The following is a 144,179-nucleotide window of genomic DNA, read 5'->3' on the forward strand; positions in this document are numbered from 1 at the left end:
AATGTTTTCGATATTTAGTCCTCGTTGAAAGACTGCTGATGTTGATGAGTGTCTCGTACTATTTGATTTTAAAATAGATGCTATGCAAAGACATGGGTTTTCTCTAAAATATGGGAGTACAATTTTTGGTTAACATTTCCTCGTACAGACGGTTTTATAATATCTGTTAAATTTTTCTCTAGTCTGTCCTCAAACTGTTTTATATTACTACTAACTGTTTTATATTGTTACATAATTTTCGTGTTTGTATTCTCTGACTTGTTTTAAAAGCTAGTAAAACTATAAATTTGTAGGTTAGTTTTTGAAAGGCAAGCGAATCTTAAGGTTCTAATGTTTCTAAATAAGAAAAGGATTTTCGTTCCATGTCTCATTGTACCAAAGGGAAAATAAGTCTTTGTCTGAAAACCTCCTTCATAAATCTAGTTACTGATGCCTTAATATGAGGAATCAGACTTGAGATTACCATTAAGAAAATATGACAATTTCTTTAGCTTTTCCAGCTATTAGCTTCTTTAAAGCCTCTTTAGTAAGAAGGGAAAACGGTTTAAACGCATAAAAATATGTTTTAAAAATTTTATTGTTGATTCACAAATTTCTTTGGTTACTGTATTTAATTCTGGAAATTTTATTCCTCCCATTCGATTTACATAACAGATTGTAGCGGTATTATCCATTCTCAGTAATATAAATATATGGCATTCTCTGTGCATTTTTGAAAAGGTTTTTAACCCGTTAAAAGCCTTATTGGTTCTAAATGGTTTATATGAGAGGTGCGTTCCACATTATTCCAAAACTCTCTTGCTAGGTTACCCTCACACGTAGCCCAATTCAGAAATACTAGCGTCCGTGGTTAGCGAATATACTCGTATTTCCTTTCTGAAGCTCGTTTTGCAATCAGATATTTGCTAACCACCAAGCGAAAACTTGCTGTAACTTTTTGGTATTTCTATTGTTTCGTCGTCCGTAAAATTTATTTAAAGCTTTATACTTTTTTTTTTCAAAACATATTATATGAGCCCAATCATACTGAATAGCTGGGCAAACGGAGACGAGGACGCCCCCTATTTTTGCAAATTCCCTAATTTGGGTATTTGTTTTTGCTTAAGATTTTTTTTAAGTGAAATTCAGTTTTCGACCTTTTCTTTGGGTAATGACATTATCAAATTATTGCTGCTGTTAAACTAAAGGGCAGACATGTGCACTCCTAAAGTTGATCGTTATTATTAAACTTTAAATATTTCCTTTTTTTTAATAATAGGAATAAGAAAATATGCATGTTTTAAATCTATGGTTGTCATTTTCCTGCATAATTTGCGTAACGGTTCTGAAATCCAATTTAGAGTGGGGACTCTCAATGTTTATTCATTTTACAATGTTTCGTTTTTGAATAACACCTATTTTAAGCAAGTTATTTATGTTCTCCAGTATTTCTGTTAATTACTTTTAAATATATATACTTAATAAATTACTTTTAAGTATATTTAAAAAAAATTATTCCTCTGGACTGGTCGCTTTATGAAAGGAGTTTTATATCCTTTCACTCAGCTTAAAATTACTTTATTTTTGCTGATTTTTTCTCAAATGTGAAAAAAAAACTAATTTTGCCTACATAGCATTATAATTAATAATTAATTTTATCTCCAGTGTCGTCGGTTTCTGTTGATAGCGGTCCCCTCCCCTCTTTCATTTTGGTTTGAGCCTTCTCTTGAAGTTGGAGCGCTGATAATTTAAATTGTGACTTGTTCTGATCGATTAAGTTATCGAAGATTAAACTCTTCTAATCAAATCAAATCTCTTTTTATTTGCATGAAACCTAGAAACAGATATTTCTCTGTCTAGGTTATTACCCTTACAAACTGGTGAAAACCTCTAATTGTTATTGATATTAATCAATGAATTATTTTTTTTTTAAATCAATGAATTATCTTTTAAATCAGCTTTACTTAGTTTATCTAGGAACGGATATTTGTCTGTCCAAATAACTTTATCATGTATGTTACCAGAGTAGCAATTGCTCTTAGTAGTTATTGCCTTTCATAATTATTTAAATATTATCATTTTTTTTATATGTATATTAGAGGCAGATATTACTCTGTCAAATTAACTAATATTTTTGAGTAAGATTTTACATATATTGCAAATTTAGAGACAGATATTACTCTGCCAAATTAACTAATATTTTTGTGTAAGGTTTTACATATATTAACTTTTTTAAATAAGTTATAAATAATGTATAAGAAATAATAAGAAAATATTCTTACTTATCAATTTTAAACTGATTTTATGTCAAACTCTTTGATATAGTTTTACTTATTTATTAAAAAAAATATATTAGGTATATAAGGTTAAACTCTTCTAATCAAATTTCCTTTTATTTGTATGAAATCTAGAAACACATATTACTCTGTATACAATCATGCGTTAAAATATAATACGTGTATTATTTCCTTAAAAACTATAAAATTTCCTTTTATTTGCATGAAATCTAGAAACAGATATAATTCTGTTAAATAATTATAGTCATGCGTTAAAATATTGGAAGTTTTAACTGGAAGTTTTTATTGGAAACTATCAAATCTTCCTTTATTTGCATGAAATCTTGAAACAGATATTACTCTGTATATAATCATGCGTTATAATAAAAGAAGTTATTATACTTCCAAACTATCAAATCTCCCTTTTTTTGCATGAAATCTAGAAACAGATATTACTCTGTATATAATCATACGTTATAATAAAACAAGTTATTACACTTCCAAACTATCAAATCTCCCTTTATTTGCATGAAATCTAGAAACAGATATTACTCTGTATATAATCATGCGTTATAATATAACAAGTTATTATTACAGTTGAGGGTTGGAACCTTTGGTGTTACACAGCAAAATAAAAACACTAAATCACCACAATACACCAAAACACTTTTACTTTTACACTGGACGCGCGTTTCGCTAACCATGTTAGCATCATCAGCAGATGATTATAAACTGACTTTATTTACTATACTTTTTAATTATAAACTATTATTAATTATAGCATACATTAATTTATAACATACTATTAGTTAAAAAAATAATGGTATTTAAGATAATTACAAAAAACCTAATTTTAAAAAGTTTTAACATCCTGTAACTCTAAAACAATGCATTTCCATACCCATGTCTATAGGAACTTTTTTTATATTTTTTGATAAGGGATCGATGAGTACTTGTTTAAAACTTCCGCAAGTTAATGATATTAGATTTTTTAAAGGTTGCAATTAGACTTGGATCAAGGCAAATTAATAAAATTCCGTTTATCTCATCAAGGAGGCCGAAATCGAGAAAATATCAAGATACAACTTTTAATCGGCATTAAATTATTTAAACTGTTTCGCTGACAAGAGAAAAAAAAAGTCAGTGGCGTACATGCCCCTTTTAGAAAAATATTCCAGTGATAACCCATATGCACGACCCCGGTGAATATGTCGACATTTTTTTAGCTTTAAAATATGTAGCATTTATAGTAACTTTTACCCTCAAAATTTCATTCGAAACGCTAAATTTTCTTGGAAGAAACATAATAAACCGAAAAATGATTAAGACTTTAACACCCTGTAGCTACGAAAGAAAGCAGAATCGGGCCCATGTTGATATGAAAAATAAATCTTAATTTTACAATCTTAATCTCCATGTTTTTTGAAACACCCTGTATATTATAATAATAGTTGTTATGTATCAACGAGATACTTCCTGCAGCATAATATTTCCTCAGAATCCTGTTAGTCCAGCCCTGTCTATTTCGGCTCCCAGGATCGTTACTCTACATATTTAGACACGGCACAGGCGTACGTTATTTCCTATTTCATTGATACGGAGTGAATGGGCAGTATAAGTCGTGTTATAAATATGGCTAGCAAAGTACCAAAAATTAAATTTAACAATGGGCAGGAATTTCCTGTATTTGGCTTAGGAACATGGAAAGTAAGTTTTAGATTAGATTTCTTATATTTTCTTCCTTTTACCAACTGATCTAAATATACAATCATGTTTTCATTAAATAATATAAGGATAAAACACAGTTGTATGATTTTTCTCTGTTTTAAAAATTATTTTTAATTACAAAATTTTATTTTATTTTAAATCTATTTTAGATTGTGTGTGTACTTGATGTGTGATAATTATAGTTTTGGCAACAGGATAGTTCGTCAAAATTTTGTTTATTTTTTAGAACTTAGGATGAGTTACCTCGTAGTTTTTTTAGCTCTAAAATGAAATTTATGAAAAAAATCGTGCATTTTTTATACGAAGACGGCTTGTATATTAACATGTATATTAACATAGAAATATTTGTGTCTTTAACTTATTTTTACAGGGTCGTGCGGAACGGTGGATTATTAGACAAAATATACAAGGTACCGCAAAAAGTTAAATACAAAAGTTATAAGGTTTTTAATATAGGTACCTATGTATATTGACGAGTAATAAATTTACGCGTACAGGGTCGATCATAAAGTCGTGGCATTCTAACGTTTCATTTTTTTTAAATGGAACCCTCTATATATTATTATACCGGGTGCGTCTCAAAAGTGGCTCACCCCTATAACTTTTTTATTTTTTTCAGATAAAACAACAATATTTGGTATGTTAGTACATGACATAAATTAGGATTGATTGTCATATTCAATTGTTTTCGGTCACTTCCGGTTTTACCGGAAATGACTACAACTTTTGATTTTATTTTTAAATGGTATCCTCGGTATTTTTTTACTTTATTCGATAGAAAATGACACTCCGAATAAAATGACATATCATATGTCAACTTTTGGCATTTTTTCATATGGTTTATTTGAAATTGCAACGGTTCTTAACGACAATTTGACTCGAAATACTAAATAATAAATCGGTCAAGCTAACATATTAAATATCGCTTTTATCTGAAAAAAATAAAAAAGTTATAGGGGTGAGCCACTTTTGAGACGCACCCGGTATATTTCAATTCTAAGCAACAATCGAGATACAAACAATGTACCTCAAACCAACCGTTTCAGAGTTATTGACTTTTGAAAATATCACTCTCTCAGCATTAAATATCACCCTATCAGCCATAAAATTTCGATGCGTTTGGTTTCATTTAACGATGTCATTCTGCAGAAACTGTGATACTTAATAATATTTGACATTAGTTGTCAAGTTAGTTTTTATAGATGTAAAAATTCACAGTCCTTTACAAAGATGCAACCGGGGGGCATTGAAAATGATGAATAAAAACGTAAAAATATGATTAGTGTTAATATGAGTGTATATATATACATACATATGTTTAAATAACGAACTTAACAAAAAACAACAGATTTAAAGATTCACTGAAAAAGTAGTAATGTTAACATTAAATATAACATTATCAATAATAATTATGCGATCTCACCTATCCGTAAAACAAGCAAGCAAAAAAACCTCGAAAAAAACAAAATAACATACAAAACATCAGGTTAACATGATGACAGATCATGATCAATGACAGATAAAGAATTCTTACGGAAAGTTGCACTTTACGATATAACTTTTTACCTCTTAAAGGCAAACCCCATTTAAACACAAAACTTTTTAATACCTACTACTGTATCTAAAAGACTTTTTTTAAATTACTAAATTCTTAGCCACGCTTCTGTTTTTCTTGGCTGTTGTGCGTCACGTCACAGATTAACAGGCCCACGTTTGCACCACAAGGCGATGCTGCAGACTACTAGGTAGACCGGTCGTAGAAATTTATGTTATACAACTTGTAGTCAATCTACACAAATATTATCAAAAACTTTTTTTCTTTTAAAATGTGTTCAGATTTTATAAAAAGTATAAGTCAAAATCGCAAAACTTAAATTTGATATGAGTTTCTTAGTTTTTAACTAATATAGTGGCGAATTACAAAAATTCCTTTTCAATGAAAATTAATGAGTTAAATAAAATAATTTAATAAATTACTAGCTTTTTCTCGCAACTACGTTCGCGTTACACCTCGAATCGTTTATGCATTGATTTAAATGATTTTTTACTTCTTTATAGAGAGCTAGTGAACATATAGATGTTTTTTATTTTTCATCTTTTTTTTATTTATTAAGAGCACTAATACTCTCTTTATAGGTTATTTTTTATTCTTTGAAGGATAATTGAGGAAGATATATTTCCTTATGATGTCACTAAATAAACCCTTGTATAAAATTTTATACTGTCTGGTTTATAATGTTATAGTATTGCATTTTCGTACAGCAAACTTTCATTCCCTATTTTACTCCCTAAGGGTATAAATTTCATAAATTCGCTTTACCTTTGTGCCAATTTTTATGTGTATAATCCAGACGTCACCAAGTTTTATATAAATTTTTACTAACTTTACCCATTTGGTTGATGAATTTCAAAAATTTCTTCTAATTCTTTTTGTAGGATTTCATTCTTCTAGACGAAATAGTAAGGAATTTTCATACAACAAACTGTTCCGAGATAATTTTACTCTCTAAGAGGATGAATTTCCTAAAATCGCTTTGTGTAGCTAATTCACTAATGTCGTTTAAACGAACCTTTGTGCTAATATTTATGTATCTAAAGCTGGCGGCATCAACTCACTCTAAAATATCTAAAAACGTAATATATAATCTAACTGACACACCACTGACAATGACAACTAATTTATTTCTGGAGGTATTGTGTGTAGGTGTTTTCAGGTATGTTTTAGTATTTAGTCGTTTTACACAAAGAAATAGCCATTAAGCACTATAAAAATACTTCATAACAAATCTACACATATATACCTTTCATTTAAAAAAAGAATCATCAAGATTGGTAAAGCGCTTTCGGCGGGATGGATGCAACAAAAAAACCCTTTGAGCTTTTATATATGTATGGACTAATTATTTTTCCAACATATTTTACTTTGCAAATTTTTATAATATTCAGACTCGCCAATATCGTACTCCACCGTGTCCAGCCTGTTTAGCCAAACGTAGGCCGATTCCTCTTCGGCGGCGTCGTGACCCTGGCCGAAGGAAGAGTCTTGAAGACGCTCATCCGCGCATAGGAATAAGTTGACTGCGTAGCGTATTGCGTATTAATCGATTCTGAAACTTTCTATCTCGTGTATAACATGTTACGCAAGTTTATTATTTTAATCTCGATTTTAATAGATAAATGTGTGAAATGCCACCTGAATATCTTCCGCCATGACATGTTTTTACTTTTTTGTTATGGTAAAGTGATTTGTATAAACTTTATTCAATAACGTATATTTTCCTCCATTTGTGATTTTTTAATTTTAAGCGAAAATTAAGTATAACATTTTAGGAAAAAGAAACACTGTAATATTTAAAAGAATAAGAAGAAATTAGTCTTATTTTGAAAGGAAAATATAGAAAAAACTCTTTCTATAGAAAAAGTCTTTATACTAACCAGAATCCGGTGACATATACGCGGTCTCACCGGAAACATTACTTATTACTTCGCATAACTTGAAGAATATCTACTTTTAATAATGAACACTTCAGAAATACACCAGTAAAAACATTTATTATTTGAGATTAAAACTCGAATTAAATTATAAATATTAGTTACCTATGTTGTTATAGCTTTTATAGGCCTGTTTAACGACTTAATAAGTTACCTAGCGAAAAAATCTGTGCGCGTACCTACCACTATTGTTACAGGTTAATTCGTTAAAGAAATATGTTACACAAGTTAAAAACGCTAAAATTTTAATGGTATTACTTGTGCATTATTGGCCTTATAATGTAATTTGTTGGAATTATATCTTCTTTAAATATAATTAGACTTTTTAACGACTTTTAAGTTACCTAGGAAAAAATCTGTGCACGTACCTACCAGTATTGTTACAGGTTAATTCGTGAAACAAATGTGTTACATATTATTCGTGGTATTAGTGGTATTATATTGGAATCAGCTTGGCATTAGTGGGGCATTATATGAGAAATTTTGGTATTTAATTTGTATTTTTGGCATTACTTTGGCATTAGTATACAGACATTTGTCAGCGGTTTACTCCTTGTAGATAATCAAAAAGTTTTTTGATAAAATTTGCTTTTCATGTCAGATCATTTCTATGAAAAATTACATTAGATTTTTATTAAAGACGCTGGGTAATTAAAACATTGACTAATAAACCTTGTCCACTTTAAATACGGGGTCACGAAATATCCTCCTTGGAGTGTTTGGGTTAAGGGGTGTATAATAAATTAATCGTTGTTTTATAATAAAAACCATAAAACATTTATTTGTGAGTAAAATAATGCAATGGTTGGATATCTCTCCTTTATAATTCGGTGACTAAAAATACACTAAAATAATTAGAAAAAAAATCTTGTACTTATTTAGTAATTACGTCAATATTAATTAATTGACTTTCTAGTCTATTTTATTTTATGTACAAATATATTATTAAATTTTAAGCATTAAGTAATAAAACACTTTGTGCCCTCTTATATCGTAAAAGGTTACGAAATATACTCCTGGTTACACCCCTTACAGAAAACAGTGTAAGGGGTGTAAATAAATTGTATAATCACTGTTTTTTATAATAAAAACTATAAAATATTTCTTATTTGTGAGATTAAAAAAACAAAACAATGCATTGGTTAAAATAAGTACATTCAATACTGTTTTCAATTGTTAATTCAATAATGTGTTATAACATAATATAGCCATTACTATTATACTATTATTATTAAAATAATATGTGTGTAACATATTTCTTTAACGAATTAACCTGTAACAGACATTTATATGCCCAGTATATTTTTGTTTAACAAACCAATCAGGAAAAATCCAAAACCTACCGTTATAGGAGGTATAAGACGATTAAACTTATATAATGACAACTACTTATCGGATAACAAATTAATTACTACTGTCAGCTAGTTCAGCTACTGTCTAGGTAGAATTTACCTAGAGTACCTACACCTACCTATGATGATGTAGGTAGATTAAAGCTTATTTTGACGTTACCTCTCACTTCGGTGTCACAAGCTGAATTTTTCAGGGATGGAAGTACAGTACATCACAGTACATGATATGGGGACCCTTATTCCGAAAGTAGTACAAAATTAAACAGGGTAAAAAGGCACTATCATCAAAAATCGATATATTAATACCACCGTATAGAGAAAACAAATACTTATTTTTTGATCCAGTACAGAATAAAGTCTTCGTAGGGAGTAATTTTTTATAATTATTTACAAAAAAACATTTCCATTAGCGCTTATGACCAAAAAAAAACTTTAAACATGAATAATCATTTCAATCATGCGAAAATTTGGTTTAAAAATAGAGATTTTTTTTTAATATAACTTTCATTTAACGAAAAACGAAGGCCTAAATGAAAAAAAGAAACAATTTAAAAGTTTCGCTCATGTCTTGACAAGGTATCAAAGCAAACCCCATATTTTTGCTTTTAAACTAATAAAGATATATCAATAAACAATTAGCGATGTAATGGTTTTTGCGCGCGCTGGCCGACTGCCGCCGCTGCGCCGAGATTTCCTATACCCTTGTATATATGACGTCATGGTGTGGCAAATGTAGCATTTTAATTCGATTTGGGCTCCCTTATATAGGATAACAGAAACATTTTCAATGTTAAAATGAGATTAAATCAAGTCAAATCAAACAAACAAATCAAATAACAAAAAAATCATCAAAATCAAAACTTCGAAAATGGTTGAATTTAGGTATACTATAATATGTGTATTACGATTATTGCTTAAAATTGAAGGAAGAATTGAAATATGCAATAATATACAGGGGGCTGCATGTAAAAAATATATTTTTGATGTGCCACAACTTTCTGACCGACCCTGTTTTCTTATAGTAGTATGAGGATAGTATAAAATGCTATAACGAATACGCGTTAGCAGAAAATAGGTGCATATAAATATTCTTGCACTAGAAAATAACCCTAAATAATGTAATTTTTTAAATAAAATAGCTAAATAAAGATTAAAAGTAATTCTGAAAAGTTTGGTTTAGTCAATATAAGTATTATTTTTTTTAAATTTCTTGTATTTAACGATGCGAGTTCATTATTAAATCTGATTCAATGTATTGCAGCTGTCACGGTCACGAAAAATAATAGAGAAGCCTAGCATAACTGGACCTAATTTAACTTAATTTAAATTGGTTTGTCTTGGTTTGGTGTGCCTCGGCTTGGTTTTATTTAGTTTAGTTTACTATTGATTTTTTTATATTGGGTTAATTTGCAACTGATAAAACAAGGAATTTTTGATTTTAATATAGATGAAAATAAATGTAACAAGATGAAAATAAAAGGAAATTAATTTAATTTCTTATTTTTTTTCTATGATTTCAAATGTTAAAATGCTACACCGAAAATATCGAGGTTAGCAACCGGTTAGGTTTGACTATTCTAATTATGTCATAAATTGTATCGCCGATTTTTATTTTATTGTGTCTGGGTTTGATCATTCCATTGGGATTAATCATACTTATGTTGGTATCACCATTAACAATGGTCTTAAGATTAGAATAGGTATACTGATCGTCACCTGCGCGTTGTGAGATTTGCAAACTATTATTCAAAACATTCTGTTAAACCAAAATTCTTATTAAACATTACCCACAATTAAATAATGATGTTTGCAATCATTCACGCCGTGCCTTTTATACGCTGAAATTTTAATTTAGATATATAGGGTGTCTAAATATTCCGTGGACATACTACTACTACTACGTTTTTTGGAATCAAAATAAGTTCATTGGACACAATTTACTTTTTTAGTTAGAAGCCGGGTTATTTAAAAAAAAATAAACATATTTTTTAAGATATTTGAATGAGATTTGGGGTGCTTATGTTTTGCTAAATATTTAACATTTCACTTTCACAAAAATCAAGACAACGTACGGGAAGGGCTAAAACGACCCCCACCCCTACGTCAATTTTAGTGTAAATATTTTCCAACTCTACCAACGACCGATTGACGGATTTTTAGCCGATCATACCAACAGGTATGATAGGCTGTTAAGATCGACAAAAAAAAGTTTTTTAATTTCACTCAAAATGAGTTATTTAGTGTCTGTCTGTCTGCCTGTCTGTCCGTCTGTCCGTCTGAAACACACGATAACTCAAAAACCGCTAAACCGATTTTAACCAAATTTGGCACAAAAATACTGTGGCACCTGAGAATCTGGCCATTAGTTTTTGGTGAGGGTGGGGGTTGGTAAGGGGGTATGGGAGGGGGTTAAAAATTTTAAAAAATCGTAACTCCAAAATTACAGTAGCTAGCGAAACGCGGTTTTCAATTTAAGATTAGGAATAATATTTGCAACAAAATTTGTAATGACAACAAAATCAGTCAAAGTCGCAGTTTTTGAGATATAAAAAAATTGGAAAAATTCCTTTACTTTGAAACTAAAAGAACTGCCTACCAACTTTTTTTTTTCAACTTTTAAGATATTTTAGTATGGGCGGCTATACGTGCGTCCCGGCGCCAATTTTTTTTCGTAAAATGGTCTTCTGGTTTTTACTATCTACATTTTTGTCTCTTTTTAAGAAAAAATAATATTTTTCCGAAATATGATTTTCAAAAAATGTTTTATTATTGTCACATCAAGCTATGTAATCTAGTTGGCGAAAATATGGAATTTTTCCAAAACCCTCTACTTATCACTCCACTTACATTATAATATACAAAAGAATATTATTTTCACAATGCACAATGCCTTACATTAAAAGTTAAATTAAAGCACAAAATAAATGAAAAAGATTACCAATATTTCATGATACTACTTTGCGCTTATACAGTTCTGATATATGTAGTTCGATGTTAATATATGTATTTTAAAAATTTATAAAAATACATCACTAAAGATATAGGTATATGAAATTAGATATAAAAGATTTTTATTTTGATTTTGGAATTATGAAATACTATAAGTGTCGCTGTCTAATAAATAATACTGTAACCATAACTATAAGAAAATTAAAATAACTTTGGTTGAACATCATAATACGACCACCAGCAAACTCCATAAAACGACGCATGGGGTCACTGATGACGTGCAACGAAAGTTGTTTTAATTTCCCTTTATATAATTACTCATATACTCAGTCATATATTAAGATATGTATCCTTATTGATGGCATTACCAATGTATTGTAAAAATATTCGTTTTTTTATTTATTCGAGGATTAACTATTAAAAAATAGCAATTGTACTAGGCACTATATTGAACAACCACAACTATACATGTGTAAATTGACGATAAGCGCCACACAAAATGAATGATGTAAACCATCAGGAAATTTCCATAATTGCTAACCATACATCTCTAGAAACGTCTTTGTTCGCCAACCTACCAATTATTTGGTCAAAACGTACAGTATGATCGAATAAAAACGGCGTCAGCGATGGCTATGAAATGAAGATCGCTGTCATTTTGTATGTAAAATTAAATGGGGAATGTCATTGATGTTCATTTCCAAGCCAACTGGACTCCGTTTTTTTTCGATCATACGGTATATTGACATATTAAATGACATGCCACGAGTATTATGTGTTTGCTTTGAAATTTTTAATATAAACTTTAATTTGAAATTAATGTACAAAGTATACTAGTACTAGCATCAGCTCTTTTTTTTACCATACATCAATATACCAAGTACAATTTCCCTATAATTCTTAATTCTCCTAACTTTAACTTTAAAGCCCCTAATTTTATTGTTTTATTGTGTTCTGATAGCTCAGTTAAGATGGTTAAACTAAATAATTTTTGAACAAAAATGTATTTCTTTATTTTGATCTTGTATTGTATTATCTACTTACAAATTATCTTCTATATACACTATCCTTTATTTAAGAGTGATAAATATTAAATATGGATATAATTTGCTTCAAAAGATATTAAATTATGAAAATACAAAATGTATAGATAGATTATTAGCTTTTCCCAAAACAATAAACTCGAAATAAAATCGTTGTTGCTAAAAATTCATCAATTATTATGTTGTAATTCATCAATTATTGTGTTGTCAGGGCATAAAATTGTTGTGCATCAAAAATATCTGGCACTATTTTTCAATTCTATTTCCCTTTTCCCTGGTATGAGGTTTATTCAGACAATGAATTATTTATTCTTTATAGGTCATTTATATCTAGTTTTTATATACTGATCCATGTGTAGATTTACATCAAACCTTGATTCACGTGGAAATATTTCTAGCAGAGACATATTGATTTTTCCATTGATTTTTTTAAATTAATATACAGGCAGATCAAAACTTTAATAAAAATAGTATAACAATCACATATTATTTTGTTACAGTTTAGCTCATATAAAAATGGGTGTGAGGCTGCATGCAATTATTTTATTGCTACACCTGTTGTACTCTCTAGTAATGATGATCCTATAACTTATTTAATATTGACGACTTATTTTACAGTCTAAACCTGGTGAAGTAACACAAGCTGTCAAAGACGCCATAGACATAGGCTATCGTCACATCGATTGTGCTCACGTTTATGGTAACGAACTGGAAGTTGGAGAAGCTTTAAAGGCTAAAATAGGAGATGGGACCGTGAAGAGGGAAGAAATTTACATTACCAGGTATATGAAGAATTCAATATCTTTCATCAAGAAAGGACTTTATATACGAAACATTTTTAAGTAAAATTATAATAAATTAGCAATAAACAAAATATGCTCAGTTTCTGGTACGTTTTGTGTGTATCTTCCAGCAGTCTGAGTTATTATTTGTTAATATTAGTACTTAATATATTTCTTTCACTTTCTGTCTTTATTCCTACAAGAAGAATGTAGTGGTCAAGTGATGTGCGTAGTTTGTCTCCATAATTTCTTGTCTTGTGCTCGATGTACCAGCGTGTGATAGCTGGTCTATCCATCGGAGGGGCCTCTTGGTCTTTTTCCTGAAACCTTGCCCTCTATAATGAGGCTTTCCATACAGTCAGTATCTCTGCTCTTTACGTGACCGAAATATTTAAGTATACGTGATCCTATAAAAGTTGAGTTCTGTGATGTTAAATTCTTGGGTTATTGATTCATTGGTTAGCCGGGCAGTCCAGGAAATTCTGAGCATTCGTCGCCAACGGTATATCTCAGTTACGTCAATTTTTTTTTCATTTCTGACTGTCCCATCGTACAAGACTCGGAGCCGTACATTAATATAGGAAACATTAGGCAGTGAGCAAGCCTCTTTTTTTAACCCAACTATATACAAGAACTGCAAAGCATCATAGATTCCGTAGTCCACTATATCCTTATTTCCCCTTCCCTATATTATTTCCCCTTCTATTATAGTAAGATGTTTGGACTTCATCTCAATGTCTCCAAGACCAAACTGTTGGTCTTTTGTAAGACTCCAATAAAGGCACACCTGCGTGTCAAGGGACAAATATTTTTAAGAATTGAGCAAGCGAGAAAAATCTTCGTGAGTATGAAATCATTTTTTACAAGACGAGAACTCAGTGCGGAACACAGAATTCGAATAGCCAGATTCTACGACTTCTCTGTGTTACTCTACGGATGTGAGAGCTGGACACTAAATTCACAGACCGAAAAGAGAATAGAAGCCTTCGAAATGTATGTGTACAGACGGATGCTGCGAATCTCATGGGTACAAAGGATCACCAACGATGAAGTACTTAAAAGAGACATACTGAACACCATCAAGGAAAGAAAAATGCAATACCTGGGTCATGTGATGAGAGGTGATAGATACGAAATACTGCACCTGATAATAGAGGGCAAAGTGCAAAGGAAAAGATCAGTAGGAAGACGCCAGAACTCACAGCTAAAACATTTAAGGAGATGGTTTAAACGCTCGTCTGCGGAAATCTTCCGGGCTGCAGTTTCCAGAGCCACAATTGCCATTTGGATCGCCAACCTTCAGCAGTAGAGGGCGTGATAAGAAGAAGCCTCTTTTTAAGTGTTTTGGTATGTGTTTGTCCCGCAATATCTTTGAGAGTTTTCGCACCGCTACCCTTGTCATTTCACATCTTCTTTTTATTTCCCCTTCTATTGATCCTGTGTTGTTTATAAGTGACCCAAGATATATATGCTGACTGACAACCTAAAAAGGACCAATGCTCACTACATCAGGTTTGTTGTTGTTTTGCCTGTCGATAATCATAATTTTTGTTTTGGAGCGATTAATTTCAAGTCCAAGTCTCCAACCAATAGAAGCTGCACTAATTCTTCGTTTCCCGCTAGAAGTACCGTATCGTCTAAGAATCTGAGGTTGGTGATTTTGTGATCATTAATTGTTGTCCCCCCTAATCAATGTTCCAGTGCCCTGCCTATATATTCAGTACTTGATACAGAAGCGATACCAAGTACACTTTTAGTTACGTAATCTAGAGCGCCATTTTTAAATTAATTGTTGCCAACCATGGACATATTCGGCGCCAGGCCGACTAACCGGAATTTAAATTTCCCGCTGGGGATTCAAGTAGTATACTGTAAAAATATTAAATCCACTGTAAAAATAGTAAAAGAAAAACAATAATGCAAGGTGATGTTTGTTTCATTTACCTTACATAAAATTTATCTATATTATCAAGCTTTAACACAATTTTTTTTTAAGCATAAGTTTTATTTGGAGAGATAAAAATTAAACAATTATTTTGTTTGATAGTAACTTTCTTATTTTAAATGGACACCCCCATATTTTATTATATAGGTACTTAAATTCTATGTCAAATTTTACAAATTTTGATACCAAATACTCTATATCTAACATTAACCGTTCAGAGAATACCGTATGATCGAAAAAAAGCGGTATCAGCAATTGCTACGAAATGAAGATCGCTGTCATTTCATATGTAAAATTAAATGGGGAATGTCAACGATCGTCATTTCCAAGCTAACTGGAAGCCGTTTTTTTTTCGATCATGCGGTATATCATTATATAATTTTTCAATTCAATTCTAAAAAAGTTTGTCGTATTAAACTATAATTATAGATATTACATTTTTTTATTTCAGTAAATTATGGAACACAATGCACAGACCAGATATAGTAGAACCAGCTATAAGAACTACATTGAAACATCTAGGTCTCGATTATTTAGACTTATATTTGATTCACTGGCCTTTCGCGCTTAAGGTACCTGAATTATTTAATTTATTTAATAAATCTTGTTAAACTCAAGTTAAAATTACATTGTTTCTTAGTTTAAATCCAATTATTAGGTTGACAACAGTCTTCTGCATAATAAAATAAGATAAATCGATTGTTTGAATCAAAAACAAATAAAACCCTTCCCAGGGCGTAAGGCTACATTTGCCGTCATTATTGAAAAACTTTTTTTTATTAAAACATTAGAGGTTTTGTTTGTATTATTAAAGTCTCTGTATTTAGAAACATGAACAAAGCCAACTACTCAACGGATATGCAATAAAATTTCCAAAACTGAGACCATACCAGACTATAGTCTGACTTAAAAAATACATACAAGACTAACATTTTCGAAGCAAATGGATTATTTATTTGCAATAATAACTGTTAAATGTTGCATTCCTCTATTCGTCCTATTCTTACTCGTTTTATTAAAATTAAGGTATTTGAATATTTTAGGAAGAAGGAGATCTATTTCCCGTAGATGAGAGTGGAAAAACTGCTTTTAGCGATGTTGACTATTTAGACACATGGAAAGCAATGGAGGAGTTAGTTAAAAAAGGACTCACCAAATCTATTGGAGTTTCAAATTTCAACAAGAAGCAACTCGAAAGGTTATTGGCTAGCGCTACTATTGCCCCAGTGACTAATCAGGTAAATCATATTATAAAACGTTTTTAAAAAAATTGTGTGTGCACCATGTGCGCATATTTGAAGTGAAACTTCTTCTTACTTCCTCTCTCTGTCTGTCCGGCTGACAATCTGTCCGTCTGAGGTACCTCCGATCCATTCTGAGGTCAGTCAATTCAGGTACCTCTACCGGGTGCGTCTCAAAAGTGGCTCACCCTTATAACTTTGTTATTTTGTCCGATAAAAATCGAGATTTGGTATCTTAGTACATGACATAAATTAGAATTGATTGACGTATTCAATTGTTTTCGTTCACTTCCTGTTTCACCGAAAATGACTACAACTTTTGATTTTTAAATAGCACCCTCGGTATTTTTTTACTTTATTCATTAGAAAATGACACTCTGAATCGAATGACAATATCATATGTCAACTTTTGACATATTCGCTCAAAAGCACATTGTATTTTTTTGTGATTTCAATTTAGAGTGTTAAAAACACTAATTTTTAATCAAGAAGCCTTGGAAAAATAAATCTGATCGTCTAATATTTTTAGTGTCTTGTCCTAGTCTGTTATAAAAGATGCTTAAATCGTATTTTTAATCATATCTCATTCTTAATCATATCACGAGGGTGTCTCATTAACATATTTGGAAAAATCATTTTTTTACGAATAATTTAATACCACACATTTGGTACTTAAGTCAAATTGTCGTTATGAATCGCATGTTATAATTTCAAATAAACCATATGCGAAAATGTCAAAAGTTGACATATGATATGTCATTCTATTCAGAGTGTCATTTTTTTATCGAATAAAGTAAAAAATACCGAGGGTGCTATTTAAAAATCAAAAGTTGTAGTCATTTCCGGTGAAAGAGGAAGTCATCAAAAACAATTGAATACGTCAATCCTAATTTATGTGATATACTAATATACCAAATCCGTTTTTTATCTGAAAAAAAAGAAAAAGTTATAGGGGTGAGCCACTTTCGAGACGCACCCGGTATACACGTGCCGAGTTTTTCTTCAATATCAAATACTTAAGCTACATTCAGGCTGAGAGCGTCGCGTTTGCGTCGCGTCCGCGCAGCTTCGAAATGGAATCAATTCACCTTAAATTAGACCGTTCAGGCAGACAGCGCCAGCGCGGCAGCGTCACGTTTGGCGTTGCGCTAGGGTCCGCTGAGCGTCGGGCGTCGAGTTCAATCCGAATTGTTTTTCGGCGAGATTTGTAGCGTTCGGTGGCTCGAAATCATCCAAATCCAGGCCAGACATGCACTTTGGAACGCATAATTGTTACAATATAGAAATACAAACGTGCGTAATCGGCTATTTAAAGGAATTACATCTCTCTCTATTCTAAATTTTTGAAATGTTTATAATATCTTTATTTAATTGTCTTTTAATTTTTTAGGTAGGTTCTCCAACTTTTTTGTATATTATTTAACTGCAGAATATGACACTTCTAATACTAAAATTAAATAAACTGCTCTCTTTTTTTTATAAACAAGAAATGTAAAAAACAGTATCACAAGACGCTAAAGAAAATCATTTTTAACATAAACAAATTTATACTAATTTCTATAGTAGATCAAGATTGATCAATAATCATGAGTCAGACTAGAATAAAATTTATTTTGTTAATTAGAATCTTTATAATATATAAATTAGTTTTGAAAAAAAAACAGCTATATTTAATACAAGTCTATCTTAGTCTCGCTTTAATAATTAAGTATGTAGAATTATGTTCCGTTTAATACCATAAACAAACTTTTAACGCAAAAACATTCCCTCTTTGAATAATTTAAAGGACTACATACCTACATTAGGTACAAAACTTTCTGAAATTGAGGACTTTCCCTACTTGTATTCGATTGAATATGCATTCACGTTAGTTTTGTCAATGATTTTTATATTTTTCCTTAGATTGAAGTACACCCATATTTGAACCAACAAAAATTAATCGATTACTGTAAATCGAAAAACATCGTGGTAACAGCGTACAGTCCCCTGGGTTCCCCTGATAGACCATGGGCAAAACCTGAGGATCCTCAATTGCTGGACGATCCCAAAATTAAAGCCATCGCCGATAAATATGGTAAAACAACCGCTCAAGTCGTAATTAGGTGAGAATTTTTATAATTTAATTTTAATCACGAACTTGATATTTTGGACGAACAAACATACAATTTTGTATGCCCAAAACAAACATATACAATTTTGTATGTTTGTTTCAACGAAGCGGTTAGCAACCGTTTGAGGTCTAGACTTCGTTTAAGTTTATAGTTCAGTCTCCTTCGTTTAAATTTAAAAAAACGTATTATTTTTGATGCTAAGGCTAATCCATAGATAAATGAAACAAGTTTAGATTGGAAAGTGTTCATAAGGACAATATAAATACTATTTGGCGCTATTCTTGCAACGGTCGCGACCCAAAGCTTTTGATAATTTCGGAACGGTTCGGCTTATTCCAGAATTATGTCGCCAAATATATTATTTATTCAAATTTATTATTTTCTTTTAATTTTATAAACAAAACATTGTGTGTTGCATAAAAGAAACATAAAAAAGTTGCATATGAGAAACTTTATTTTATATAAGGACATGTATGAAATACCTATGGAATATTGGAAACCGACATTATGCCACGATGGTTTTTGCAGTATTCTTTCCTCGATCTCGCTCTCTGTTTGCCCGTTATAATCTATCTGAGTTCCAAGGTAGGTGTATTTACTGCATGACCCTATCTCTATATTTCCATCCAGATATAAAACTTCTGCTGCTTAGGCTATACATAAGTACTTAGTCTTCGACGTACTTACAAGCAACCCCCACTTTTCATACTCATTTAAAATTCGTGTTGTCATAAATTGTAGGTCCTCCTTATCTTGAGCCACTACCACTTGATCATCTGCAAAATGAAGGTTGTATAAAGTTGTTTCGTCATTAAGTGGTATCCCCATTCCTCTGCACGATCTTCTCCATTTTTCTAGGGCTTCATTCAGATAGATTTTAAATAACATCGGAGATAGGCAGCAACCCTGTCGTAGTCCTTTAGTTACAGGAAAACCTACAGATAGCGCCGTACCAAGTTTTATTCTTGATGTTGCCTCATTATATAGCTGTTTAACTGCTTCTATCGCTTTATTGTTTATAGAGGATTTTTCGAGGACTTTCGGGGGCTTTTGGATCGGAACGGTGTCATACGCTTTTGTGAGGTTAACAAAGACCAGATGTACCTCTCTATTTGTTGCCACTTTTTTTTTCATTTATATGGACCACAGTGTCGAGTGGACCAGAGAAAGAGGAAAATATATGGTCCATACACGATCGTACCGTACGGAACCATGCCTGTTCTTCTACCTCATATGGTGCATACTCCCTTTCAATTATATTTCGCAATATCTTTCCATATAGTCTACTCATAGTACTTGTAACCGAGATGCATCTATATAATTGGAGCATTCATATATTTTTCCCTTTTTGTGGATTGGTGTTATCGATCGTGGTTATCCACGCTTCTTTCCAAGTTAGTGGTATTGGCTCACCGTTTTATATATCTTCTCATTAGTTCTTTCAGGTGCAGTATTAATTTATATGATCCGTTTTTTAATAATTCTGCTGGTAATCCTTCTGGTCCTGACGCTTTTTTATTTTTCATTGATTTTAGTGTCTTTTTATATGTGATCCTCGTCGATGGTTATGTATTCTCCTTGTAGTATACTGGGAGTATAAAATATAATTTTCTCTGTCTTCTTTTAGTTCTGTTACGTAGTGTTCTTTCCATTATTCTATAGGTATCGGCTGTATATTTGTGTTGTGAGATGTTTCTTTTCGTTCGGATCAGATTCCAGGCTTCAGACCACCTCGCAGTCAACTTCTTTACATTTCCTATCCCATGCCTCGTTTTTGTTGTTAGCGATCGTGTTTATATATATATATATATATATATATATATATATATATATATATATATATATATATATATATATATATATATATATATATATATATATATATATATATATATATATATATATATATATATATATATATATATATATATATATATATATATATATATATATATATATATTATATATATATATTGTTCTAGTTTGTTATAGTTTTGTCTAGTTGCGAGGTGGTCATCATTATTCTTTGTGCTCAGCCATTTATTATATGCTTGTTTTTTATGAGTCTTCTGTTTATCTAACTCTAACTAAATCTAACTAAGAGCTTCACATGCAGCCATGTGCAAAGATTCCAATATATGTTGATAGAGTTGAGTTGTTGGCATTTTAAGATACTGATCATTTAGTTTTTGATCTAGACGACTCTGGAAGAGGATTCTGGTACTAGATTCATATAAGCTATCAAGATTGTAGTTATCTTGCTTCTCGAGATGGTAGTCTGGTTGGGATGGAGTCATTCGCTGTATATGTACTTATGTTGGATTTAATCCAAATTTTCGAGATTAGAAAATAGTGGTCGGAGCCGCATTCAATCCCTCTATACAGGGTGCTACAAATTCGAGGTACGAGCATTGGAATCTCAGTAACCGTAATAGATACAAACATGGTTAAATTGGGGCAAAGTTGCGCTTTGGTATCTTCACCAAGATGCCATCAAAAAAGTTTTAAAAATTTCAAGGATTGCTGAGTTTTTTGAAAAAAACTGATTTTTTTGAAAATTAATTTTATTTTTTTCTGTCGTTGCTTTTTAGAAAATGAAAAAACTAATTGTACATTCTCATAGCCACTTTATTAGATCTATCTAATAGTATTTTTAGATTTTCAAATTAGCTGATAATTTGTGAGATACAGAGGCCAACTTAATTTTTTTAAATACTGACCTGCATTTTTTATGACAGGTTACGAAAGAACTCGGTCTCCTGAGTACAATGATATGCCACACTTAATATTTTTTTTGTTTCGGAAATTTGAGCACAATTTAATTAAACTAATTTCAAGTCCGGCTCTGTTTTTTAAATATTTAATCTATTCATCGTTACAATATTGATAAGCTTTCAAACTTAATAATGACGTGGGGTAAAACATTGAATACGGAAAATCAAATCCAATAAAATAATAAAAAATAAGTTTCGAACATGTAGAGCACTAGAAACTAGTTAGAAGAAGATAATTTATTTATAATAACGCCGATTAATATTATGCAAATTATTAGATCGTACACTGAGATTTCAAATTCACAATAAAAGAGTTAAAATAATATCTTTTAATTACTAACCTGGATATTATTTATTTGAATCTTGTCTTGATTTTATTATTCGATGTTAATAATTAGCGCTGATCAATATTGTTGCGATGAATATAAGCAGGTTAAATAATTTAAAAAACCAGAGTCGGACTTGAAATTATTTTAAATAATAATTAAATAGTTTTGTTGCTGTTAAAGTACAAAAACAAGTAGCCAAAACAAAAAAAAGTATAAAAAAGTGTGGTATATCATTGTACTCAGGAGTCCGAGTTCTTTCAAAACTTGATATGAAAAATGCAGGTCCGCATTTAAAAAAATATAAGCTGGCCTCTGTATCTCACAAATTATCAGCTAACTTGAAAAATACTATCAGATAGCCCTAATAAAGTGGCTATGAAAATGTGGAATTAGTTTTTTGATTTTCTAAAAAGTAACGACAGGACAAAATAAAATTGATTTTCAAAAAAAATCCGTTTTTTAGAAAAAACTCAGCAATCCTTGAAATTTTTAAAACTTTTTTGATGGCATCTTGGTGAGCATCCCAAGGCGCAACTTTGCCCCAATTTAATCATCTTCGTATCTATTACGGTTTCCGAGATACCAATGCTCGTACCTCGAATATGTAGCACCCTGTATACTATCGTATCTTTAGCGTTCCATTTGGTGTCTTGTTTTATAATAATATAATCTAATATAGATTTAAGGCGTCTGGTGTCCTGGTGCCATGTGTATTTATGGACATTTTTGTGGTTTGAATAACCATTTAGTATTTTCATTTTATGTTGTTCACAGGTCTATTAGTTTTATGCCATTTTTTTCATCTTCTAAATTCGTTCACATACACAAATTTTAGGAAATTATTACACATCCATATTTATTATGACTTGTATATTAATCTTACCATTAATACATTATTAAACCGTACTCTATTTTTAGGTATGGTATTCAAAGAGGTCTAATTGTTATTCCCAAGTCAGTGACAAAATCCAGAATCCAACAGAATTTCGATATCTGGGATTTCCAGTTGTCTGAAGAAGATATTGCTCAATTGAACACATTTGATTGCAATGGAAGAATTTGTCCATATAATGAGTAAGTATGAACGGTATAAACAGTATTTTTATCATACCTTTAATTAAATATAAAATAATTTAGAATTTTCAAATATAATCAAACAATTTTGGAGATTCTTTGTTATTAGTTTTTCTATTATATTTATTATATTATTATTTCTATATTCTGAAAATACAGCCATTGAAACAAAACACTTAGAAATCTAAAAATATATTCTATGAAAAGCTAAGCTAGTAAAACTATTTGAATTAGGTTAATTGGAATAAGGAATTGACTTTAACTGTTTGAATTAGGTTAAAGACTAATTAGAAGATTTATAGAAATATAGTACTTATTACTACTTATACAGGGTGAGTTTCCTACGACGTTCCCTATGGGTATCTCGGAAACTACTGAAGATAGAATAGAGGGTCGGTCAAATGGGGAAAGAATTGCACTTTTGTGAGGTCATATGCGCCTTTCAGATTTTTGAAAAAGTTCATGGCTTACTAGTTTTTTCGAAAAAAAAATTTGGCTATTTTAAAAATTGTCCCTAATTCCATTATAAGCTATTTTAGACAAAAAGCTTTCAGATAAAAGTTGTAGATAATCACATCCTTAATGAAATTGTGTCCTCCGTTTTTTTCTAAAGCCTGTCATTTTTGAGATATGACACAAACATATGTTTTTTTTAAATGGAAACCATACCTGGCCATGACATAAAAACCGCCATTTTTTAAGCTTTTCAGCGATATAAGCTATAATATGTTTTTTTTCGAAAAATCGTTATAGCCAATTCTTATAATTTTTAAACAATTTCACTTAGTTAGCCATAGAAACAAGTTTAATCATCTTTGCTCTCAGAAATGTAAAGCTGTCACATCCAAACTTTGTAAATTAAAATAAACAAAAATTGTAAATACGAATTTTTCAAATAAAGAAAAGCGTGTAGGATTATTGGTTCAACTTTTCTTGGCCATTTTCGAGGATACAATGACCGGTGAATGTTACGTTTTTTAGAGAACGGGTTTTAAGACATGTTTGAAAAGCTAAATTTATTTATAGCCAATTCTTATCTTTCTAGACTAATTTCACTTAGATTGCATGGTATTCTTCTTCTTTATGATTTATAACTTATAAAAAGTCAGAATATATTATTAAACGGTTCTATACAATTTACATTACACAAACTAAAACTTAAAAAAATAATATTACTACATATAGGTATTTTAAGTTATTTTAGAAAATGTTCAAAAAAGCCGCCATTGTTTTGAGTTGCATCTTTTAAAAGTGAATTACTACCAAATACGTTTAAAATAAAGAAAATTTTTATTTAAACGTATTTGATTACTACCTTTCACACAGAAGGACCGATCGACTTAATTAAGCTTCTCTCGTAGCGCCACAACGAGTGCCCCTCTTAATTCATAAGTTTTTTTGTAAACCTTATTGTTAACCATACCGCATAAAAAAATCTAAAATGGATAGGTCAGGTGATCGAGGAGGCCCATGTAATTGGTCCACCTCTTCCTATCCCTGAGTTTGCATTATTATGATATAAATAATTTAATTTTTAACATTTCTTTCATTATGGGGGGGGTTGTAATGAAAGTCATGTTGGAACCACTCTATTGATGCGCGAGTATCTACGTGCTTTTCTTCACTTGAAAAATTCATATTTACAATTTTTGTTTATTTTAATTTACAAAGCTTGGATGTGACAGCTTCACATTTCTGAGAGCAACGGCGATTGAACTTGTTTCCATGGCTAACTAAGTGAAATTGTTTAAAAATTATAAGAATTGGCTACAACTCAGTAATTTTTCCAAGAAAACATATTATAGCTTATATCTCTAAAAAGCTTAAAAAATGGCGCTTTTTATAAAGTCATGGCCAACTATGGCTTACATTTAAAAAAACACGTATTTGTGTCATATCTCAAAAATGACAGGCTTTAGAAAATAACGGTGGACACAATTTCATTAAGGATGTGATTATCTACAACTTTTATCTGAAAACGTTTTGTCTAAAATAGATTATAATGGAATTGGGGCAATTTTTAAAATAATCGAAATTTGTTTTTTTCGAAATATCTAGTAAGCCATGAAGTTTTTCAAAAATCTGAACAGCGCATATTTATGACCCCACAAAACAGCAATTCTTTGCCCTTTTAACCGACTCTCTATCTCCAGTAGTTTCCGAGATACCCATAGATAACAGCGTAGGAAACTCACCCTGTATTTTTGAAGGAAAATATTTATTTTGAATGAAGAACATTTGAAGAACAATAAAATTACTTCATAAGAAATTTATATTTGTTTTCTAGATTTACATATTCGTAAAATTTGAAAATGTATTAAATTCTCTATCAAAGCCTAATAAATAGTATGCTAGTAAAACCTATATTCCCGGAGCTTATGTTTAATATTTAGTTTATCATTTTTTCAGTGCTTATGATCACAAAGACCACCCTTTCATCCGTGATGAGTACTAGATGAAGCAATATATTTTTTTTCTATTCACCGAATTGTGTTAAATATAATGTATTAGAATAATAATAATTTTGTAATTATTGTAATACTTTATTAATTTGCTTTTTAGTATTTTATATGTTTAAAATGGAAAAATTGATAGAAATTCTTGTATGCCATGCACTACATTTTAAAATTGAATAACACCATGATGTGTAAAAGTCCGTTGGAGAGCAATAAAGATTTTTTTAAAATTATGTTTTAGAGCATTTTGTTAAATAGGACATTCAATCGCTTTTCAGAATTCATACAATTATCACCAGTTCATTAACAAAAAAGACACAAAAAATGCATTGAATTTATAAATAATTAATAACATAATAAAAAACCTCTACAGGATGGCTCAAAAAAGTGTGAGTGGATTGGGATGATTTTTTAATGGCACACCCTGTTAGGGATACCCATTTCCATTTTTTATATTCAAAGTATTTCAAAATCTCTATCTTGTGTCAATATCAGTCTGGTATTTTATAGTTGAAAGAGCCATAAATGTAATAAAAACAGAATATTTGCAAAACCGTTAAAATTTTTGAAATATTATGTAGGGTATTAAAATATGTTTTGCTAAGATGTAAGGTTTTTGACATTATCTAACATTTTCTAAAACTAAAGTACAAATTTTAAGTTTCAATAAAAGCTACCTAAATTGGAATTTACATTTTTTACAGCCTAATATGTAGGTAAAATAACTATTGTAATTTAAAACAAATTACAACATAAGTCAAAAAGTTATACAGGGTGAAACAATGTTAATATTGAATATTGGCCACTTTTAAAAGCAAGTTACAGTTCTATGTTAAATGGAAAACCCAGTAAATTATTCCGATATTCAATGGGAATTCATGCCTCTATCTATAAAATAATATTAAGGTTGCCTACCCCTCAAACAAATATTTTCGTAGGTATTTTCATTTTTATGTTTTAGTGTCAGTAGATCTTTATTATTTGATAACATCTAGGTGGCTATGATATGTCTTACGTTACTTAAACATAGCTATCAAATTAGTTGAATTTTAACAACTAGAGTTATCACTTTGTGTCAATTAAAACAAAAAAAATGTGTGTGCACTATGTGAGCATATTTGAAGTGAAACGTCTTACTAACAGCTATTAAATTGAAGAAATTCAAGGACATATTTGAAAAAATGTAATTTGAAATGTCGAAAGAATAATAAATTAAAGATTAATTAATAATTTAATTCTCTTTTACAAAATGTGTATTAAAATGACCCTCTCTCTATCCGTCTGAGGACTTCATTCGGATACATCTATCCACGTGCCGAGTTTGGTTCCAATCCACCCATAATTAAGAGACAATAATAAGAAGACAATATTTTTCTTAGATAGGTAAAACGAAAGTTTACGACTTATTGTCGAAAATATCGCAACAAAAAAATATATTATTTTTAAATAAAAAGGCCAATGTATCTGCACCCAAATTTTAGGGATCCAATAACTCCAACAAAAATATCCATGTTTCCTCTTTTAATATCTTGTAATTCCGTGATCTGGGTAAACGCCGATATTTACGAGACATATTTGTTTAACTAAACGTTCTCTAACCCAGTGTAAGTACATCTGAATCGCAAATCCTCTAACGAGGGGCAGAAAAGGGGACTCAAAGTAAAGATTGTGAGGTTTTGAGTCCCCTACCCCTCGTTAGAGGTTTCGCGACATATTTGTTTTACTTTTGTTTAGCACTAGCCTTAATAATTATTTCTTTTTGTTGAACCATAATCTTATAGCGAGGGGTAAACCGCAGGATAAAATGTGTACACCAATTCCCAAAATTTATACTAATTCCCCATTAATTCCCCTAATTCCCAACTAATTCCTCTAATTCCCCAACTAATTCCCCTAATTCTCCTAATTCCTAATTCTCACTCAGTGGCAAAATAAATCCAATCACATTATTAGATCTGCTGTCGTATACAATTTTGCCTGTCATACGAGTGGTAATTATAATTAAATAGTTTTGCAGGCAATTTTTGGTAAGCCTCTATCAACTGGGAATTTTAGAAGGCCTTTGAAATCAAATTCATCTTCTTGTAGGGCGTCGTTTTTAGCGTCCACGAATCTACTTAGCGTAAAAATTGAGGGTAAGCTATTTGTCAAATTTGATTGTAGTGTTTCGTACAGTAACCTGCCTCCAATATAAAATATTTTTTTTGGAGCATCATCCTACCTATTTTGATTGAGCAAGTAGAATTTTTGAGTGATACATCTTGCAATGTTTTGAGAAGTCGCGGTATATCAGTCTTTTGGTCAGTTTCTAATTCACTTATATTCTCCAAAAGTTCCTTGGCTAGTTCACTGTTTTTAATGACTATTTCGCTCACTTTTTCAGCGATGAAAAAGTAATCCGTGATTAAACTTTGATCATCTACCAATCTTTCTCTAGCTCGGCTCTCCCTCTCACACCATTGATATTTTTTTCTATTCCATTTAGATAGAACATTATTCTCATTCTGGATATCGATTTTGCGTAATTTTGCAATGAGGTATTTGTATCGATGCAGTTACTATCATCTATAGGAGAACAAATTCCCAACTAAATTCCTTTAATTCCCCACTAATTCCTCTAATTCCCTACTAATTCCCCACTAATTCTTCTAATTCCCTACTAATTCCTCTAATTCCCTACTAATTCCCTACTAATTCCCCAATAATTCCTAGAGGTTGTATACCAAAATTCCCCTGCGAAATACCCCTCGTCTTATAGTCTTTTAACTTAAACTTAAACATAATCAACAAAATAACAACAAAAATTGTCACTTTTAAGTTTTTTTTTTATTTTGTATTCATATTTTTGGGGAAAAATACTCTCTACAATTATACAGTGTCTACAAGAATATTGGACACATATAAATGTTTTATTCTATTTTGGGTTTCTAACAAAATTTTTGTAAATATTCATGCCAATATTGAAGTATTTCAATTCATTTACAGGGGAACTAAAGTAAAAATCGAATATACAGAGTGTCCCATTTCCGTGTTTTTAATACGCCAAAAACCAGATGATCGAATCTTGTAATGGTGGCAGCAGTTTAACTAAGGAGTTGTATAGATCTCACTCATATGCCCCAGACAGCAACCACTTAATTTTATTCTTGAAACTTGCTGATGCCGAAATGTTAAACATATTCATCGGAACATTCATCGGAAGATAGTAAAAGAGTATTATAGTTTGAAGACGCTTGATACAATGACGCCTTTGTGGATAAGTTGGTCCGTGGAACAGTAAGATGAAATAAATTTTAAATTAAGGAAAATTCTGATATTTTGTCCATTTAAAGGCATCGGTTCGAAACGTTTAGGCGTCATCCTGTAACCCGTCACCAAGTATGCCGGAATCGAATCACAATATCAAACCCTTAATCCCATCACCCCCCAAATGTTATGTCTGGTCCGTCTTGTATGGTGTCGAAGCCTGGACTCTTAAAGTAACCTCGATAAACAGACTGGAGGCATTTGAAATGTGGACTCTTAGAAGAATGTTTAGAATCCCTTGGACAGACCTGGTAAGAAATGAAGAAGTCCTTGGAAAAGCCGGTCTGACTAGCCGTGAACTATTCGACGCCATTAAGAAAAGAAAGACGTCTTATTTGGGACACATCCTGCGTGGTCCTCGTTATGAATTCCAACGTCTTATCCTACAAGGAAAAATCGAAGGAAAAAGGGGAATAGGAAGAAAAAAACTTTCATGGCTCAGGAACATTCGACAATGGACGGGAATACATGACTTTATGTCTCTCCAAAATGCTGCTTTAAATAGAGAAATCTGACAGGATGCAAATGGACGGTCGCCTACGCAGGAATCTGCTTGGCACTTTAAGAAGAAGAAGAATCCCATCACCCTGATGAAGATGTAAACGAAACGACGTATCCAACTTTGCAGGGTGAGACCGTATACACCGTCGCTCACATAGTCTACCCACCAAAATCGGACCATATACACGTGCCGTATACACGGTCAAGTTGGCCTTGGTCCAATCTATTGACCTCCCAAATTTCATTTAAATCGGACGATTTTTTCTAAGCCGTAGGCTGTCTTTACCACTTTTCCTCTCACCTGTCGTCTCGCGTGTCGTGTCACGGCCTTGAATTTTTACTCCCAGCGTGCGTAAAAATATCAGAAATAAGCTGAAAATGCAAACTTATCCTACATCGGAGAGAATTAATATGAGTCTATTTAGTAACCGCAGTAGCAGATATTTATCGTAAATTTCCTATACATCATATGGTACTTAACAAGATAAAACTTTCTATCGAATTCGAAATATCTTGTAAAACTGTACGACAATGCACAGAAAAACAAACAAACGTCTAAAATATCGCACGTATCCAATGTATCCATAAGATAACAAGAATATTTACAATACCAGACTACGAACGTATATATTTAGACACGACACAGTCTTACGTTATTTCCTAGTTCATTGATACGGAGTGAATCTGTGTTATCAGTCGTGTTATAAATATGGCTAGCAAAGTACCAAAAATTAAGTTTAATAACGGACAGGAATTTCCAGTATTTGGTTTAGGAACATGGAAAGTAAGTTTATAAATAAGTTATTAATAATTTAAGATAGTTCTCTTAAATTGCTCCTAAAATGTTGACGATTTTAATTCAGTAATATTAAGCTAGGTGCCCACTTGAGATGTTCTCGCGAGAGTTACTCTCGAGAGTTGAACTTGTCCATTTGAGAGAAAATTCGCGAATTTTTACTCTCCGGGTTATATCGGAGATAGGGAATGCAATCCCGCAAATGCGGGATCTCTCTGAGATTCCGCGGGATCAAAGTTGCGGGATTTACCGGGCGGGATCTGCGGGATTGACACATTAGTACTGGGTAACTCGATCTCGATCAAGGTCAAACCGTTTCGTTCCGGGAAGGTTCCGGGCCGAGGCGTCGACGCTCGGAACCCGAAGGATTCCCCTTTCGGCTTGGCCATTAAAAATAAGTGAAACAAGCACTTGTTAGATTTCTTTCTGGCGTATGTGCGTAAGTGAAGAAAAGCGTTTAACTAGTACTTGTGGACAATTTCGTCAAATAAACTGGCGGACATAATTATCAGGACAAGCAAAATTTTAGGGTAAATATAAAGTTGAATATGTCTTGAACTAAAAAAAGATTTTGGGATGCGGTTTGGACATTTTTTAGATGCATCTATTGTGATTAAGATGCTATGTGGTTTTCGAAAATATATTTAGCGAATTCTCGTATACAGGGTGTTTTATAAGAGTAAGAAAATTTGGCCAAGAATCTTTTTTACCGGAAATTTACAATTTTTAAAAAATCGAAATTTTTACCAAGTACGACTAATCTGTACTGAAATTAGAAAAAACAATATGATCGGTTTTTTATTTTCTTTGTTTTAAGGAAAATACGAAGTTTTTTCGAAAAATATGCATTTTTAGTCATACGTATGGCCCTAAATGGTACAAAAAGCTTTGTACATTCTACATATGCCAAAAATTATTGATATAGAGTGTATCTAAAAGCAGATAACTAACACAAGTTAAAAAAACCTAACCAACTTCAATATCCATCAGAATAATATTTTGAATTATAAAATAAGTAGATCAATTATAATAAAATTTAAGTTTGTTTAATATTAAATATATTTTTCGAACATCCTGTATACATCGGTCCAAATTTCTGTACAGCTAGTTTAAGATATACGCTATATCAATATATTGTGGACCTATGCAAAATGTACAATGCCTTTTGTACCATTTAGGACTATTATTGCTTACAGTCCCGTAATTTTGCGGATCCGCGGGATTGATTGCTTTAATCCCGCGGGTTTGCCGGATTGAAATTTTGGTGCGGGATTGCATTCCCTAATCGGAGATAACCACGAGAGTGCTCTTTACCCCGTGTCCAGAGCAACTTGTGCGATGTGAGTTCTGTTATAAAATTTAAATAATATGGTTAAGCAAAAACTGGCTGCCGCCATTGTATGCTACAAAATTTCGCAACAGAAGAAACAAAAACAAATAGTGAAAAGGATGTGTCGGGTCAAACCATGGATTCACTGTAGATTACAAGTGAGTGCATACTCTACACTAACAAGACGACTACAAATTGAACATGTATAACAATTTCGTAATTTTGTTTGCATAAATGTTGTGCAGGTTTACTATATAGTAGATTTGGTTGGACAAATAATAAAAACCTAAATACCCTCCCGAACTGTACTATCCGATAGTTACTGTCAAAACTATAACCATTTGTGAGAAGTATACCGTACACATGTTTGTTGACTAGCACCAAAAGCAAAGGCATGGTTTTAGTGTAAAAATTACGAAAAAAATGAGTGTCTTCTTCAAAAGCGAATTAAGACCAAACAAAAACAAAAATAAAGATATTGAGATGAACCAAAATACAAATTATCGAGAAAGGATGTACCTACCTAGATGAACTGATTTTTAAATTCCTTGTTGAAAGGATGTTTCAAACTTTCATCAAAATATAAACATTTTGTTTTGCCTCGTATAATTATAGATAGGATCTTTCATTTTTAATTTAGAAAGGGATCCATCAAAATCGATCAACTAGAACAAAATATATTAAACTCAGTGCCGTAAATAGGGCAGTGCCACCGGTGCCCAGGCACAGGGCGTAGACTCTGGGGGACGCAAGAATGGCAGAATTAGATTTAAAAGAGATGTTTCCCAATATAGTAGTCGCTATAAAGATTTTTTTTAACAATGCCAGTGACTGTAGCTTCCTGCAAAAGATCATTCAGTAAGCTTAAATTAATAAAATCTTACTTGCGCTCGATGATTGGCCAAGCAAGGTTACCGGCCTAGCGATTTTCTCAATTGAACGCGACATAGGACGGTGCCTATCGTATGAAAAGGTTTTCAACGATTTCGCAATGAAGAAAGCGCGAAAAGTAAATCTTTAAAAAAGTTTATGGCTTGCTTTAATAAATCTTTACTATCTGAACTCATTCATTTGTAGTCTTATTCATTTGTGTATTGTGTAGTTGTGAATAATCTTGTAAATATTTTCCAATAAAAGTTTTTTCACTAATTCATTCTTAAATGCAATTTATATTATGCTACCTTCCTTCCTTATTCAAAAATTCTACCATACCAAGTACTTCAAATTAAATTAATTTATAGTTTACTGAAACTTCGCAGGGTGTTATTTTATTATAGAAGTATGAAGATCATATAGTGACCCAAAACTTAAATCTTAAGCAGCATCTTTTAGTGAGTATGACATAGTGGGTGGTATGATATAATAGGCGAAGGGTTCACTTAAAATCAAATGTCTCGCGTTTGTCAAATGACATTGTTTGCCCACATCATTTGTTTAAAAAAGTAGATATTTTTTTTCCAAAATATTAGATAATTGGTCCACCAACCTCAAGTTCTTTGTGCTTTATTTTATCACCCTGAATGAAATAAAGTAGGCCTATACATAGCATTGCTCTAGGGTACCTATAATATCTAATAAAAACAAGGGCGCAGTTATAGAAGCTCGCACAGGGCGCAGAAAAGGGTATTTACGGCACTGATTAAACTATAAAACGCATCAAAATTTTAAGGTGCCCGTTTTTCGTACCGGAGTGTATATTTTGTATTTAAAAACCATTACAATATTGAAAAAATTGCAAAATTTAAAAGTTCAGTAAATATCAAAATCAGATTGAGTTCAATTATCATATCAATTTACAAAAAATTCTTAGAGAAGCTTAAGCCGGTCCCAGACACTACGTGCCTTTGGCGAATATTCGGTATTCGAGCTTATTCGCGTAGCGTGTGGGAGGTTACCTTCGACGAAGATTCATACTTCGTCATTTTCCCGGCGCCGGTTGTCAGTAAACTGGCACGAATCAAAGGAGCTCGTAGTGCGACGTAGTCAACTTCGGAATTACTCCCAGACGCTACGGCTATTTGTTTACATGTTTTTTTTGTTTTAGCGGCGCGCTTCCCTCAGTTCACTTGTGTATTTCTTGCGTTGCTCTACTACGGGAAATATTTGTCATTGGACGCATTTTTACAAATAACGTAGCGTGTGGCCGAAGCCGCAGTACAATGTTCGCACATTCGCCAAATAATAATAATAATAATAATATCTTTATTGCCCAACAGTTACAAACCAATTATAGGACAATTTTACAATATATATCTATAAATTAGTAATACATTAACCTCTAAATAAAAAATAAATGAAAAAAACATATCAATGTAAATTAAATCTTAAAAATTAACAGAAGTAAAAAGCACTGAAAGGTGAATGATACCAAAATCAGATATCAAGTACAGATGAACAAAACAAAAAAAAATCCAAATATAAACAAACTATAAAAACAAAACACTATATAAACAAAAAAAACTCAAATCACACCGCTGTGCAGCATATTAGCTAAAGCAATTATGTGACTTAAGTTATCAAAGAAAATATCACATTTATCAGATATTACGTTATAATTGCTACACATGACATAAACTGGAGATTTAAGCAACAAATTAGTTCTGGCTCTGGCACAATAAAATGTTAGGAACCAAATAATCTATATGTGCAACAAGCTCAGAACTATCTATCGCATTATGCAACAGCTTATACAGGAAGACTATTGATGCACACTTTCTTCTCAAATCGAGAGTTTGCAACTGAAAGGTGCTAATTAAATTAATGTTGGGAATACCCCTTTCAGGATACACTCCGCTAACTTTATATGAAACAAATTTCAAAAATCTTCTCTGTACTCTCTCAATAAGCTGCCTGTAACAGGTATACACAGGGTACCAAATCAATGAAGCATATTCCAGTTTAGATCGAATGTATGCTGAGTATAATATTAAAAATGCATTTGAGTCAGTAAAAGACGCACAGTTGCGAACTATAAAGCCGTAAAATTTAAGAGCCTCTCGTACCTTGGTTATAATATGATCACTAAATGAAAAAGACGAATCAAAATAAACTCCAAGATCTTTGATTACACTAAGTCGTTCCAATTCGGTATTATTTATATTATAATTAAAATACTGTACATTCTTTTTTCTGGAAAATGTCACTATCTTACACTTATCAACATTTAACTTTAGTTTATTCCCATCACACCATTCTACAACGCGATCAATCTGTGTCTGCAAGAAACTACAATCCGCTCTATCCGATATACGCAAGAAAATTTTTAAATCATCAGCAAAAAATAGTCTAAAACACTTAAGGATATTATCTAGATCATTAATAAATAATAGAAATAAAAGTGGGCCCAGGTTTGATCCCTGAGGAACTCCTGACGTAGCAATATAGTCAGTCGAACAGTAGCCACTATATGAGACAAATTGCTTTCTTTGAGAGAGATAAGATTTTAAAAATAATAAAGATGGTCTAGTAAAACCCATAGAGTTAAGTTTGTCCAGTAATATAGAATGATTTAATTTGTCAAATGCTTTGGCAAGGTCCGTATATATAACATCCACCTGCCCATTACTATCAATGCATTCAGATATATATTGCGTAAAACATGCTAAATTCGTAAAGGTGGATCTACCCGTCATAAAACCATGTTGGTTACTAGATATTACACCACCACAAATGCACGTAGGGTCTGGGACCGGCTTTAGCATAAGCTTTATTTACTATTTATTTTTTTGACATTGGTTATATTGTTTTTTTTATGAAAGAATATAATATATATATATATATATATATATATATATATATATATATATATATATATATATATATATATATATATATATATATATATATATATATATATATATATATATATATATATATATATATATATATATATATATATATTTTATTGTAAGCTATCCTGTCATATTAAGAAACAACTCCAAGTAAAAAAAAGAAAATTCTTTTAATTTTTTTTATTATTATTTTGTATGTACAGATGTTGCGTTAAAAATACAACGGCGAAAATTTCAAGGTTAACAGCCGATATTCTAATTATGTCATCAAATATATCTTAAATTTTTATCATGTTGTTATTAGTTTTATCACTTAGTTAGGTTTAATCACACTTACGTTGATAATAACATGACTGTCAACTTTAACCTTTGATTTAATTTAAAATTATAGTGGCTAAATACTTCCCATTGAGTATAATTCTTTTTACATGCTTTTATTTAATTTATTGCGTTGTTCATATTATCCCTAGATCATATACTAAGGGCTGGCAAAGGTTAGTCTTGGGTCGAGATTTCCGTATGTAAGAAGAGTACAATGCGTTTATAATGTACTGAACAAAGAGAGGACAGTAAACACGTTGTCAAACGTATGAAATAAACCGAGAAACTGTGCACATCGCTAAGAGACGTGGAAGAGGATAGATATAGCATAAGGGATTGTCGCAGTTGACCGGTCGACCCAATCAATACCTCTGTCAGTACTTAAAGTTCTAGGGAAAGGTGTACGTCATACGTTCAGCTTCACGATTTAATTACGTCTCGTGATACTTGATTTGTTTATTTATTAACGAGTCGTCATTTTCGCTGTAGCTTGAATTTTTTTAAGTGCAAGCTAGAAACTTGCATTTTTGGTAAAAATAAGTGGAATTGAGTGGGTGTTCGATAGTGGTCGCGCTATAAGAACTCTGAATTCAAAAATCGATATCTCGAAATCTATTAGAAATAAGAGATTGTAGTTTTTTCAAGAACTTTGTTAATATTTCTGCTGTATTTTCTTTGTAGACAGTATGTGAAAATCTTTATCAATAAAAAAATTACACGATTGCTGAAAATTGCTATGCTTTAAAAGTAAATGGTTGGATTGTTTACAATTTTTGAATGGTAAAAACAACCTTATCGAACATATTGTAAAATATCCGATCTTGAAAATAAAAAAAAGTTTCAATATCTAAAGTGGTCCTTGAGGCCTGTTATGTGTTAAAAAGTTGAGTTTTAAATTATCGCGATTACTGACATTTTCTCGTTATAAAAAAATGACATCCTAACGATATCATTATAATTCCATTTCAGATGCTCAGAAACATGTCTAATGATTTTATCTAGTTATCTCTTGAAAAAAGAGTCTTTTAAAAATAAGCGGTTTGCGATCGTGATTTTACTTTACTTGATAGGGAAAGGCGTATCGGCAACGCCGCAATAGCACACCGTCGCGTGTCGCGTCGGTAGGTCGCATTTCTCTCACTCCGACTTAATAAGATCCCTATGCGATTTACTTCCACACACGTAAATGCCGACCCAAAAGTAAAAGTTGCCAGCACGGTATACTACAGTAAACGCTCGGTTATGTGAACTAATAAAAACCAGGTGTGTTTTTAAAATAGAATTGTGCATATAATCGGATATATATTTTAAATAAAAAAACTTTTATAGTTTATTAAAATACTGTTTAAACTGTTTCTGCACTTTTTTGCAGCTAAGCTTTTCTGCAAAGCCTTATCTCTGCATTTTCGCAACACCAATAAATCGTCAGTATTGTAGCCATTTCCGGTAAAACAGGAAGTGACCAAAAAGAATTGAATACATCAATCAATCCTCATTTATATCATACTCACATACCAAATCTCGATGTTTTACCTGAAAAAATAAAATAGTTATGGGGGGAGCTACTTTTCAGACAAATTCGGTATAGTCATATTATATTTTATATTTTATACAAAATAAAAATATAATGCAATCATCCATACACCTTTTCATACGCTAAAATTTTAATTTAGAAAGATTTAGATATATTTTGATGTTTGGATGCTATAAACGTGTGATTTCAGTTTTCGTTCAATATTTTAGTCTGGAATAGCTACAATAGACAAGCCTAAAAACACCTCCTAGCGTTAGTTTTTATAGAATATTTTGTAAGCGATCGTAGATATCGCTTCGAGGGATTACCGTATGATTGTATTGCTACATGAACTGTTGCACTCTCTAGCAACCTGATGATCCTATAACAATTTATATAATATTGACTGCTTATTTTACAGTCCAAACCTGGTGAGGTAACACAAGCAGTAAAAGATGCCATAGACATAGGCTACCGTCACATAGACTGTGCTCACCTTTATGGTAACGAACCGGAAGTAGGAGAAGCCTTAAAAGCCAAAATCGGAGATGGAACTGTAAAGAGAGAAGATATTTACATTACCAGGTACATAAAGACATTTTTTATCTTTCATTGCGAAGATGGTTACTAACATTGAACATGACTTACTTACTGCCATTACTCGCTCACGAGTATTTGACACGCATCAAAAGATGGTTACGCAAAGCTTTTCCTGTCATGAGCTTTTCTGTGACTGAAAAGCCCGATACGTGATGTTATCTCTCTTCCGCTCTCCGGACATTCAAAAATCTCATTACTTTGTTGCCTCTTTACTTTTTGGTTGTCATTATTAACAGAATTTACAATTCTCCTCCATTGCGTTCTATTGTGTGCTGCTTCTTCCCACTTATGCTGCATACTTATTCCCTTTAAGTTTTCATGAAAACCATCCTTGTATCTTTTGAGTTGTCTACTCAGTTTCCTCTTACCCTCTATAGTTCAGTCATTGGGGATCAAAAAAGGGGCCTGTTTGGAAAAAAGTCCGGAAGTTTTGAAACTTTGCAAGTTTATAGGTTTTGGGTTCCCTAACTAAAATCCATAAAATGCACATTTCCAGACTTCTCGCCGGCGCCGCCATCTTGCCAAGATGGCGCTCAAAATCGGTATTTTGTAAATATATCGAAAACTATGCATTTTTCGCAAAAATTTTAAGAAAGCAAAATTAAAGAGAATAAAATTTTCTATAAAAAAGGTTATATGAAAAATTTCGCTAAAGTCAACCGTTTAGGCACAAAATCCCTGGAATTTTTACAATTTTGCGTAAAGTATTGTCAAGAAAAATGGCCTATCCGCCAGAAATTAAAAATGTATTACTGGTTGCCTGCACAACCGCAACGTATCCGCCAGAAATTAAAAGACTTTTTCAGGCGCCATCTTTTAGTCAAGTCGAGAAGTAAGGGAATCAGACAATAGAATTGTCTGGTATGAAGAAGTACGCTTTCCGAGAATTGGGGAAATTTCGAGAAGCAGTCAATAGAGTATATAAGCCGGAGCCATCGACCACTGAGACAGTTTTTTGAAATTTGAATATACCGCGTGGAAATTGAAAATCGGACAATTTGGTGAAGGAATCTTATAAATAGTTAGTTGTTGTGTGTTATAAGTTAGTAATTGTGTATAAAGTAAGAAAAATAAATTCGTTAAGTATTTTATCGTGAGTTTAAATTAGTGGACCCACGGAATCCGTAACAATTGGTGTCAGAAGTGGGATTCAAGAGGATTTTAAGAAGAAATTAAGTGGATTGGACGATTTTTACACCGAATTTGGGAATTTTTATGGTTGGTACGAGACAGCAAGCGAAGAAAATGGAGGAAGTAAGCAAATTATTGGGCGATTTTATGGAGAAATTAGAAAGAGAAAAGGAAGAGGAAAAATTACGACGTCAAGAAGAACAAGACCAACTACAGAAAATGCTTATGGAGAATCAAGAAATCAGACAAGAACGGTTGGAGAAAATTGTAGAAAATCTAGAAGTGCGTCGGCAGAAAGAAAAACAAGAAGAACAGGACCGGGTTGAGAAAATTCTGGAAGGCTTAGAGGCGCGTCATCAAAAAGAAAGACAAGAGGAACAGGACCGGATCGAGAAAATTTTACAAGGTTTTGAAGTGCGTCGACAAGAAGAAAAGCTTGAAGAGCAGGACCGTATCAAGAAAAGTTTCGAAAAAATGGAAAAAAAGCAACAATCAATGTTGGAAGTACGTTGCCAGGAACAACAGAACCACTTCCAAGAAGCTGTAGAAGATCTGGAGGAGCGCCTTCAGCAGAAGATAGAAAGATTGGAGATGGACCTACAGAAGACCAAGGTACAAGTAAAGACACCTGGCGTTCATGGAACTGCGAACCCTCAAGGCCCCGACCTACGATGGACAAAACCACCTGGACGATGTACCACCGCCAGTTTGAAGCAGCGGCTGCTGCCAATGGATGGACTGACCAGGAGAAAGCAGCGGCACTTGTCATCGCGCTGCGTGGCCCTGCCCTGAACTACTGCAAACTATTCCTGCAGCCCAACAGCAGGAATATCAAACTTGGTCGCTGCACTGGACAGAAGATATGGCGACCAACATCGACGCCAACTTTACCAGGCACAGATCAAGACACGCCTGCAGAGGTCCGGAGAGTCTGCAGGAATTTGAAGCAGACTTACGTCGGCTGGTACACCTAGCGTATCCTGAGGCACCGGAAGGATTTAGGGAGGAACTCGCTGCTCAGTGCTTTATCAGCGGACTGAGGGACAACGAATTGCAGAGGGCGCTGCAAATATCCCGATTTTCCACCAGCAGCGAAGCACTGGTCAGGGCGCTAGAAATTGAAGCTGCTTTTAGCGCCATCCCTAGACCGAAGATAAGATCGGTAACGGTAGAGGAACAGCCCGAGAGTACCCACAGAAGTTTGGAGGAGATGTGTAGAAAATTCGACAAACTATGTGAGCTACTAATAAACAAGGGAGTCAACAATAACCAGACAGAGAACCAGAGAAGATCCCAGGACATAAGGTGCTATAGATGTGGCAGGAATGGCCACATCAAACGGGATTGCCGCGTTCATGCGATCCCGTTCAGCATCCAGAGAACGTAGGCACCAGGAAAACTAAAATCAGTCAATACTAAGGGGCGAGTATTGACTGGGGAGAACAGAGCCCCCAGGATTTTTTCCATTAGGAGTCTAGGAACAACCGCTGACAGCTTGGTGATCGACGGGAAAGTCAATGGAAAGGGAATTCGAATGACTGTGGATACTGGCGCTATGGTATCGTTGGTGCGGGCTAACTCAGTGCAAGGATTGAAGCTGATGTCTCTGGGAAGAAGAGTGTGTTTACGTACAGTTACGGGGGAAATGGCCGTTGCACGGGGAAAGGCTATCGTCGAACTGAAGTTAGGAAATTTGAAGTTTCAGCATAGCGTCTTAGTGGCAGATATTGAAGATGACTTCATCTTGGGCATGGATATGATTCGTCAACATGGATTTTCGTTCGATCACCAGAGAAATATCTTAAATATTGGATATGAAGAGTTCATGTTATCTCCAGACGAGGGACCAGGCAGAATGGATGTAAGATCAGCGGAAACTGTGGTGATACCTGGTAATACCGAGAAGATCGTATTCGGTAAAGTGGAGAAAATCGCTGGGTGCTGTGTTGGACTGGTAAAAAGTGGCGACAAGAAACAAGATAGGTACTTAGTAGGAAAGTCATTGGTGAACACCGACAAGAATATACCGATCAGAATTGCGAATGTTTTCCCGAATTGTGTCAAGATTCAAAAAGGTGACAAGATAGCCATCTGCGAACCTGTAAGAAGTGTCACCCGATGTGATGAAGTGTCGTCAGCTGTTACACAAATGGCATCCAAAGAAACACTAAAACATCTAGAACAGCCATGGGATCACCTAACATATGAGGAGAAACAGAAGGCTAAGCAGTTCCTGCGAAAGCATGGCGGTATTTTTGAGAAAAATAACAGTGGAAAACGGATTTTGTGAAGCACCGGATTAATACTGGTCATGCTCAGCCGATTCGACAACGTCCTAGAAGGGTGCCCCTTTCCAAACAACAAGAAATGGAGACAATGGTAGATAAGATGCTAGAAGATGGAGTTATCGAAGAATCATCGAGTCCATGGTCATCTCCTGTTGTTTTGGTGACGAAGAAAGATGGTAGTACACGATTCTGCGTGGACTATCGGAAGCTCAATGACGTCACTAAGAAGGACAGCTACCCACTGCCACGTATAGACGACACGTTAACCACACTGGCAGGTTCGTGCTGGTTCTCCACTCTCGACTTAAAGAGTGGATACTGGCAAGTTGGTCTGGACGAGGAAGACAAAGAAAAGACGGCTTTTTCTACAGGAAACGGACTATACCAATTCAAGGTCATGCCGTTTGGATTATGCAATGCTCCAGCCACTTTCGAACGTCTCATGGAGGTGGTGTTAAGAGGATTAACTTGGAAAACGTGCTTGGTTTACCTCGACGATGTATTGGTTATGGGAAGAACTTTTGAGGAGCATTTGCGAAATTTAGAAGATGTCTTCGGCCGCATACGGAATGCTCACCTGTACTTGAACCCGAAGAAGTGTAGTTTATTCCAGCGACAAGTGGAATTCTTGGGTCATGTAGTCTCAGCAGACGGAATTTACACCGACCAGAAGAAAATCGCTGCAATCAAGGATTGGCCTAAACCTCGCGACAAACATGAACTTAGAAGTTTTCTGGGTTTATGCACATATTACAGAAGATTTGTCAAGGGATTTGCCAACATAGCTGCACCTTTACATAAACTTACAGGTGATGAAGTCGGCTACGAATGGAACACCGATTGTGATGTAGCCTTTGAAAGACTTAAAGCGGCTTTATGTTCAAGTCCTATTTTAGCCTACCCACAACAACAAGGAAGGTATATCCTGGATACCGACGCCAGCAACATCGGCATCGGTGCAGTGCTATCACAAGTGCAAGATGGCGAAGAACGAGTGATAGAATATTACAGTCGAGTTCTATCCAAACCAGAAAGGAATTACTGCGTTACCCGGAAGGAGCTGCTAGCAATTGTAAAGGCAGTTGATCATTTTCATAAATATCTGTACGGCCAAGAATTTTTAATTAGGACAGATCATGCGGCTCTCAAGTGGCTTATGGAGATGAAACAACCTGAAGGTCAAATAGCACGATGGCTCGAGAAGCTCCAACAGTATCACTTTACCATCCAACATCGTGCTGGAAAAATGCATGGTAACGCAGACGGTTTATCCAGAAGACCCTGTCAAACCGATTGTAAGCACTGCTGTAAAACGGAACAACGTGAAGGCACTGTCATGATAAGGAGTTTAAACTTGGAACCGATGAACAGTGGACGACGACACAATTGAGGAAAGATCAAATGGAAGATCCAGACATCGGAGCAATACTACGGCTCAAGGAAGGTAACGGCGAGAGACCACCGTGGCAGGATATTGCGGACAGAGGGCTCGTTTTCAAAGCTCTCTGGGCTCAGTGGAATTCACTGGTTATTGAGAATGGATTGTTAAAGCGCACATGGGAAAGTGCGGATGGCAGCACAGTAACAACTCAGTTACTGGTACCAAGGAAGAAAGTTACCCAGGTATTGGAAGAAATTCACGGTGGTAAAACTGGAGCCCATCTTGGGGTAAACAAGACCTTGAGCAAGCTGAGAGATCGCTTTTACTGGGTGGATTATTGCGAAGATGTCAAGAAATGGTGTCGACAATGTAAAATTTGTGCAGCCAGCCAAGGACCAAGCACTCGATCTAGGGGAAAAATGAAACAATATAACGTTGGACTGCCATTCGAAAGAATCGCTGTTGACATTGCAGGCCCATTCCCTGAAACGCACAAGGGCAACAAGTACGTTTTAGTGGCGATGGATTATTTCAGTAAATGGCCAGAAGTTTTTGCCATTCCAAACCAAGAAGCATCGACTGTAGCTGAAGTATTAGTCAATAATGTCTTCAGTAGATTTGGAATTCCCTTAGAGCTTCACACTGACCAAGGAAGGAACTTCGAGTCAAGACTGTTCCAGAAGATGTGTGATCTGCTTGGTATTCACAAGACTAGGACAACAGCTTTACATCCGCAGTCTGATGGGATGGTCGAAAGATTCAATAAGACCATTGAAGAACACCTCTCGAAAATGGTGGCCGAACATCAAAGAGATTGGGATCAACACATACCGCTGTTCCTAATGGCGTATAGAAGTGCAGTTCACAACACCACCGGACTTTCACCATCGAAGATTTTATTTGGTCGAGAATTACGGTTGCCTTGTGACTTGGTGTTCGGATCACCAGACGACGGCACCACAAATGTAGAGGACTACGCGGATGAACTGAAGGAAAGGTTAATGGAAATTCATAAGGCCGTAAGAAGTAAGATTACGCTAGCCAGTGACCGGATGAAAGCTCGTTACGACCTCAGAGCCAATTCTACGGGATTTCAACAGGACGATATGGTATGGTTATATAACCCACAGCGCAAGAAAGGGAGGTCCCCAAAGTTAACTCCAGCATGGGAAGGTCCTTATACAGTCATCAAGAGGATAAATGATGTTGTGTACCGGATTCAACGCAGCCCTAGAAGTAAGATGAAAGTAGTTCATCTGGATCGATTGAAGAGATATCAGACAGGAAACCTTGATCGGGACGATCAAATTTGAGAAGGGGGCAATGTCAAGAAAAATGGCCTATCCGCCAGAAATTAAAAATGTATTACTGGTTGCCTGCACAACCGCAACGTATCCGCCAGAAATTAAAAAGACTTTTCAGGCGCCATCTTTTAGTCAAGTCGAGAAGTAAGGGAATCAGACAATAGAATTGTCTGGTATGAAGAAGTACGCTTTCCGAGAATTGGGGAAATTTCGAGAAGCAGTCAATAGAGTATATAAGCCGGAGCCATCAACAACTGAGACAGTTTTTGAAATTTGAATATACCGCGTGGAAATTGAAAATCGGACAATTTGGTGAAGGAATCTTATAAATAGTTAGTTTGTTGTGTGTTATAAGTTAGTAATTGTGTATAAAGTGAGAAAATAAATTCGTTAAGTATTTTATCGTGAGTTTAAATAGTGGACCCACGGAATCCGTAACAGTATGATATATTATAGTGGATTTTCCGAAATCAAATGTCGATTAGTGTTCACTAAAACTAGTTTTAATTTAGTTTCTTCAATTTTGTCATGAAACAGTGGCGTATCATTAATTCGCTCATCATTAAATTATGAATAATTAACTGTCGTGCTGGACAGCATTCATTACGAACTTACCACCGGGTTCAGCATTGGTCTGGTTGTACCAAAGATGCCGAAGAATGGGGCTAGAACAAAACAATAACAGGCATTACTCCAGCCACAACGTTGAAAGATCCAGCTCCAAAATCCCTATAGGCATTTTTATCCTGTAAATGCAAAACCAACAACTATGGTAAAGCCCGCGGATGCAAAAAACCAGGATTAAAATGTTCAATGATTTGTGCATACTGCAATGGGAAATCCTGTGACAACGTCATTGAAGTGTCACTCGACGAATCCGATGAAGAGCAGTTGGACTTGCCTGTAGATATCCCTCTGGCGGCTGAAGATGAAGAGTTGGACGTATCGAGAGACCACCCTGATGGGCCCAACACAGCAGACACGATCGACTTTGACATCAATGAGCCAAAACCGTCGGGCTTGTGCAGATAAATTTTTAATTTATCTAGTGGAGTAGGCCTCCGGGAAGACCACGTTAAAATAAACGCGCCATGTACTTTACCTCTTGGGTGGTGTGGAAACAAGTACACATTTTCAATAATTGAAATTAATTATTCATAAATTAATGAGTGAATTAATGATACGCCACTGTTTTATGACAAAATTGAAGAAACTAAACTAAAACTAGTTTTAGTGAACCCTAATCGACTATACATAATATATCATATTTTACGCGAAATTGTAAAATTTCCAGGGATTTTGTGCCTAAACGGTTGACTTGAGCAAACATTTTCATAAAACCTTTTTATTGGAAATTTTATTCTCTTTAATTTTGCTCTCCTCAAATTTTCACGAAAAACGCGTAGTTTTCGAGATATTCACAAAATACCGATTTTGGGCGCAAAATCTTGGCAAGATGACGGCGCCGGCGGCAAGTCTGGAATGTGCGTTTTATGGATTTTAGTTAAGGACCCCAAAACCTATAAACCTGAAAAACTTCCGGACTTTTTTCCAAGCAAAAATCCCGAATGACTGAACTACTACAAGTTCACCGTAAAGAAGAGATTTCGGTAGGCGGTTTTCTTGCATCCTGCATACGTGGCCAGCCCCCATTGAACTTGAACATTTACTCTATACGTATCAATTTTGATGTTTGCTTTAGTAGAAAAGGCAACCTCAAAAGTATAAAGGCTAAAGTTTCGTTTACTTTCAGTTATGTAAGAAATATTTGTTTATTTAGTATTTGGAAGCCTTTGTAAATAGTATGCCACAATTTTTTTTTTCTGCGGAAATGCATGACTTTCAGTTTTTCAACTTTAGAGTAGCTGAAACCAGCTACATGAAAACACGTTTCTGTTTTTCATTCTAGAAATTTTTCTAAACATAGACACGCAAAAAAACTTCTTGCGACAGTATACCATTTTCATTTATTGATAAAATATTGTAAAATGTAGCAAGATTTGAAAAGTACTCGGCAATTAAATTTCGTAAAAAGACGCGTTTTAGCTTACAACGTGTTTTGATTACTTTAGTTAGGTTTGTTTTGGTTTGGTTTGTTCGTTCATTTTTGTTTATTTTCATTTTTTCTCAGTACGGTATTGATGTCTAAATTACAGTATCTACTAGGTTAAGTTCATACCTATTAACAAGAAATGCGTTTATTATGTCAAGCAGGAACATCTTTTCATGATCTGATTTTTCAGTTCTGATTTAACTGATTTTAGTTATTCTAAAGTCGAAAAAAGGGAATGATGCATTTCCGCAGAGAAATTTTTATGATTTTGTGTTTGGGGAGGCTTCTTGTATATAAAACTATTTATAACAAAGTTGTTGAATAGGTGCTTCCATAGACACTAACTAAAATAAATAACTTGGTTTTACCTGAGATTTCACAACTTTTTATAGCGGATGAATTGTGTTGCGAGACTTGGCATTTTTTTACATTCTATGTTTTTGATGAAATCTTATTTCTTTTTGTAGGTTATCCTTCTAATTTTTATTCGGGTCATTCAAAATAATATTAAAGAAGTTTGACAATAATAATTCATAAACTCTGAATTATCGTATAATTAGTTAAATCAGATAATATCATTTGAATTAATTCTAGTTTTCTGACGACTTGTGTTTCCGACTTTCGTTATAACTCAAATATCAACTTTAAAAATGTTCAATTCATGATTTTACCAATGCTTATTCAAAATTATTTTTTTGTCAATTTTACACATATTTTATTTTTTATCTCGAAAACTATCAGAGATAAGAGAGTAGTTTCCAAAAATGTAATAATATACTTCCATTTAAAATAACAAAGATGCTACCACTTTTCAAATGATACGGCAACACTGTAACGCTGATAATATTTTAGATAGATGGAACAGGTGCCTTTATATAAAAATCAAAACTTTTGAAACAATTCTCAACAAACTCTCTTCAATCGCCCGTCGTCCTATTACCTTCACCGGAAAGTCGATTACCACTAGCGACTAGACAGCTAACTTTTGGGCGATAAGGATATTTCGAGATTTTTCATTTTTTCCTTCCATTATAAGCTTAAAGCTACATAAGAGTGCAATTCTGTAATATTTTGTTACACCGCTGTAAACTTACAGTGTTGTAACGTTACATAGTGTGTAAGGTCGGGTTTTACAGTTTTATGATAATATGGTATTCTATACTAACGCTGTACGGGTGGCGTAATTACTATCTGTACTATTGTGCAGAGCCAACCTGCTCTATACGCCGGTAGACTTTGTAATGGAGGACTACGCCGCGCCGTTTTTAAATATTTCTAACTATACTAATGTACAGCGCAAGCAAGCTCTGCATCGCAGTATTGTTAGTAAACGTGTAAAGCCGAGTCCACATATGTAGCATCTTCGTGTATCATATCTCCGACGCGTTGCACCAACATGTTTCATGATCGCTAGTTTGGACGCCGAATTAACGCGATCTTATGGTACACCTTTGTGGTACCGTATCTGATACATGCCAATCCGAATTTTGGCGCGTATCTTAACACTGCGTATCGGATACACGTATCACGATCTGTCATTTGGACGTGTTTTGATACAGTATAACGATACAATTGACTTGATACGCCGTGACCCGTCTTGAGGCGGTTTTTCTCCGATCATCAAAGGGGCATTGAGGGTTCGCTGAGAAGAATTGATGAACATGATACGACGATACAAGGTGATTTGTTGTACCGTCCATATACAATGATACGCACGCTTGTACGCTGGTACGTATGAATTTTATAACTATGGACGCTTACTTTGGCACGATATGCATATTCAGTCGACACAGCCCAAATAAACGTCCATACTTACGATACAAGCTCTTGATACGTGATACATGATCCTGATACAATAGAGTGCTACATATGTAGACCCGGCTTAAGTAGCCGTGTTTAAAAGCTTCTAAACATACTATATTTACGCTACGCGCGCTAGGCCAAGACAAAAACTTTTATTTACTTTTGTACTGACAATTTATTTATCATTTTATTGTTGACTTAACACATTGTAATATTATTAGTATTACATTGTCAATATTTCTCTTGATCGTTTAATTGACCAATAAATTGGCAGTGTAAAAACTAGTTTTAAAGTTTTAGTTTAACATTTTTATTTTACACATTATTATTAACAAGAAAAGCTGGTAAAAGGCGAGTGTACAAAAGAAAATAATAATATTAATGTGATTTTGCATTATTTCTATTTGCAGATACAGCATCTGCTAATGATCTTCCATGTGAACGTTTTCTAACAGTTCTATCGTTCTTGGCAGGCTCCAGCTTGTATTCTTCTAGACCCAGATGTCAATCCAGGCCTTTCAGCTCTTCGGCTTATTGACGTATGTTGCACTTTTATTGTCTTCGGTCTACGAATGTTCTTCATTTTTGCAAATAAAGTCATGACCTCGGCAGGTGTTTTAATCCTCTCTAATGAGTTATTTAAACGTATTATCATATCTTCCGGTGTGTTTTCGTTTTTCATTATTTGAAGTATATTCAAGAGATTAGCGCTCAATGTTTGCATAGCCATTTCTCGTTTGATATCGATCCCCTGCGTTTCAGGCAAGGAAGATGTCTGTAAGGGAATATCATTTGATGATGGAACTTCATCTATTTCAAAGTGAAATCTGACGTTGTCTTGACTGAAACTTGATATTTCATTGTCAGGAGAAGAAGTTTCCATCATGTTCTCGAAAAATGCTGTATCAATATTCTCTCCCGTAGCTAATTTAGCTAAGTCTTTTCTGTCATCTGATGAAAGTTTTGGAATATTATAGTTGCTTAAAACATGATAAGTTTCTTCGAACAGTGCAGCGCGTGAGAAAAAAACAAATCGCGATCATGATCTGCGCTCGAGTATATTTAGACGTAAGTAGACACGGCTACTTACACATTTACTAACAATATTGCGATGAAGAACTTGCTTGCGCTGTACATTAGTATAGTTAGAAATATTTAAAAACGCGTAGTCCTCCATTACAAAGTCTACCGGCGTATAGAGCAAGTTGGTTCTGCACAATAGCACATAGTAATTACGCGTACGGGTGCGCTGTACGCCATGGTTACATCCTTATGTTTATACCGCAACAATTAAAATATTGATAGGTCTCTGACATTGATTAACCTCAAATGTAAGGATTTACATTGGATTTACATCTGCATTCTCTAGGATGTATAGTTACAGCGAATGTATGCACTCCTACAGCGTAATGTAAGTTACAGAATTGCAATTTAGCTACATTTTCTACATCGCCTCAAGGTTATATCGATACAGGGCGTAAATGACGATACAGAATCTTACACCCTATGTAATGTTACACCACTGTAAGTTTACAGCGGTGTAACAAAATAATACAGAATCGCACCATAAAATTCAAAATTTAAAGTTTGTGACACATCTAGTAGTGCTTTAGAATTTTGATTACGGCGAGTGAGTCACTGGCGAAGTTAAAGAAGTTTGACTAGAAGAAATTCATAATCCTTGAATTATTGTTTAAGATATTTATTTAATATTTTAAATCAGAATATTTACGAAAATAAAATAAAAAAAATTATGCCCTGAGGCAGCCTTGAACTCGGGCCTCCCGGTGTACTAGCGGAATACTTTCGCGCCGCGCTATTAAGCCTTGCTCGATATATGTTCAAACCTAGCATTTCACATATTAAACTAAAAAAATAAATAGGGACTTCATTACAAGTTAAAGTCTGACTAGAAAAAAATCATAATCCTTGAATTATTGTTGGTACATTGATATATAAATAAAATCAGAGACCGCTACGATTAATTCTAGTTTTCTACCTTTTTCGCGACTGGAAAGCCAATTACCGGTAGCGGCTAGACAGCTAACTTTTAATCCATAAGGATATTTCAAGATTTTTCATTTATTCCTTTGGTTATAAGTTTAAAGGTAACTAAAATTCTAAATTTGGAGTTTGTGACACATCTAGAAGTACCTTAGAATTTTGATGATCTATCAGTGAATCAATGTCGAAATTAAAGAAATTTGACAAGCGATAATTCATAAACTATGAGGGATAATTACTAGATATTTTGGTAACCTAACCAGCTATAGTATGTCTTCAAGTGTAGTGAAAATGAATATTTATTCTTATCCACAACGAAGTTACAGGGTGGTCAAAAGTGTCGCTAATACCTTCGAGAAAAGGATGGTACGGCTGTGCTCGACTTGGCGGGGATGCTACCGTGCCCCCAGATATGCATACATGTGTTGTTCTCTCAATACTCTATTATTGGTTCTAAGTAGTATGCTTTTTTATTACTGTTAAAAAGTACGAGATATTACTTGGTGTGTAATTAATTACCCAATATTTGTACAAACATAAAATAAATCGTAAAAATATTCAAAAGCAATAAAACAAGGCGATGTCAGTTTTAGTTATCTGACAGTATTCATAGTTCAGTTATCTTATTAGTAATCTTTCTACATTTTCAAATATTTTAAACGTTCATTTTAAATATCCGTTATGTAGACAATTCAAATGTAAACTATTTGTACTCTCTATTATTAAAACCCTTCAGTGTCAAATCAAACACAGGACAAACAAAACCAAATATTTATATTGTATTTAAATATATTATAAATATTTGCCTATGTAACCAATGTGACTTTATCTTGGTTTATAATTATTACATCATATAATTCTTTAATATACATATTTCTAACATATAAATATCCTTAATGAGGATAAAAATAATTCTAATAACCTTCACTAGCAGCTAATATTTAAATATTCACTATATTTTAAACATTATTTTATAGTAAAGTATACTCAGTTATACTCAATTATTTTATATAGAGTATCCTCAGTTTTACTTTGATTTGTGCGTATTCTTTTATAAATAAATAAAAACAAATTTTGAAATCTTATCCATAGTCCATAGAGTTAAACCGTAATCCATTTTATATTCCCTATTGGGCAAAAAATCAACCAACAAAAAAATGTTAAAATCCGTAGATGACTCTCATATAGATTATCGGTACAGCTGGTATTAGGCTTCATGAAAATACTAACTTCCACATGTAGAATATAGAATGAGTAAGAGGGGGGCGTTAATCACTGCGACCTTAAATATTTATTGTGCCTCCCTTCCCTAAGAACACAATCTATAACCCATCACACAATCTATAACCCATCATACCCCTGTTGTAGAGGGGACAGGGTATTTCCCATCCTCCTCTGACAACAGTTCTTCCTCCGAGGGTACACAACCTTCCACGGTTGCAGTTTGGCCCTCCGTGCCGCTCTTCACAGTCGAGGAGCTTGCCTCCAGCTGAGGAACCCGTGAGGTGGAGGCTGGAGGATCTGTCTCCATTTTCTCCACCTCTTTAACTTGGTCACATTCTACATTCTACATATACAACTTCCACATAGATAAAGGAAGCTATTTCGCTATTTTCCTTTATAGCATTCAAATATATTATATTTTTATTGCAGTAAACTATGGAACACAATGCACAGACCAGACTTAGTAGAACCAGCGATAAGAACTACATTGAAAGATCTAGGCCTCGATTATTTAGACTTATATTTGATCCACTGGCCTTACGCTTTTAAGGTAATTTATTTAATTAAATCTTGTTAAATTTATTTCGAATTTATATTAAAACTAGTGGTTATAGTCTGATACCATTGAAATCAGTTGATTTTTTTTGTTATTTTATAAATACACATATTAAGAAGAACATTAATCCATATTTCATTTGATGTAATGTTATGTACTTAAATAATATTAAGGTATATAAATATTTTAGGAAGGAGGTGACTTATTTCCCGTAGATGAAAGTGGGAAAACTTTGTTTAGCGATGTTGACTATTTGGACACATGGAAAGAAATGGAAAAACTGGTTCAAAAAGGTCTCACAAAATCTATTGGAGTTTCCAATTTCAACAAGAGGCAACTCGAAAGGGTATTAGCCAACGCTACTATTCCTCCAGTAACTAATCAGGTAAGTTATAAACATTCCAGTTATATATATCGCAGACGCAGACGTATCGAATAATTCGGAATTTCGCAAAAAGACTAGATATATATTATTCTTCAAAATGCTTAGTGAAGACTAGTCAGATTGCACAAAATATTTTACACGGAATTAGTATAACCCTTCTCTAATCTGAATTTGTCCAAGGAACATTTCTTAAACTTGATTTTCAAAATTAGAAAATAATGGCACAAAATAGTGATGATTCTGTTAATGAGAGTGTGGTCAAGGACGATTAATATTAAGAACTAAATTCATTTTACTCTAAAAGACAGCAAAGTTCCACAAAGGAGCACTGGATACAGAATCGAATTACAGAGTATACTTTTTGCCTTTTTTGAGTTGAGAGACTGAGATACTTTTTTGCTTTATTTTCAGTATTATAATGAATATAGCTTCATTTCAAGTGTAAATATGACGGATAAATTATATACAGGGTGAGTTTCCCACGATGTTCTCTATGGGTATCTCGGAAACTACTGAAGATAGAGAGTCGGTTAAATTGTTAAATGGAGAAAGAATTGCAGTTTTGTGGGGTCATAAATATGGACCTTTCAGATTTTAGAAATAATTCAGATAAAAGTTGTAGATAATCACATCCCTAATGAGTTTGTGTTCTCCGATTTTTTCTAAGGCCTGTCATTTTTGACATATGACACAAACATATGTTTTTTTAAATGGAAACCATAGTTGGCCATGACTTCATAAAAAGCGCCATTTTTTGAGCTTTTCAGAGATATAAGCTATAATATGTTTCTTTTTTCACAAAATTACTGAGTTATAGCCAATTCTTATCTTTCTTGACTAATTTCACTTAGTTAGCCATGGAAACAAGTTCGATCGTCGTTGATCTCAGAAATATGAAACTGTCACATCCAAATTTTGTAAATTAAAATAAACAAAAATTGTAAATATGAATTTTTCAAATGAAGAAAAGCTTGTAGGATTATTGGATCAACTTTTCTTGGGCATACAGTTTCGAGGATACATTGACCGGTGAACGTTACTTACGTTTTTTAGAGACGGTTTTCAAGACATGTTAGAAAAGTTAAATTTAGATACTCGCGAAGAAGACTGAAAAAGACCTAAGAATGGTCGAAACGTAAGAAATAAAAACAACTTTTAATTATTATGTTTTAAATTGAGGGCCTAAAACCACAAGAATAAATCCCAACAAATATACAAAAGGTCAAAGAAAAAATTAGATTTATAAATTTATATTATTAGGTTTACCAGTTTTTATTTTTTTTAATAGATTGAAGTTCATCCATATTTAAATCAACAAAAACTAATCGACTTTTGTCGTTCGAAAAACATCGTCGTAACAGCGTACAGTCCCCTGGGTTCGCCTGATAGACCATGGGCGAAACCTGACGATCCCCAGTTGCTGGAAGACCCCAAAATTAAAGCCATCGCCATTAAATATGGTAAATCACCCGCCCAAGTTGTAATTAGGTAAGAAATCTTAGAATTTAATTTTATAATAAAACTTTATATTTTCTTTATATTTATTATGGCAAACACAATCTTGTATTTTAGCGAAGAGGTTAACCACAGTTTGGGGGCAGAAAAAAAAAGAAAATTGCCAAAGAAATATTTCTTAGTCACAGTATTCAGTATTTAGTGTTGGGGGTTTTTGACCCCGGCTCGGGGTTACATTTTTTTAACCCCGGCTCGGGGTTAAATTTTAAATTATTTATGTCATACAAGAATCCACAATTCTTGTAATATTCAGTGAGTGCAGTAAATCTTGGGTTAATGTCTTGTATCACGGCGTCAAGCATTGTAATAAAAAAATCAATTCTGAATGTACCTCCAGCGGAAGCAATAGCATCATCTACAGATCCACAATTAAACATTTTATTTTTCTTGCGAACCCTTTTCCCTTTAAAAGTCGTTGTAATCACACAACTGCTCTTTTCTATGAATTCATAGACTTTTTCAGTACATTCATCAAAGCCTGTTGTAAGTTTTTATTTAATTGTTGTAATTAACGGCGATTTTAAGTTTGGTGGGATTGCATTTAAAGAGGCTCCTTTAAGTGCGAGGCCGTGAGGGAGGGCCCACTTCACCCATGAGGGGGACACAATACGGCTTTAAGGTCGCGGTGATTAACCTTCCTTTCACTCATTCTACATTCGACATTTTACTTCGTTCTATTTCACGAATAGTGTAGGGCACGTTCTACAAGCTTAGCAGATCATTTAGAGCATTTTTCACAACATGAAAAATCATAATAATTGGAAATCTAAAAAACGTTAATATTTGACCATTCTACTATAATAGCAAACTGTTCCGTATTTTACCGATATTTTTCAGGAATCGATCCCAGATTACTTTACCAGCCTGGATAACCTGGGTTTACAACGAAATACAGCCTAAAATAGAGTGCATATCTAAATATGATAAATATTTTATTTCGATAACAACATTTTAACAACTATATTGTATCTGTATTTATTATGATATATTTTTTAATCTTACTATATTAATGGTAAAATTATCCTTGAACCAAATTTTTAGGTACGGTATTCAAAGAGGCCTAATTATTATTCCAAAGTCGGTGACAAAATCCAGAATTCAACAGAATTTCGATATCTGGGATTTCCAGTTGTCTGAAGAAGATATTGCTCAACTGAACACATTTGATTGCAATGGAAGAGCTTGTGCATCTATTGAGTAAGTAGCTGTTATTAAGGTGACCAACTATTTTTTGTTCAAAAAGAGTACGCTTTGCAAAGTATTTCATAGGTGAAAAAAAAAGAAGAATAAACGATAAAAACTCTATTTTCTTTTAAAGACATATTTTTCTTCGGAGTGGATTTTTTTTGCTAAATGCGGATTTTCGTCCAATAATGTAGCCACATCCGAACAACTTTTATTTTGCATATTAAATTTGACTGCTAAGACGGCAGATAATGTTTTTACAGAAAGTTGCGACTTCTCACTGCTCCAATAATTATTCCCCAGTGAAAATACCCTTTCAACAGCAGCATTAGTACCTGGACATAAGGAAATTTCTATTAAAACTTTTAAATTTTCATGTGGGATATGTTCTACTCTAAAATGCCGAAGGATTTCTATCCATCTTTTGTCAAGTTCTATTTTCTCATCGTTCCATTTCTTCAATTTTTCTTCCTTTAAATATAAATTTACTCTTCGAATTTCTTCAAAGAGAAAATTGTCATCAATAACAATATCTTTTACTTCCTTCATTACAAATTCGACTGCTGATGAAACTTCTTTCCATTCAATTTTACTATTTAGAAGGGTCCATTTGAAACAATTTAATGCTCTAAAGTTCACTATCCATTCTTCGATAAATTCATTTTTTATTCCGGGATTGGAATCTTCCAAAACGGTCAGTTTATTCTTTAGAATTAGTGGTAAAAATCCATCATTATATCTTGATTTACATTGCAGTAAGAAATCGTTTAATATAATACAAACTGCTGAAATTTTATCTTCTTCAATTTGTAGAGTAATTTTATGAAACAACGACGCCTGACTGTGAATAAAATAAAGCATAGGTTCTGACATATCGTTTTGAAAGAATTTCTTCAAAATTGTAGGACATTTGTCAAGGCTTAAAAAATATGAACGTAGTGGATCATATAACTGCAAAACGCGTTCTAATGCTGGTGTTAAGGCAAGCCATCTGACTTTGGAATAACCAAGCAGTTTTTTGTATTGGACACCAGCCTCTTCACAAAATTCTTTCAAACTTGCTACCCGTACTGTAAACCGATGGAAATATAAATATATATTTGTAATAATTACTTCCACACTATTGACATTGAACTTGATGCTGTATTGATGGCATTTGATATAATATGAGCATTACAACCAATTCCCAAAATATTTCGTTTCAGAAGATCTTGTAATTTTGTGTACACATTATTGACACCTTTACGGGTGCGTTCTCCAAAATTAGTATTTGTGTTATCAGCCGAGAGCGCCAAAATTTTCTTATTCAAATTGTTGTCTGTTATAACTCGAAATAAGTGATTAGACAAAATGTCTGATGTTTCCCCTTCGATTGATTCCAAATTTAAAATCTTAATTTGAATACCGTTCTTAATATCGAAATACCTTACTAAAATTGGATAAAGTTTTATTTCATTGTGATTCGATGGGTCTGATAGAATAGATATATATGATACAGAATCCAGATTTTCTGATAGCGTTTCCTTGCAGTATTCATTAAATACGCTGGTTACGATAGACTCACATTTTGTTCGCGCACAAGAAAATTTTTGTCACAAATTTTTTTAATAATTTAGTAGTGCAGTCCATGCTGCCAAAACTTTGATTATGGATTATTGTGTGAAAAGCAGAAGTACCCTCCATAACTGCCAATTTTTTTTCATTAGTTCCAAAAGTATTCCCTTTAAAAAATGTTGTCAGTTTGGATGTTGACGCTGCTGTGTCATGAGACGTTTTATGTACTTTAGTTTCAATGTGTGCCGTTATTGCACTACGTCCATGAATTGCAATTGAAAATTCCCTATTGCAGATTGTGCATTTAACCAAGGAGTCATCATTTCGATTTTTAACTACAATGAACGGAAACTCTTTTTTAAATTTTCGTTTAAACGATTTTCCTTCTTTTGTTATCGCTCATATTTGAATTAATAATCTAAAAATTATATTACCAATATATTATTACTTACTTAAAAATTATATTACCAATATATATTACCAATATAATTTTTATTTTGATTTTAAATAAATATTATAATCTGATATTATTTAAGTAAAATTAAAATGAAACTATAATATTATTACTTACATGCAACTTCACCTTCACTAGATAAATAAAATAAAATTATATTTTATTTTGTATGTACACCTCAAATCTTGTTAACTTGAACAAAAAGTACGAAATTGTTGATTTTCTCTAACTTCAAATTAATTAAACAGAAAGGGAATTCCCATAAAACTTTGCCGTACATACTACGCATGCCTCAAGACTGTCAAGTATGCCGTACATACCACAGTACATACTGCACATCAGCTTGGGGATTACGTACACAAATATTGGAGAGATAGATATCTCCATCTCTTTTCACAAATGTAATTTTGACGTTGTTAGAAAAAGAGGTCTGTAGTATCTATCTATTTCCCCAGGTACATAATACGGCCTCTCAATTGTGCCGGAAACGGCAGCCATATGTGCGCGCGAAATTCAAATGACTGTCAAACTCGTGTTTGGTGTTTGCCCTGTCCTCTGACGTGCCGGAAACAGCAAGCAATATGCGCGCGTGAAATTAAAATCACTGTCAAAATAATTTTAAATATTTAATTAATAAAATTGAAATAAAATAATCTAAAAAAAAGTTTTAGAAATACAAATGAGTATAAAATTATACAAATGAGTACTTTCAGAGTACAGGATTTGAAAAGAGTACGGTTTGCGAAAAAAGAGTACAAAACTCAGTAAATGAGTATAGTTGGTCACCTTACTGTTATATACAGTATTTTCATTAGGACTTCCTACAAATAAAATATAAAATTATAAATCATTTCACTGATACTTAATAATTTTACTAATATTAAAATCAATGCATCGTAACCTTTAAACGCAAATATATTGAAAACCGTGCATTGTTTCGAAATAAACGATGAATTCCTTTTTTACGTAAAATAGTTCTAGCTTTCTATGTCATTTATTGAAATGACTGTATCTATAAGGATAAAAGAGGTACCACCAGTAGTACTCTCTACCCTAATGGAAAGTACCCTTTCAAGGCTGTTACGGAATTTTACATGATCGCCATTCGCTTTGGCATTAAAATGCGTGTAAGAGTACTAAATTTCAGGAAAAAAGGTTTACCATTGTTCTTAAAATGAAACAAAATCTACATATTATAAAATGCTAACGTTTTTCTCTGTCGTCTCTACTGAAGTAACGACTTGCTCTAGAAAGTCGCTTTTTTTACTAAAAGATAGCTAATTGGCTCTTCTAAAAACTGTCGTCGCCGGATTTTTTGTTTTTCATTTAATTAAAAAAAAATAAGAAGTATTTTTTTTCTGATGTCGTGGCGGATGCGCCAGGCTTCAACTAGTATATTATATTAATTTAACCTTCCGAGGGCTGTAACTTCTTCGGAAAGCATTTTAGGGCATATTCTGATAGGAATTTTTCGTTTTATTTTTATCTGTAAAATCGCCCACTGAAGTTCGATACACTATTTGTTGATACCCTCTATAATCAAACGACGTTGTTGATTTTCCATTATCATCTGCAAACTTCTGGAAATACGGTCATTGAAATAAAATCATTTAATAACCGATAAAAATATTTTATGAAAAACTAAGTAGTAGACCTTTAAACGTGCTAAGCGTAATGATTACGAGGCTTTGATGTTCGTAATCGTTACGCATTAGATGCATTTAGTGATTAATTCAAATGTTCATAGATAAGACGGCGGACCCCCTACACAGGTGGTCGCGGACCACAGTTTAAGAAACGCTGATCTAAGTGTATCTTTTCTCGGTAGTTTATTTTTTGGTTCATCTCAATAGCTTTATTTTACTTGGAAATATTCGCTTTTGAAGAAGAGACTAACATTTTTTCATATTTTTTACATTAAAACCATAACTTTGCTTTTGGTCCTAACCAACAGACCTATAAAATAGTGTTTATGATTTATCTAAGTCTGAAAAGTTGATCTCTACCATGATCAATATTTAAAGATCAGTGACATTTCGGAGCAGTTTAAAAGTTTAGGACATCTGGTGGTCTTGTGTATCAATAGTAAATGATTAACGGCACAACTGCTCCTAAAGCCCCATCATACTGTTCCAGTCACAGTCGCAGTCGACTGGAGCAGTTTGACGTTTGGAAACAGTGAAACAGTTAGCGTTTGATTTTTCTTTCATGAATCTAAATAAGATATGTATAGCAAAGTGCTTGGTACTTAGAAACACGCAAATTCTCCTTAATAGACTAAAAAACTTATAATTCACGAGCGAATGTCTAATATTTGGTTTATTCTTTTTTTCAGAGCCTATGATCACAAAGACCACCCTTTCATCCGTGATGAGTACTAAATGAAGCAGTATATATTTCTCTAATCGCCGAATTGCGATAAATAATAATGTACTAGGATAATATATATTTTTTAATTATTGTAATAATTTGCTTTTTATAATTACATTTATTACATGGAAAAGAAACCAAAAATGTGTAAAGGTCCTCTAAGTAGCAATAAAGATTTTTTTTTAATAACAGTTTTATGTTTTAGCGTTTTGTTAAACAAGTATTCAATCACATTCCAACATACAAACAATCATCAGCGGCTGGTAAAATTTGATGTACTATAACTCTTGTTCTGGGACGCGTAAACCCATATGCCTGTACGAGTTCTGAAAGGAGAGAAAAAGTAGAACTGTTTCTGAGTCTAAAACGTCTACAGGGAGGAAGCCATTGGTTGTTGATGACTGTTCTAGGCGTAATAGGAAAACGTGTGCACGCCTTTTACTTAAACAAGAAATACCTCTCTCGATAAATTCAGAAAGTTGTAAATAAAGACGAAAATTTGCCAGTTATAGGAAGACAAAATCTTTGGCTAACCCTAAAGGTAATGAACTTCTCGTGAGAAAAGTACAAACGGATACCTGTACATATTGACAGAGAAGACATAATTCCGAGCATAATTCTTTAGACAAAATATGACTTAATGAAGAACATTCTATTAAGAAAAACTGACAGGACAGCAGTGGGAGTTCTCGTGAAGCGTTTTTAGAAATATTATCGATTGGTGTGAAAATCTCTTCCGGAAAAGGACGCAGGCAATAATAACGCATATTGGGGCAGATAATGGAATCGTATAGAATATACTATTGCAATTTGAATTCAAATCGACCAAGGATTAACAAGATGGCTGATGTTTTTGCAGATTACTTTTCCGAAAAGATAACATTACTTCCAGAAAACTTTGTCATTGTTATTATTCGAGATTAGTAAAAAAATTGTCAACCGCTTCTTTAAGGAAAGGGGACACTATAGGTTAGTTGTCTCAAAAGGATATTTCCTTCGAAAACAAAATGATGTAAAAGGACCTGGTACAAATAGTTAGATAAAGCAAATCACAGTTTAAAAAATAGGTTACTGCCGAAATGGCCAAAAGCGCGTGGAATAAATGTGCTTTGGTTGCCACCCTACCATAGTGTATTAATTCACATCGAACTTATATGGGCACAAATGAAAGAATTTGTAACTCGGAATAACACAACGTTTAAGTTAAAAGATGTGCGAGAACTTGAATATTTCGATAACATAAATCTCTGCAGAAAATTGTACAAATGCCATAAACCACGTCATTAAAAAGAAGCAAAAAATGTGGAATCTTGATAATCCCTTGGAGGAGACAATAGAATCTCTACTATTTTCAGTTGGAAATTCTAACGACTCTGACTTCAGTGAGGACCAAACTAAACCGAGGGTACACACCCTTCCACGGTTGGACTTTGGCTCTCCGTGCCGCCCTTCACAGTCGAGAAGCTTGCCTCCGGCTGAGGAACCCGTGAGGTGGAGGCTGGAGGATCTGTCTCCATTTTCTCCACCTTTTTAACTTAGTATCTCCTTAGACCTGATACAGATGTTGTCCCGTATCTATAATAGAGGATATGCCCCTCTTCCTCTATTGCTTCCTTTCTCTATTGCCTCCTTGGATTTAAGGTCAATTCCTATTGTGAGGACCTGACCATGACCCTCCTCCCTCGAGTTGATAACTCCCCAACTCGATGTCCTTACATTGAAGTTCTGACTCTGGATAAGGCTCAGCAGGTAGGTGGTGTCTTTCCCCTTGCTCCTCGGCAGAAAGACCAGGAGGCCGCCCCTTTAGGGATGTTTTCTCCCTTCACTGCAAAGCAGTTCCGGCCCTTGTCAATTTTTAAGCTTAGGTGCGATTTCCACCAACCAATTCGCCGATTCTTGAGATACACAATCTATGAGGATCATGCCCACCCGAAAGTGTATCCCCGCAAAACGCAGCTGACCCACATTTTGTAGATCGTTGTGTTGCGATCCGATCGCCACTACTTCGTCCAGTATAGCCTCTTCTAAAGACGTTTGCTGGTCAGTGGTCAGAGCAACCTCTGGGAAATCCTTTGGCAGCACCGCCATTTTCACTTGTCCAGCAATAGCGGCAAAGCTGGTGATACGTCCCTACTTGCCTCCCGGTGTTGGACGGCTTTCCACCCTGGCTTTTTTCTCTCGCTGACAGAGAAGAGGTGAGAGGTTCTCGCTCCCTCTCTTGCCCTTTGATGGAGATGAGTCAGGTTGTTTCTTGGTTTCTTTACTCTCCCCTTTTGGAGCAGTCGGAGGTATCTTCGTGCTGCCACGCCCTTTCTAATTCGAAGCTCAATAAAACACAAGTTTACTTAATGCAGAATGAGTTACATAGAGGCCACTAGCTTTTTAATTTTAACAGCCGGGTGGTCGGGGTTCAAAGATATTAATAAAAGGGCGCCACGAGATTATACTCTATGAACTCGGCAATAAAGATGTAACTATTAAGTAGACTTCAACACTAACCTCGAGCTGTTGAGTGCAACTACCATGAACTTCAAATATGCTATAACTCGTTAAACTTAAGTGACTCTAACTTAACTATGAGACTAGACTGTAAATAATAAAAATATTTAAGCAATTTATTAAAATATTAAAAAGTTAAATATATATAAAAAAAACGAATGAAATGTAAAATGTAATATGTTAAGAAATTATTTAAATCGAAAGGTTGGAAAAGAAAATGGAATTTTAAATTAAATGCAATAACTAAACCTATGACGTCAAACCCCCTTATCTAACTTAATACTAGATACAAAGAGGGTGGTTTATACAAATGAAATCTATATTGTACTAATCTAAACTGTCTTACTCTACTCGATATGATATACTTGAAAACTTCCTCTGGCTGAGCTACGGCGTATAGCTACAAGGTTGCTAAGGCGGTGTACAGCAGTTCGGTGTACTGTCACTGGAGCCCACGGATGTCAGCAGAGGTACAGGTGAAAGGTAGGTGTTGATATTTCAAATGGTGAACATAAAAAAACCTTAAATAATATTGGTTGTCTTAGAAAAGAGCCTCAATTATAGAACAAGGACTAGCACAACGTGTAGGAGTTAATGAAGGTAATAGAGAAGGACTAATTAAATCTGAACTTTACCTCAACGAGGGTTTATGATGTCCAATGGGTAACTCTACATACGGGCAACAGAAACGGATGGAATTGTGGACTGTTCTGTGCTACGGTCTGGATCGGTCTTCTTGCTCTACAATTACGAACAACCAAATAAGACTTAAGAAAGATAACACTCAACTAATCTTTCTACACCACGTGGGCGTGGAAAAGTCGAAAACCAGACAACAATATGAACAAAAATCAGTTGAGCATTGACTTAGAATAGGCAGAAGAATTATAGCATACCTTGGAACTGTTCGGGGACTTCTTGGGCACGTGGAATCGGAATATCGGTCGGAGAATTTGGCTATTTAATCCCTAACGGAAATTGGTCGGTGGTCCATGTCAACCCAACAAAATCCAACCACGTCTCTGACCGTATCTGTTTCGGAAGCCTTAATCCTTCTTTACGAAGACCTGCTTTTCACCAACAGGGAATGCTTCACGAAACGGCAGCCAGTTCTTCACGACGACACTCTTCAGCCGGGGAGTACACAAGAAGTGATGCAAGGATTCGATTTCCTTCACAAAATCAGATTTCAACCGGAAATCTCCCTCCAGGATATAGATAGAGAACTATATATCTTGACTAGTCCAACTCACAAAAAGGCATAAATAAAAAACGATGTTCTAGATTATTTTCACAGCCATCTTCGATATCCGGTCAATGAACGAACTAAACTCACAAATTCCCACAATTAAATGAACGAATTGCACACTGCGATCCACATAAAAAATAACCAATTTAACTACGAAATTTTATCTGATAAATATAAAATTTCAATAACCAAAACAAAGGATAAATAAATCCAAAAACATCTGATTTGATCTGACAGTGACAAGGGACAAGTGATGACCAAAGATATAGAGAGATGGACAAAAATTCTAATACTGGGCGGTATCCAGTGACAATATTCTGTGGCTATATAATATCGTGGTGTATAACGGGTTGCATACTCGTAAAATTTAAATAAAATAATATTTAACAATAAAATTATAGTAAACATGATGCAAAAATAATAGCTATTTGCGATATTTTATGAGCTAGCACACAGAGGTCGTTGCGAGGAAATTTGACTGTTACAGTGCTTCTGCTCCGCTAAGACATACTCTCACAGGATCGTCTAGCCCGCCTGGTTGACCCAGGCCGGGTAGATGTTGAGGCCAGTAATGGCTAATCCTCTATCTAGCCACGCATCCCTTTGACCTGGTCCCGCCATCGTAGGATTTATGTTTTTGGTGAGGTTGTCTCCTATTGGCCCAGGCAGTTAATCCAAGACCCCCCACACCCTCTACCCGCGAGACATGACCACAGTCAGTAGAAGGCGCCTGGTATGACCTGGTATGAAGGTGCCTGGTATATGGTGATTTACCGGTCCAAAAACAGCATACTTGATATTTTGCTCGATTCCTTTTCGAGATACAGATTTTTTTTTAAAATTGACACTTTGAATAAGAAGGCTTTGAACGGCGCCGGCTGAAATGCAAAAAAATTCTAGCTGTGAACAGCAATTAAAACGAAAATAATATTTGCTATGAGAGATGCAGAATTTTATAACAATTTAAACTATATTTAACAACATCAACACATTTAAAATATATCAATAACAATAAAAATTAATAGCAAACCAAGACATGAGATTTTGTTACTGGAGATGTACTATTGGAAATGTCGACCATCTTCTGTTATGGACAGACGGGACCGTTTTAAACATTTCTAGCGGAATTCATTGAGCTCCAGACACCGATATTAGTTTTCGTTAAAAGGGTCGAATGTGACCCACCCTGTACACAATAAAGTGCCCTCGACGAAATCTAATAACTAAATACTTCGGCTTCAAGCAAAGATGAAAGAATGACAAGAGTAAAACTGTCGCCAGAAATCGTGCGTTGTACCACAACTCGCTCCTATGGTTCTACCTGTGGTTCTACTTTACAGGGAAATGGATTTGGGCGTACCAGAAATATATTTATATTCATAAAGAGATTTTTTTATAAAGGATGTCCCAATATTCCGTGGACATAGAACTACTACGTATTTTTGAAATCAATATAAGTTCATTGGACACAATTTACCTCTGTACTATATTGCTAAGCTATGTAAATTGCTTCGTTTGTCCGCTAGAGGGCATTAGAAAAAAATATGCCGGAGATTCTCTTCCTAATCCTGTCCAGCATATGCAACCCTCCATATTTTCTCTGTTCCGTAAATACTTTTATTCTCTGTTCTGTAAATTTAACAATTCCTCAATGCGGCATAATGAGTATTTCGTTCAAAAAAATATTGCCGGAGGTCTTGTTACTAACTCTACACATATTCAGCGCAAAATGCTGAAATCAGCTAGGATTAGTAGAAACATGCGTCACATATCTTTGGGTAATCGGAGCGCTGAACGTGTATAGGGTCGGTAAAAATGCTATTGGGACACCCTGATTTTCGGAGTTATGAGCAAAAAACAGCAAAAATTACAATTTTTTACGTTTTTTTCCATTTCTTTCAAGGTTCCGTCATGAAACTAACCAAACTTCATATTCGGATTCAGCTCCCCAAAAAACAAAATTACCGAAATAAATTAGAACTCCTCCAAAAATACAATTATTTATTAGACTACACGGAAACCTCAACTCTTTATCTTTAAAAATACGCAATATACCACGAAAGATGTCCAAAAACGGACTCCTTTTTATCAGTTAGGCGCGGCCGGCCGTACACTAGCAACATTTTGCAGTCATACCGACCACAATACTGTGGTCGCGTCTCAGCGAACTGCAGCTCATCGTCGTAGTTACAGTATATGCCATAGACGGGAGTCGAGTTGTAGTCGAAGAGGGCATCTGCAGCAGGGTTGCCACAAGCTACACCATTTTGTACTTTGCATTTGCTTCAATTATTGCACAGCTACACCACTATCGCCTGAGCTACACATTTTGAGAATTTACATATTTCGTATAAATAAATAATACCAGAACAGTAAATCAGTTGACAAAAGCTGATTTTTTTGTTTTTAAGTTATCTAAGTCAGTATATGAAATGAGGCCGCAAGTGTAGTTTAATTTTTGAACTGACAAATATCATTTTCCATCATCAGTGTTCAGGTGTTTAGTAAAATGTCGGAGTATGAACTGGGTCATGAGTCAAGTATCAATAGACAAGAGTCAAAAACGGTAAATAGATAGGATTGCTTAATCCTTCAAATAATACATAATACGTACTTTGGCCAAATTTCACTGCTCAATTACGGGTTCACAGTCTCACTTCCACTCATTTGCATACGTGAATATTATTCAATTCCTATTTCGTTTCCTCCCATGTCAGCAAGGACTGCAGTTTCTATGGACAAATTTGGTCGATTAAACAATACTGAATAGTTTACAGTTTTTAAACAGAATTAACCGGTCTAATTTGTCCATTAAATCGTTAGTTTCGCGGCATCAATTTTGACGTCATTGCAATTCTTGTAGGCATAAGAAAAATGAAGTGGGAAATGAATATGTTGACGTATACAAACGAGTAGAAGTCTCGTTTCATGAAGACTCGTAATCATGCTTTAAAATTTGGCAGACGTATGTCTTATTGTATAGTTTACAGTTATGAATGGCTACATAATGTTACACATTTTTATGGTCAAGTTCTGCACAATCAAAAATTTTCTTGAGGTAACCCTGATCTGCAGTTCATTTGCGGTCGACACCTACGAGTGGTAGCGTTGACGTTCGCGCCGGTACAGCCTGTACCGGACCACATCCTGGTTTTTGTAGCCAACGGCAATCTTCGTCCTCAAAAGTCATTTTTAAACTATTGTATGGTCGGGTTATGATTCCATATCAGTAGTGGTTAAATCGACTGCTGGATGCAGTTGATGGGACTGCAAATCTACTTCAAGAATGTGGTCGAGATTTAGTCGAATGAACTGCAAAAGTTGATTCTGAACTTGACAGCAAACTGTGGTTGGTTAAACTGCAAATATATGGTCCATGTAGGTCGGCCCTTAGTAAGTTGACCACTCAAGTGATACCACCCATTCTGTAAAAGTAAACGACACGAGACACGACACGAAAAGGGTTTCTAGCATTTCCGAAAGTTACAAATAAAACCAAGTCAGTAAACTACAAAAAAGAATCATCACTTCATAACAGCAATATTCTCAAAAATTTTAAGCATTTTATTCTGTTATATCTTATCTATTTGAGCTTATATTTATTTATATTTCCCCCCAAACAGTGATATACTTCTTCCCAATATTACTGTGCAAAAATTTGGATATGATTATATTATGTAACACCTTATCTTATCAAATGTGTATGCTTGTGTTTCTTTATAAATAAATATTAGTTGCATAACGGGTAATTTATCTCCTATTATTACTTTTATCTATAAATATTATTTTTTTTATTTTAAAATTTAAAAAATCAAATTAAATATATTGGAGGCTAAAGATCAGTCGGTATTAGGTATTATAAGTTATAGTCCGGGAGGTAGCGGCCTTTTTTTCAAGAAATTTCATCCCGGCTGAGTTTAATACAGAAATCGACCGTCAGCCTCAGTACTAGCGGTGGCACAGTGGTGTGAAACTGATAATATAACGAAAAAACCCTATATTTCCTAAACCGTTAATCCATTCGCATTGGGACGAATTTTATTCGATTCAGCTTAATAAAATACATCAAATAACATGGTTTAATAAATTTATTTAAAAGTAAACTGAGCACCAATTGAAACGTAAAGTGAAAATTTTTGCATCAAGTTGAACTTCTTGTATTTTCTAAACTATTGAAGGCATTTTGAATTGCTAGCCAGATTCTGAAACGCTTTTGATCGACTGTCGAACCGTTCTTTTGCAGTTTATTTAATTATTGGCCAATACCCATAATACAGGGCAAAACAAAATGCGTGCATTTTTACAAAATTTTAAGTGACCTCCATTTTGTGGGGGATGGAGGATTTCCATTATTTGTGGGTATTTTAAAAGAGCTGTTTTATACCTCAGGACGTTTTGAGTTTTTGGGGTATCGCTCTCCATTGCGATGTTTTCCTTTTTTTATGATTTTCGGTAAGGTTTTAATTCTAATAAATTTATCTCATTATGAAATTAATATATTGTATTTTTGAGTATTATGCGTATTAACTAATGATTATACTAAGTGATTATACTGTATCGTTACTGAAAAAGTGTTAAATGCTTCTTTTGTTATGCCAAGGTACATAATAAAACCTGTTCATATAATTTAAATACACCAGCTAGATAAATTTTTAACGCCCTGTATAACTGTAATACTTTTTAGTTTTATAAAATTATTTGTTTGCTTTATTTAATTGTACATTAAAATGTATAATGCTTAAAAATACGATATCTTCATTTCAAAATGAGATAAAATTATTAGTATTAAAACTCTACCGACAATCATAAGAATATCGAAAACATCGCAATGGAGAGCGATAGCCAAAAAAACTCATAAACGTCCCGAGGTATAAAACACCTCCTTCAAACTACCCACAAAAAATGGATTTCCTCCATCCCCCCACAAAATGAGGCTCACTTAAAATTTTGTTAAAAATGCGCGCATTTTTGTTTACCCTGTATTATGGGTCCTGAACAATAATTGAAAAACACTGCAAAGAACGGTTCGATAGTCGATAAAACAATGTTTTAGAATCTGGCTGGCAAATTCAAAATTCCTTCAAAAATTTAAAAAATAGAAGAACTTATAATAAGAAAATATTACAGCCCTACTTCCTTAACACATTTTCTTAATATTTCATATTGATATTTTGTTAAAGATGCGTCAAGAATTAAACCCAAGGCTTTTTTAGAGTCAATATACCTCATAGGATCAGATTGTTTTTCTTTTTTTATTTGTTCTGCTGCTGCGATTATCAATTCATCCGAAAAATCCTCTCGAAGTTTTTTTTAATTTTATTTTGCTTACTTCTTTTACACAAATCTTCAAAAGGTTTCTCTGGGCGACCTCCGACAGACTTAAGGGATGACTCGTTTTCGGATTCATGATCAGATTCAGGAAAATTAACCAAAAACTCGCCCTGCAACCACTCACTATACTTCCGAAAAAAAATGCAATAGTGTATGCAATTTTAGCTGATAGTAAAGAGGAATAAGAGCTTAAAAAATCAGCAAAAACCACATCTGCATATCTTTTTCCAAACCGAAGATGTTAGCAAAAATATAATAAATACGAAAAAGTAAGCTTTTAACTACCTTATTTCTATAACACTGTATCAGTGAAGATACCACCTTCTTGATAATGACCATTCTAATAAAAAATAAAATACAAACGATTAATTTAATCTAATATAGATAATATGCCAGAATACCATAATACCAGATATATTATTTATAGTCTGTTCAACGAGAAGATCCTTGACAGTGATAGATGTGTCTGTCATTTTAATTTCAAAGTAGTTTGTTTTATTTTACAAAGAAATAAGTTGGTACAAGTGGAATGCATAGCGGGAAATTAATATATTTAAAATTTGACTGACAAGTGATTACTTCAAAATATTGTGAAAAAAACTGTATAAAACTGAAAAAATGTAATCGAGTTATTTTATTTAATAAAAAACGGTATGTGTTAATACAAAAGAAACAAGAGCAAGACACACCATACCAAAAAAATATAAAAAATAACTATTTCTTACTTTCAAGCTTTATGAAACTTCCCGCCTTTATGATTATATTTATCAATATAACTTATGTATAAATACAAATTTGTAATATTCCGCAGGAATAAAAAAAGCAACATAAATAAAAGAAACTATTTTATTAATAATAACACTTACCAAATTTTATACCTTAAAGGTTGATTAATTAACTTTAATCTTAATTTTTTTAGACCAGTACCTTTTGACATTATTTTTCTGCAGTATACTAAAATCCATTATTTACCTATCGTGTGATGTCGATATTTTACAGCTACTCCAGTTTTTAGTATGTGTTTAGTATGGTCCTTCTACCATATTCGAGATGCACTTATCTACGACGAGATGGTATACGAACTTTATTGATGGTAACTTGGTAACTTTATTGGTGTATCTGTATAAGACTTTCTGCCTGGGCAGCGAGTATTAACCATAAACTGTGCTCTGGGTCTACAGTTAATTTTCACTCGATTTTTCCTCCACTTGACTTCAAAAAACACAAAACACGTAATAACACGAATCAAAATGCATCATCTTCCAAAATGCAGGGTATTTGACAAAAGATGTCACAAAATTATAACCTATAATTTGGCAAGACTTTGACAAGCGTCAAAAATCTAAAGGCGAGTTCATACGCATGATACAAAGAATACAAGGTATGATATTGCGCAGGTTGGTCACTACGTCACAGGTGATAAAAAAAAAAAAAAAGTTGCGGACCAATGGTGCGTCGGCACCATTGGTCCGCAAGCTCTGCGCGCCAATTTCAAATTGTCAAACAGATTGTGTCATCTGTGAAATTTGATTGTGTCAACATGTGAAAATAATTTTTCAAATGTCAAGCTCGATGTCAGAACATAACTTTTGGGGTTTTGTATGGCGTATGACGTCACAGGTGGTATGCGCAAACTTAACGAAATTGGAGCCGCTATCGATCATACCTTGTTTTCTTTGTACCATAGTTCATACGCATCGGCGCGGTGTCCGTTTGTCGTTCATCGTTCCGTCAAACCAATAAAATTGAAATACAATCTGTCATTTTTGAAATAAACCAATAAAACTGGTTAAAACAACAAGAGACGACGCATGACGGATTTATATTTAAACCCATCCATAGTTAACTTAAAAATTATTAGAAACTTTTTTCAGTAAAATAAATAGATTGGTATGGGACGTCATCTGCTTTTCTTCTGTCATCGTCTGGCGAAATCTTACCTGAGAAAAAAAACAGAGAATTGATGCCATGGTAAACTTTGGAAAAAAGTTGCTTTTGAATTAATAGTTTAAACGTCAAAGTGTTATTAGATCAACATTGCGATAGTCTCAGCAGCGTTTTTTATCATTGACTTCACTGAGGCGTCTTTTCTTGTTCACTGTCATTGGCTTCTTACAATAATTCAATTTTCATACTCGTTAATTTTTTGCCCACCTTTTAGATACGGAGTGATTTCATTTACGTCATTAGCGTTTTTATCGCACTAAACAAGAAGAGGCTTTTTAAACTATACTAGGAGTAGAAGATAATAAATATGTAAATATACTTATTATTAATTTAATGTTGAAATATAAAAATTCAGAAATCTATTTTTTTACGAATATCGCACCCTCCCACACTCGCACCCACCGCTACTGGACCAGCTGATGGTCCGTTTCGTCATCTGAAATGTGAGTGTAACAAATTATTCTTTGGTATAACCTACTGTATTAAACTCAACCGGGATGAAATTCCTTGAAAAAAAAAGCGGCTGCCTCCCGGACTATCAGCTTCAGTATCAGGGGTGGGTGCGAGCGTGTGAGGCAATTTAAATGCAATAGTGTATGCAATTTTAGCTGATAGTAAAGAAGAATAAAAGCTTAAAAATTCAGCAAAAAACAAATTTGTATATCTTTTTCCAAACCGAAGATGTTAGCAAAAATATAATAAATACGAAAAAGTAAGCTTTTAACTACCTTATTTCTATAACACTGTATCAGTGAAGATACCACCTTCTTGATAATGACTATTCTAATAAAAAATAAAATACAAACAATTAATTTAATCTAATATAGATAATATGCCAGTATACCATAATACCAGACATATTATTTATATTTAATAATTAAGCCATGGTAAACTTTGGAAAAAAGTTGCTTTTGAAGTAATAGTTTAAACGTCAAAGTGTTATTAGATCAACATTGCGATAGTCTCAGCAGCGTTTTTTATCATTGACTTCACTGAGGCGTCATTTCTTGTTCACTGTCATTGGCTTCTTACAATAATTCAATTTTAATACTCGTTCATTCTTTGCCCACCTCTTAGATACGGAGTCATTTCATTTACGTCATTAGCGTTTTTATCGCACTAAACAAGAAGAGGCTTTTTAAACTATACTAGGAGTAGAAGATAATCAATATGTAAATATACTTATTAATTTAATGTTGAAATATAAAAATTCAGAAATCTATTTTTTTACGAATATCGCACCCTCCCACACTCGCACCCACCGCTACTGGACCAGCTGTGGTCCGTTTCGTCATCTGAAATGTGAGTGTAACAAATTATTCTTTGGTATAATCTACTGTATTATACTCAACCGGGATGAAATTCCTTGAAAAAAAAGCGGCTGCCTCTCGGACTATCAGCTTCAGTATCAGGGGTGGGTGCGAGCGTGTGAGGCAATTTAAATGCAATAGTGTATGCGAGCAATTTAAATGCAATAGTGGGTGCGAGCGTGTGAGGCAATTTAAATGCAATAGTGTATGCAATTTTAGCTGATAGTAAAGAGGAATAAAAGCTTAAAAATTCAGCAAAATCCACATCTGCATATCTTTTTCCAAACCGAAGATGTTAGCAAAAATATAATAAATCCGAAAAAGTAAGCTTTTAACTACCTTATTTCTATAACACTGTATCAGTGAAGATACCACCTTCTTGATAATGACTATTCTAATAAAAAATAAAATACAAACAATTAATTTAATCTAATATAGATAATATGCCAGAATACCATAATACCAGACATATTATTTATATTTAATAATTAAGCCATGGTAAACTTTGCAAAAAAGTTGCTTTTGAAGTAATAGTTTTAACGTCAAAGTGTTATTAGATCAACATTGCGATAGTCTCAGCAGCGTTTTTTATCATTGACTTCACTGAGGCGTCATTTCTTGTTCACTGTCATTGGCTTCTTACAATAATTCAATTTTAATACTCGTTCATTCTTTGCCCACCTCTTAGATACGGAGTGATTTCATTTACGTCATTAGCGTTTTTATCGCACTAAACAAGAAGAGGCTTTTAAATTATACTAGGAGTAGAAGATAATAAATATGTAAATATACTTATTATTAATTTAATGTTGAAATATAAAAATTACGATCTTAAATGATTCTCTCAAAGGGGAATTTTTACGCAATATTATTTTGATAGGGATATACATTTATTCCAGGCACGATGAAATTTAGGTGCTTTACACGAGTTATACAGTGTGTCCCAGGCTGAGCGTGCATTAGAAGATTATAGAGAACCACAATATCTAGATCGGAGATTTTTTGCACATCATTGTTTCACAACGAGATGTATCGATTAAAAATATTTTCAATATGGCGGCATTTCCGGAAATACCGGAAGTTGACAACAATTTTGTTATTTTAAATGGGTGCCCCCATTACATACTTAAATTTACTGTAAAATGTTATAAATTTTGATAATAAACACTCTATACCTAACATTAACCGTTTTTGAAAAAAAACATATTTAACATTTTTGGACGAAAAAACTGCCTGTCAAAAATATGTGTAAAGCTTTTAGTAAAATTTTATGAAATTTGATATCAAACTCTAATATTAACCGTTTTTGAGAAAAACAAATTTAACATTTTTGCATTAAATAAAATGCCTGTCAAAAAAAAACTGTATAGCCTAAACGTCAAATTTAGTGATTACCACAGCCACTGTGTCATAAAGAGAAGATATGTTATGGCTATAGAGAGAAGATATAGATATGGCTATCTACTTCAAAAATTAAATTGTTTGAATGTCATATAATAATGGCAGAAGCTGTCATGGAATTGAACGCTTCAAAAATTATCATAAATCATTTTTTTCAAATGGAAACCCACTTTTTTATTTCACTAGTGAAAAGGTTTTTCAATTCGATACTTTTTGACTATACATTCATACATGATCCTATACCCAAAATAAATCGTTTTTAAGTTATTTAAGATTTAGTTTTAAAGCGTAAATGTAAAAGAATATATCACTTTGTTCAAAAAGCAGTATGTTACCGATCATCATTTCCAAGCCATCTTTGCGCTGTTTTATTTTCGATCATACGGAATATTATTAATAATATCAACTATTAGATATCATTAAAGAGCGCAAATACGAAATATATTTTTATAAATACACTTTTTAAACTCATAAGGACAGGCAGTATTTAAAATATAGGAAATTCAAATAATTCGTTTTCTGACAAATGGAAATAAATTGTGTGACTGTTGACACTTAATGTCAAAGGGAGCTAGATAAAATCAAGAAAAATATACGTTTTCAAATTAAATCTTAAATAACTTAATAACGATTTATTTTAGGTATAGGAACATGTGTAGTTAAAAAGTAATGAATTGAAAAAACCTTTTTCTAGTGAAATAAAAAAAGCTGGTTTCCATTTGAAAAAAATGATTTATGATAATTTTTAAAGCGCCCATGATAACTACCGCCATTATTATATGACATTTGAACAATTTAATTTTTGAAATAGATAGCCACATATCTTCTCTTTATGTCACAGTGGCTATGGTAATCACTAAGTTTGACTTTTAGGCTATACAAATTTTTTTGACAGGTATTTTTTTGGTCCAAAAATTTGAAATATTTTTTTTCTCAAAAACGGTTAACGTTAGACATAGAGTGTTTAACATCAATATTCATAGAATTTTACAGAGAATTCAAGTACGTAATAAAAAATGGGGTCACCCATTTAAAATAAGAAAGCTGTTGTCAACTTCTGGTATTTCCGGAAGCGCCGCCATATTGAAAATATTTTTAATAGATAGATCTCGTTGTGGAACAATAATGTGCAAAAAATCTCCGATCTAGATATTGTGGTTCTCTAGAAACTTCTAAAACACGCTCAGCCTGGGACACCCTGCTTCTCTCACAAAGTTCAGGCACAATTACATTATAGTACGTCCAAGGACAGGATCGTAAGCAGTGATCGTTTTGTCTGTCATTTTAGTTTACAAGAAAATTGTATTAATACTGTAATATTGTAATTTTTTAATGACGTCTGTTCAAAAATTCCCTGATTTCTTGATATACTTTAAATCGGTACAGCAGTCTATTCCGGGTTTTTAAGTGCTTATTGGAAAATTTAGACCGATAAGTGGAGAGAAGCTGAGTACGCGTTTATATTGTAAAATATGCACTGTTGAAAATGATCTAAGTAATTCACTGATCATTCAAGTTGTCTAAAAAACTTGTGTAAAGTTATAATATTGTTCAAAAAAAGGCAAAATGCTCTTAAATAGCAAGATTTTCTTCAGCCAAAACAGGGTAATTTAACTTGTAGAAATATTTATTATTAATTACTAATTATTATTTTACGTGTAGAAATATTTTTTAACGTATCATATTACATCTATTACACTTATTTTATTGTCCGTTGATAAGTTTTGAATGCTTATTAAACCTATCCATTGTATCGCATAAGAAATTTTTATCTGTCCTTGTCCTAAGACTACTTAATCATAAAGCGTTTTGATAACATAATAAATAAAAATAATATAATAAGTAAGTTCAATATTTAGGGTTATCACATCTATTATATAAGAAACAAAACTTTCTATTTAAAGGAATAATCCATAGATATCAGAAATTCTTGCAAATAATAATAAACAATAAAATGTGATAACTTAATTTGAATATCTCTATACAGAGTGTAAATGGATAAGGAGCGTTTTCAAATAATATATTTCTGCATTTAACCATCCTTTTCTCGAATTTATTAGTGGTAATTATTAATTATTTATTACATTATTAAATTATTATTAGTATAATTTGAAATTTTGAATTTTAGGTAGCTTTAAGCTTATGGCCAAAGGAAAAAATGAAAAATCTCGAAATATCCTTATGGATTAAAAGTTACCTGTCTAGCCGCTACCGGTAATTGATTTCTCCAGGCCTCTTCTGATTTTATTTGTATATGAATGTAGCAACAATTATTCAAGGATTATGAATTAGTGCCACTTAAACTTCTTTGACTTCGACAGTGTTTGACTTCGACTCAGTCACCGTCATTAAAATTCTAAGGTACTTCTAGAAGTGTTACAAACTTCAAATTTTGAATGTTAGGTAGCATTAAACTTATAATGGAAGGAAAAAAATCTCGAAATATACTTATGAATTAAAAGTTAGCTCTCTACCTGCTACCGGTAACTAACTTCTCGGCGCCGGCGATGGTATTAGAAGAACCGGTGACATGAAGGCAGGGGCGCATATACGGGAGGGGTAATGGGGGTAATTACCCCTCCCAGGAAGAAATTTATAAGTAAGAAAATCTGGTATAAAATAAATTTGTCACAAAATAAATTAACAATATCAATCAAAATAGAAATCCAGAACAATCTAAGTTTATTTTTTTTTTCATAGTCACAATCTATGGTCACAATACTTTTGAGCGAAAATTTTATTTAAATCTATTATTTTATTACCCCTACACCTCCCCGATTCAATCTCTGGATGCGCCACTGCATGAAGGCATACTATAGCTATAGTTATACGTTATACCTCATAGTTTATGAATTAACGCTTGTGAAATTTCTCTAATTTCGACATTGACTCACTGACAATTCAATTTTTGAATTTTAAGTAGCTTTAAGCTTGTAACCAAGGGAAAAAGTGAAAAATCTCGAAAACGGTCGTAAAACTATAACTAATCCATTTGATATTATCCCACTTTATACAATAATTCAAAGTTTCTGAATGATTGCTAGACAAACTTCTTTAATATTATTTTGAATGATATATTCCCCTTGTAATATATTGGAGGATAACCTACAAAAAGAAATAAAATTCCATCAAAAACATAGAATGTAAAAAAGTCAATTTATTTTATTTAGTTTCTCTTTAAGCACCTATTCAACAATTTTGTTACAAATTGTTAGTATCAATATTAGACATCTTTATTTCTGTAATAATTATAATGACTTGGCAATTGGGCGGCGCCCCCATAACTAAAAGAGAATAATCTAACCTAACCATTTCTATTACGTAATAAGTAAATATAAACAGTACCGTTAAGAATAAAGTTTTTTAATTAGCATAGAATCGTGTAATTGACAAGACATTATAATTATTACAAAAACAAAGATCTCTGATATTGATATTAACAATTTGTAACAAAATTGTTGAATAGGTGCTTAAAGAGAAACTATGGTAATCGCAAAACAATTTCCGATGCACTTGATCAACTTTGAGTGACAAGCGATGACGACAGCGCTGCCACATTGTGATGGATTTTGAGATGAATCTTAATTTAAAATTGACAAACAATTTACTTACTTTTTTTATTTTTTGAATTATTTCGTCTTATTTTTAATTTAATAACTAATCTTTTAGTAATTAATTGGTATATTTGTTTTATAGCTTACGAGATAGCTTATTTTACTTATTATATATTGGCAAAAACTAGTCCATTATGAAGATTATTCTAGGCTTTATTATAGGTTATTTATTTATTTATTGTGGTCGGCCGTAGCTTCAGGTAGTGTGTCGATCTGCGGAGCGGAAGGTACTGGGTTCGATCCCCAGCCAGTACGGTCGCTTTATTTATTTAAATAAAAATATTTATTTATCTAAATAGAATGACCAACGAGCCGCCATGCGCCACCTCCAATGGCAAACCACCTTGAGTATATTTGCCTTGTACAGCCTCTCAAATAGTGCCGTTCGGATTCGGTGATAAACTGTAGGTCCCGTGTACTTGTGAAACACTGATGACACACATCACAAGTACATGCGTGAGGTAGCCGACACTCTATATAGAGTATGGCACTGTAATTAAGATTTTTTTATTTACTGATGTACATCTTAAACCGCCATAAGTGGTAATAACAAGTAAGAGGGTGCTATTAATGCACAAACTAATAATCACAGAATTTAATAAAAACTAACTTTGAAAGTGGTATAATGTGCTTATCAATCAAACTTACTTCTCTGACTGCAGTCAAGAGTAATAATAGACCTTTATTGTCACGTTCTCGTATAAATTGTTTATCAGGGAAGCTACAAGCTCTTTGCTACGAATGTTTAAATGCTTCGGCATATTTCAACACACAAATTTCAAGAAACGCAACACAGTATTATACAAAATAATGACTGATATTAGAATAATTGTCACATAATAAACGACAATATTGCTTAACACGGCTCAATGTGACCAACATAGCGATAATAAAATTCGGTTTAAACCAATATTTGCAGCTTTAATCTCAATAAAATATCTGTTACAATCATTTGCTCTATATAAAGTAAAATGAAGAGCTGCTCGGTATCCTAAATTATAGAACAAATTTAAACATTTTTGCCAAAATTTCATTTAGTCAGGTTTATAGACTTTAATGTCAATGTCGATATGATTGATGCAAAAATGCCAAAAGTTGACATATGATATGTCCTTCATTTCAGAGTGTCATTTTCTATCAAATAAAAGAAATATACTGAGGGTGCCCTTTAAAAATCAAGTCGTAATTATTTCCGGAGAAACAGGAACTGGACAAAAACAATTAGAATACGTTAATCAATCCTAATTTATGTCATGTACTAACATACCAAATCCCGTTTTTTTTTATCTGAAAAAATAAAAAAGTTATAGGGGGTGAGCCACTGTTGAGGCGCACCCGGTATAAATATGATTTTTTTATTATAGGAGGTGATATAATTGTTAAAATCACTATCTATATTATATTCAATTTAAAACTAAAAAAATACCTACTAGACTTTAATAATAAATTAAGGACTTTGAAGTACACAAAGTAGGTAATTAACGGAGACAACCAAAAGACGCTAATTTTCAACTGGCTGTTGAGCTCGAAACTGAAGAAATTCAGAGAAAAAAAACTTGAATAGCGGGAATTATAGGAATTGTGTGGTTGTGCTTTAATTTTGGATAGAAAGTTTATTTAAAAATAGCTGATATTTTTAATTTTATTAAAATAAACAAAAAATTATTTTTTTTTTCATTTTTTGCATTTCCTTCCATGTTCCGTTACGAAATTTTCTTAACAAACCTCATATTCGAACTCAGCATCCCAAAAAAAACTTTCTGCCAAGAGATTTTTTTTGAGTATAATTTGACTAGACTAATACGCGAGAATACGCAATTTTACCATACCGATAACAACCATATAATTTGTTAATATACGCATATATGTATACCGGATACGTCTTAAAAGTGGCTCACCCCTATAACTTTTATATTTTTTGAGATAATAAAACCAAATTTTTGGTATGTTCATTGGTATGGTTTGATTTTTGTTTTTGGTCTCTTCCTGTTTCACCGGAAATGACTACAACTTTTGATTTTAAATGGCACCCTCGGTATTTTTTTACTTTATTCGATAGAAAATTATATTCTGAATAGAATGACATATCATATGTCAATTTTTGACATTCTCGCTTAATAAAAAATCGTATTTTAAAATTCAATCTAGGGTGCAATGGCTATGTTAAAAACACTAATTCTTAATCAAGGAGCCTTGGAAAAATAGATTTGATCGCCTAATGTTTTAGTGTCTTGTCCTGGCCAGTTAGAAAATACTCAAATCGTATTTTTAATCATATCTCAATTTTTTCAAATGGAACGAGGGTTTTTTCAAATGGAACGACTCATTAGCATATTTGGAAAAAGCATTTTTTTACGATTAATTTGATACCACACACTTGGTATTTCGAGTCAAATATTCGTTACAAACCGCAACATATAATTTTAAATAAGCCATTTGGGAAAATGTCAAAAGTTGACATATGATCTGTCATTCTCTTCAGAATGTCATTTGCTATCGAATAAAGTAAAAAAATACCGAGGATTCCATTTAAAAATTAAAAGTTGTAGTCATTTCCGGTGAAAAAGGAAGTGACCGAAAACAATTGAATACATCAATCAATCCTAATTTATTTCATATACTAACACACCAAATCTCGTTTATTATCTGCAAAAATAACAAAGTTATCGGGGTGAGCCACTTCTGAGACGCACCCAGTATATAATCATATTGCATGAAAAGGTATTAAAATTCAATTATTCTAAAATTATTATATGACATTCCTATGGCATGGCATGATGAAAGGGTGAGGGCGCTAAACCGAGTATAATAAGAGATTACCAAATACTATAAAATAAAAAAATATTAAAAGAATAGGAACCTTTTTTCATTCATAACAGTATGATATAATAGACAGCTATTAACAAAATTTATTTCGTTTAAATTAATAAAATTTATTTCGTTTTTGTTCTAAAAACGAAATAAATTTTATTTGTGTCAGTCCAATATATTCTTTATGTACACTATTCGTTTCATTTTTCTACGGAAATACCATCTTATTAGGAGGACTAGCTAATATTTTCTTTAAGTGAAAATAATACTGTACACAAATAAGACCGATCTCATTTATTAAAAAAAATATCATCCTCTCCTTAGTTTTGTCTGTCGAGATATTGACATAAGTTGATCATCACTTTCCACTTGAAAGACCGAAGTTTCACAGATTCAAATCTGCGTTCAAATATCTCTGGAATGATTTTCCTTTATTATCTTATCTTAAGAGTTTATTAATTACACAAACTTAGGTACTTTCCTTAGGTTCCAAAGTTAAATAGAAAATGTATAATCCATGTATACTTTCCGAAACAATAATTATTGTTGTTTATCGATCCCATAAAATGCCTGCCGAGTCATAGAATTGGAAGTATGTACATAAGTAAACTTATTAAAGTATTAAAAAAGGGTTTATTCTTGGTTTATTCCATATATTCCATAACACAAGCAAAATAAAATACTAATTCAAAATAACGCCAATTATAAACTTAGTGGAGTGCTTTAAGCCCTTTATGGAATATAAACGTCGGAATTCATTTACTGTGAACGTTTTCATAAAACTTTTTGCATTGTATTATTAATAAGATATATTATAAAGTTTACCCAATTTAAATTCGTTGCTTTCACTTTAGTATTTAAATAAACACATATATACAAATACAAGATGGCTCCGTATTGCGGAAAAGCTCTGTATCAGGATTCCTATTTTAAGATTTTCATTCCAAACCTTTTACAAAATATGTGTTTAATGGTAGTTCACATTTCAAAAATATTTTTATAGATATACAGGGTGAGTCAAATATATATCTATGTTTGTTTAGTTCAGTAAATTTGCTATAAAATTCCGGTTCCAAAAATACGTTAATACCATTGAGTATACTAAGTGGTTTTTGAATTATTACCACGTCCATGAGGTCGTCAATCTAGACGTCCAGGAACATTCGTATGAGAACTTCTAATCGAGACGATCGACTTATTGTAAGTTTATCGATGAGAAACCGCCATTTGCCAGCTTTTCAAATTGATAATGAATTGCACTTAAGGAACGTATAACTGACTAAGTAACCAACGGACTATAAGAAGAAGATTAAATGTAGCAAATCTTATGTTAAGAAGGCCTGCTTCGGGACCAGAACTTACTAGATGTGTTGACTAAGCCCAAAAGCAAAGGCACGGTCTTAATGTAAAAATTACGAAAAAATGTTAGTCTTCTTCAAAAGCGAATATTTCCAACAAAAATAAAGGTAATGAGATGAACCAAACAACAAACCATCGAGAAAGGATATATCTAGATGATAAAATAATTTTTAAATTTCTTGCTGTTTTAACATATTCCACAGGATGTTTCAAACTTTCACCAAAATATCAACATTTTGGTTTCCGTCGTATAATTAACGGATGGGGAGCTTCATTTTTAATTTAGAAGAAGATACTAAAAAGCCAAATAATTTGGCTACATATTGCATAAAAAATCATCAAAATCGGCCCATTAAAACATAATATATTAAAATTTAAAATACATCAAAGTTGCCCATTTTTGATGCCGGTTAATATATTTCAAAAACTATACATTTTAGTCATATACTTTTCTAATAAAACAAACCTTTATTTTTTTACTAGAATCCAAAAATCAATTAATATATAGGGTTTACCGACGACGGCCTAATAAACCGAAAACCAAATTTCTTCAAACGATGGCCGCGAAAGCCTAAACTACTGCAATATATAGGGTGCCATTACAAAAAAACATAACTTTGATGTGTAACTTTTTTGGGGACACCCTGTAGAACTCTACATAATTTCAAAAAAATGCTTTAAATTGACTTACATAAGCTCACAAAATTTCACTTCAATACAAATTTTTGTTCTCCTTGCAAAAACCGCGTCGTATATGACGCGCCACCCTGTATAATTCGATTTCAATCAAAATTTCAATAATTAGAATATAAGCAGAATAGGTATAGCTTATGCATTAGATTCATTTTCCTCGAGTCTCCCTCGATTTATTTCAATAAATTTACTTAGAAAAAGAATTAAACAAAAATAAAAAATTAAGAAGGAAATAATTAAGAATTTTCTAAAAATACTAAAATAAAAATTAAACGCAACGAAAAAAAATGGGTAAACATTTTAGTATTTTATCTGTAAAACACAATACAGAAGGTTTCACATTAATATGTTACGGTTAAAGACCGATGTCCGGTTAATGTCGACATTAACAGGTTAATGTTTGGGTTTGGTTATGTTTTTGGTTGTTTTGTTGTGTGTTATTCTCGAGATTAACCGGGTAATGTTGACATTAACCGGACCTCGGACCTTAACCGTAACAAATACGTTCAAAGTAATTGAATTCCCAGGTAAAAGTTTCTAGGCACTTCACTACTAATTATATATTACAATTACTATTAGGTAATCCTATAGATGAAATATCTCTCCAGGAAAGGTCGGGTATTTATGTAAAAGGTGGATCGTGGTATAACGTCGGTTTCCAATGTTTCATAGGTTATTTCACATACATGTCCTTATACAGGGTGAGTCTCAAATAAGTGTAAATATTTTCAGGGCTGGTAGATCTCGATAAAAGAAACATATTTTCTCTTTACCATTTTTCAGATAAGTTCAAAATAACCTAGTTATTTAAGTTTGAAATTTAAAAATCAAATAATATATTTTTATTCAAAAAATTTTAAGAGCCACCGGATTTTTTCTGTATTTGTATCCCTTTTATTACCGTAACCATAGAGTAAAGCCGTAACTATGGTTATATCAGAGATTAAGAAATTATACCGTGGGAAAATTTGCGATGAACAGGCAGTTCTAAAAAGTATTAATATGTAGGAAAATTTAGAAAAAATGCAAAATATTCAACGTCTTTTTTAGCGAAAAAAAAAACAAAAAATAGGTGTGTTCTTGGGGTCGAAATATACCACCCCTGAACATATTTGCACTGATTTAAGACTCACCCTGTATAAAATAAAGTTTCTTGTATACAACACACTGTATGTTGTTTATAAAATTAAAAGAAAATAATAATAAATTTGATAAATAATATTTGGCGACATAATTCCGAAAAGAGCCGAACCGCTCCGAAATTATCAAAAGCTTTGGATCGCGACCGTTGCAAGAATAAATCCAAATAATGTTTACATTGTCCTTATGGGCACTTTCCAATCTAAACTTGTTTCATTTATCTCTGATATCAGTGTACCAACAATAATTCAAGGATTATACATTTTTTCTAGTCAAACTTCTTTAACTTCGCAAGTGACTCACTCGCCGTCATCAAAATTCTAAGCCTCTAGATGTGTCACAAACATCAAATTTCAAATTTTAGTTAGCTTTAAGCATCTTTGTTATTTTATATAAAAATTCGTGACTGAACTTTAAAAGACATTATGAATTTTAAAATTCCAAGATATTTGGAATTTTAGAAGGCCAAAATTGATCTTCTTTGCTATCATTTGATTTTTATAATTATTAGAATTATTAAGATTGTTTATTCTCTTGTTTATTTCAGAAGAGTATTATCAAAATTTATACTTCTGATATATAAAGTTTGCATAAAGTCATAAAAAGGGTATGGAAAAATAAAAAAGCGGTTTATAAATTTTCCGATTTTAAATACATAATAATGTAAAAAGATTCGAAGTGTAACGCGAACGAGGAAAAGCTAGTAATAATAAATTTATAGGATTATTTGTTATACGAAATTAATAATTATCATTAAAATTAAGATTAGTAAGCGTGGTAACAAAATAATTCTTTGTATAATGTATTTCAATAAAAAATAAACATGTTATCTTCTTAAGAATTTTAAATGAGTATGTAATATTTTTGATAGTTAAGTAAGAGTAAGAATTTCACATTAGCACTACGTTTGAACGTGATACTAGCAAAGGAGCAGCCAGTTAGATTAAAACTGAATTACTATCACACTTAACAGTAAGTATCTCTTAAATGAATATGTTTTGTTTTCAGACATTCATTATAGTGGAATGATTAAATATATACAAACTTAAGCCTATCTTTCGAGAACCTGTAAACTTTAAGAAGGAATTAAATATTTTTTCCACAATTTACAATTTCAGATATTAAATATATAAAAAAATAATTCGATATAACAGATTATAGACTATCGAAAAAACGGAGATCGCTGTTATTTTATATATAAAATTATATGGAGAATGTTATCGAATGTAATTTTCAATTCCGGGCCATCTGGACGCAGTTTTTTTTTTCAATCATCCAGTACTTATGACATTAAGCATTAAGTCCAATGTGATGAGATTATAGGCAATCCATTTAACATTTCTCTAAAGCTACTGGTGATTTTATAGACAGGGATTAGGTTTATATTTAAGGATTAGTTAGGGAGCAATGTGTTTTAGCGCCTCTCCTATTCAACATATTCATGGTTGTGCTCTCTATTATAGTAAACAGCATAATGCAGGAACGAGGAATGGGCATTAGATACAGATACGGCGGTCTGTTCAACATAAAAAGACTCAGGGCAAAAAGATTCGTCACATAACTTCAATACACTGATGACTGCGCCCTAGTTGCAAAAACGTTACAGCAATTTCAAGAAATGCTGAACAGATATAGGTATATACCTGGGTATACGAAGCTTTGTGGCTTAATCTAAACATCGATAAAACCAAAATCATGTGCTCTTCTCCGGAAAATCAAAACAATGCTATAAAAATCGGAGAAGAATTATTGGAATATGTAGCGGAATTCAATTATCTCGGCAGTTTGATTTTGGAAAAGGCCAATATTGGCTCTGAAATTCAGCACAGCATTCTGAAAATTAAGAGAGATTATAATCATCACTTGAGCATAAAAATGAAACTGGCAGTGTACCGAGCAATAATAATCCCCACCTTGTTATATGGAAGCAAAACCAATAAAAGCAAACATTTTTAGTGGTGGTATATTTCGCAAATAAAAGATGTTGAAGGTCATTTTCATTTAAATTGTCCTGTAATCTATACTAATATATAAAATCCTTAAGTGACTCACTGATTAATCACGATCAACTCAAACCACTCAACGAAAGAAGCTCAATTTCGGCATACAGGTTGATTCTAGGGTGTAGAGGTTCGATAAGAAGGGATTTTTCGAATTTCCAGTTTCAAGGGGGTGGTTTGGTTTGGTTTGGTTTGGTTTGGAAAGAAGCTCAATTTCGGCATACAGGTTGATTCTAGGGTGTAGAGGTTCGATAAGAAGGGATTTTTCGAATTTCCAGTTTCAAGGGGGTGAAACCACCCCTCAAATATTACAATATTTATTAAAAAAAAAGGTCATGTTTCCGAAAAAACGCTTAAACACGTATATTTTATTTTGTTGTTTTACAACAAATAAGATTAATATATAATAAGATAAGATTTTTTAAAAATGTATAGAGGATGCTTAAAGGGCTTGACGTTTAAAGCTGATTTTTGGTAAACGGATTGACTGTGGGGTGTAGAGGTTCGATAAGGACAAGTTTCTCGAATCTCAAATTCCAAGAGGGTGAAAACGCCCTCAAATATTACAATATTTGTTATTTAAAACGGTTAGTCTTTCGGGAAAACCCTTAGACACGCATAATTTATTTTGTTTTTTTACATATTTTGAAATTTTTTAAAAAATCATACAGGGTGTTCCAAAATGTTGGGTAATTGATTAACCACGATTCTGCTTAAACTGATGCTTGACGTAAAAAGCGCATTTTTGGCTAACGGATTTTTCGAAAGACAAATTCCAACGAGACGAAACTACCACTCAAATATTATCAAGTTATTATAATATAATAACTTGAATAAGATATATTATATAATATCGCCATAATGTTTTTTCTCATGCTCACATAAATGTGAGAAAATTTTATCAAGTTTGTATGTTAATGGCAATTCTTGCTTTGCTTTATTATTACCATTACAAATGATAAATTCGACGCGAACGAAGTCGCGGGTACACGCTAGTATTTTATAAAACTTTTTAGAACTGCCTGTTCACTGCAAGTTTCCCCACGGCATAATTCCTTAATCTGATTTACCATAGTTACGGCATAGTGTTACGGCACTGAAAGAGATGCAAATACAGAAAAAATTCTGTGACTCGCTCAAATTGTTTTAAAAACAAATATATTTTTTTAAATTTTCAAACTCGAGTAAAGCTTGTCGCCCACTTGGCCGTCACGTCCCGTCCCGTTCCGGCCCGTCAAAATACGGATAGGATTAAAACCATGCAAATGAATAGACTACCGCACATTAGCCCGTCACGGCACGGAACGGCGAGTCTGTCGACGGAACAGATTCCAGCTCTCCGACTCTCCCCGTCAAACGACGGTCCGTGCCGGGACGGGCCGGTCAACTGTACGCGGAGCCGGCCGGCCGGCGCTGGCCTGCATTAACTTATGGAAGCCTTTCGATCGCATATATGTTTTGCAATTATTTATTTTCTTCTTCTTCTTCGCCGGCCGCTACAATAACTTCTTCATCAGAACTGTTACATAGTGACTCTGTCACTGCTACATGTAAACTAAAACAAAAAGATCTTCGCAACATACGACCGCGACGTGACGGCTTGCCGGTTTCCTGCGGCAAAGTGGGCGACCAAGCTCTCCGTCGCCTGCAGGCGACGAGCAGCTACGGTCCGTGCTGTGCCGGACAAGTGGGCGACAAGCTTAACACGGTTATTTTAGACTTATTTGAAAAACAGTGAAGAGAAAATATTATATTTCTTTTTTATTTTGTCAATATCTACCAGCCTTGAAAATATTTGCATTTATTTTAAGACTCACTCCGTATTTGTATTATATTTATTTAATTTTTTTGTGTTTTTTTTTAAAACAAAGTAAAAGATACATATGTATCTTAAATACTTTAATACTTAGGGGATACCAATTAAGGCATTTTTTAACTGAATCATACATGAATGTGAGTTTGATCTAAGAGATTGTCTGAAGTATTTGTGATTTTCCCCTTCCCATTTACGGCATTTGCAAAATATCCTAAGCAAAATTGAAATCTACTAAATTAATATTAAATTTATTCTTATTACTAATTGACTAATAAAATAACTATCAAATTTTGGTATACAGTATGTGCCCGGATTTTCTTTATAAGAGGAAAATCTTTGCTTGTTCTAAAATGGTTAATCCCGTTTATACTTTTCCAAATTTCCATACCGTTTTAGAGAACATTTAAAAAAACATGAAAACGTAGTTTATTTTTTTTGAAGTGCTAAAAATCAAAAGCCATTTCTATGGTAATATCATTTAGATTTCATTCTTTGATAGATAGTTATTATTAATTTCCATTAACGTCATATTTTCCACGTCTATTTTTATATAACTATTTTCCGTAGAAATGAACTGAATAAATTTTGTATTCTTTAACATTTTAAAACAGCAAAAAATATGACGTTAATTAAAATTCTATTAATAACAGTCTGTCGAAGAATGAAATCGAAATGATATTACCATAAAAACACCTTTTGATTTTTTGGATTTCAAATTCATGTTTTTTTTTAATTTTGTTTAAAACGGTATAGAAATTTGGAGAAGTATAAACGGGATTAACCATTTTAGAACAAGCAAAAAATTTTATGAAGAATGCATTTTCTCTAAATGTCGATAATAAAAAAGTTTTTCTTCTTGTAAAGACAATCCGGGGACATACTGTAGATACATTTTAAATCCAGTTTTCAAATTTATTTAAAAAACCTGAAATATTTTAACTACCAGTACCTACTTGTTTTTTCTCTTCTTTTCGTTTTATTCTATCAATACCTACTTGATTTACTGTGATATATAAATTTATGATCAGGTATTAATTTCTTGTTATCAATAATACGTTTTAATCCCTTTTAATATTTCTAGTATTAATAGAAATAAAACTAACGAAAAAAAAAACTCTGTAATAATTATAAAACCTATTTTTCAAGTGCTGCAAAATTTAAGCCGATTAATTTGAAATAAAAGCAATTTGATATTGGCTTGTAGGTCCTAAATAAGAAGAAATCGATCATAGAATATCTTTACTTAGTCAACATGACTTGTTAACATAATTGACCTTACGATTTAAGGTCACTCGTTTATACCACCTACAATTTAGTTTTATTCCCTTTGTTTATTTGTACCAACATGAAAATTTTCCATTGTAAAATGAAAGCATCCATAAAATACATTGCAATTTTATAAAACCTATTCTGTAGGATCAGTTAAATCCTGTAATATTATTTCATAATCCCATTCCGTCAATAAACTATAAAATCATATAGTAATTTCGGAGTGTTTTAAAAATTAGTTTTACACATTAGAAAACATGTTACACAGTGTGTACTAAAAAGTTCGGAATAAATGTATATTTTGAGTTAGTTTTCCAAAAACTTATGGGAAGTCATTGCAGAATGAATATAGCAAGACTGCAAAAATATCGACAAAAAAGTTATTGCGATGTCATTATAACCAACATTTGGTACAGATTTCGAAAATATTGCCATTGGCAAGAGTCTCTCTTACATGATGGGGTGAACGTTTGTGCCAACGTTGGACGCAAACTTGGCACTATATTTGTGAAATTAAATCAGTGTCGTACGTATCCTTGACTTGAGCCACTTGATTCCACTTCATTTCAACTGAAGGGTCCAGGGGAATGATAAGCGCAAATTTCTTAATTTTAGGATTTTACAATATTATACTTAGTGCGCAGAGGCTTTTACCTCGGAATTCAATTACTTGCAGCAGTCTCTTAGACGGATACTGCTCCCAGGGTCTGGGTGTTCGGGTTGAGGAAGAGAAGACGAATCGTGTGCACAAGTGGTCGATTTATTAATTTGACTCAGATAACAAAGTTTTACTTAATACTAAAAAAAATCGCGTAGTCTAAGTGTCCCTAATCATGGTCGACACCCGACTGCCGCCTCGACTCCTTTCGTCCGCTCGCTCCCCTCTTCACCGGGCTGGCGACCGCTACCGCCGTCGGCTCCTTTGTCTGGATCCTTCGTAACTATACACTGCCCGCACTAAACAGAACCGTCACATCACCCCCCCTACTTAAATCTAAATACAGGGTATAAACATTTAAGTAGCTGATAAACATAGAAATTACAGCTCATTACCACTAGAACATAATAATATGGTATAAGATTCACAAATAAAATAATCGTAAAGAAACTACTTACATAACAAGAACAAATAAGTGTAAATGCAAACCAAATTGCTCCAAAACTAACACTAATAGCTAACTAACAAGTTTTTTTTTGTTTTCTGAAAGAATTAACATTTTTTTAAACATAATATTAAGATTGCCCTCCTATGCAGTCTTTTTTAATCATTTTTATATTCTTTATACTGTTTTAAATCTCTAACATTTCTTTTTCCTAGAAGTTCCTCACCCTCTTTAGTAGAAATTATATAAGAATTGGGCCCCGCTATTCGAGTAATAATGTAAGGTCCCTCATAGAGTAAGATAAATTTCTTAATTATTTTGTTTTCTGCAGATGATTGGGCATGCTTCTTAACCAAAACTAAATCGCCTGGTTTGAAAATAACCGGATTTATTTTTAAATTTTGTTTCGCGATTCGCCGTTCTGCTTTCGACTTTAGATTCTCATAGGCTAGTATCCAGTATTTGTTTAAATCTACCGGTGCATTTTTCAACCTTAGGATAGCTTATAAATCTTTCAACTACATTCTGACGTGTGCGTCCAAATTGAAGAAATGCTGGTGTATAACCTGTACTTTCATTAATAATATGATTAAGACATAGCTCAACCCAAGATAATTGGTTAGGCCATTTAGTGTGCTGTTCATGACAATACGCCCTTAATAATCGACCTATTTCCTTATTGTATCTTTCTGTAATATTACCCTGCGGAAAATATACTGAAATCTTTTTAACTTTAATATTTGCATTTGTTAATCTTTCATTCCATTGCAAAGAAGAGAACTGAGTACCATTATCGCTTAGAATACATTTGGGTTTCTGAACGTTAGGAATATAATCTTCAAAAAGTCGTTTTAGTGTAGCAGATGCGGTAGCTCTCCGCAAAGGATATAATTTTACATATTTACTGAAAGCATCTACGATAACAAATAGCTGGGTCACACCACCCCTTCCTTGTGGCAACGGCCCCATAAAATCTACGCACACTAATTCCCCTGGTTTCTTCGGAACCACCGCTTGAGTCGGACCAAAATTAGTAGGAGAAGTCTTTGATTTCTGACATAATTCACATGCCGCTACTATCTGTCGAACCATTTTACTCATTTTCGGCCAATAAAAATATTTTTGCATGTACCAAAAGGTTTTAGTTTTCCCGAAATGTCCGATATATTCATGCTGTTGCTTAACTAACTCAAAAACTTGAGACTGTGGAACGCAAAGACGATATCCCTTATATCCCAAATCATGATTCTTAAACAAGAGCCCTTCATGTAAAATAAAACACTTTATAACACGTTTCTCCCTTGAATTTAATATTTTTTCATGATTAGTTTCCTCCAGTAATTTAATATTACGTTTGATCCATGGTTCTGCTAATTGATCTAGCCGTAACTTTTTCAGATTTTTCTTCAATTCCGAATAATAGCCCGGTAATTGCATCAACGAAATACTTTTTAGCGATGTATTTTGAACATTAGAAAATTCAGATTTAATATTATTTTTAACCGGATAGCGCGATAGGACATCCGCAGTAATATTATTTGTACCTCTTATATATTGGATTTCAAAATTAAATTCTTGCAGAAATAAAATCCATCGTGTCAAACGTGCCCCTTTCAATCGACAAGTTAACATATATTCTAAAGATTTGTGATCGCTCCTGATGATCAACCTGTGACCTAACAATACAAATCTCCACTGCTTCAAACAACAGATCAAAGCCCACAATTCTTTTTCCGTTACAGTATAGTTATGCTGGTGAGGTTTTAACGTTTGACTGTGATAAGCGATAACTTGTTTATCATTATCATTAAGTTGATATAAACAACCCCCGATTGCGTAATTCGAACTGTCACATTCGATATAAAACTCCTTATTTAAGTCACAGTGATATACCATAGTAACCTTTAAATATAACATTTTGATATCCTGAAACGCTTTTTCATGTACTTCGTTCCACTTCCATGTTTGATTTTTTTTTAGTAAATTTAATAACGGTAATGTTAATTCCGAATAGTTATTACAAAATCTTTTATCATAGTTAACTAAACCTAAAAACGCTCTCAATGCTTTAATATTAATCGGTCTTGGAAATTCATTAATAGATTTTACCCTGATTTTATCTATCATAACCCCTTGAGAAGAAATAATATGTCCGAGATAATGCACCTCATTTCGAAAGAATTGACATTTTCGTAGTTTAATTGTCATGCCCGCTAATTTTAACTTCCTTAAAACAATATTTAAATGCTGTAAATGTTGGTCCATGCTATCGGAAAATATAACTAAATCATCTACATATACTAGTAAATAATCCGTCACCCCTAATATTTTGGTCAGGCAGCGTATTAAACTCGCCATAGATGTTGATAATCCAAAAGGTACTCTATTAAAAGTATACGATAATCCTTCAAAAATAAACCCTACATATTTCTGATCTTCTTTTTTAATCGGGATCTGCCAATACGATGACGTTAAATCAATGGTACTTAAAACTTGACCTTGTTTAAATGAAATAAAATCTCGTGTGGATTAGGCGGATTTACAAAATCTTTATTCATCTTAGAATTCAAAAACGTGCATCTAAACAAACTCGAATAGTTTTATCTTTCTTTTTAACTATTACTAAAGGTGACACGTACTCTGTATACTCTGGTTTAATTATACCCATTTCTGTCATCTCGTGTATATATTTTCTTACTTCCGCTTTGTAACATAAAGGAATCGGATATAACTGTGGATTAAAGCATTCCGTATCTTTCATGTTAATATAATGTACATAATTATTAACTAGCCCTGGACTTTCAGAAAATACGTCTTTATATTCGGTTAATATTGCTAAAAGTTTAGATTTATCCCTATCTTTTTCTAAATTTGACTTATTTACTACTAACTCAAGGTCTGTACTATCGTAAACATGCCTTTGTTTTATTTTTCCTTTATCCTCAATAGTACTATTATTCCTAGTTAGTTCAATTTTATTTATAACTAAAGATTCTACCTCGGTATAATCTTGCGGTTTTACAAATTTCACATTATAATTTTCTTTGTCTACTGTAAACTTAAGCATCTTATTTTTAAAATCAAGTTCCGCGGAGAATACTTTCATCCAATCAGATCCGAATAGAATATCTCTATTTAATTTTGGAATTATTAAACATGAAACATCAAACTTACTTTTGTCTAAAATAATTGTTAACAAAACCTGATTTTTAATTCGATATGGTTTCGCACCAATCGCAATCATTATCGACCTATTTGTAACCGGTAATATAGGAATATTTTGTTTACTTTTTATTCTTTCATAAAAATCTTGCGAAATTGCCGACACCTCGCTACCGCTGTCTAATAAAATTTCAACTTTTTCGTTACAAATGTCGCCCTGTATAATAGGTGATTTAAAATCGTTATCTTCCTCACTACTAATTTCACCGTCGGAATCTGTCAATAAATCCTCAGACTTTTGAATAAAATTCGACAACATACAAATATTATCATCGGTACGGTCCTGCCTTCCTTCTTCGCGCGAATTATTCGGCCTCCTATCACTGTTGTCACGCCAACGACCGTTATTTCTCGAAAAGTCTCCGCTCCGATCTACGCCGCCCCCTGCGCCGCCGCGTCTAACTTGGCCGTTCACGTTCACTCTTTGATCTCGCCGCGCCGCTAGAGACGTGTAGGAAAAATCGCTTTGCCGAGCGTCGGCTTCGTCTAATCTATATAAATAATTTTGAATTTCATCAATAGTTTTAAAACCCAGAGTGATGATGCCCTCTCTATTTCCGGTGAAAAATGCTTTGATAATTTTTCAATTAAATTGTTTTCCGGTATAGGCGTTGATAAAAACTAGCCTGATTTACCATGTGTAGAAAATAGTCCGCGCGTTTGCCGCTTTCGAACTTACCGTAATTCAGTTCGAGGTAAAGCTCTCTTTGTTTATCGACCCCCCAGAACCTATCGCCAAAAGCATTTTCAAAATCATTAAAATTTTTAAATGTATGTTCTCTAAGACTTGCCCAATCAGCTGCAGAGCCTTTCAAACAATTTATAGCTAAGCTAGTTTGTTTTTCTGGAGGTACCCCAGCATCAATAAAAGTTTTCTTGAGTTTTCTTAAGAACACCATAGGGTGAACTTTCCCATTAGGGTGGAAACTTAAATTCGACCCCCCTAATTCTCTCCAGTTTAATATATAAAAATTAAAATTATTTGCATTGTCTGTATGCGACTGCATATGAGGTTGTACATCACTATTTAGTTCGTTTTTATTTTCTAATCTCAAAGACAAGTTAGCAACGGTTTCTTGTAATTTTCCAATATCTGAACCGAATTTCAAAAACATTTCCGAAAAATCGGACTGGCTGTTTTCCTCCTCTGAAACATTATCCTCAAAATATTTACTGTTCTTTTTCACTTTTCTTTTTGGAGGCATTATATTTCTTTTTATATAAGATTTGCATATATGAAATTAACAATATTGTATTAATATGATATATACTATGATATATACTGTCCTATATACTGACAAACCAATAACTTCTTTTATAAAAACACAAATAAAATAATAATATAGTTTTTCCTTTATATATCTCACTTTAGAGAATATTTTTCTTTAGTATAGGTACCCAATGATGTACACTCCCACTATAAGTAAATAAAAAAACGATCCTACTTGTTTTTACTGCAACTCCTTCCGGATTTCTTCTTCCAAACTTCTACCTCAAGCCTCTAGTTGAGCGCCAATTTATGCAGCAGTCTCTTAGACGGATACTGCTCCCAGGGTCTGGGTGTTCGGGTTGAGGAAGAGAAGACGAATCGTGTGCACAAGTGGTCGATTTATTAATTTGACTCAGATAACAAAGTTTTACTTAATACTAAAAAAATCGCGTAGTCTAAGTGTCCCTAATCATGGTCGACACCCGACTGCCGCCTCGACTCCTTTCGTCCGCTCGCCCCCCTCTTCACCGGGCTGGCGACCGCTACCGCCGTCGGCTCCTTTGTCTGGATCCTTCGTAACTATACACTGCCCGCACTAAACAGAACCGTCACATACTGTGAACGTATTAGTGTGAAACCTTCTCTATAGTCTTTTATAGATAACATACTAAAATGTTTACCCATTTTTTTTCCTTGCTTTTTGTAATCGGGAGATTAATATATTTAACAGAAATTGATATTTAAAATGTAATTCTAACTAGCTTGACAAACAATGTCTTCCCTGAGCCGAAATCAACAATCTCTGACATTCAACTGTTTCCAAAGCCTACTACTCCGCTACTCGCAAACATCAGCGGACACGGGGTGCAGGCACGGCGTGAAAATGACTGTCTATCATAAGGATCATAGGCGTCGATAACATTCGGCCATTCCTGACTTATGAGTGTCCTCACTCCTCTGAATCACACTAAAAGGACATAAATAATCAGAACCTTTTAAAATGGCATTTTTAAATGCTGAAATAAAATATTTATTAGCTTGTTTGCTGCTGAGCCATATCTTTATCAGCTAATTGCTACCATTGTTACATCACACTAAAAAGGACAAAAATAATCAGAATCGATTTTAAAGGCAAACATTTTTAAATGCTGAAATAAAATATATGTTAGATTGATTGCTGCTGATACTAGACAATTGATACAAAACCAATTGACAAAACCTTATCAGCCAATTGTTACCATTATTACAACACACTAAAAGGAGAAACATAATCAGAATCGTTTAAAGGACATTTTTTAAATGCTGAAATAAAAATATATGTTAGATTGTTTGCTGCTGATATAGGACAATTGATACAAAACCAATTGACAAAACCTTATCAGCTAATTGTTACCATTGTTACATCACTCTAAAAAGAGAAACATAATCAGAATCGTTTAAAGGACATTTTTTAAAAGCTGAGATAAAAATATCGTTAGATTGTTCACTGCTCATACTGGAGCTACGTCTTATTTGCTACTTAAATAAATAAAAATAAAATATCGTAACTCACTCAGAAACAATACTCAAAAACTCATGATGGACAAATAAATTATTCAGGGACTAAAGAAAATTTCAAAAGGTAAAATAAACGAATTACTTATTATATATTGGTGTTACACGCAATCTGCAGCTTGCGTGCAACAAAATAAAGTTAAATTTCAACTCTAAAATCTTAAACCTAAATTCTAAAATATAAATCTAACTATGGGCCCAGGCCTATTCCAGCTACTGGAAAAGAGAGCAATCCGGGTCGAACTAACCAGACCGAATACCGGGACTACAACCCTATTCGCAAGTCTTGTCCGCCCTACTCACAAAGCGCCCAGGTGGTAAACTCATACCTTAGCAACCACCACACGCCTTTTCCAGCTATCATACTAACGTATACCTTGAAAAAGAGAGTACCGGGTAGAACTAACCCTACTCCTTTTTCCTATCCTAATACACGTTTGAATCTACCATAACCAAATCCATAGTTTGCCAAACCTAGCTATTCCACGGTACTTGTTCTTTGACCGTGCATACCATCCTAGGATGTTTCTAACTTCATATCAATCAATCCTCAGCTGCTTAGAAGTTCAAATGAACCTGTCTACCATGGAGTTGATTGGGATCCTATTAGCTGTGTCGAAGTGATCCTTAGTAGATCTAACGCTGACGATAGTTCGCTACGCATATCCAATTTTTTTTTTATTCCGCTTGATATTTCGCATAATTCGCTACTCATTTACGCCGAAACTCGCTAACGCCGACTTTATCATTTACGCCCGGAGGGATAAACGCAACTTGTCCAGATACGCTCATTTTGCTCCTAGTGCTTAGATTCCACACAATCCAAACTGAATGTTTGAAACATTTTCAACCTAGATATCGTAATGCAACTTGTTACACATACTAGAGATTATGCCTCTCTACTTGTCCCATTCCACGTGGATGTCAAACAGTATTCAGCTAGTGAGATATGGCTAGTTTATATTGAAAGTATTCGTTTTCTTTAGGTAAAAGGGTATCCCTAAATGATTACTTTATTCGGGGTTGTAAAACTCATATATTAACGTCGCATAAAGATTTAAGTACATACCTAGGTAGCTTAGTTTATGTATTTTGAATTAAAATAATTGTTACCGAAACAATATGTTATTTCCAAGAATATTTATTTTATGTCGTTCTTTAGTAGTTTGTTTTCAAGATATCTACAGCGTGTTGTGAAAATTACTATATAATAGTACTATTGCGCCTAGAATTTTACCCATCTGGACATTTACATTTATTTCTAATTACAAGAAATTACGCTTTTATTAAAAAGTAGCCCTGTGTACTTAATAAACGCTTCGTTCTCATCTTCTACAAAATTTTACACAACAACTTTTTTAACATTCACTATGTGTTAATTTATTACAACACTACTCGAAGGGTTATTTGTTATTAAATATGGCGTATACGAAGAATAAAGTTCTTGAAATACTAGTGAAATACCTGAATTAAACTGAAAACTCTGAAATATAGTGAGGTGGTTAAAATTATATTATAATAATTGAAAAACTAATGTAATACTTATAAATTATGTGAATTTTTGATATAATTCTCAAGTGAATTTGCAAAACCTGACGTTCGGAACCTATTTAACTTTTCTACAACCATGTATTTATTCAACTACATAAATAGGTACAAAACAAAATAACTTTCTTAAAGACTACGTTAAAAACAGCATCTTAAACTGAATTTTCAAATATTAGATCGAAAATGCGTGTATAGGTACTAGAAGGATTATGTGGTGTCTATAATAAATATTATGCCTTAATAAACGTTTGATTTCACAAATGTTTAACTTTAAATTTTACATACCTACTATTTCTCTCTAGTATTTCTAATCACTAAACATAATTACCAAGTACATTCATGTAATACCTAGTATATTACTGATATAGCAATACTAGACTACCTAAAGTTGAAAGTTTCAGTAAAATGTAAGAAAAATTAAAAATATAGCTGAAATATTAATAATATCTATAACTAAACTTAAAGTAATAAAATAAGTAATAAGTAAAATGGGGTATAATTAAAAATGTATATATGAAAAATATAAATTATATATTTATGAAACAATCGATAGTAGGTACTTCTGAAAAACTGAAAAACTTTTGAAGACTTTTTTTTACCTTTCCACATAAAGTCTTGAATATACCTGTATATACTTGATATATTTTTTTATTTACCTAATAAACAATGAAATTATTAAATTACTGTTCGACTTTTGTTTAATATTTTTAATTAAAAAGCTCAACAAAATATTTCAACGCACAAAAAATAAAAATCATGTTTGAAAACCACCGTTCCACGTTTCGGCTTGATCAAGAAGTTTAATGAGAATAAAATAACACATACTCAACATAACTAAATACTAAATAACACATAACTCTAGAAATTTTATTCCTCAAGAGTACCATACTCGTAGATAGATATTTATTTAACTTTTAATTTTAACAATAAAATTTTACTTTTTACATGAAAAACTGTCTGTTTGTGCTTCAAGCGAAATCGACCCTTATCAACCGACTACGGTAGCGCCCTCTCTTCGAGACCTCTTGAATCACGAGGCGATTCATATCACCGAAATCGAAAAATCCGAAAATCCGAACAATTACTTTAAAAAAACTGAAATCTGTCTCCATGACAACAATTTTTACTGTATAAAAATACTACCTTAGAATTTATCTTGTAATTACCTTAGTATTTATCTCGATTTTTTTTCTAGCCATTTTTAAAATACCTTTCAGAAGAGATTTGTTCAGATAATGTGTTGGCTCACTACCTTTTCCTGTTATCTTCCGGAGTCTGTAACTTGTAGGGGTGATATGACGCTTCTTTCCAGCACTGCATTTTTTTTCCGCTAATATTTTCGAGCACTAGAGCTAGCAGAATGATCCCTCCGGTTTTCTTTTCTCGCTTCGCCGATCCGACGACGGTATCCGAAATCCGACGGGTACCCGTATCTGAGACGACCGAAAAGATCCTCGAAACCGACGCATTTACGACACGATATGGTCAAAGGTCAAAGTCAAGTCAATAGTCGTCAGTAAGTCAGAAATACGCCGTTACGGCCTAAGAACGCTGGATTAAACTCATCCCACTTCTGATGTAATCGGGAGATTAATATATTTAACAGAAATTGATATTTAAAATGTAATTCTAACTAGCTTGACAAACGATGTCTTCCCTGAGCCGAAATCAACAATCTCTGACATTCAACTGTTTCCAAAGCCTACTACTCCGCTACTCGCAAACATCAGCGGACACGGGGTGCAGGCACGGCGTGAAAATGACTGTCTATCATAAGGATCATAGGCATCGATAACATTTTATTTTTTTATTTTTGTAGTTTTAGTAAATTCTTAGTTATTTCCTTCCTAATTTTTTTTATTTTTTTATTTTTTTTTTAATTAAATTTATTGAAATAAATGAATCTAATGCATAAGCTACACCTATTCTGCTTATATTCTAATCATTGAAACTTTGATTGAAATTCAATTACACAGGGTGGCGCGTCATAAACGACGTGGTTTTTGCAAGGAGAACAAAAGTTTGTATTGAAGTGAACTTTTGTGAGCTTATGTAAGTCAATTTAAAACATATAAAATTATATACAGTTCTATAGGGTGCCCCAGAAAAAGTTACACATCAAAGTTGGGTTTTTTGTAATGGAACACCCTATGTTAACTGATTTTCGGATTCTAGTAAAAAATAAAGACGAATTTCATTAGAGAAGTATATGGCTAAAATGCATAGTTTTGAAATACATTCACAGGCATGAAAAATGGGCACCTTAAAAGTTTGATGTATTTTAAAGTTTGATATATTTTGTTCTAGTAGGCCGATTTGAATGATTTTTTAAGCAGTATGTAGCCAAATTATTTGACTTTTTAGTATCTTTTTCGTAATTAAAGATGAAACTCCTCATCTGTTAATTATACGAGGGAAAACAAAATGTTTATATTTTGGTGAAAGTTTCAAACACCCTGTGAAATATGTTAGAACAGAACAAAATTTGAAAATAATTTTATCATCTAAATACATCCTTTCTCGATAGTTTATTTTTGGTTCATCTCATTAGCTTTATTTTTGTTGGAAATATTCGCTTTTGAAGAAGACACTAACATTCTTCGTAATTTTTATATTAAGACCATGCCTTTGCTTTTGATCCCAGTCAAGAGATCTAGTAAGTTCTGGTCCCGAAGCGGGCCTTCTTGATATGAGATTTGCTTCATTTAGTCTTCTTCTTATATTCCGTTAGTTAATATGTACGTTCCTTACGTGCAAATCACTATAAATTTGAAAAACCGACAAACGGCGGTTTCTTAGCGATAAACTTACAATAAGTCGATCGTGTCGATTAGAAATTCTCATGCAAAGGTTCCTGGATGTCCAGATTGACGTCCTCATAGACGTGGTCATAATTCAAAAGCCACTCAGTATACTTTATTGTATTAAGGTATTTTTGGAACCGGAATTTTATAGCAAATTCACTGAACTAAACATATATAAAGCATTTCATTTGAAAAACTAGAACTTAAGTATAAAAATATATTTGACTCACCCTGTATATCATTTTTTTTAAATTCGTTCACACTAAATTAATTCCCAGGTTTGTGTCCCATAAGGGCTTAAAGCACTTTACTAAGTAGGTCTAACTGGTCCCTGCAAAATGTATAAACTCTTCAGGGCAATAAGTTGTTAAAACATATGATATATGCCTAGTAAAAATAATATAGTATACACTGAAAGAACCTGATAACCACCGGTGCTCTCCTGTAACATTAGTAAAATGGCGCTTATCATGTTATTCCGCTCGACCCTTCAACAAAAAACGGAAAATTTAGAAGTAATTCTAGTAAAAAGTAAAAACTAATTCATGTATCTAATATAAGAAGAAAAATTTTATGGCTAAAGTTGATAACTAAAAAGTGAATGAATAAAAGAAAATTCAAGTGTTCTCATTAAGTTAATGTAATTACTAAAATTTCTATCTCACATTTATAGACAACAAAACAATAATTAATCTTTTTATATGTATACCTATGTATGTACTTATGTATATTTGGCAAAGAAAAAAGCAACACAAAGAATTTTCGTGAAGAGACCACTGTATAATATTAAAAGCGAGGCCGCTACTGATCCCTAGTAAAATATCAGCAACGTGAAGACACCCCTGTAGGAGCGCATCGAACAATGCTTCCAACGTTGGAAGCTCCTTTGACACGGGTGAAATTTACCGAGCGGGGCATGTTACCAATGTTGGACAGATGGATTTCTTCTCTACGTGCCCACACGATGTGGCAAATGTCCGTGTGTCCAACGTTGGAAGTTGTTGAGCCACATTATGTGGGACCAGCTTTATATTGCAGTTGACCAGTATGTCTCCTACACGATGTGGCAAATATCCATGTGTTCAACGTTGGAAGGTGTTTGCCACAGCGTGTGGAACCGGTTTAACCCAATTAAAAAAGTTATGTATTTTAAAAATATATTCTCTTTTTCACGAGTATTTAATTAATAAGCATTCCTGGGAGTTGGATTAACATTATTATTTTATCTAGCGCTAAAAAATATGATTTTTAAAAATATTCCGGTAAATAATCAGCAAAATTTATATTTTTATTTTCAGGAAATGTCTGTAGATACATTTATGAACTAACACATTAGATATAAGTTATATTATATAAGTCAAAATTCATTTTATTCGGCATGCCGAATTAATCCTGCTTATTTTTTTTCAGATTGCAAATCTTTTGGCACATACTGTACTACTTTAAAATGTTTAATGCATTCTTTTATCTTTATTGTTACTATCCTTGTATAAATACGTTAAAAATATCATAAACAATTCTAATCAACTAAGCAATTTTTAAACACTAAATAAAAGGTTTTATTTTTAAATCGACAAATTTTAGTACCTTATATAGATATAGTTAACCCAGTACATAAACTCTTTCAGATACTAAATCATTAATATTAAAGTATAAGTATTGATAAAATTTTGAATTTCTGTATGATCATGTCTTGCACCTTTATTCAAAATAAAACGATTATTTTAATTCACTATTACCTAGCCAGTAAAGGAAAAATCTGGTTATTTAAATTATCTACTAAAGCTATATGAAATATTATTTTCAATAGATTAAATCAGATCGAGGTAATTATAACCCCGGATCTACACTTTTTTGGAACTGGGGCAGAAGCTTGATAGTAGCGCCCCCTCTTCCAGCGTTTGAAATAAATTACTTAAAAAACCAACTGGAGCTTTTAAAATCAAACCAATACTTGATAGAAGCGTTGTGGAGCAAGTGCTTCTTGAAAATGCTATGCCTATAACTTTCTGATATTTTTAGATAAAAAACTAGATTCGGTATGTTAGTATATGACATAGATTATGATTGTTTGACGCATTGAAATTGTATTCGGTCACTTCAGAATGTCATTTTCTATCAAATGAAGTTAAAAAATACCGAGGGTGTCATTTAAAAATTAAAACCTGTAGTCATTTCCGGTGAAACAGTTAGTGACCGAAAACAGTTGAATACGTCAGTTAATCCTAGTCATCCTTGTCATATAGTAACATACAAAATCTCGTTTATTTATCTGAAAAAAGAAAAAACATATAGGAATAAGCCACTTTGTAAGAAACACTCAGGATTAAGACGATCTTACACGATGCTTCAAACGTTGGCTCCAATGTTGGAACCAAAAGTTGGTATATTTTTCGAAAATATTTCAATATTACAAATTGGCAAGTGTGTCTCCTACACGAATGGGTTGAAAGCTACAGCTAATCAGTGTCGTATTGTTGATTGAAGGAATAAGTTCTTTCAATCAACGGTCGTATGTATTCTTGACTTGAGCCACTTGATTCCACTCCATTTCAACTAAAAACAGAACATTTTAGAAGTATTTTTAGTAAACAGTAAAAACTAATTCACGTATCCATTATCACTAAGTTAATGTAATGTTCGCACTAAGTTAATGTAAGAACCAAAACTTCTGTCACACATTGATTAATCCAAAAGAAAAAAAGGGCTCAAAGTCTCGGTCTCAACATTTATCGCAAAAAATCTAAATTGTGATACGTGTTTCGCTCATACGAGCATCATCAGACAAAAATACAATTAAAGATAGTTGAGTATTTTTTCTTCTTTTAGATTTATAAACTAGGTCTCATGGACGCCTTTTTAGGGTTCCGTACCCAAATGGTAAAAACGGGAACCCTATTACTAAGACTTCGCTGTCCGTCCGTCCGTCCGTTACAAAGATCTATCTTATGAACCGTTATAGCTAGACGGTTGAAATTTTTACAGATAATCCATCTATGTTGCGGCTATAAGAACAAATACTAAAAACAGAATTAAATAAATGTTTATAAATAAAAAGGTACTTTCACTAAACATTATCTTTTAAGTAAGAATTTTACATAGAGTCTTTCAAGTCCACGGTCGCCGCGTGGTTAAAGCGTTAGGACTTTACGCTGCTATGACGTTGGAGCCGTAGTAAGGCAGGTTCGAATACTAGTCAAGACGACTTTTATTTAATCTTTTTTTTTAATTTTTACATATTTATTTTTAGTTTTTACATATTTATTATTGATTAATACAATATTAGTAATGTGTTTTCCATTTTTTTTTTAAATTACTTATACGCGCATTCAAAAAAAAGTTTATAATAATATAGTGTCTAATGTTGTATAGATAATGACTGGTACGGAACTCTTCGTGCGCGAGTCCGACTCGCACTTGACCAATTTTTTAAATTACACATTAACTAACACAAAGAAAACCAATAATAAATAATCTTTCTATACCAGGTGCGTCTCAAAAGTGGCTCACCCCTATAACTTTTTATTTTTTCAGATAAAACATCGAGATTTGGTATGTTAGTATATGACATAAATTAGGATTGATTCCCATATTCAATTATTGCTTTCGGTCACTTCCGGTTTCACCGGAAATGACTACAACTTTTCATTTTTAAATGGCACCCCCGGTATTTTGTTACTTTATTCGATAGAAAATGACACTCTGAATAGAATGACATCATGTGTCAACTTCTGACATTTTCGCACAGAGTTTATTTGAAATTGTAACATGCGGTTCATAACGACAATTTGACTCAAAATACCAAGTGTGTGGTGTCAAATTATTCGTAAAAAATGGTTTTTCCAAATTTGTTACTGAGCCACCCTCATTCCATTTGAAAAAAATGAGATATGCTTAAAAATACGATTTGGACATCTTTTAACCGGTCAGGACAAGACACTAAAAACATTAGACGATCAAGTCTATTTTTCCAAGGCTCCTTGATTAAAAATTAATGTTTTTAACACAGCCATATAAATATGATCCACTTGAAGACACCCGTGTAGGAGCGCATCGAACAATGCTTCCAACGTTGGAAGCTCCTTTGACGCGGATGAAATTTACCGACGAAACCCGAACTTGGCATACTCCCAACATTGGACATATGGATTTCACCTCTGCTCTATCACACGATATGGCAGATGTCCGTGTGTCCAACGTTGGAAGGTTTTTGCCACATCGCAAAGTGTGGGACAGGCTTTATGAATTAGGCGCCCCCTAATTTTGCCGCATAATCATGGCAGCTGGTCGAGGCTAATACAACTCCCCGAAATGGAGTATTATTTGTTTTAAAATTTCTCCTAATTAATGTAATATTCAAAACCAACAAAGTAAATATTCAAAAACCAACAAGTAGAATATCTGATATTCTCTAAAAATATATTGTCATAGTTGTGATATAGAAATGTGAAACACATTGTAAGTATTACAAATCATATTTTGATCTAGAAAAAACCGGCGTCCAGATGGCGTGAATAGATGACGGTTGAAATAGATGACGGCTCATTAGATGATCTTCATTTCAAGTCATCTCTGACTTCATTTTTTTTCGATTGCATAGTGTAAGAACACATTTGATGGCATCTATGATCTAAGTTGAAACTAAACATTTTTACTTCAAATTTGATCAATGTGTTATCAATTCATCACCTATCTAAATAGTGAAACATTTAAGAAAATATTTTTTTCTTGTATTATTTTGAATGATAGGTAATGTTTAAATATATTACTAACTTAATACAAGTGTAGGTTCATAAACTTCATAAAATAATTTTGTAAATAAACCATTAATAAAATAATTAGTCACTATTACAGTATACGAGTATACTAAGGAAAATTTAGAAGAGTAATTTAGCTATTTAAAAGATTTCATAGCAATTGAGCAGGACCGTATTTATGTAATGTTGTCTTAAAAACCTGAATAGCCATATTATTAAATAATTATTATGTTGATATTTAGATTTTGTAATAAACCTAATGGTTAAATTAATATCATAGTTTTATCAGTTATTTATGAGGAGGTTATCAGTTTGATATTATTAACGTAAGCAATAATTCGGGGCGTTTTAGTTCGTTTGTGAATAATAATAATGATGTAAATCATTATATGCACATATCTATTGTATTTGTATGTGTATATATTGCCATAAAAATACATTTAAAAATTAAGGTCAAATAACCGAACTAATGTTATTATTCTATTTTAGAAGCGATATAATAAAGACTATTAACTCTTTCATTTCAAATAGATTTATAAACAAAACAAGGATAGAAATAACATCGAAATAAAAAAATAACATCACCGAACTGAACTATCCGAATATATGTTAAGACTTGGTAGATATGTTAATTTACTTTTCTACAAGGTAGAATGTAGAATGAGTGTAAGGGGGGTTAATCACCGTGACCTTAAAGATCTGTTATGACCATTTTTGAGTTATAACTCATACAGTCTATAACTCATCATACATGGGGATTTTCCTGTTGTAGGGGGGGGGGGCAGAGTATTTCCCATACTCCTCTGACTACAGATGTTCTTTCTCCGAGGAGTATCCTCCGTGCCTTTCACAGTCGAGGAGTTTGTCTCCAGCTAGGTACCTGTAACGTGGAGTCTGGAGATATATATCCATTTTCTCCACCTGTTTAACATAGTCTCTCCTTACGACCTAACACCGGTGTTGTCCCGAACCTATAATAGAAGATATACCTCCTGTCTCTATTGTCTTCTTGGACTTAAGGTCAATTCCTATTGTGAGGACCCAACCATGGCTCTCTTCCCCTCAAGTTGATGATTCGCCAACTCGATGCATTTACATGCCTCCCGTTGTTTCACGGCTTTCCATGCTAGCTTTTTCTCTCCTTGCCGGAGCAGAGCGTGAGGATGTTTCTTGATTCCTTTACTCTCCCCTTTTTTCGAGGGGTGTTTTGGCTTTTCCTTCCTCTGGAGCAAATTATTAGTGGAGCAGTCAGAGGTATCTCTGTACCCCTGCTCCGCTGAGACCTACTCTCAGCGGGTCCCGCCTGGTTAACTGAGGAGAGAAAAACGGTAGATGAAACAGTAGCTTGTGAGCCTCTTTAGGTAGGGTCCCGACCATTACTAGTGGAGGTGGTACTTTGTGTGCCACCTATGTGTGCCACCTACCATTTTTTACAAAAAAAATTATGATCAGTTTTAATAAGAGTGCCCAAATTTATTATTTCAGTCAAATAACTATCTATATCTATTCAACACGTTTATTTTTTGTCAATAATAATGATATGTATTGACTATTTCCATTCTAAATATCTTGAGAACGGTTGCTCCTAGCGATTTTTACCAAGAGACATTTTTTACGTAAAATGTCACGGAAATATACATTTTTTACTCGGTAGTTTTCTACAGGTACGGACGAGAAAAGTTATTGCTCTTCAAAACAATTAAAACACAATACATGAAGGTGGCACCCCCTAAAAATAGAAGTCATCAAAATCAAATTTCTCATGCCAAAAAGTCCCTGACACCAATATTCGGAAAAACTCGACCCTGCATCTCCGACACTAAGAATTTTAGGACATACATTTATACGAACTTTTTACTTATTTTTATCTGAAAAATATACTGCCGAAGTTTCCGGAATACGGTTCGGACCACCCTGTATATCTAACTGGTCCCTACAAAATGTATAAACTCTGCAGGGCAATAAAATGCTGAATCCTAAGATATATGCCTAGTAAAAATATACATACAGGGAAAGAACCTGACAACTGACAACCACCACATATCCAAGACTCTCCTGTAAAAATGGCGCTTATCATGATTTTCCCTGGACTCTTCAATTTCAATTGTCGTTTTTTGTTTTCATTTCCATAACAGTCTCAGTGTCATCAAAATTAGTATCTTTTCCTCCCAGTCATTATTATTTTTTACTACTTTTAAAATGTAAAATTATGTATAAATTGGAAAGAGAATAACCCACTTTCTGATTCTAATAAAGTATATACTTACTACTACAGTATGATGGAAAAAAGAACGGCGCCCAGTTGGCTTGGGAACGACGATCGTTGATATTCCCCATATAATTTTACATATAAAATGACAGGGATCTTCATTTCATAGCCATCGCTGACGCCGTTTATTTCGATCATACTGTTGCGAGCCGGTGTGGACTCGACCTAACCTCACAATATGGCCCGCCCTCGGATGACCTTAACATCGCATAGACACCACAATGATTCATTCGTTCGAGAAGAATCGAGACCCACTAGAATGGACTAGTACATACGAGAACATTCGAAAACCTTCTCTATGCGCCTAACGATCTTTGGACTATTCTAGATTTCTTTTACCTGTCGGTATAAAAGCCGGCGGCAGTGGCCTAGAGAGGGCAGTTATAAATATACAAGTGCAGTTGACGCGCTAAAATTCAAAATAAATTCTTAGTTATAAATCGTTTGTAAATAGTTCTATAAGTCTTTTATCGTTATTGTTTTTGTTAATTAGTGTTAAATAAATAGTGTTTAAATAAATTGTGACTTTCTATCCACACGGAACCGACGAAAAACGTAACAATACGATACTTATGCGATAATTATATCGTAGGGAAAAATAAATAGTCTGATAAATTCCGAAGTCCGGACCTGCAAGACGCGTTTCTCTCACGGTCGTATATATTGAGAGACGCACGTTATTTCATATACGGATGTTTAGTAGAAGTTGCGTTGTGAACATGGCCAGCAAAGTCCCTAAAATCAAATTCAATAACGGACAGGAATTTCCTGTTTTCGGTTTAGGAACCTGGAAGGTAAGTTTTCAATAGTCTTTTGTACGGTGTATTTGTCTTTATAGATCAAACAAAAATCAGGTTGGATGTGCGCACGTGTGTTTGTTTTCGATATTAAATAACATCAGAATATAGTGTCACATTTTATTTATTTTTCAAATAAAGGTTTTCTTTAAAGAGTACACGCGTTAAACTAAATATTGGATAGTATTATTTTTTGTTCTAGAATTAACAACGAGATAGTTTATAAAATTATTGTCTAAAAGTTTTACCTAAAATGTAATTAATATTCAGGCATTCATTGTATTGGAATTATAGCCTCCGATCATAGATGTCCTTGATTTTGAAAGCCTTTGTTTTAATTTCTATTAAGCCATTAAGATAAAATATACAGTTAATATTAAATCTACAATAGCAAAAATTTTAAATCATTTAGCAATAAATATATAATCCGAGTTTCCCCATTATTTATATACTATAAGTTATAATGGTAAATTGTTTTATAAAATAAAAACAAATGATACAAGGCGAGTCTTAAATAAGTATAAATATTCTCAGAGCTTACATCTCGATAATTCTAATGCACGCTCAGCCTGGGACATCCTGTATACAGGGTGAGATTTAAGTGACAATATTTTCAGGGCTGGTAGATCTGCATAAAAAAAGAAACATATTTTTTCTTTATCGTTTTTCAAATAAGTACAAAATAACCAAGATATTTTACTTTGAATATTTAACAAGAAATTGATTTTTCGCTTACATTTTGAGAACCGCTAAATCTTTTCCCGGTTTTCTTTTTTTTTGAATTTAATCTACCACCTAAGTATGTTGTCATATAAAGAAAATATTATTTTTTTAATTAAAAATTTAAAAACTCCTATAATTTTTTCAAAAAATCCAAATTCATAAAAAAATCGTAAAAAACTTCATAGACGTGTTTCTGGGGTCCAAATATACCACCCCTAAAATATTTGTGCTTATTTTCCCACCCTGTATAATTACGCCAAATAGAATAGATACATAATAATTAATTAAAAACATAATATTATATTTTTATATTATATTAGGTATATTCTTGTTAATTTTTTAATTTTTCCTGTTTAACTAATATACAGGGTTGTTCACCACATACGACACGGAGTATTGTAGCTTAACGATTAGATTTTTACAAATTGTAAGTTTTGAGCTTGTTGAAGGACTATTAGAGCTACAATTTAAAAATAGTTTTACAAGATACAGAGTGTTCCAAATAAGCAAAAAATATTATAGTTGTATTTTTTTAAATGGAACACCCTATATATTATTCTGTTTTTTGATTCTAGGATTGAAATAAAAATAAATTTGATTAAGGTTTATCACACTTAAACCTTACTGTTTTTGAAATATTTTCAGTTTTATGAAATTGCAGTAAAAATTTTAAGGCTTCATTTCTCCAAGGGTATGAAAGTTTTTAATATTAAATATTTACTGAAGATTATTTATTGGTCAGATATTGTGTTGCAATAATAAAAATTTTACTACCTTATAGAGAGTGTCCAAAAATTTATATTAAATAATTACCAGCTTTAAACGGCAATAACTTGTTTAATTTAAATGGAACACCCTGTATATTTTACGTGAATCATATGCACAATTTAATTGACTATCAAATTTTATTACACCATTTTTACCTGTCTCTTCAAGTTTTCGTAGAAAATGCATTTTCTTATAAATTACACCTCATTTATCACTATACCTATGGAATATTGACATTTCAAATTTTTTAAAGCAACATATATGTATAGGTAGTAAATATTGCAAGCCCATTGGTAAACAAAAAAACTATTTAAATCTTTGTAGAAGAGTATACCAATTAAATATACCACCATTATTTCCGACCAAAAATTAGTTAATTACGTAATTTAAATTGTTTTAATTATTAAAGTATTCTATCTAAATAAATGTGGATTTGGCTCAGAAATCAATATAATAATAAGTTATGCAAATGAACGTCTCTATTTTTATAAATAAGCATTTCTCAAAAAATGAAATAAATTTTATAAGAAGTTACTTTTTACAAAACTGTCTAATACAGACACAAAATTCAGTTTTTTAGTATTTGGAACAATTATTCTTAATCAACATAAACAGACAATTAATGTAGTTTGAATACTGGGATCATGTTAATTGGTCCTCTTTAAGAAAAATATTTAAACATTTTTTTTTAATGAAATAAGCGAACTATATCGCCAATATTAATATATGTACTCTTTGAAAATTTGTTACGTCTTTAAAAATAATCTAAAATGTCATTATTCCATTGGTATAGTGATAAATGAGGTCTAAATTATAAGAAAATGCATTTTCTACGAAAACTTGAAGAGATGGGAAAAAAATGGTATAATAAAATTTGATAGTCAATTAAATTGTGCATTTGATTCACGTAAAATATATAGGGTATTCCATTTAAATTAAACAAGTTATTGGCGTTTAAAGCTAGTAATTATTTAATAAAAAATTTTGGACAGGTAGTAAAATTTTTATTATTGCAACAATATTTGATCAATAAATAATTTTCAGTAAATATTGAGTATTAAAAACTTTGATACCTTTGGAAAAATGAAGCCTTAAAATTTTTACTGCTATTTCATAAAATTGAAAATATTTCAAAAACGGTCAGATTTAAGTGTGGTAAACCTTTATCAAATCTACCTTTATTTCAATCGTAGAATCCAAAAATAGAATAATATACAAGGTGTTCCATTTAAAAAAATATAACTATAATATATTTTACTTATTTGGGACACTCTGTATCTTGTATAAAGTATTTTTAAATTGTAGCTATAATAGTTCTTCAACGAACCCAAAACTTACAATTTGTAAAAATCTAATCGTTTAGCTACAATACTCCGTGTCGTATGTGGTGAACAACCCTGTATACAGGCTGACACGGAATTTTTGAAAAGGAGCTCTTATTTGAGATTTTTTGGGGGAAATGGTAGCGCACATTCTTTTAAAATATTTTTAAGTTATTCTTAAACCCAGTTATAGATATTTTTTAAGTGGAATATTATATGTTTATTTCGCTCAATGGATTAGTCTTAATTCAAAAATGCTATATAAAGGCTGTGCCTGAAATAAGTGTAAGTATATTCTGGTCTGGCAAATCTCGATAAAAGAAACATATTTTCTCTGTACGATTTTTGAAATAAATTTTTGCCCATATTTTGAAAACCACTGGTTTTCTTTTTAGCAAATTTAATCTCTTACCTATGTTGCCATAACATAAAAAAAATATGTTATTTACCTAAAAATTTTTAAAAATTCTTTTATTTATCATTAATTTTTTTCCAAAGATACCAAATCTTCTAAAAAAAATTCGCAAAAAAATCATTCATAGACGTGTTTCTGTGGTCGAATTATACCACACCTAAAATATTTGCACTTTAACACTCACCCTGTATATATGTAATAATCTGTATATCCATCGGTTTTTAGAATGTAACCACCAATTCTTGAGTACTTTTAAACGGCATTCAGAATTATAAAGTAACAAATTATTTATATATTTTTTTAATTAGAAATATTTTCTAATACTTTACAAAGTGTATTAAAATACTCTAGTTGAATGTATAGTAGGAGTCAAAACTAGGATGTATATTTCTAAATTGCAAAGATAAAATTTTATATTTTCAAAAGTTATTTTCAAAAAATTGAAAATTTATTATTTAATAAATGTCAATTTTTGGATAATGGTATACCGGATGCGTCTCAAAAATGACTCACCTCTATAACTTTTTTATTTTTTTCAGATAAAAAACGAGATTAGGTATATTAGTATATGACTGACCTATTCAATTGTTTTTGGTCACTTCCTATTTCACCGGAAATGGCTACAATTTTTTATTTTTAAATGGCACGCTCGATATATTTTTACTTTATTCGAAAGAAAATGACACTCTGAATATAATGACATAGCATTTCTCAAACTTTTGATATTTTCGCTTATTGTTCATTTGAAATTGTGTAACATGCAGTTTATAACGACAATTTGACTCAAAATGCCAAGTGTGTGGTACCAAATTATTCGTAAAAAACTGCTTTTTTCAAATAAGCCAATGAGCCACCCTCGTTCCATTTGAAAAAATTGAGATATGATTAAAATACGATTTGGGCATGTTTTAACCGGCCAAGACAATATACGAAAAACATTAGATTATTATCAAATCTATTTTTCCAAGGCTATATATAATATATCGGAGAAAAAAATTAAATCTCGTTTTGGACCTTTTTTGATTGAGTAGGTTTTCTTTAGTAGAAATACTTTTTTTTAATTCTGAAAGAGTTTTTAAATTACTAGAACATTAAGTCTAGTGATTTTTCAAAACCTACACGGTATGGCCTACATGAGGTTATTTTTGGACCGGAAATTTTTCGAAGACTCCGCCAAGCAAAAAAATCACAGCATTAAATTTGACAAAATTGGTGCAAAAATATCAAATATGTAGCTTTTTCAGAACATTGGGTCTCCTTGTATCTACAATTCAAAATTAAAATTACTTAAAACAAATTTAACAAAGACAATAAAGTAATGAAAAAAAAACTAAAAAATAATAATAAATACTTTGCTCAAAATAGAATATCAATTTTAACCGCAAAATCATTGCAATCAATATTAAGGAAACTAGTTTAAAAAAAATACTAGGACGGTCTTAAATACTTTAAATTTTAAAAATATATGAATAATGTTATTTTCAACAAGATACTTAATTTATAAAAATATATGTTTTTCATTTTTCAAAAATAACAAATATCTGTTAATTTATGGGCCCTCTGTACGACACGTTTGTTTAATCTTCTTAAAAAAGTTAATATGCAAATAAATTTGAAGAAATTTTTTTACTTAATTTATGGTAGGCCGAATAGTATCATAATTTAGTTCTTATAATTACACTACTTAATATCGCACGATCGAAAAAAGACTGCGTCAAAGGCGGCTGGAGAATGACAATCGATGATAATTTTGAACCACCTGGGGAAGAACCACCGATAAACAATCGATGAATTTTTGCGAGGTCAATCTCCAGATGTCATTTACTAAAAATTTACAAATTGATATAAAATTTGTCAAAATTAACACTAATTATAGAACATTTTAAAAATGATAGAGCGTTTCAAGACACACAACACAAATCAATTTCCAGAAAAATATTATTTCTCTAATTTTAGAATTTCCGTAATACCTAATCAGTTTTGTTTTTTCAACGTTTTTCCACGTAAATGATACATAATTGGAATAATATGATATGATACATAATCGGAATAAATCATGTTGATTTCATATTTAAAAACTATTTTTATTAGCTGAAGGTTAAAAAAATATGGAGAAAAGTATAAAATCACGCACTGTTTTCCAAGCTCGGGCTATTACCGTTGTATAAAAATTAGGATAAGCATGGAAGGATTCTACCATATCTTCTAAGAGTTATAAGTTTAATTTTTAAATTATTTTCATACTAATTAAGTCCAAAATGCTGCTACTTCAGTTCTTTAAAAATGCATTAAAAATTTATTCGTTTTTGGACTTGTATGTTTTGCTTCTAGACCGACGATATTATAAATACATATATGGTTAGAAATATCATATTTTTTTAATTTAATTGATTATTTCTAAATCTGTTTGGGTAATATTCAATTCCATTTTCAAAATTTTAAACAATAAAGGTTGCTATCTCCAGAAGTATATTTTTTTTCTTATTTCTGCAAGACGAATATCTGCTATCTCCCTATTGTGTCTGAGAAAAATATGATGTAACACGAAATATTGAGTTTTATTGTTCTCCAGCAAATAAAATTCTTATCTCTTTATCATATTAACGCATGAAAATACTTCCTACATGTGTACATATTTTTTTGTACCGTTTTTTGCTCTCCTGTAAAATTAGGAATAATGGAGTTAGCAGTTTATCACATTTCACCGACGAATTATCATCGATTGCCATTTCCCAGCAGTCATTGACCTTTGTGATGATCAAAACAATGGATCTGCCAGTTTTAAATCAAAATTGTATGGTTTTATTTTATTAAAGGTTTCATATAAAAGAAACAAAAATTTCTGAATTTTTAATGCTCTTTTACATGGAGCGGATCGTCCGCGCGGACCATCCGGTGGTTGTGCAAGTACCTTAAGTTTATATAAATATTTTCACAGAAGCGCGGATTATCCATTCGGATGAATTCGCCTGACGCGCGACGGCCAACCGTCGAGCCCTTGCTTTGACGGACCTATATGATTAAAAACGTTGTTTCACATTATAACCCTAAAATAATGATGACCTAAAAATATACAGGATAGTCCGCGCGGACGGTCCGCTCCATGTGAAACAGCCACAGAATTCAAATCAAAACGTATTATTAGTAATCTAAGACCTAAATATAAATTTTATGTTTTGTTCTGTTTGTTATATTTAACTGTAATAAATCTTGTAATATACAGTGTTAATCTGTACATTTTAAAACTGCATATTATCTAACATTACTTTATCGTTAATTCGGAAAATGTATTTACAGTGTTGCGAATATGCAGTTCATAACAAATAAACTTTTAGTCACGTGATTAAAGTTGACCGGAAAAGCGTTGCCGACTTTTATATATTTTCTTTTAATCAAAATATTTTAGGAAAAAAAATATTAATTATAAATATAAAGCAGTTACTATTTACATCAACAAAACTCACCTTTTTAACAGCATTTAACAGACATAAATTCGATTATTACCGCTTTCCCGTTCAAAATATTCTAATAAATTTGCGATGAGATTTTTACGGATATTAAGCTATCTTGTACACCTCGCACTAAAAGAGGTTCTAAAAAGAAGAATGTTCGACTGCAAGGTCTGCTAGTAAACATTTTCAAGCTTAAAGTATCATAACATTAACTAAACCAAAAACTCGTAATACAAAACTAAAGTGTCAAAACGACTAACGATGTCAGGAAATAAATAAATAAATGCGGCAACTTGACATTTCTTATAGTGGAGCTACCACCTGAATCCTCATTGTGAAATTTAAATTCCAGTTAGTCATCACGGCGCCGAATATGTCCATGGTAACTAAAAGTTTAATTGATATGAAATATAAGTAATAATTAGTGCCTTAGTTAAAGTAAATTTTCCAATGTTTAACCAATTAGCACCCTACTTGTAACTTTAAAAGTGCTAATAGTGTGCTCTCTGTTCCTAAAATGTTGATAAACATATATTAGTTAATCATACCACGTTATGAAATAAATGTGTATCAAATATATTTAACATCATGTTTAGAGTTAATATGCTTCTTAGTGAATAAATCATGTTGATTTCATATTTAAAAACTATTTTTATTAGCTGAAGGTTCATAAATATGTAAATAATTTCAAAATTTAAGGTTCTTTTAATAATCTAGTTTTATTACATGCATATTCACGCACCATTGCTGTTTTTAATTGCTTAATATTGTTTTATAGTCCAAACCCGGTGAGGTAACACAAGCAGTCAAAGATGCACTAGACCTAGGCTACCGTCACATCGATTGTGCCCACGTTTATTTAAACGAACCGGAAGTTGGAGAAGCATTAAAAACAAAACTTGGAGATGGAACCGTTAAGAGGGAAGAAATTTACATTACTAGGTATATTCCAACATAATAGCTTTTTAGTTAGCGATTTTTCTCTATTGTAAAATATTAAGCACCGCACTGGTATGTTACCACAATGCACTTACGATATCTGAATCGGGGTTTCCGGAACCGGAGCTCTCTTTCGGAACCAGGAATTTCGGTACCGCGCCACTTAGGAACCGAGATTTCTCGTTTTTTTTCAGTACTAACTAATAATTTCGTTCAGAGGTTTTTATAATAATGAAAAACAACTACGAACATCTAAATATATTAATTTTTGATACAAATTCCTACTACTATTTATTATAAATATTAATAACACATTTTTTAAACTTCTTCAAAACAATTCCGGCTGCTGATGATGATGACGATGATAATAGTGAAGGTCTAACTGAAATAGATTGGGCTGTTGATCGGTTTGGCTCGCACTCGGGCTGGTATGCTTCCTCAGCGATTTCTCCCAGTACTGTTTCCGCCAATGATCATTCTAATCATTGTCGCATTGGCATAACTACCGACGGCAATGTGCAGTGGTGTTAGTCTCCATTGCTGCTGTTGGACATGTTCTCATGGCACCTGTGATGCAGATACATGCCAGTCTCTGTACTTTGCACAGGTTTTGCCTTCCTGTATGTTGCTCTAGTTTTGTATACCAAGCAACTGCTCCATAAGTAATCATGGGTCTTACTATAATGGTATACATCCAGCGCAAAATGTTAGGGGCGCAGCCCCACCTATTTCCCGCCAGTCTTCTGCATATCATGGACCTTTGTGGCTTTGCTGGTAATGTTCTTAAAATGTCTGTTCCAGGGAAGTTTACTATCCAGGGTTATTCCCAGATATTTCACTTCCTATGATGGCATTTCCTTTCCATCTAGATGGATTCTTTTCAAGTTTTTCAAACTTCGCTTTCTGGTGAATGGCACTACCGCGGTTTTATCTGAGTTAATCCTCAGCCCGACAGTCCTGCACCATCTCTCAGCGATGCGGAGTCCTCTTTGGATAATATCACACAGGGTGCCTTCATGTTTCCCCGTGCTATGATGACTATGTCATCTGCATACCCTATGCAGTATATTCCCGCTAGAGTTAATTCTTCCAGTAGTTCATCCACTACCAAGCTCCACAGTAGGGGGGAGGTCACTCCGCCTTGTGGAGTTCCTTGCGTTGTTTTAACAACTACAGTGTTGGTACCTATCTCAGCCTCTGCTGTTCGTGTTGAGAGCATTTCCCAAAAGCAGCGAATTATCGTACTATTCACTCCTCTTGTTTCAAGAGATCGCTTGACCACCTTGTGAGGTATATTGTCAAACGCCCCTGCAATGTCCAAAAAGGCACAAAGTGCTGTTTCTTTGCTATCCAGGCTTGCCTGTATTAGCTCAGTTAACTGGTACAGAGTAGTTTCCGTGGATCTGCCCGCTCTATATGCATGCTGACTATCGTGCAGTGCTTTAACCTTGATTTACTCTATAATCTATAACTTTTAGGGGTACCTCTTATATTTTACATAATAATCGACCATTCCGATACATATCAGCGACCCTGTATAATTTGTTGTTTACTTTGGTCCCCAATATCAAGACCGATATCCTGGATATTTTTCATTTTTTTAACTCATTGACCGTGATATAACAGTCTTTGTTTTGCGTACTCTAAATGAAAATGGAACTGAAAGATTATTAAAAAAATCTCGAAAAACATCATTAAAAGATTATAACATTTATTAAGACCAAAGTTAGTTTTGAAGAAGGTGATAAGCTTATGAAACAAATACCTATATTGACATAGCATTTCAAATGAAAAAAATAAATATTTGAAAAATTAATTACCTATAAAGAAGATAAAAAACGTCAATTTTTATTTATTGTCCTATTACCCTAATAAAAATAGATAGCGAAACCGATAAGAAACTACTATAAAGTGTGGGAGGTTGAACCAAATAAGAATGACTTGTTAGATTTTTGTATAATGCTTTAAGTTTTTAAATAATGTACAGGGTGGCGCTCATATATCCTCTTTCTATCGAAATGAAATTCTGGCAGCATATGTAGGTTAACTGAAAGCTTGTTATAAAAATCTATAGAATTATACAGGGTATCTCCAAAAACAATTACACATAAAAGTTGTGTTTTTTCTAAAATAAAGGTGAGCATATACCTAAAATCGAAGAATTTTGACATATTTCACATTTTGTGAAAATGAAGAGTACATTTTAAATTTCGATAACAACCACTTAAATTTTAGTTGACCTTGTTATGTGGAGTTCTACCTCGAAAAGCAGCTACAATAATTTCTCTCATGTTGTCGACAATAGTTGGTCGAGTTTTGTAAAAGTAAATACTGTCTTTAACTTATCCCCATAAAAAAACAGACTAGATAAAATCAGGAGCATTTAAGTATTCTATTAAATGGTGAATGCACACTACCATTCACCATCTAATAGAATCATATCAATTCTTTCTGATGTAGGATATGTTTGCATTTTTGGCAAATTTCTGAGTTTTTTTTTGTTTTAACTGACGTGAAATAATAACTAGTTGTTAAAATTGGACTAATTATACAGCTATGTTGAAGTAACGTCAAACATATCACCTAGATGTTATCAAATAATAAAGATCTACTTAGATCAAATCATGTAAATGAAAATATCTAAGAAAATCTTTGTTTGAGGGGTAGGCAACATTAATAGTATTTTGAAGAGACATGAATTCTCCATTGAATATCGGAATAATATAATGGGTGTTCCATTTAAAATAAAAGAGTAACATACTTTTGAACGTGATCAATGTATAATATTTATTTTATCTCACCCTGTATAACTGTTTGGATCAAGTTTTAATTTGCTTTAAAGTACAATATTTAATTTACCTACATATTAGGTTATACCGGATAAATTCCAATTTAAGTACCTAGGTTTTATTGTAATTTAAAAATTGTTCTTTATTTCTAGAAAATGTTAAATATGTCAAAAACCTTACATTTTAGTCATATACTTCTCTTTTAAAACTCACCTTTATTAAGAATAAAGTTTAATTAGTAATGAGTATCATCATATCGTGCAATTCCAAAGTCATTATAATTATTATAGAAATAAAAATGTTTAACATTGATACTAACAATTTATAACAAAATTGTTTAATATGTGCTTAAAGAGAAACTAAATAAAATAAATTGACTTGGTTTTACATGAGATCTCACAACTTTTTATAGTGGAAGAATTGTGTAGCGAGACTATTGTTTTTCTTATTGGATTGTAGAGATTCTATGTTTTTGATGGGATCTCAGTTTTTTTTTGTAGGTTATTCTATTTTTTTTCAGGTAATACAGGGTGGTCCGAATTGTATTCCGGAAACTTCGACAGCATATTCTGCAGATAAAAATAAGTAAAAAAGTTCGTATAAATGTATGTCCTAAAATGCTTAGTTTCGGAGATACAGGGCGTAGAAGTTTCATTTTTATTTAGATTTTTTCCAAATAATGTCTGAAGTAACGTCAATATTTGGATGAAAATTGGTATCTGGGAGTATTGTGACACGAGAAATTTGATTTTGATGTCAAAATTACTCCTATTTGTAGGGGGGCGTCACCTACATGTGTTTTAACTGTTTTGAAGAGTAATAACTTTTCGACCGTACCTGTATAAAACCACTGACTAAAAAAATATACATTTTCATGACTTTTTATGTAAAAAATGTCTCTTGGTAAAAATCGCTAGGAGCAACCGTTCTCAAGATATTTAGAATGGAAATAAGATATTTAGAATGGAAAAAAAATAAGCACACGCGTTGAGTATAGTTATTTGACTGAAATAATAAATTTTTATTTTTTTAAATTAATCATAGGTTTTTCTGCGAAAAAATGATGATTAAACAATTTCTTTTGAACTTTTGACACAAAAAGATTTCAAATTTATGAATTCAGTCTAATTACTATTTAGTCAACATGTTTAATTTATGTCAATGATGACAGGTATTGATAATTTCGATTCCATATATCTCGAGAACCATTACTCGTGGCGATTTTTACCAAGAGACCTTTTTTATGTAAAAAAAAGTCGCAAATGTATATTTTTTTACTCAGTAGTTTTATACAGGTACCGACGAAAAGTTATTACTCTTCAAAACAGTTAAAACACATGTAGGTAGCGCCACCTACAAATGGGAGTCATATTGACATCAAAATGAAATTTCTCATGTCAAAAAACACCCATCCACCAATTTTCATCGAAATATTGGCGTTACTTTAGAGGTTATTTGGAAAAAATCGAAATAAAAATGAAACTTCTACACCCTGTATCTCCGAAACTAACCATTTTAGAACATACATTTATACGAACTTTTTTACTTATTTTTATCTGCAGAATATGCTGCCGAAGTTTCCGGAATACAATTCGGACCACCCTGTACAAATAAAATTAAAGATGTTTGACTAGTAATAATTCATAAACTTTGAATTATTTTATAAAATCAGATAATATCAAATGGATTAATTCTAGTTTTTTTAACGACTTGCATTTCCGACTTTTGTTATATAACTCAAATTTCAACTTTAAAAATGTTCAATTCATGATTTTACCAATGCTTATTTAAAATCATGCTTTTTGTCAATTTTACACATTTTATTTTTTATCTCGAAAACTAGAGAATTATTAAAAAAAAAATGGAACATCCAAAAACTATTTTTAGCATTCCAAAAACAATATTCTTAAACCGTCAATCAAAACTAAACCGTATTTTAATTTTAAATTTCAGTAAATTATGGAACACAATGCACAGACCAGACTTAGTAGAACCAGCAATCAGAACTACTTTGAAAAACCTAAACTTACAATATTTGGACTTATATTTAATTCACTGGCCTTTCGCGCTTCAGGTAATTAACTTTTTTAACCTCTATAATAGCTTATTTCTAATATATTATATTATTACAGGAAGATGGAGACCTATTCCCAGTTGGCAAAGATGGTAAAACCGCCTTTAGCGATGTTGATTATTTGGACACGTGGAAAGCACTGGAAGCATTAGTTGCAAAAGGATTAACCAAATCTATTGGAGTTTCAAACTTCAACAAGAAGCAACTCGAGAGGCTATTGGCTAATGCTAAAATTCCTCCAGTAACCAACCAAGTAAGTAACGAAAATAATTTAGATTATTCTAAATAATTATCATAATTATGAATCAGTATGAATAAAAATTTGAAGGGCATTTTTTGCATATAAAATATCCAAAACTAATCTACATAAGAGTAACCCAGTATTCTACAGTATTATTTGACATAAGGTTACTATACCAACCAAACATTTGTGTTTTTCTAGATTGAAGTTCACCCATACTTGAACCAACAAAAATTAATCGACTACTGCAAATCGAAAAACATCGTCGTAACAGCCTACAGTCCCCTGGGTTCACCTGACAGACCCTGGGCAAAACCCGGCGATCCTCAATTACTGGATGACCCCAAAATTCAAGCCATCGCCAAGAAATACGGCAAAACACCTGCCCAAGTTGTAATCAGGTAAGCAATTTGGGAATGTAATTTTCGGAATGCTTATAGGAATTGTTTTAATGAATGTTAGTTGTCACTATTAATATATACATGGGTGTTACAAATTCGGAGTACGAGCATTGGTATCTCGGAAACAGTAATAGATACAAATATTGTTAAAAATTTGGGTCAAAGTTGTGTCTTGGTATCAACATTCAATCAAAAACTTAAAATATTTCAAAGATCAGCAATTTTTTGAAAAAAGCGATTTTTTCTGTCGAAAATCGAAAAACTAATTGCACATTTTCATAACCACTTTTTCATGGCTATCTGACAATATATTTAGATTTTCAAATTTGCTAATAGTTTATAAGATACATAGGCCAACTTATTTTTTTTAAATACGAACCTGCGTTTTTTAGTTTAGGTTTTGAACGAATTCATCTCCTGAGTACAACGATATGCCACATATTAATACATACGCTTTGCAGAATGTAGAATGTTTAGGAGGGGAGTTAACCACCGCGACCTTACAGATCTCTATTGTGTGTTTCCCTTTCTTGAGTTATAACGAGTTATAACTCATTATACAGTCTCATGGCTTTAACAAAAGCCAGTATCTGAGACGGCTCCACAGATTCCAACTCTCCATCCTCCATCAGCCGTACCATAATTCATGGCACGAATGGTCGTCGTCTCGGCACACTCAGTGATAAGGTGTTCTGGTGTTTTGGTGTTTCCCCATTTTCCCCAGAGAATCCGCATTCGCCGTTGTTTCTCAGATTCAGCCTACTGAGGTGTTCGTTGAGGAGACAGCGTAGTATTAGAAATCCCGTGACAATCCGAAGATTGTTTTTACTTAAATCAAGGAACACGTTTGATTTTTCTCGGTCATAAGTTCTGAAGAACCTTTTCGAGTGTCTTAGACCGTTGGAGGACACCCATTCCAAGTTACCGATGGAGTCTTCCAGATTCTTCAGTTCTGCTTTCAGTTGGTTCCCGTTTGGAAAACAGAACGGTTCTGGTCCAGTTAGTGGAGTGTTTGCTCCTTTTCTAGCTAGATCATTTGATTTCTCATTGCCTTCTATCCCTTGGTGAGCAGGCACCCAGAGTAGGAGGACTTTATTTTCTTTGCCTAATTTGTTGAGCTTCTCTATGCATTCTTTGACCAACTTCGAATTGATGGTTACTGACTTGATCGCGTTTAGTGCTGCTTGGCTATCGGGTAGGATGGCAATTTCCTGTTTTCGATAGTTCCTCTCTAAGATAAATTGTACGCATCTTTCGATGGCGTAAATTTCTACCTGCAGGATACTGGGGTAGGTGCCATTGCATTAGTTCGGAGTATTTAGTTTTCGGTCCAAATACTCTTATCCCTGTCCCTACTCTTATCCCTGTCCCTGTCCTTGAATTATGGAAGCATCAGTATACCACATTATGGTATGGTCTTTTACATTCTGAGTAAGCGTTTCTTCCTTCCAATCCTGTTTAATGTTTTGGGCACAATAACACTATTTAAACTGATTTCAAGTCCGGCTCTGGGTTTATAAATTTAACCTCATTATATTCATCGTAACAATATTGATGAGTGCTAATTAACATTGAATAAGGAAAGTTTAGCCAATTGAAAGATTCAAATAAATAAATAAATAATATCCAACTCAGCTTTTTAAACATATTGTTTTTATCTTCTTGTTTTATGAATTTGAAATCTCAATGTACTAACTAATAATATGCAAAATATTAATCGTAATCAGCTTCTACAAACTAGTTTCTAATGCTCGAAAAGATTACCACCTTCCCTATAATCAAAGTTTATTGTGTAGCCGGACTTGAAGTTAGTTTAAATAAATGTATTTAAGTGCTCGAATCAAAAAAAATATTAAAAGTGGTATATGGTTGTACTCAGGAGACCGAATTCTTTCAAAAAATAAATAAAAAATGTAGATCTGTATTTAAAAAAAAATTAAGTTGACCTATGTATCTCACAAATTATCAGTTAATTTGAAAATTTAAGTAGCCTTGTATATAAATTTTTATTGTGTTACTACAACATTATTATGTCTTTTAGGTATGGTCTTCAAAGAGGCCTTATCGTTATCCCTAAATCTGTGACGAAATCAAGAATTCAACAGAACTTTGATATTTGGGACTTCCAGTTGTCTGCCGATGATATTGCTCAATTGAACACCTTCGATTGTAATGGAAGAATCTGTCCCTATGATGAGTAAGTAAACTTAAATATCAAGTTTTATGCAAGTAAATACAAGATTGTTTATATTTAAAACTATTAAAGGAAAGTTAAATAATTACTATAAAGATACAATCTAAGCAAAATTAATAAATGTCAGATATACATAAAACATGTAAACTATAATTAACTAATACAATTTATATTTTTAGTGCCTACGACCACAAAGACCACCCCTTCATTCGTGATGAATACTAGATGAAGAGCCGTTTTTCCGATTTTGTGATTTGTACAATTCGTTTTATTTTTTACTACTATTCAAATAGGTCTAATGCCACATAAAAATGCAAATGTCATTCAAATCTTTATATACACTTCCTCATTACAACGCACACCGTATTACCTCTCATATTGTTAATGTTGGTTTTAAATAAAGAAAAAGTCCCAGAATAGTTTTTATTTCATTTACAATTTCTGTAAAATCTTCTGACTATTAACTCATTAAAAACTTAATATATCAAAAAATGTTTAAAAATTCAGAGAAATAAAATTCTCAGTCTTTTTAAATAAAGCAATTTGTTTCTTAGCCAACAAAAATATTTTTATATTGAGAATAAAATGAGGATCCATCTCAACTTTAGAAATGAGAAAGCAGATCTGCATAATAACCCAATAGATCAAAACTCATCTAAAGTCTGTCCAGTGAGAGAAAGTGCGGTTTTAAAAGGCAGCGTCCAAAAGACGACAGTATAGTGCAAATTACTTTAGAATTAAATTGACATACAATAATTGCCGCTATCAAATATTCTTTCGCTAGACAAACTATACCATTTGAAGTGTGCATGGTATAAATTCAGCATGTAAAAATATTGAATTTTCAAAAAGTAACATTTAGTTTTTTCCAAAGAAAATGAGGTAGGCCATTGAATTATTTCAATGTCTTAAGCAAATAAATATAGTTGTTTCTAAAATTAATACTACATAATCGATTTAAGTAAGTAACTTTACTGATTAAAACTTTGTTAATAAACTTACCATGTATAATTCACTTTGTATATGTTGTGATTAGATTTAACCGACTAGATTTAACCGTACGCCAGTTCACGTATAAATATTGAATCCTTTTTATATTGGAAAATTACTCAATGTTTAAGGAACTAACTAATATATAGAATACTTACTCTTACTTCGTTGGAAGCTTTTGGTTCAGTATCAATTTCAAGTGCAAATTTAATTATAGGACCATACATGTTCGGGAGTCAGAGTGGAGGAATGGTGGAGTTTGCTGCTTTTGATATTAGACCCCTGATACGAAAAATAATAAAATACGATTCAAGTAACACGATTTTTGAGCAATTAGTCAATAATAAGCAATTATTCACTTAAAATTTTATAAGCAAATTAAAGATACAATTCTCAGGATGCACCAAAAAATCGTTATATCTTAGGCCCGTATTTATAGTTGCGTCTCGAGACGCCAAGACGGTCTTGGGCTCTTGAGAGCGGAATCCACAGAATACACGAGCAAACGTCATTTTGGAGATTGCGATTTTTATTTTGGAGATTGTCATTTTGGATAGTTTATGTGATCTGTGGATAGTTTCTTAACCTAACTTTTTTAGTAAACAAAATAAATCCCTTGTAAATCCCTTTTGTCTGATTAAACAGTTTTGAATATGTTAGATGAGTTTGAAGATATTTTGAACCATGTGGAAGAAAAAAATCGTCTTTGAGTTCCAAAACGATATATAAGGGATGCAAGAAATCCAATAGAAATGTTTAGCGAGGGGGAATTTAAATACCTATAGGTATTAGCGATATAGGTTTAGCAAGGCTACAATTACAGAAACTATTTTACCTCTTGTAATTGCAAAAATCTACCAATCGTGGTTTACCTATTCCCCCCTTTATTCAATTATTAATTTGTTTACCGTGTTATGCGACTTCTAATTTTCAGATAGTAAGTGCCCAAGCAGCATTTGGACGTCGGGACAACGTTGTGTCACGCGACCAAACGTCGGGGCGCAACGTCGGCACAACCTCGTGCCAACCCTAGTCTGCACTAGTTTGGAGAATAATTTTTGGGTCGAAACGACGTTGGATACCGACGTTGGCTAGAAGCCTAATTTAGTACAAACTGCAACGTTGTTTAAAATCCTAATTTACAGAAATACAAAACTAATATGGCGTCTAAGTCGCGTTTTATCCTAAATTGGGATAATTATAGTAAAAATATTATTTTTATGATTTAGTTAGAGACATATGTCAGATGGCAGTGAAGGAAAACAAAACAAGAGTATTTAAGTGTGGAGGATGTTTGAAGATCATAATTATTGAAACACTTTAACCGACTCTGTAACTCGTTACCCAAGGCAAAAAAGTTAAACGCAAACAACTTTATTGATAAATGTATTGTTTCTACTTTGAAAAAATACTAATGGGCCTTAAAATTAAAGAAGTTTTAAAAATTTTTTTGAATTTTTTTTTTTTAGTAAAATGAGAATAATTCATTCGCAGTCGAAAAAATTGTTTCCGCGTGTTTTTAGGGTCAAATATTTCAAGTTAATGTATTCAAAAGCAGGAATTGCTATTTTAGAAACGAAACATTCTCTTATTTAACAACATGGCGGCTTGCACTTTGTTGTTTTGGAGATTAAGATGGAGTAGTTCGAGTAGTCGCATACTGGTCTAATAAAGTCGCAGTTCGGCCTTAACAGGTAGTATACTAGTCGCAAGATTGCCTAATTTAGTCATCCTAGAGTTTAGCTTGTGCCGCCCTCTATAATATAAATAAACGAGGGAGTGGATAAACTATCAATAATATATGTCGATGTATATTTAAATTTAGTTTTATATGTACCTTTCTTATGTCCCATTTTAATTAAGTTTTTTTTTATAAAAACAAAAACAGCACTGAACTGTCTGACTGAACAGAACAATGAAGTGAAAATTTAAGATTTAAGGTTATGGTTCAATACAGTTGCAAAAAGGTAGTGACCCGACGTCCTACCAACGTAAGAATAAGGAAATCTAAACAACGTTGGAATTAGTAAAACAGACGACGTTTGCATAACGTTGGAATAGGTCCTGAAACTGACGTCGGAAAACTCTATATTGTCCAACGTTGTAGCTACGTTCTAAAGATCACTTAAGCAAAAAAGGTTAGAAGACAACGTTTATTCGACGTCTCAGAAGTTTCTACTTTGCTGTAGTACAAGTCCAACGTCGGCACAACGTTATAAAAACGTTTAAATTTATTTTAATACCTAAGGTAGGGAGCTAACTATTTTTTGTAACTAATCCAACGTTGTGTTTAGTAAACATGTGGTCGCAAGTCGTGAAAATGCTACTTGGGTGGAGACTTGCATGGTGTTAGCCAACCTACAATAAGCCAGATTATCAAGAGGGTCTCCATTTTAATAGCAGAACATTTGAGTGAATTTGTGTGATACAACCATAAATGGTTGAACAGCATTATTATTCCAATGATACTGGCTTCGGCTTGTGCAGATAATGACAACAAATGGGATACATATATTAATAATATAGAAAGAGCTATAAATACATCTCTGAATCAATTCACTGGCGAAAAAAACACCAGAATTATTATATGGATATATTCCGAGGATTGAAGATTTATTTGAAGATGGACAAGTGAGGTTATTGACAGTAAAGAATGAAAAGTACTCGATTACCTGAAAAATTGAGAGAAGAGGTCAAAGAACATATAGAAATGGAACAAAGGAAGTATAAAAAAATTTATAGCTAGCAGACTAGCAAAAAAAGAAGAGAGAAGAATGTCATCTAGACGACAAGAAATAAAGAAGCAGTAAAAACGCAATAATCATAGAATGCGTGTTGTGAAATATTATTTGAAATAAAACTATAAAACATAGAGTATCGACTTTATATAGAGTGGTCAACTCAATAAGAATACAGAATTTACACCAAGCAATAAAATCTTGAAAATTATAGGTATACGGTGTATACATCCAATATTGTATATTATGTGATATGATATTTATGTAAATATTCATGATGAAAATAAAAAGACAATTTTTTTAGTTTTAATGTATTAGTGGGAAAATTCTGTGTGACCAGTTAAAACAAGCACTTAGCTGTCTGGTCATAGTGAGCGTAAAACTACTAAGAAATCATATATTATTTAAGTATAGAAAAACAGTATTTTTAAGATAACTAATAAAAGTCTATAAGGAATTACTTACAATTATATTACATGTAAATATATAAATACTAACTTAACCACTAATAGAAAAGTAAATAAAATTATTATATAGGTACTAGTTACCTTGGAACATTACTTAACATATTACATAATTACTAGATATACAAATACATTAATTTGCAAAATGTTGAATAAGATTTCTTCAAAAATCTAACCCTCTTCCTTTTTATTTATAATTGGAATGTGTAAATTAGCATCTTCAAAATTATCTAAATTTTCCCTTAAACCAATATTATGAAGAACAGGTGTTGCACAAATAATAGCAACAGTTGTTTTGTAAACCTCGAAGACATGGAAGATGTTTTTTCCAAGTCCCAAATAGCCTTTCAACATTTCGCGTTCTTCTATGGGCAAAGTTATACCTGGTTTCTTGTTGATTACCTAGCTGTAGAACAGGAGTCAGTAGAAATGGCCTACATCTATATTGTCTCCAAGAAGTAAACCAGGAATATCACTCCTTTCCATTAGCATTCTTAAATTACTTGGATCGAATATAACACTATCATGACTTGACCCTGGATATCCAACTATAATATCTATAATTTCCCTTTTGGGACCTGAACATTTAGACTAAAAAAACTTTTGCAATTTTGAAATACTTCCACATTATTGCATTATTCTTGATTATCTGGCTTATTGTAGGTTGGCTAACACCACGCAAGTCTCCATTTACCATCTGAAAATTACAAGTCGCATAAAACTGTAAACAAATTAGTAATTGAATAACGGGGAGAATGGGTAAATCACGACTGGTAGGTTTTTGCAAGTCTTCAATTTATAAGAGGTAAAATAGTTTCTGTAACTGTAGCTTTGTTAAACCTATATCGGCATAAATCCCCCTCGCTAAACATTTCTATTGGATTTCCTGCATCCCGTATATATCTTTTTGGAACTCGAAGACGATTTTCTTCTTCCACGTGGTCCAAAATATCCTCAAACTCTTCTAACATATTCAAAACTGTTTAATCAGACAAAACGGATTTACAAGGGATTTACTTTGTTTACAAAAAAAGCTGTGTTAAGAAACTATCCACAGATCACATAAACTATCCAAAATGACAATCTCCAAAATGAAAATCGCAATCTCCAAAATGACGTTTGCTCGTGTATTCTGTGGATTCCGCTCTCAAGAGCCCAAGACCGTCTTGGCGTCTCGAGACGCAACTATAAATACGGGCCTTATACAATTTATCTTAATGGGATCTTACCTATAATATTTTAACTTATTTCGTATGACATTATCGGCAAAACCAACAAGCATTACATACTTTGAGTTATGCAGGTCATCCTCTATATCGTAATAAAAAAGAGACTAAAAAGCATGAACGAAGGAGATACAAGTTGAGATACAACCTCCGATATCAGTCTAAATAGCCTGGAGAGATAATGCCCACAAGGAGCATGCTGTATGTTGCCATGGAAGGATGAATTATAACTGACTCTGTCTAAGAACTTGGATAAGTTAGTATAAAAAGCATGTACATGTACCTATCTGTTTACGTCCTCCATGGCTTCAAATAAAGTAGTTTGACAGACAATAGAGATTGTCTAAAATTAAGTTGACCAACGTTTTTCAAATTTTGAAAAAAATGTCATACCTATGTGGCGGATTCATCTTTCCAAAAAAAAATCTTTATGGGTATTTCGCCACTGCACTGCAAGAAAATCTACAAAACAAAATAATTATTTTTTGTAAACACTTCTGCGTTAAATCTAAACGGACGCTGCTTGTCAGAAGTAATGTTTACAAACATAATATATAGAAGTAATAGATAAATAGTAACATAATAAATAGAAGTAATGTTTACAAACATAACTTCTGACAAGCAGCGTCCGTTTAGATTTAAAGCAGAAGTGTTTACAAAAAATAAGTATTTTGTTTTGTAGATTTTCTTGCAGTGCAGTGGCGAAATACCCATAAAGAATTTTTTTGGAAATCTCTATTTGTCTTAAGTTGACTTGCCCTTGCAAAACTTATATGCGGACTTCCAGAAATAATATCATTACAAGACCACCATAATTAGTCATAAATATGATGTAAACAACAGAAGAATTGATTAGAATGATGACTATAGATTAGAATGATGACTATATACAAACAACTATGCAATTTCTAAACTTACTGGCTATCATCGAATAACAAAATTGACATAACGTAACTATGCTACCAAAGGGTAGCACAGTGTGGAAGGATCTGGAAGGCACAGTGTGGAAAGGTATACAAGTAAGGTATATAAGTAACTGTAGAGGTTTTTATATGGTACATATACAATTTTTAACACTAAGAAGTATAGAAATTTTGTGTGGACAGCTGTTCTTTAAACAGATGATCGAAGCTCTTAAGCGTGATTTTCATGCATCCGTTGTCCGACGATATGTTGATACGATATTAATTTCATTGGTTGTATTTAAAGGCTTCGATTGATTAATCGTTTCTAACCAATCGAAGTCTTTAAATTCAACCAATAAAATTAATATCGTATCATCGTATTGTCGGACAACGGATGCTTGAAAATCAAGCTTTAGTTTTAACTATAGTCTATTTTTAAAAGCTAGATAGCACAATACCTTCATTATAAATGCAAAAGACGTTTTTTTGTACACTGTGACATGCCAAAAGATGGGACCAATTTCATTTTAAGGGTATATACTCCAATAAACTTCAGACAGCTTTAACACGTTTGTCTGATAATGACCGATTGACACATCCGGTACATGTGCCGAGAACAATAGCAACCCCTCGTATAACTTAGGGCAATAAAGATATTCAAGTACTGACCGCACTAGTGTGGGGTATTAGGATTTTAAAATTTATTTTTAGTTTTGTTAAAACATATTATTTACACAACCATGATTTTTTTTCCAAAAGACCTTTTTTAAAAATGACGGAAATGTATTTTTTTTTACTCAGTGCAATACAGGTACGGATGAAAAGTTATCATTTTTGAAAACAGCTAAAAAAATTGTAGGGAGCGCCCCATACAATTTGGTGTCATACTGACATCGAAATCGAATTTCAAAAGACGCCCAAGCACCAATTTTTATCCGAATATTGGCGTTAGTTCAGAAATTATTTGGAAAAAATCAAAATAAATATGAATCTTCTAGACCCTATATTTCCGAAACGAAGCTTTTAGGAGATAAATTTATACGAACTTTTTTATTTATTTTTATCTGCAGAATATGCTGTCGAAGTTTCCCAAGTTAAAGGAAAAAAGTTACACGTTATTAATATGTGTATATTATTCGTAAACAAAAAGATACAAATATAAACAAATAATCTAGTGAACATTAATATTACATTGTATAACAAAAGTGCTTCGGATTCAAATAGAAATTCGTTAAAAAACTATTGCTTATATATTATTGTTATGTTTCAAATACATTAAAACTAACAGTAAGAAAAAAATTATATACATTTTTATAAAAAATGTCTCTTCGGTCCACTAAAAAACTACCTTATTCCTCAGTTTCTGGTATCGTGGGCGGTATAAAAATAGGACCGTTTTGACTAGGCGGTATAAAATTGGGATCGTTAGGGATTGGAGGTAGGAAAAAAGATCGAGGTTGTGATGAAACTTGGGACTGGGAACTTTGTGGATGATCAGTTCGAGAAGATGATTGGGCATCTTCAAAGTCGTCTTCTTCAATGGAAGATTGTTGTTCTAAATGTCGTTCCAGTTGTATCAGTCTCATTTGAAAGTACCGTTTTTCTTCGTTTATGCAAGCGAGATCTTTTTCTTGTTCGGCGATGACTTGTTTGAGATCGGATATTATATTGAGGTCTTCTTGTCGAGACTCACGTCGTTCATAACGTTGACGTACTTCTTCAAATCTAGAAAAATGATCAAAACGATAATTTCCTCAGCAAAGGTTTTTCCTTTTTTAAATTTTTAGATAATAAAACGATATTTTGTATTTTAGTATATAACATAAATCAAGATTGATTGACGTATTCAATTATTTGCGGTCACTACTTGTTGCACGGAAAAAACTAGAACTTTTTATTTTTAAATGGTATCCTCGGTATTTTTTTGCTTTATTTGATAGAAAATGATATTCAGAATAGAATGACATATCATATGTCAACTTGCGATATTTTCAGTTAAAAAATAGTATTTTAAATTTCAATCTAGTGTATAATGGCTATATTTAAAACCACTAATTTTTATCAAGGAACATTGGAAAAATATATTTGACCGTCTGATATTTTTCGTGTCTTTTCCTGCCGGTTAAAAGATGACCGTCCAAGAAAATAGGCCTTTAAATACGAACTTTTGGTAAAAACTTGAATTTTTGATATTGTAACGTTTTTAGTTCGTTACATGTCTTTGTATATGATCTATGATGTCTGGCGGATCATTACCGGATTCCCTTTCGTTCAGGCCGGATAATTTACTTGACGCGCCTGGCGTAACTTTTACGTTCTTTAGTCAGCACACGTTTCTACGTTCCCTACACTGCTCTGTGGAGGCGCTGTCAACATCGCTTCAAGGCGTCTCTCCGCGCTTAACTTCACTTTGAGTTTGGTCGTCGGCCATCTCAATAGTCCTGACTTGAGAAATTGCAATTATTTAAATCTTGCTGTATAATTTGAATCGGCTGCTATTTCGAAGCTACAGGTAAAGATGAGTTATTATCTTTTTTAGATTCGTTATTATTATTGAATATTTTTAGGGTAGAGTTTTAAATTGACCCACCTTAACTCGTATTTGTATTTTGCTGACACATTGGTGTTCTTTTGCTTTTGTCCTCCAGAATGTTACATGGAAGAAAGGACAGTTTCTTTGTTTATTATTGAGCCCTCGGAAGTAAGTCGAGGTAGGTTTATTTTGCTTATTAGATCTTGTTTGGTTTTAAACAAGAGTTTCGTATTTTTAGGGTCCAAGGTATGGGCAGGTGTCCCATATATATGTATTGAGTCCAAGGTTATGGTCCAAGTTACGGACAGTATCCAAGGTACGGGTAGTGTCCCCATATTGCCACAGTATGGATGTAGCGTAAGCCCCATGCTGCTTCGTTCTCATTTCTAAGCCTAGTCAGTAGTTACGGCTGTATTGCTTCATGGTGTCCCCGTTCTGGCCTCTTTTGTTGTATTGGCCAACAGGATCGCCGACAGACAGTACAGAGATATGAGCCCACCTCACGCTGCTACTCTTTGAAACAGGATAGCCTCAAGAACAGCTAAGTGTAGATTTAGTTTCTGGGTTTCAGTCGATTTTCAGTCTTAACAGAATAACGTACATTTTAAATAATATCGTACAGAATATGTTTAGTGGTTAGATTAACAACTGTGTTTTCTTTCTCTGTTCATGCCTGGCGCCCAATATTTGTATTTTCGATTTATTATTGTTAGTTAGTTTCTTTCCAGTGAAATACCTTATCCACGACTGCTCTACCAACGAAAAGCTGCCGTTCGCAGTGGTAATGTTTTATAAAAAAACGCTACAATATATGTTACTTTGAAAGATCTAAAAACGAAGTGAAGATTTTTTTGAAATTCACCCCCGAGAAGGGATGATATAAATAAATAAAATTATTTTTTCGAAATTTCGGAGAAACGGTAAGAACTAGAAAAAAAAATCAATTAAAAGTTGTAGAGTGTCCAATTTTACATAAAAATGGTCTCTCTATTTTTTTGGCTCAAACCGAAAATTAACCGAGATAGAAGCTAGGGGATGATAGTAGAAATTAAAAAAATATATATATAAGTTGCTGAAAAATTCATATACAGGGTGTTTCAAAACAAATGCGAAAAACATCAGGGGGTGATTCCTTGTTCAAAATAAAGGGTAGTTTGCTTCATAAACGTTGGGTCAAAAGTCAACCATTAGGGAGATATCGCGATACAAAAATGGCGGAAAAATAATGTTCTTATTTTTTTATCTTGAAAACGAAAAGAGATAGACTAATGAAATTTTATGGAAGCATTACTGTTATGAAAACACACTTTCTGGTAATTTTTTCACTTTTTTAAAATGAGTGGAAGGGGTTGAAATAAACTACCCCTATCATTCTTGTTAACGAAATTTAAAGAAAAATCTTATCAAACACATGCAAAAAAATTAATTTGGATAGTTTAGTTTATTTAGAAACTATTTTATCTCTTGTATTTTTTTTATAAAACTCACTGATTTGAAATTAAAAAATAAAATGTAAAGCATTACATGTCAGGACTAAAAATATTTTTAGATTAAGAATCGAAGATAATAATGATAATAATAATAATCTAGATAATACCGTATTGCAGTAGGGTAATGTCAAATAAAACAATATTAGAAACATCCTAAAAAGTGACAGCGGCCGACTAGATTATTTCCTAAAAAAATTACAGCTGCCCACTAGATTCTTTATCTAAAAATGTTTTTTGTCCTGACATGTAATGCTTTACATTTTATTTTTTAATTTCAAATCGGTGAGTTTTATCAAAAAAACACAAGAGATAAAAAAAAATTCTATATAAACTAAACTATCAAAATTATTTTTTTTTTATTTGTTGTGAAACACCCTGTATAACATTTTTATTCAATTTGTTTGGAAAATTATAAATTTGAATAAAGATTTTTTTAATTCACCCCGAAAAGAGGTGAAAGATATAAATAATGTTTTTTTCCAATTCCAGAGAAACGGTAAGGACTTGTTTAAAAATGTTTCACTAAATGCTGTCCCCTAGCTTCTAGCCACCCTATCGATTAATTTTGATTTAAGCAAAAAAATTATAGAGACCATTTTTATGTAATTGGACAATCTACAACTTTTATTTCAACTTTTTTTTCTAGTCTATACCGTTTCTCCGAAATTTCGAAAAAATAATTTTATTTATTTTTACACACCCCGTTTCGGTGGTGAATTTTAATTATTTTCATCTGCAGATTATTCTGCCAAAGTTTCCCGAACACAATCTGAAACACCCTGCACAGAAAAATATATTTTTCCCTAAACAGGTAATAATTAGAAAAGGGTTATTACTTAAAAACAATAAAACTAAAACTTACAATTTTGTCAAACAGTTGCATTTCCTTTGAAGGTGTTCGATAGTTTCCTGGCTTTGTTTATGACTGCCCATAAACTTAAGTCTATATGCTTCTCTTTCTTTTTCTCTTTCTTCTAATATTCTAGCGATAGTCTCATGTAAGCTTCTGCGGTAAAAAGGAACAAGGACTATTATGACTACTTTTAAATTACTTTCAGTGCTTCCTAATATATACATACAACTTTGAGTACAAAATAAAAGTGAGTTTGAAAGCAAATAATAGTTTAGGTTAGGTATAAATTTTCAATTTTTATTTTAGAATATAAATTAAAAAAATAGAGATAGTATCCAATTCTATTTTTCTTTCATATAAATTTAGATTATAAATTTAGAACAATATCACAAAAATCACAGAAATGTAATAATTGACTGTTTATACAAACTTTTATTAAAGAAATATATCCAATATTGTTATAATTTTTCCAATTACTTACAATTTATAAAATTACAAAAATTGCTGTCTTAGAGTAGAGTATGTCTAAAACAATCACAAAATCTACAATGCAATATTATACAAACATGCAAACAATTTAGCGTTTTAAACGTCCAACGATATTAAATGAAGTTTTATTTATTGTTAATGAAATAATATAAAATGGAGATTAATATGAATAATATTGTTTGAAAAATGGACTGGGAAAGAAAATATGAAATGACGGGATAAATGAGTACTAGAAAGGTTGTATCCGGAGATAGATCCTTAGTACTGAAAAAATATAAAAATATGATATATTAGAGTACAAGTTTGTAATCACAGGTAGTTAATTGGTAAGTTAATTTCCTGAAAAAATATTATAAATTTATTTATGAATCAATATAATTTTATGCAATGCATATGTTACTGTAAAGGGCCGAAATTAGTGAAGACAAATACAAAATCCAGCGGCGAAAGACCGAATATTGGTTAATTTAATTTAATTATGCATTCGGATTCCATATAAATATATGTATATGAGTTTTGACGGTGTTGGGAAAACTATTCCAATGAGAGTTTTAATATAAGACACAGTTTGATATAAGACGGACTTCCTCTAGAAGATGAGAGACCTTGTCGTTGGTGGGGAAGCTCCTAGTCAGGTGGTTATGGTTATCTTGTTCCTGGGTGTAGTGTTATGACCAGGGAATTGCACCAAGACATATAACGATGCCGGATGGGATTATCCTAGCCACTCTACTAGGCACCCTCTACTGTCTGTGGTCATGTCTCACGGGTAGAGGGTGTAGGGTGGTGTGGTGGGGGTCTTTGCTTAACCACCTGGACCAAGAGGGGACAACCTCTCCAAAAACATAAATACTACGATGATGGGATCATGCCAAAGGGACACGTGGCTAGACAGAAGACTAGCCACCGGTGGCCTAGATATACAGGTATTAAACCAGAGGTAAACACAACAACATTGTATTTACCTCTTAGTCTACATGCGGGCTCTGTAGAAGTGCAACGGCTAACCCTAGCTATACCTCTGATCAATATGAGATCAAGGATATAAAACACCACCGGTGAAGCTGTGGGGAACCCCCTAGCAACACGGGAAACATCATTAATGCAAGTTCCAAAGGACTAATCCCAAAGGGAACTATAGAAGGAACGGCTGACACTTGCGAGAGACCAGCTTCCATAAGTGGCACACAAGCTATCACCTCCTGTAGTAAGGGTCGGAGAGCCTACCACTAGACTCAACAAGCTACCGTTTCGTCTACCCGGCATTGGATCCCCTTCCTGGCGGTAGGAAGCAAAAGCAATAATACTCCTTGAAAAGTGGACAGCAAAGGAACCAAGAAACAGCCTGGCGCTACTAAATGGCAAGAGAGGGAACGAGAACCTCTCACCTCTGCTTGGGCAAGGAAAGAAAAAAAACCAGGATGGAAAGCTGTTTAACACCGAAAGGCAAGCAGGGACGTATCACCAGCTTTGCTGCTATTGCTGGACAAGTGAAAATAGTGGTGCTGCCAAATAATTACCCAGAGGTTGCACTGGCCACCGACCAGCAAATGGCTCTAGAAGAGGAGGCGACACAGGACGAAGTAGTAGCTAGCGGATTGCAACGCAACGGCCCACAAAGTGTGGGTCAGCTGCGTTTTGCAGGGATACACTTTCAGGTTCCTCATAGATTTTATATCTCAGGAGTCGGCGGATTGGTTGGTGGTAATCGCTCAAATTTTGAGAACCATTGTTTTTTTTTCGGGGTTTTCTTCTTGTAAATTTAATCTATTACCAATGCTGCCATATTATGGAGATATATTTTAACTAGACATTTTAAAAACTCATTTTTGAAAAAAATTTTCAAAAAATTCCAAATTTTCAAAATTTGTTTTTCGCGAAAAAAATCTCATAGACGTGTTTCTGGGATCGAAACATACCACCCCTAAAAATATTTGCAATTATTTAAGACGCACCCTGTATATATTAAATTGAACCTACAACATATGGTGCAAGTTGAATATTCACTGAAGTAAGAAATACAAATTTTCTTTGCTTTTTCTTCTGACATTCAACAAGACTTCGTAAATTCTAGAAACTTTGACATTGACCAGATTTCGATATTTCACAGTAACACATATATCAGAGGTTCTCGTTTTGTAAACCTCTGAATAAACTTCCATTTGTTTCGTTGTCCTTTTAACTGTGTCCTTTTCGATGAGTCGGAATCGAAAAATATTTAAAAGTGAATGGAATCCGTGTTTAGTGGCTCTATATGAAATTTTTGACTTAACAACTTATTCCCTGTGATTACGGATACAAAAATAAAAATAAATGTGCATTCAATTTAGAAAGTTAATGATGCTATAAAAAAAGGTTAAACAAAACAGGGGAAAACATAAAATAAACTGTTAGAACTAATCCCATTTACATTCATCTAAAATTAAATGATGAAATAATGAAAATATACAGCCAGGCAAAGTAGCTGGCAAAGTTCTCTTATTTTAGTCTTGCAAGGATTTAAAAATTAATTTAGATGTCGAGATATATTCATATCCAGAAGCATATTCATATATTAAAAATATAAACGATTTTAAATATTAATTTTCAAATATTTTTAAGCCCTAAGTTTTTTTTTCTTAAATTATAGAAAATTATGTAAATAGAAAAATAGAAAATAGAAAAATTGAGACCAGGCCAGTAACCCCTTTTTGGCGCCACCATAATAGTATACTCTCTAAATATATCCTCGTTACAAGAAACATCGATTAAAACAGTAGCAGAACGACCTTGGAGAATAATGCAGTCGTTATCGGCAAAATAGTTGCCTGATTTTATTGATTTTTTAACGTTTTTCTTCTTATTTTTTTTTAATTATTATAAATATCTCATCTACATCTCATTTATGAGGAAAACATTGAAAAAATAAAACTGATTACATATTTTTATTTTTTTTATAAATAAGCAATGTTATCTAAAATATTTGATGGCACGCACATGAATTGCCGGCTAACAGAGGATATCGGTTCCCCCCTTACGGATGCCCTGTAGCTACAGAACGGATGAACGTACTGTATATCTATCAGGATTATTTAATTTGTTATTGAACATGCTGATTTCATTGTTTTATTATTTCATTTATATTATTTCATTTCATATTATTTTCGGTGTGTCAAATAGAAATATTTTACTTTAAACTCTGTTTCAAGATTTGCACTGTCTTTATTTAATCTGATCCAAGGATCAAGACTAGAACTAATTTCAAGCAAAAACAGATTCAGCTGTTGGAAATGTTGCTACAAAACTTAACAAACAAATTATTCATATATCATATTATACTTTGTCATCTACTTTTAAACAAAATCTTCTGGGGATTCCCAATTTCTTGCAAACTCTTGCATGTGTAATAAATATCAACATTAGTCTATATTGTGTTAGATCTATTTTTAAGCGTGAATATATATGGGCATACACAAGCACAGAAAAGTTACCTTATTTTTTGATCAGCTTCATTTTTAACCTTATTCGCATATGCCGTTTGTTGGGCAACTTCTTGGTTTAGAACCTGAACACCGCCTTCCAATGTATCGATGTTGCTTTGCAAATCGTCTAGTGCAGATGCTTTACTTTCCAATTCGTTCTTCAACGAATCTATTGTTTTCAACAGTTCTACTTCTCTAGAGCCGTGTGAATTTTGTTGGGTATAGAACTGCTCTTCTAAAGCTTGGCATTTAGCAGCGTATTCTTTTTCTATCAACTGTGCCGCTTCTTCTTTTTGATGAACTAGATTTTGCCATTGAGAATCTGAAGTAGTAAATTTGTTATATATATCTTATATTATTATCCATAAACTGCAATTTATAAATGAAGTACCTAATTCAAGCCTGTGTTGCTGAATTAACATTTCGATCTTTTGTGAATTTTCCTTTTCCATTTGTTGTTTTACTTCTTCAAGGTTAGCAGAAACATCACCTACTTTATTTCTCCATGATTCTTCTAATAGTCTTATTTGTTTTTCATGTTCATAATTTAATTGTTCTGTAAATATAATACATTTCAGACAGAAAAAAGTGGCTACTAGAATTTTAAGTAAATATATTAGTTATTTTAGAAATCTAAAAGTTCATACATGTCTCGTATATTTTATGAAAAGTTTATCTCGTGTGTTTATGAAAAGAAACATACTAGTGTAAAATAACTATACAATATATTATAGAGGGTGGCCCATCGAAAACGTTCCGCAAGGTATAACGGCTAGGGTATTCTTTTTTTCAAAAAATCCAAAAACACGTCAATTTTGTTTGCGAGGGGGACAACTTTTGTCCCAAAAACGATTGCAAAATCTTCAACCCTCTGAGCGGGGGTGTCATTCCCCAACTTTTTTCAAATGGGAAGGGGGGTCAAGGGCGCCGCAATGAAAAGAGCTTTCTATTCTCTATATTGCCCCGCCTCGTTTTTGAAAATCGGTCGAGTCATACAGAAAATATGAAGGATTGAAATTTAAAAAGTTTATTTAAACATTTATCAGAGTTAATGAAAGGATAAATTCCTTCGACCAATTTGAGTTTTTTTCTTATTTCTAGATGTTTACGCATTTTTTCACTTGCCACAAGGTTGAATGATCAGGTGCGGTAGTTGCTAGATAGCTGTTCTGTGACTTTGAACTGTGATAACTGTGCGTTGAAGTTCTTCTCAATATCGTTAAACTGACCTACAATAGAATTTCCAAAAATACCAGTCAGTTCAATTTCTGAGGGTTTTGTGTATGCACCTCGTGAAAAACCCTGGGGTTGTCCTCAGCCCAGTACCGGCAGTTGTGCCGATTAACTACATCGTTCAAAAAGAAAGTACGCTCGTCCGAAAAACACAATTAAATAGAAAATTACTCGTATTATCATTCGCCACTCGTTCACTCATAATTTCACAAAATTGCAAGCGACGATCAAAATTGTCTTCCTTTGGTACGGGTGGAACTTGCTTTTTTTTAATATCCTTTGGACACTTGTACGATTCTCGCCGGTCTCATTGGCTAATTTTCTTGTACTCAGCGTACTATCCATGGCAACTTGGCCCAATACGAATACCTCCATAGCTTCATTTACTACAGGATTTTCCCTCCGCCTCTTTTTATTCATAACGGAACCAGTTTCGCGAAATTTTGCTACTAACTCGCGAACAATTTTGCCATAAAGGTGTTTGTCAGGATGGCGTTCATTGAATTTCTGCGCAACCCGATTGCCACATTCATTATTTTTAAAATAAAGTTCGATAATAATAATTGTTCCATAATAATTGTTAAAAAGTTTGACGATATTGAGAAGAACTTCAACGCATAATTCACAGAACAGCTATCTAGCAACTACCGCACCTGATCGTTCAACATTGTGGCAAGTGAAAAAATGCGTAAACATCTAGAAATAATAAGAAAAAACAGCAAATTGGTCGAAGGAATTTACCCTTATCATTTACTCTGATAAATGTTTAAATAAACTTTTCAAATTTCAATCCTTCATATTTTCTCAATGACTCGACCGATTTTTAAAAACGAAGCCGGACAGTATAGAGAATAGAAAGCCCTTTTCATTGCGGTACGACTTAAACCCCCTTTCCATTTGAAAAAAGTTGGGGGATGACACCCCCGCTCAGAGGGTTGAAGAATTTGCAATTGTTTTTGGGGCAAAAGTTGTCCCCCTCACAAACAAAATTGACGTGTTAAAAATACCGTAGCCGTTATGCCTTGCGAAAGATTTTCGATGGGCCACCCTGTATATTCCATTATATACATGAAAAATGTCGGTTTCTAATATTTGATTTAGTTGCTCATTATACTACACTAAACTTAACAATAGCCGGGCTCACACGAGAGGTATTTTTGGCAGATTTGCTCTCTAATTGATGAATACTTCTATTTACCCACACGTTAGTGCTCTAAAACGGTAGAGGCCGCTTAAACGTTAATCCTGTGAGATTTTTGTACCGACGCGACAGCGCGGCCACGTGATAAATAGTTCTAAATATCTGCCTTTTAATGTGCGCTGTGGGGTGAGATCCTTTGCCTAGGTGTTTTTCATATTTTCATTAATTACATGTTATTAAAAATGAAGTGGACAAAAGAAATTTTGATTGAATTACATGAAATGTATCGACAAAAACCTTGTTTATTGAAAATACGAGATAAAAGTTACTTAAAGAAAAACGTAAAGATGCAAGCTTCTTTCAAGAGCTTGTCAACCTTTTAACAAGAATTTGAAGCTCTAACTCGCCGATAATTTTTAAAATTTCTCATCATTCTGCAAGTTCACGAAATAAGATCATGTGCCAATATTTTTGTCTTTCTTGGACCCATTTTTTATTCACTTGGATCGACACATTTTGGATCGATACATTTTTTTCACAATTTTCAGCATACACAAACCCAATAATGCCACTTTTTCTTCCTTCTCCAACACGGATCTTTTACCGAAAATCTCAGATTTTATACAAGAGTGTAAAATATCTAATCCGCAATCCCTTCAAAATTTGACAGAATTTGCAACTAACTAACGAACTTTTTTAACTAACTAAGAGATTTGATATTTACGTTAGTGGGCAATGAAAGATCTATCCCCCCGCAGACCAGATCGGCGGGATTGGAATAACAATCGAGCAACGACGGGACAGATCATTTAAGAATACCTCTCGTGTGTGCCCACCTAATAAATTAGCCGTTTGTAACCTAAACCCTAACTGTTATCTAATACAAACCTATATCCATCTCATGTTGATCAACAAGTTTGTCATAGTTATCGTGATGGGTCATGTCAATTTTGTCCATTAACCTACGTAACTCCATTATATCTCTATCCGTCTTCGATCTAACACTGATAAGTTCATCGTGATAGTACTCATCTTTTTCATCGAGTGCCTTTTTCAAATATTGAATCTGTAATTTGCAAAAGTAACAATTATTATCTGTGATTGGTTCTTTGTGAAACATTGTTGAAATATTGTTACTTTAATAAAACAGTCTTTTAAATATTTCAAGTTTAATGAAAGTAGTTTTATCTCTACATAATATGTTTCGGCTTATTAGGTTTTTTTCAAGAGTTTATTAAAACCTTCAAGATGGTAAAACTAAAAAGAACAAGATTCTTAAAATTTTTAAGAAACTTGTTAGGTTTAAGGTGTAGAAAAGTTAGAACGAAGCGTACAGCAAAGCAAAACCTGTGCAAAATGCAAAAACTGGCAACAGAAGCCATGAGAACCTGAAAAACAGCAATAATGGAGTTCTTCTTTCTAGACTTAACACGTCTTCACATTTTCATCGCCAATGCGACAATGATTATAATGGTCAATGATGGAAACAGTACTGAGATAAGTACTTGGAATACCACCAAAACAAAAATTTCACTCATCCAACTCCCAGTGGATGATAAACCAATTTACAACTTTGACAATCACCTTACCGTAGTATTGAGCAATAAAACGAAGTTGAAGAGAGAACCTTTTTCTCAGCATCAGGTAAAAAAGCCAGACTGGTTCTTCCAAAACAAAAGCAGGAACAGGAATAGGTATTTGGGCGGTAAACTAAATATTCCAAACCAGGTAAACTAACTAACTAAATATTCCCAGCTGGGGTTACCAACCCCAGCATCCTTCAGGCAGAAATCTACACTATTGAAAGATACATACAACTTATCTCAGATAGGAACTATCGGAAACAAGAAATAGGCGTCTTATCCGATAATCAACATAACAAGCCGAAACATATGTGGAGCATATATCTTCTCATAAATTGGAGCTAACAAATACCATAGATAAATGAAACAAGTTTAGATTGGAAAGTGTCCATAAGGATAATGTAAATATATATTTGGCGCTATTCTTGCAACGGTCGCGACCCAAAGCTTTTGATAATTTCGGAGCGGTTCGGCTTTTTCCGGAATTATGTCGCCAAATATATTATTTATTCAAACTTATTATTTTCTTTTAATGTTATAAATAAAACACAGTGTGTTGCATATAAGAAACTTTATTTTATATAAGGACATGTATGAGATACCTATGGAACATTGGAAACCGACGTTATGCCACAATAGTTTTTGCAGTTCACACAGCTTAGGTTTTTTTAATGCCACTTTTTTACTATTATCAGGGGTTTGAGTAAATAAAATTTAAATTAAACTTACAAGATAGCAATAATAACTTTGAAATTAGACGCTTTAAACACTTTTCGGTATTTTTTCAATGCGCGCGGTTTACATTTTGAAGTATTTTATAATTTAATTATTATAAGATTCTGACTTTGACAAAAGAAAATTCTTTCTGTTCTTGTTTGCGGTTGTTCTTATCAAAGTGTATAGCAGCGCTAGATCCCGTACAACGTATGCGACCCAAAACAATTATACGTTTTAGCGGGAAGCCGAGCATTCCAATCTAAATTTATTTCCTTTATCTATGACAAATACTAACCTCTTTTAAACAATCTCTAAGCTTTTGTTCCCATTCATTTTGCCTCTTCTTGTATTCCTCTTCCTTTTCTTTTCGTACTGCCTCCATAGCGTTGTACTTTTCTTCGTCATGGATTTGCTCCAATTCATCTTTTAATCTGCCACATTCGTGTAACAATTTTTCCTCCCAGTACATAGCGATTTCAGTTCGTTTTTGATTTAGCGTTTCTTTTAATTTTCTTTCCTTATCTAAGATCTCTTGCCTATGTATTCTTTGCATATGCTGCAAATTTTCTTTTTCTAATTCTAAAAAATAAATAGTTTAGAACATACAAACCATCAATGTAAAAAGCCGTAAATTAAATGACTGATAAATTAAATGAAACTATGTCAGAATTTCACGTATTTTTGTCAATTAAATATAATTAAAATACTTAGTTAAGGTTTCTACCTATGAGATTAAGCAGTCTTTTAGTTTCATGTTTTAAGCTAGCTTCAGCCTCTACCATTTGAGCCTGTTGGTCCCTCATTTGTTGAAGCGTTCTTTCTTGTTCAGTTGTTCTACCTCTCAATTGCTGAACTTCTATTTCATACGATTTCAAAATTTCCACCTCAACAAAATATTGTTAAAAATATTAAAGGGCAGATAATTTAAAAAACAAAATTTTGCTTTATTTACCTGTTCTAACATACTTTCAGCTTCAGACATTTTCTTCTGTGCATCTTTTGTATGCCTCTTGAAGTTTTTCTTCGATAGTTTTATCTTTATCGTCCAATTTCTTTTTGCAAACTTGTTGAACTTCTCTCAATTTCCATTCAAAGTCGTCAAGTAATTCCTGTTCCTTTAATATGTTTACTGTGCGCAACTTTTCGAAATCTTCTTTCCATTTCCTTTCGATTTCTTCTTTTTGTTTAGATGTTGCATCTAATGTTTCCGCTAGTTTCTTCCTCTCTTCGTCTCTTTGCGTTTGCAACTCGGCGTGTTTAACTTGTAATTGATCTTTTTCTGTCTGCAGTTCATGAATTTGATTTTCTAAAGTTTCTATTCTTATTCTCAGGTTTTTAATTACTCCTTCTAATTCGTTTATCTTTGACTGTGTCTCTAATTCATAATTGCTATACGCATCTGTAACATTATTGGCATGATCATTTTAATACACTCACCGGCACGAAAAACGGACACCTTAAAAGTTTGATGTATTTTAAGGTTTAATATATTTTGTTTTAGTGGGCCGATTTTGATGACTTTTTAAGCAATTTGTAGCTAAATTATTTGGGTTTTTAGTTTCTCTTTCTAAATTATAAATGAAAGTTGCCATCTGTCAATTATACGAGGGGAAACAATATGTTGATATTTTGGTGAAAGTTTGCAATACCCTGTGGAGTACGTTAACAAAGCAATAGTTTGTTTTTTGATTCATTTCAATAGCTTTATTTTATTTGGAGATCGCTTTTGAAGAAAACACTAATATTTTTTACATTAAAACAATGCCCTTGTTTTTGGTTCTAGTCACCAAACCTATAAAATAGTGTTTATGGTTTATGTAATGTCACTGTCTTTGAAAAATCATATTATATTATTGTCTGTTAGGCAGTTACTCTAGCAGATATGGTTTTAAGTCCAAAAGTAGATCTCTGCCATGATCAATTAAAGCAGCAATAGCCGATACTTCAGAGCCTGAAACTATCTCTACTAGAGTAAACGTCAATAAACAATAATAATATGACTTTTCAATGACAGTGACATTACAAAAACAAGTGATGAGGATCCAAAAGCAATGCTAAAATTGCTGTAAATCGTTACTCTCTTATTCAAAAGCGAATATGTCCAATAAAAATAAAGCTCTTGCGATGAATAAAAAAAACAAGTTCTCGATAAAAGACGTACCTAGATGATAAAATTCTTGCTTTATTAATATATTCCACAGGGTGTTGCAAACTTTCACCAAAATATCGACATTTTGTTTTCTCTCGAATAATGACAGATGGAAATTTTCATTTTTAATTTAGAAAGAGATACTAAAAAGGCAAATAATTTAGCTACAAATTGCTTAAAAAATCATCCAAATCGGCCCACTTAGCTACAAAATATATTAAATTAAAATACATCAAAATTTTAAAGTGCCCGTTTTTCGTACCGGTGAGTGTAGTTTTAAACAAAGATTT

General features: G+C 32.8%; 4 protein-coding genes across 4 annotated transcripts in view; 3 read left to right on the forward strand and 1 right to left on the reverse strand.

Moving 5' to 3' along the window:
• Positions 1-3,793: 3,793 nt before the first annotated feature.
• LOC115886860 (aldo-keto reductase family 1 member B1-like) lies at positions 3,794-25,764 on the forward strand. The gene is made up of 7 exons (XM_030906165.1): positions 3,794-3,962; positions 13,438-13,601; positions 15,998-16,118; positions 16,590-16,784; positions 18,690-18,889; positions 22,920-23,075; positions 25,485-25,764. The coding sequence occupies exons 1-7, from the start codon at positions 3,861-3,863 to the stop codon at positions 25,528-25,530; spliced, it is 984 nt and encodes a 327-aa protein (XP_030762025.1). The 5' UTR covers positions 3,794-3,860; the 3' UTR covers positions 25,531-25,764.
• Positions 25,765-29,887: 4,123 nt separating this feature from the next.
• LOC115886829 (aldo-keto reductase family 1 member B1-like) lies at positions 29,888-59,087 on the forward strand. Its single transcript, XM_030906135.1, has 7 exons — positions 29,888-30,122; positions 37,511-37,674; positions 51,307-51,427; positions 51,624-51,818; positions 53,107-53,306; positions 54,375-54,530; positions 58,862-59,087. The coding sequence occupies exons 1-7, from the start codon at positions 30,048-30,050 to the stop codon at positions 58,905-58,907; spliced, it is 957 nt and encodes a 318-aa protein (XP_030761995.1). The 5' UTR covers positions 29,888-30,047; the 3' UTR covers positions 58,908-59,087.
• Positions 59,088-106,438: 47,351 nt separating this feature from the next.
• Positions 106,439-122,336, forward strand: LOC115886837 (aldo-keto reductase family 1 member B1-like). Its single transcript, XM_030906141.1, has 7 exons — positions 106,439-106,596; positions 114,058-114,221; positions 118,961-119,081; positions 119,140-119,334; positions 119,524-119,723; positions 121,765-121,920; positions 122,097-122,336. Exons 1-7 carry the CDS (start codon positions 106,495-106,497, stop codon positions 122,140-122,142), a joined length of 984 nt encoding a protein of 327 aa, XP_030762001.1. The 5' UTR covers positions 106,439-106,494; the 3' UTR covers positions 122,143-122,336.
• A 7,017-nt stretch (positions 122,337-129,353) lies between these two features.
• LOC115886856 (protein FAM184A-like) overlaps positions 129,354-144,179 on the reverse strand; it is a gene marked incomplete at its 5' end in the record, with an annotated part of 22,633 nt that continues 7,807 nt past the window's right edge. Inside the window, 9 exon segments of the mRNA XM_030906160.1 lie at positions 129,354-129,965; positions 133,126-133,269; positions 137,076-137,388; positions 137,458-137,622; positions 140,329-140,506; positions 142,036-142,319; positions 142,465-142,624; positions 142,693-142,743; positions 142,745-143,139. Of these exon segments, the coding sequence (XP_030762020.1) occupies positions 129,590-129,965; positions 133,126-133,269; positions 137,076-137,388; positions 137,458-137,622; positions 140,329-140,506; positions 142,036-142,319; positions 142,465-142,624; positions 142,693-142,743; positions 142,745-143,139 (2,066 nt within the window).

This window comes from Sitophilus oryzae, unplaced genomic scaffold (genome assembly GCF_002938485.1).
Source record: "Sitophilus oryzae breed Bouriz unplaced genomic scaffold, Soryzae_2.0 scaffold_499_pilon_pilon, whole genome shotgun sequence".
Lineage (NCBI taxonomy): Eukaryota > Metazoa > Arthropoda > Insecta > Coleoptera > Curculionidae > Sitophilus > Sitophilus oryzae.

Excerpts from the sequence above, each read along its gene's own strand:
- LOC115886860 (XM_030906165.1), top strand. The coding sequence starts at position 3,861 with ATGGGCAGTATAAGTCGTGTTATAAATATGGCTAGCAAAGTACCAAAA. Across the intron at positions 16,119-16,589 it reads ACTGGCCTTTCGCGCTTAAG|GAAGAAGGAGATCTATTTCC; the intron begins GTACCTGAATTA and ends TGAATATTTTAG. Across the intron at positions 18,890-22,919 it reads ACCGCTCAAGTCGTAATTAG|GTATGGTATTCAAAGAGGTC; the intron begins GTGAGAATTTTT and ends CTCTATTTTTAG.
- LOC115886829 (XM_030906135.1), top strand. The coding sequence starts at position 30,048 with ATGGCTAGCAAAGTACCAAAAATTAAGTTTAATAACGGACAGGAATTT. Across the intron at positions 37,675-51,306 it reads GAAGATATTTACATTACCAG|TAAACTATGGAACACAATGC; the intron begins GTACATAAAGAC and ends TTTTTATTGCAG. Across the intron at positions 51,428-51,623 it reads ACTGGCCTTACGCTTTTAAG|GAAGGAGGTGACTTATTTCC; the intron begins GTAATTTATTTA and ends TAAATATTTTAG.
- LOC115886837 (XM_030906141.1), top strand. The coding sequence starts at position 106,495 with ATGTTTAGTAGAAGTTGCGTTGTGAACATGGCCAGCAAAGTCCCTAAA. Across the intron at positions 114,222-118,960 it reads GAAGAAATTTACATTACTAG|TAAATTATGGAACACAATGC; the intron begins GTATATTCCAAC and ends TTTAAATTTCAG. Across the intron at positions 119,335-119,523 it reads TTCCTCCAGTAACCAACCAA|ATTGAAGTTCACCCATACTT; the intron begins GTAAGTAACGAA and ends GTGTTTTTCTAG.